Genomic DNA, 144,179 nt, shown 5'->3' with positions numbered 1-144,179 from the left:
AAGTGTGAAAATTTGCATATGACATATTTGAAGTATGCTGATTTCAAATTTTGCCGGATCCAAGCACTTTTCCCATGGGATCTGGTCATAAAATGAGAATTAAAGATGGCCGCCAACGTTTTTGGTTCAATTAGGTTTTGTATTCCAATCTTTGACATCTCATCACTTTTGAATGTGAAACAAGTTTGCTTTGATGATATCCAAATTGTAATGCAGCTACTTTGACATTTTTAGTTTCTGTAGATTAATTTAGCAGATTATGGTCTGTTTTTATGGCAAATTTGATTGAAACCAGTGTTACTCCAGAGTGCTTTATATGAGATCATGATGTTGGTGTCTCTACCTATGTTTTCAGGGGTATTCTTTCACATAAGGTCATATTACTATGGGTTCACACTTATTTAACATTTTTGTAACAATAGTGAAAACTCATTCTTCAAAAACATCATATTACAGGTCATCTGTGCTCTTATTTTAAATTCCACAAGAAAACCCAAAGGTCCCTCCACCGCAAGTGTGTCATCCAGGTAAATCCAGGACAAGTTCCAGTTCTCACAGTTGACCAACCACTTTATGCAATTGCAAAGAAGATTCAATGGACATGGCCAAGAATATATGGTGAAGACAAGTGTGTGGTAATGATGGGAGGACTTCATATTCACCTTCCTAGGCTGTGTGTTTTCCACTTCCTGTCGGATTTCATTGGATATCATTAGTCATCTAACCAGTTTCATTGGATTTCACATCTAATTCGATGGATTTGTGGAGAAGCAAATCAAGGATCCTTCTATCAATTTCTATGATAACATTGCAAAGAACAATCTACCTCTGTTCAAATCAAAGCTGAGGAAAACATCTTCAAAGTCTCAGGTGAAGATAACGAGTATGAAAAGTGACGTGCAGCTGTTTTCACGAATGTACATTGCTAGCCAAGCTAGAGATGGTGATCTTGACACATTCTTTGAACACGAGTGCCATACGTGGCCACCGGCATTGGCTGAAGGAATCAATACAATGCGCCCACCAATCGGTAAAGCTGATCTCTTGCCCTGTTTGGAAACTTTGGAACCACGTCCTGGTGATACCCCCAAAGGAGTTTGATGGTGCTGCCTTAGTCCATCAGTTAGAGCCTAAGAAGTGCAACAGTGTGGTCAGTATATTCGGTGACTATGTACAGAAACAGTTCCTTTCGTACATTACACGAAAGTTGAACGAGGAGACTGTGATGCGTGTTGATGTGATGTGGGGCACGTACAGAACGGACAGTCTCAAGGAAGGAACCAGTCTTGGTCGTGGCATCGGCATACCACTCCATGTGACTGAACAGACATCCGTGCCAAGAAACTGGAGCAGCTTCCTTCGAGTAGATTCCAACAAAAAAACATTATTCGCCTTCGTCGCAGCTGCTCTAGAAACAATGGTTGTTCCAGATGGGAAAACACTTCTCACAACCTATGAAGAAGAGGTTAGATCAAACCCCCCTTCTGATGTTTCTCAACTTCAACCATGTACACATGAAGAGGCTGATTCGCGAATGTTGCTACATGCCTGGCACGCCTACCAGCGGGGGTAGAGAAGTGTCGTCATTCATGCAACGGACACAGATGTGGTTGTGTTGGCTATTGCAATGGCAAGTGTCATGAATGGTTGTGAACTGTGGTTGGCATTTGGACATGGGAAAAAGTTTAGGCACATTGCTGCACACACCATTGCCACTCACATTGGCCCTGAACGGTCCTGGGGGCTTTTGTTCATGCACGCTGTTTCCGGATGCGATACCGTTTCTGCCATATCTGGGATCGGCAAAAAGACTGTGTGGGACATATTTAATTTAATGCCAAACTTGGGTAAAGTTTTCTATCATCTCTCACACGCACTGGCAGAAGTAACAGATGAGGATATGGATAAAATAGAGAGGTTCTTTGTTGTCCTGTACAGAAGAACTTCTCCTCTGAAGAAAGTGAACGAGGCACGCAAGTAACTATTTGCTCATGGAAATCGTAAACTGGAAAATATTCCACCGACAAAGGAGGCACTTCGTCAACATGTCAAGAGAGCAGTCTTTCAAGCTGGTCACATCTGGGGACAGTCCCAAATATCCAACCCAGAGATTCCTTCACCTGCAGATTGGGGATGGGTGAAAAGTGAGGACGATGGCTGGTGTCCATTTTGGACGGTGATGGCAGAGGCGTCAAAAGGGTGTCGAGAGCTGATCAAATGCATGTGTAAATAACGGTGTGCTGTAAATTGCAAATGTTTTGCGGCTAATCTACCATGCACAGAACTATGTTTCTATTCAGGACAATGCTTCCAAGAAGAACAGAGTAGGAACGATTAAATAATCAAGTTAATGAGAAATACAATGTATTGTCTCACATGTGGAAAGCTCTACGTCCTCCCGGTGGGGGCTCCTCACTGGCAGGTGAGTCAGTAGAATACAACAGCAGTGACAATACACAAGTGTGTGTGGGGAGGAATCAATTGGCATAATGACTAAATTGGGGAGAAAAAGGGGTAAAATGAAAAAAAAAAAACTATTAACAGAAAAATTCTAAAATTACAAAAACAAATGAAAAAGAAATAAAAATACAAAAAAATGTTGGAAGGAGTGATTGAAAACCCTAAATATAATATGACATTACATTTTTTTCTTCTTCTATGGGATTCAGAAATAAAAAACATCTTAAGTTTTGTCATGGCAGCCATGTTGGAATTCAAGATGGCGGCAAACGCTTTGGTCCGACTGCTTGGATCCGGCAATTTTTGAATTCAGCGCCCAAAAATACCCCTAGGTGCAAAATTTCACACTTTCTGCCGGAAGTGAACAACTTTTTCACATATTTCTCTGAATGCTGGCCAGCCAAGCGCACTCGGGAACGGAGGGGGAACGCTTCGGTTCAATCAGAGCCAGTGTGAAGCTGCCCTTAATAATTATTTATAAAAAATAGTTTATTTGTCTGTATGTTGTTTAGTTCAAGAGTTATGGTATTTTATATTATCTCCATCTTTTGGTTCGGGATGGGGATAGGTGTAAGAAACGGTTAAAATGAAATGGGACATTAGTTGACCTGGGCAACAAGATGAAATCTTAACTAGACACCATTAGGGTCCTAAAAAACAGTTTATTAAAATGGACCCTCTCCCCTGCCCTACTACTATGTGGCCGAGACTATGATTTCGTACCTGTCCGTGAGTCTGTGTGTCATTGGGGCGGCCATAGCTGAGTGGTTAGTGAGCCCGCCTAGGGAGCCAGAGGCCCTGGTTGCCCCAGGTTCGATTCCAGGCCATGCCAGCATATGTGTCGATGAAATGAAATTTGTCCCTGAGCAAGACTCTTAACCCCTAATTGCTCACAGGTTCTCATTGGAAACAAGACCGCAAGGACTTTCATGAACGACCTGTTAAAAGGAATTATCCTTATCCTTATTCTGTCTGTGAGCAGCTAATCTCCGGCACCGTTGGACCGATCAACGTGAAACTGTGCACACACACTCCCTGGATGCCAGAGCAGAACCTTTGCCCCAAATGTTTCACAGGCCTGTTATAGCGCCACCAGGAGACCGAGTCTACAGATTTTGTCACGCCAATCGGTACACATTATATCTAAAGTCATGTGATCAAGACAGATCTGATTTTTCATATTCCATCCTGATTGGCCTACAGTATATCAAGGCTAAATTTGAACTCAGTGTGAGGAGGTGCTACTGGTCTTTATAGTGGATGTACAAGCTATTGTTCTTATTAGATGTGTTTTATCCCTGCTTCTGGCCAGACTGAATACATGCATCTTTGCTTTTGATAGATTTCACATTTATGTTTGATTATATCACAATTTTACAATTTAATCAAAATGTATGTGAACACATTAAAACCAATTAGACATTTTAAAAATGTACAGAATCATTTTTTCTTCTTAAGGAAAAGACAGTGGCCACACACCAAATGTGTGGTGAGGTTTAATTGGCGCACCGGCCAAATGATCTTTTTGAAATGATCTAAATAAAAATGTAAAGGTGCACTGTTACCATTAATGTTTTCATATTCATATCATGATATGAAATCAGATGACATTATTTCTAATCACCGTGGCTGCATACAGCGGGGGCAGCAGAACCAGAGGCCCCCAACCCGCCAAAATCACTTGTGACTTCATGTACTGCATTGTCTTTCTGCAGCCCTTACTCATATGACCTTGAGTAAGGCAACCAAAGCTATTACCTTTTGACCTCAGGACGTCTTATAGGCTTCTATTCACTTATTTTCCTACTAGAATCCAGGTTATGGCTCTTCTGGCAGAATAAATAAGAACTCTGAAAGGTATTCACTGGTTTGACTAAACTGGGGCTTTTTTCATTGGGATCTTGGGTTAGTTGAATGGAGTTACCGTTAGTATTCTACTGTTAGTAGAATGGAGTTACTGTTAGTATTCTACTGTTAGTATTCTACTGTTAGTAGAATGGAGTTACTGTTAGTATTCTACTGTTAGTAGAATGGAGTTACTGTTAGTATTCTACCGTTAGTAGAATGGAGTTACTGTTAGTATTCTACCGTTAGTAGAATGGAGTTACTGTTAGTATTCTACCGTTAGTAGAATGGAGTTACTGTTAGTATTCTACCATTAGTAGAATGGAGTTACTGTTAGTATTCTACCGTTAGTAGAATGGAGTTACTGTTAGTATTCTACCGTTAGTAGAATGGAGTTACTGTTAGTATTCTACCCTTAGTAGAATGGAGTTACTGTTAGTATTCTACCGTTAGTAGAATGGAGTTACTGTTAGTATTCTACCGTTACTAGAATGGAGTAACTGTTAGTATTCTACCGTTAGTAGAATGGAGTTACTGTTAGTATTCTACTGTTAGTAGAATGGAGTTAATGTTAGTATTCTACCATTAGTATAATGGAGTTACTGATCTTACCGTCTGCCACGATGATGATTTCATGACGCTGACGTACAAACTGTTCTTTAGTGTCTTCCTTCATCTTTTCCATTCTCTTTAAGATCTCTGTAAATGCCAAATGCAGGTTGGTCCCAGCATCCTTTCTGCCTGGGAGGCTCCCTGGGGGCAAATGTGTGATATAATGATAATACATTTATTTGTATAGCGCCTTTCTAAACAATGTCACAAAGTGCTTTACATACATGTTAAAAACAGCAGACAACATTTAATTTAAGTAATAAAAACAACATATTATCAACAGCATAAACAATATACAGCAGTATTTATTTTTGACCGTTTCGAAATGAAAGCAGCTGTGATGGGAATTCCGATGAAAGGTCTTTCTTGTAGATTAAGGCGAGTGTCTCTGCAGATGCATGCAACTCATCATCATTGGCCTGTATGAGTTCTCTTGGGCATAAGCAACGGAATTGCTTTGCAATTGCATCCATTCCTCTGAATCTATTTTTGAGCTGGGAAACAATGATATCGATGCACTCATAAAAGACTACTTTGAAACGTTTTTATGGACTTGTGAGGTGCTGATCTTCACAGAGCTCATCAAAGTGTTGCTTTGTGCGTCGTGTGCGTTTATGAGTGAAATGACAGCTAGTGCCCCATGAAGCTGCAAGATCCTGTGCTGTTGACCTGTTCAAACTCGTCTCTTAGTTTTGATAAGGTGCTGCATGCATTGCCCACTAGGCCTGCTGCATGGTAAAAGTCCATTATCCATCTTCTGTAATAACTTGGAAACTATATTGACCGACTCCAATATCTTTTCCTGCATCACAGTAATCACTGCAAATTCGAACATTCCAAATAAGTCCTTAAGTCCAGTGGCCTCTGCATGTTCATCAGATTTTTTTGAATGTAGACATATTTTGGTCAGTGCTTGGAATACATGAGCATAACGAAATCTAAGTGCATGAATAGGTTACATGTCGGCTTTCCGACATGACGCCTTTCCGACGGTTACTAACCCTAACCCTAACCCTAACCGCACGCGGAAGCCACGTAGTCGGAGTAGTGGGATGTCGGAATGGAGGGCGGTCCCCGCATGCATAGCATCGTGCCTGAATGCCCATCGTGTTGGACACAGTCTTTTCAGCTTGGGTTGAGATTTGAGGTGGTTTTCCAACATTTCCCATCTTTTGCAGCTCTGGCTAAAAAAAACAGAAGTCTCTGTAAAATGTCATAGTACTCAATGATTTCGGAAATCGTCTGGCAAGCGTCATTGCGAACGCGGAAGGAGGCACGCCTCCGCCCAAGTGGAGCTTACTATGAAAGTCTGGTCGGCTTGTGTGTCTGTCTGTCTGTCTGTCTGTGTGCAGTGCACTGCCTGGGTGCGGCCAACAGAGTGCGCCAGAGTGCAGCTACAGTCAAAACACAAACACACACACACACACACACACACACACACACACACACACACAGTCCGTAAATAAACAATATTTTCGAGCTGCGTTCGCTTCCAGCTTTCGCGCGTCTTACTTGTTTAACACCAAATTCAAATTATGTGCTGCGCAATGGACATATACAGCATTGGGTTCTATATCAATAATGCTTTTCTGCACACCTGAATAAGTGCCACTCATAACGCTGGCCCCATCATGTCCTTGGCCTCTGCACATTTGAAGAGATAGTCCCATAATCTCTCTCTGTTCAAGGATTTTTCCTTCCAGTCCTTCTGCAGATCGATCTGAGAAAACTCTCATTGATGTCAACCCCGATGTCGTTATAATTTTCGTCTTTGCGAACTGTGATGTATCTGAAAACTTGACTGAGTTGATCAACTTAAGTTAAATCCTAAGTAGTGTCCATTATGACTGAATAAACCCTGGCCTCCTTTATTTCACAAACAATCTGGTTGCGTACTTTCTGTGACAACAATACAATTAATTTGTCTTGAATTGCCGGGCTTAAAAAATTAACGTTGCTTTTTTTATTAAGCAACTCTTGCAATATGGGATCATATCAAGTTTCCACTATTGAGCTCACCCACTTTCTCACGATGTCCTCTGAAAACAAGATTGCAAGAAGCTAATGTCAGAGTGACATCTGTGATTCTTTTTAACACTTGTGTCCAAAAATTAACCTGATGTTTCTGCTGGCAGTCAAGTTGTACATCCACTGTACGGTCGTTTTTCTAAGTGTCAAATACCACACATGCGGCTAGATGTGTTTCTTTATCTTTCCAGACAGTCCTTGCCAGTCTTTAATCCCTACAGTCCAGGAGAGCTGGTGGGATGGACAACTCCTATATATGCTGATGATACCCAGCTGTATCTTTCGGTAGCTCCAGACGACCCCTGCGCTCTAGACCCATTGTTGACCTGTCTGTCCAGTATAAAATGCTGGATGAGTGAGAACTTTCTTAAGCTAAATGAGGATAAAACAGAAATACTCATAATTGGCTCCAGTGAGCAGAGAGAATCAATAATAAGTAGACTTGGTAACCTGGCTGTAGAAAGTAACACCACAGTAAAGAACCTGGGGGTTATTATCGATTCTGAATTGAATTTTAATGCACACATTAATCATGTCACCAAGATTGCTTTCTTTCATCTTAGAAATATTGCGCGAATTAGAGACTATCTGTCGTTAGACGACGCAAAAACGCTGATCCACGCTTTTGTTTTCTCTCGGCTTGATTACTGCAACGCACTCTACTCTGGCCTGCCTAAGAAAACAACTGACAGATTACAACTTGTTCAAAATGCGGCAGCCAGAATTTTAACTAAAACTAGAATGAGAGAACATATCACTCCAGTTCTAGCTTCACTACACTGGCTCCCGGTTGTTTTTAGGATTGATTTTAAAATTCTTTTAATAGTTTATAAAGCTCTAAATGGTCTGGCACCTTCCTACCTCTATGACTGCCTAGAGAGACATAATCCAAACCGGACCCTCAGGTCTTCAAGTGCTGACCTACTCGAGGTGCCTAAAATGACATATAAAAAATACGGTGAAGCAGCATTCTGCTTTTACGGACCAACAGTGTGGAATAAACTCCCATTACACCTAAAACAGGCAGCCTCTGTCGATAGTTTTAAAGCACAGCTCAAGACCTATTTCTTCACTCTTGCTTTTAGCTGACTCTTTGGTTGATTTTTAAGTCCTCACTGTATTGCCTATTTCAATGTTTTATGCTTTTGCTTTTATTTTATTTTATTTTTTGTTTGCTTTATTGTTAAATTGGTTGTAACTGTAACTGTATTCTTGCTCTGTAAAGCACTTTGCACTGCATTTCATGTCATGAAAGGTGCTATACAAATAAAGTTTATTATTATTATTATTATTATTATTATTATTATTATAGGCGAAAAGCCAGCAGGGCTCGCAATACACAGCGTCCATCTTTGGAGAAAAACATAGCCATTTACGAGGGACTTTACAACCCAGTTTAGACCGTTTGTAATAATATTCTTCTGAGAAACTTTTCATCCCTAGGAAAGTAGGAAGTATGGTTCTCTTCACATCTGGATCGGTTAAATCAACAGGGAAATGTGCTCTGTCTGATGGATATTTTACATCTGTGTGTGGGAGGACGCTTTACAGTACACACAATAAGCAAATTAATTGCCAAAAGCTTGAGTAAATAAGTGTCTCTTCAGTGCGGACTTGAAGGAGTCCAGTGTTGACAACTGGCAAATCTCCATTGGGAGAGAGTTCCAGAGGTCAGGGGCTGCCACGCTCAAAGCTCTGTCGCCAAGGGTCCGCTTGTTGCTATGAGGGGTGGTGAGAAGCCCCAAGTCGGAAGACCTCAGGTCCCGCTCTGGGATGTAATCGTCCAGGAAGTCCGAGAGGTACCCTGGGGCTAGGGCATGGCGAGCAGGTGGGCTGCTGCAACTACAGTAGATTGCCCCTGCGTGGTGGGTATGGGTCCTCTGTGATTTCAGCAGTAGGAGCCTCAGTGTTTGCCCCTGCAGAAGCGCTGGGAGTGGGAATGGGAGAGCTAACAGCCGGTGCGTCCGCATCTTCATGCCCGGTGACCACATCCACCTCCCCGGCATTGGTTTCCATGTTAACTGCATCCCGTCGGGGCCCCGCGCGGGGACTTGCAGTAGCATTTGTTTGTGTTGGTTTAAATATTGAAGAAATCTTCGGTAGTTTTGCTATATTCAGTTTTTTTCTCTGCTATTCTAGCCACTTTGTTTGGGCACCACTGGGACATTTCAGCTTACTCATTTTGAATCATCCGCTGGCTGCCATGTACGTGCCACGTGACTAGTCACACTGCTTCTAGCGTAGTCAGGTGACAGACTGGTGTTTTTTATGGAAGATTTGTGGATTTTGGCATACCATCTTTTCAATTAAATTTCATTTAGTTTTTAAAAACATTTCAAAGTTTATATTTTTCTTTATTCAAAAAACAAACACTGCAACACTGATTGTTAAATATAATACTGGTAGATTGGTATAACAGACAATACTGAAAGCATGAATAGGCTGTTAGACAATTCCCTACCTGTTTTTATAACTTAACCTTTTTACTAGTTTTACAGTAGGTTTACCAGGTAAACAATGAACCGAGCATCTGTTTAAATAACATGCCATCTGATAGGTTCTTTATCATCTTACATACACCCAGTGGTGGAAAAAGTACTCAAATTCTTTACTTAAGTAAAAGTACCAATACTGCAATATAAGAATACTCAGTTACAAGTAAAAGTCCAGAATAAAAATTTTACTTGAGTAAAAGTACAAAAGTATTGGCATCAAAATGTACTTAAAGTACCAAAAGTAAAAGTACTAAATATTTGAAAATAGCAGATCTACAAGCTCACAACGCGTCGCATCGCGACGCGTTGTGAGCTTGTAGATCTGCTATTTTCAAATAGCCTAGGTATAAAATAGGTTTAAAGTGGTTAATGTATGTTTTATAATGTAATCATTTACATCTGAAAAGTAACTAGTAACTAAAGTTTTCAAGTAATTGTAGTGGAGTAAAAGTACAATATTTGCCTCTGAGATGTAGTGGAGTAGAAGTAAAAGTACTGGAAATTGGAAATACTGAAGTAAAGTACAAATACCTCAAAATGTTACTTAAGTATAGTACTTAAGTAAATGTACTTAGTTACTTTCCACCACTGCATACACCTTAGGGCTTAGAGTACACTACAAATAAAACACACGGAAACTTTGAGATCTCTTTTTACTTGAATAAAGACACTTTGAGTACTTTGTATTTTCTTCAATATTATTTTTTGAATTTTTTAAATTATAAGTGTGAATATGCTTCATAATTAAGTGTACTATCCCTCCTGTTGAACCATTATTCAGATGATTAGTTCAATATATTTTTTAATTAATTAATTAAGAACACTGTAATGATTAAAAATTCCCTTAAAACAATGCTTGTGAACTTCATATAACACTGAGTGAGAAAAGGGATTAGAAATACTAGCATCAAGACATAACAAATGTAGATAAGTTGCATGAGAATGTCGCGCTTCCTTTGTTATTTTCTTTTATAAGCTTCCCATGGGCTTAGAACGGGAGAGTCACTGCTCTCCCATAACACCTTGCTATGTTGAGATTAGGATGGCTCCCACATACATTTTCTTCTTTCTCTCTCCCACTTATGGGCTTCCGGTTACTTAGTTACTCAAGTAAATATACTAGCCACAACTTGAGTAGAAATACTCTTCAGGAAAAGTGAAAAAGTGCCTTTAGAAGCACATGGCGGCTTCTTACATGTGGGGGGGAAAAGGGCCAAATCCAGAGGAATTTAGTTAACATTTCTTTTAACTGCACAAACGTGTCTTCTGTGAAAACATTCCAAAACTAGAGGGGCATGGTGCAGGGAGCTTACTTTTAACAATTTACTATGTGAATACAAATATGACTGATTCAATTAACTTACTTCAAACATCATAAAGTGTAATATAATCAGTTGCTAAAACAGAGGAGGGACAACATACATGGATGTTACACATGCACGCGCGCACACGCACACACACACCCACACGCGCACACGCACACACACACCCACACGCACACACGCACACACACACACACACACACACACACACACACACACACACACACACACACACACACACACACACACACACTAAGGGTAGAAGGTTGTATTATACAACCTTCAACCTTTGTTACAAACAGACATTTTTGACAACATCAAATTAGCAATCATTTTGTTAAAATGTACTTTACTCACCTCCCACAAGAAATGTGTCTAGTTTCTGCAGGACATCCTGAAGGGTTGGTTTGTTCTCAGTTGAAAAATCATTGATGTTGACAATCTCAGTAATTTGATCGGAGATGATGAGGATTTCATAATAGATGCTGTTGGAGAGTGAGGAATACTGCAGAGTAATTAAAAATAATGATTGTTAAATACAATACTGGTAGATTGGTATAACAGACAATACTGAAAGCATGAATAGGCTGTTAGACAATTCCCTACCTGTTTTTATAACTTAACCTTTTTACTAGTTTTACAGTAGGTTTACCAGGTAAACAATGAACCGAGCATCTGTTTAAATAACATGCCATCTGATAGGTTCTTTATCATCTTACATACACCCAGTGGTGGAAAAAGTACTCAAATTCTTTACTTAAGTAAAAGTACCAATACTGCAATATAAAAATACTCAGTTACAAGTAAAAGTCCAGAATAAAAAATTTACTTGAGTAAAAGTACAAAAGTATTGGCATCAAAATGTACTTAAAGTACCAAAAGTAAAAGTACTAAATATTTGAAAATAGCAGATCTACAAGCTCACAACGCGTCGCATCGCGACGTGTTGTGAGCTTGTAGATATGCTATTTTCAAATAGCCTAGGTATAAAATAGGTTTAAAGTGGTTAATGTATGTTTTATAATGTAATCATTTACATCTGAAAAGTAACTAGTAACTAAAGTTTTCAAGTAATTGTAGTGGAGTAAAAGTACAATATTTGCCTCTGAGATGTAGTGGAGTAGAAGTAAAAGTACTGGAAATTGGAAATACTCAAGTAAAGTACAAATACCTCAAAATGTTACTTAAGTATAGTACTTAAGTAAATGTACTTAGTTACTTTCCACCACTGCATACACCTTAGGGCTTAGATTACACTACAAATAAAACACACGGAAACTTTGAGATCTCTTTTTACTTGAATAAAGACACTTTGAGTACTTTGTATTTTCTTCAATATTATTTTTAGAATTTTTTTAATTATAAGTGTGAATATGCTTCATAATTAAGTGTACTATCCCTCCTGTTGAACCATTATTCAGATGATTAGTTCAATATATTTCAATTAATTAATTAAGAACACTGTAATGATTAAAAATTCCCTTAAAACAATGCTTGTGAACTTCATATAACACTGAGTGAGAAAAGGGATTAGAAACACTAGCATCAAGACATAACAAATGTAGATAAGTTGCATGAGAATGTCGCGCTTCCTTTGTTATTTTCTTTTATAAGCTTCCCATGGGCTTAGAACGGGAGAGTCACTGCTCTCCCATAACACCTTGCTATGTTGAGATTAGGATGGCTCCCACATACATTTTCCTCTTTCTCTCTCCCACTTATGGGCTTCCGGTTACTTAGTTACTCAAGTAAATATACTAGCCACAACTTGAGTAGAAATACTCTTCAGGAAAAGTGAAAAAGTGCTTTTAGAAGCACATGGCGGCTTCTTACATGTGGGGGGGAAAAGGGCCAAATCCAGAGGAATTTAGTTAACATTTCTTTTAACTGCACAAACGTGTCTTCTGTGAAAACATTCCAAAACTAGAGGGGCATGGTGCAGGGAGCTTACTTTTAACAATTTACTATGTGAATACAAATATGACTGATTCAATTAACTTACTTCAAACATCAAGATTTGTTTCACATTTCTTCAATAATAACTATGCACTTACACCAGTGCTTATGGTGAGCTCTTTCAGATGAGCTCAAACGTGGAAAAAATGTCATTAATCTTTTAACAAAAACAACAAAAGGGGCATTTCACAGTAATGAATGAATACAGATAAACACTTCACACTTTTTCTTACTCGTGAGTTTGTGGGATAAAAAAAACTAAACAAAACAAAAACAGAACAGACACAAGGCTTAGTTCCTATCTAAATTGGAGAGAACGACCTTTGACCTTTAAGTGTTTTAAAAGCAAAAAGGGGCTTCAACACAACTTAAACTGGGGGAGTGAGAACTATTTACTCCAACTAATCCTTAAGATTCCCTCCCTCATACAATATTTGAACTCTTCATTATTGAGTATTTCTGAAAATCAACAACTGATCTGCAGCTTGTAGATCTGCCATCTTTTGGAAAAGATTTCCATTGCTTCCATTAAACACTATTATGGTAAGTCCACACTACAACCTTCATAGCTTTATTATTAACTATTTAGTAGCTAGCTAAAACACAAATGTCACTTACAAAAATAGAACTATCTTGGCCTGTCATTTGACTTTATTTTAGCGCTTTTGTTAATCAAAACAAAAATTGATTGAATACAGTTTTAATAAAACCCAAAGTTTGTGAGCCACTCCCATAGGCACAATGGACCCGATCAGTAGCCCTGCAGTAGCCACTGGCCGGACCCACGATCCAGGAAGCCACACACAAACCTCTAGCCTCACTTGCTGGACAAAAATGACCCTTGACCTGTGAGTGCTTTCTGGTGCGTGTAAAAAGGGGCTTTCAACACATTCCTCCCTTGGGGGACTTGCAACTAATAGATCGTTCTGCAGATAATTACTAAAAAAAACTACATTTTACTGTAACAATGTGCTTAATAACCATCAAGTGAGGGCCTGCTACTTTGATCAAGGCATCTAGAGTGAACACCTGAAGGCCTTAATGTAGCGCAATGTTGTTGCAACAGAACAGAAGTCATAAAAACATCTTTAACATCAGTAGTTTAGACAAAAGGCTTGTGTAAACAGGACAGGGGCCAAGACATAGGAGCTATTTAATACCCAAAATGTACCCTCAACATATATATATATAAGGGATGACGTCCCAATGAGACCAAGGTCCTCCCAGTTATCATCTTCATCTTCCCCTCTCCCCTTAGACTGACGTGTCTTTCTGTTATTGTATCTGTTATCGTCCCAGCCATCCACTGTTTCGCTAGATATACAATTGGCTATGAAATGTCCGATACGGCCACACCGATAACATTTTCGGGGGGTCCTTGGGGGGTCCCCCTTCCTCCCTTTTGGCCTAGCTCCTTGGTAATCAACATCAACCCCCTCTCTTTCTTTCTCTCTCTCTCCCATCTTGCACACACTCACTCAGTCACACACACACACACACACACACACACACACACACACACACACACACACACACACACACACACACACACACACACACACACACACACACACACACACACACACACACACACACACACACACAGTATTCCTATACTCGTGAGGACATATACTGACACTAAAACGTCTAAAAACGCTCATTCATACTCACGACAGAGAGGCAGACACACTCAATCAGTCACTCTCTTTCTCCCTCACTGTCTCACCACTTCCTGCCCACAGTTGATACACACATAATATTCGTGCCCACCACGCTCTCCCTCCCAGTGCAAACACTAACTTTAGACCAATCTAATCGCACTGAACCGCTTAAGTCCTTCGGACCTCCCCACTCCTGTGCCTCCTGCACCAGGGCGCAGTCCCAGGCTAGACCCCTTTCCACTTGAGGTCTACACCCAGGTCACCCCGGATAGAGAGTTCAAGCCTCCTGCTTCCCGGAGTCTTCTTTTCAAAGCCCACCGATCACAGGAGCATCACTCGCTTAGTAACTGTTGCACTACGGCGGTCGCTTTGAGCTTGTGATGGCCTGACTGTACATTGAGCCGAGCACGACAGCCAGCATACCTTTCCTAGGCATCGCTTGGCTATGGGAACCAGAATTTTAAACGTTTTCACCAGCCTTGCCTTTTCACAGAGGTCACCCCTCAAAAGCGCACCCTCTGCTAGGTGTGGACTGTCGTCCACCTACCACGCAGTGCCTGACACATCACAACATTTATAAAACCCACAGACCTACTTGAACACCTTGACTTTCAAAATGTTGCCATGTGCGACACCCACGCAGACTAGACTGTTGTTTACACAGCTAGGATGTTAATTCATCCTTGACAGAACACGGGGGCCCTTCAGTCTCTCCCCAGCACTATATTGAGATTTTAACGTGCTCTGGGAGCCTTGCGACCCCGCTGCCGCCTGTTATTGGCAAGGGATTGGGGCGCCTACCCCCTAACCTCACCAATGACTGAAAACGTGGTAATTCAAAATGCCATAGACAAATCACATTCACCAGCGTAAACACCAGTTGGGAATGTCGCGGGTGGCAGCGAACACAGAATGGATCAACAGTCTGTATAACACGGCTCTCTAAATCACGCAGCTTTCAGCTTCTCTCTGTCTGCTTTCTCTCATTCAAACATCAATGCATCACGTGTCATGGTACACCACGGCATGGAGAATTGTACAAACACACAAAGTCTTACAATCGACACAGAACTTGACAAAATTACTGTATCTATGTACTTCAACTTCCCACACATATATTCCACTGAACAGTCCTCACAGTCTCTCATAGGCTTTCTTAATGCCACAACATTCACCAGGGGCCCCACACACATTCAAACTGTGCACATTTTTTCACACGTCCACAAGAAACCACACATAGACTCTACCTCGTGTAGAATCTCACCTTCTGTCACTCTAAACTGGATTCTTAACATTTTGGTCAAGAAAAACAAGCTGTAACAAAAACATGAGACTGAATGACCAAGATACAATATCATAACCCGATCCAGAGACCACTCGACCAATGTAAACTTCGGCTCGGACTGTGATCAAAACTCTGCAGCTGCACTTAGACACGGCACGATGGCACGATGGCTTTGGGGGTAACGCACAGGCAGCTCTTAAAGGCAATGGCACCTGGTTGTTTTTATTAATGTAACGCCACACCTATGCATAATGTAAGGTGGTGCACGATAGTGACATAGCCAAGGGCACGCCTCTCACGCAAAGCTTTATACCTAAACAGCGGGCAAGGCGGCTGGAACGGACAATAGTCAACTTAACCCTAACTGCCTGAGAAGCTCTCAGCTGGCTGAAGCTAAATATTATTATTATTTAGCCATTTCTTTTTTTTTTTACCATCACTCACTGTCTATAACATTGTCTCTAAGTTATAGGCAAGGTTTGTTTCTTTGATTCACCTTTTTAACAAGTCTGATAACAGGTCTTTTTGCTATTAGAAAAGTAGCTTCATCAATGCTGGATGAAAAGACCATGGCAGTGTAGATGTTGAGTATGTCATCGTTTGTTAACCTGATCAGTCTCACATGTTGTAAGTCGCCTGCAAAACACACAAAGACATGATTAATTTGTTAGTAGAACTCCCCCCACACCCTGACAGTCAGACACAGAGATCTAGCCAAAATAAAGGTTGAGAAACAGAAATAATTAGGTTTTTATGAATTCATCTGTTAAAATGTATTTATTTATTTATGGATGTTTCATTGACAAGAATGCATGTAATTATGAACATATGTTTGTACACATCTGTCAAAGGGATAAAAGAAAATAAGGTTTAGTTGGAGAACGTAATTCCATTGTAGTGTTTTGAGAGCAAATGTGAGTCTACTCTGGGTGCCATGTGCTGGGGGGGGGGGGGGGGGGGGCAAGCGGAGGGCTGACATGTTTTCTATTCATCCTATGATGGGAACAGAAGCATGCGGGAGCGGGAACCAGTTTTTACATCAAACAGCAGAAATGAACGGCTACAATCACCAATCACCGACTGCGGTTTTGGGTTTGCACGTGAAAGTACACGCCCATTTCCTACTGAAGCCAGATCTACAAGCGTTCAGTTACACTGAGCTACCAGTGGAGTGAACAGATCGATGGACATGAAAACAAGTGTGAAAATTAACTTGTATTATCCTCCAAAGGTGAGAAGATTGTTGACACAATGTAACATGACGTTCATGATATTGAAGTGGTGTTTGGAGATCTCAAAAGTGTCACAGGACAGTCCAGGCAAACTAGCATTAACATTTTGAAACGCAAAATCTGATTGTTTTTTTTCACAGACCATTTCTATGGAAACTAGAAAAACTAGAAAAAAACTTAAAGTCCTAAGAAATCCTAGTTGCGGAAATATGTTTAATTGGCATCAATCCAAAATGGCCATCAATTGTTTTCAAAAAGCCGAAAGTTGCGGTGATCCGTATGCCCATTATTTGGTCTACACCGCGTTGATAAATGAGGGCCAACGAGTTCCTTCTACGTCCTACCGGGGAAACTCCCCCCTGTCAGGTGACAAGAAGGCTTGTTAGCTCTCATGCATGGTATGAGCTCGGCTCTAGGCAATCCCTAGGCTGGCAGAGGGAGTGTAGTGCCCAGGATTACTTATTCAATTGGTACTGAGTGGAAAACATGGGGTTGCAAAATTGTGGGATAAAAATGTATATATATACTTTTCAGTTGACTTTCAAATACATTTTGAAAAGAGTAATTCAGATACAATATCTGAATATTTATATATTTTGATTGAATAAATATATTTTGAATTGATACCAATGTATATGTATATATATATATATATATATATATATATATATATATATATATATATATATATATATATATATATATATATATATATATATGTATATATATATATATATATATATATATATATATATATATATATATATATATATATATATATATATATATAGTGGCTAAGCTCCTCCCACTGTCTGTTCACCCTTCCATACAGTGACTAAGCTCCTCCCACTGTTCTGTTCACCCTCCTGGACAGTGGCTAAGCTCCTCCCACTGTTCTGTTCACCCTCCCAGACAGTGACAAAGCTCCTCCCACAGTTCTGTTAACCCTCCCATACAGTGGCTAAGCTCCTCCCACTGTCTGTTCACCCTTCCATACAGTGACTAAGCTCCTCCCACTGTTTTGTTAACCCTCCCAGACAGTGACTAAGCTCCTCCCACTGTTCTGTTCACCCTCCTAGACAGTGGCTAAGCTCCTCCCACTGTTCTGTTCACCCTCCCAGACAGTGACAAAGCTCCTCCCACAGTTCTGTTCACCCTCCCAGACAGTGGCTAAGCTCCTCCCACTGTCTGTTCACCCTCCCATACAGTGGCTAAGCTCTTCCCACTGTCTGTTCACCCTCCCATACAGTGGCTAAGCCCCTCCCACAGTTCTGTTCACCCTCCTAGACAGTGGCTAAGCCCTCCCAGTGTTCTGTTTACCCTCCCAGACAGTGGTTAAGCTCCTCCCACTGTCTGTTCACCCTCCCATACAGTGGCTAAGCTCCTCCCACTGTCTGTTCACCCTTCCATACAGTGACTAAGCTCCTCCCACTGTTCTGTTCACCCTCCTGGACAGTGGCTAAGCTCCTCCCACTGTTCTGTTCACCCTCCCAGACAGTGACAAAGCTCCTCCCACAGTTCTGTTAACCCTCCCATACAGTGGCTAAGCTCCTCCCACTGTCTGTTCACCCTTCCATACAGTGACTAAGCTCCTCCCACTGTTTTGTTAACCCTCCCAGACAGTGACTAAGCTCCTCCCACTGTTCTGTTCACCCTCCTAGACAGTGGCTAAGCTCCTCCCACTGTTCTGTTCACCCTCCCAGACAGTGACAAAGCTCCTCCCACAGTTCTGTTCACCCTCCCAGACAGTGGCTAAGCTCCTCCCACTGTCTGTTCACCCTCCCATACAGTGGCTAAGCTCTTCCCACTGTCTGTTCACCCTCCCATACAGTGGCTAAGCCCCTCCCACAGTTCTGTTCACCCTCCTAGACAGTGGCTAAGCCCTCCCAGTGTTCTGTTTACCCTCCCAGACAGTGGTTAAGCTCCTCCCACTGTCTGTTCACCCTCCCATACAGTGGTTAAGCTCCTCCCACTGTTCTGTTCACCCTCCTAGACAGTGGCTAAGCTCCTCCCACTGTTCTGTTCACCCTCCTAGACAGTGGCTAAGCTCCTCCCACTGTTCTGTTCGCCCTCCTAGACAGTGACTAAGCTCCTCCCACTGTTAATAATCATTCTATGAATGCAGAATGTTATTTAATTATCAAAAGAGAATTTATTTTATTTACTGACTTATAGGCTACACAGATGAGCAGGCTATAAATGATGTTGTCAGTTTTTCCATCATATCCCACAATAAAAAAGATTTACTGCAGTGATTTTTCTGAGGTTGAGTTGGCCATGAGCGACGTAGTGGGCCGTAGTGATGGGGATTGTCATCAGTGTTTGCACTAAAAGGTTTCGTGTTAGAACAGTGGGAGGAGCTTAGCTACTGTTTGGGAGCTGTTCATGTGATTGATGAGACATCACGTTTTTCCAAAAACACACACACACACACACACACACACACACACACACACACACACACACACACACACACACACACACACACACACACACACACACACACACACACACACACACACACACACACACACACACACACACACACACACACACACACACACACACACACACACACACACACACACACACACACACACACAAACCTCTTTAATATATTTATTAACGCCTTATTATATAATGTGGCTGAATTTCTGCAACTAGGATTTCTTAGGACTTTCAGTATGGTGTTCTGGACACCTCATAGAAATGATGTACGGTGAAGAAACACTATTACAATTACTTGTTGTGAAACGCTAGTTTGACTGGACTAAGTAAACGTTTACAGTGAAGTGGAGTCTGAAGAGGTGAGTGCTAGGGGGTGAGGTGGAGTCTGAAGAGGTGAGTGCTAGGGGGTGAGGTGGAGTCTGAAGAGGTGAGTGCTAGGGGGTGAGGTGGAGTCTGAAGAGGTGAGTGCTATAGAGGGTGAAATGGAGTCTGAAGGGGTGACTGCTAGGGGGTGATGTGGAATCAGTTTCAGTGCATATTTAGACCATGTTAACATTAAGTCATATTTGCAGAGTCATATGCAATGTAGTGGAGTAAAGTATGATTTAGTGGTTGAGTTGTGTACCACAGCATTCCTACTGGTAGAGAGACTAAAGTATTACTACCCAGCTATTCTGCCCACAGAGTTAATCTACCACTGACATAAATACATATTTACCATTGTTTGGTGCTGGAGTCTTCCCTGCAGTGACAATCAAGTACACACACACACACACACCCACACACAGGCACACAGTCACAAATGCATATAGACGGGCTATATACACACACACACACACACACACACACACACACACACACACACACACACACACACACACACACACACACACACACACACACACACACACACACACACACACACACACACACACACACACACACACACACACACACAGGTAAAACATATATCATTAAAAAGCGCAACAATACAGATGTAAAAAGAGAACACAAATAGATAAGAACCCAACATACTACCACTTTAACAATTAAATGGATAAAAACAACAAACAAATTAAAGGAAAACATGATTGTTCCAAAACAAAGACACCAAGCCTCCAGCCCCATACCAACATGTTTACATTCAGTATAGTTAATAGAAGCATAGGGCTCCATACCAACATGTACATTCAGTATAGTTGATTGAAGCATAGGGCTCCATACCAACGTGTGTACATTCAGTATAGTTGATTGAAGCATAGGGCTCCATACCAACGTGTGTACATTCAGTATAGTTGATAGAAGCATGCAACATATGGAAAGGGGGCTTTATTTTATTTAAACACTTATACAGCAGCATTACACTGAATTACATTTCATAGGGTACATTCATATGAATATTAAAATATAACTAGAAACGGCAGTTCCTGTAGAAACAGTGTGGGTTTGCTGAAAACACCTGCAAAGTATATGATGTACTGTAGAAAATGTATTCAAGCAAAATGTATATTTGACGGTACAAAACGTTTAAACAAAATTACATCGATGGAATATCAATTTAAAATAATTCATTTGTTTAACAGAAATTGTATTGAATATAATACTTTTACATGTACAAAAAGTTCAAATATGATTAGCATTTCAGTGTAATAACTTTAAAAGTCCAAATGTTAACTCACTTTGATTACTTTTAGGTCATTTTACTCAAATAAGTAACTTTTTACTCATTATAATCACTTTGATTACTTTCAAGTACTTTTACTCAAATAAAGTACTTTATACTCAGTCCGACCGCAACCCATTCATCCCCTGGGACCATTCACCAAATTTGAGACAAATATGACACTTACAACTGAACATAATACCCTCAGCCTATGGGAATACAGAAGGGGCGGGGCTTCAGTAATTACCGCCTGACCCTATTGACCCCCTAACACCACACACCAAGTTTGGAGCCTGTAGTAGAGGGTAGCACGGGTTAGCCCGGAACCAAAGACCCGAGCCCCGAACCGAGTACAGAGTCGGTTCGGGCCAAAATATTCGGTCAGAATCATTTGAAATGGATAGACCCGTATGGACCCGTGAGGAGACGACGACCAGCTTTTTATTATTATTATTTTTTATTTTTGTATTATTATTATTATTACATTAATCTCTTTAACCTTCAGTTTTAAAATGAGCTATGCGTTGTAATTACGCTCCAAAATCCATATCGTCTGTTCTCGCAAATTGAATGAGCCCCATTTAAACAGCCGATTGAAACTCAGCCGATCTCAAGCTCACTGTGATGCAGATCGTCTGTGATTACTCTGTTGGGGCAGGAGGAGCAGGAGGTGACTGACACACATGGCTAATCTGAATACCACAGTGATTTTAGCATTAGATGAACTCCGGTCCAGTACAGGTCTAGAGACCCATTTATACATACATTTGAATTATCCTCGGTTTGTTTCGGACCGGGTCCACTTGTCCACGGATCCGTTTCGGACCAGGTCCAGCTATTTACAATGTTTTCTCGGGTCGGTTCGAATCTGTCCAATTATTATTTGGACCTGTGCTACCCTCTAGCGGCTAGAGGGTAGCACAGGTCCAAATAATTTGGCTATAGTTTAGCCTGTAGCATACTGGGATTCTGGGAACAGGAGTTATGGCTGTTTAAAACCCAGCCTATAGAAACACGGAGGGGGGGTGGGGTTTCAGCAATTACAGCCTCTCCCTATTGGCCGTCCCAGTCCACCTAAGGCCGTCTATCAGTAACTATTTAGCAAATAAATTAAATCTGTGTGAAACATGTGGATGGTACAAGTTTTTTAAGGGAAACATTTATCATTATGGATATAAATAAGTAAACACATTGGCCCTCATTTATCAACGCGGTGCAGATAATGGGCGTACGGCAAGATCACCGCAACTTTCGGCATTTATCAATATATCCTGACGTTGGTTTCAGCCTACGGTACGCTGAGATCTCACGTCTGGTCGATAGCAGTTGTTGACGTTGGCTGCGCCCGTTTATTCCATTCTAGACCTGCGGAGCAGCATTGTCTGACTGTCTGACAGGCATCTGGACACATATATCCACTCCAAAATGTATATCTACACTAATAATTAATCCCTGTGAAAATATAACATTTTATAAAGTAATTTAAACAAACTGCTTGCCTTTAACAGTCATTCAGATAAGATTGCAGATCTGGCTGCGTTGAAAATAGCAGATCTACAAGCTCACAAGTGAGACGTTGGGAGCTTGTAGATCTGCTATTTTCAAAATACACAAGCGCTCTTGCGAGAGCTTTTTCGGGAGTCGCCGTGGGGACTCACTGTGGTATTCAGATTAGCCATGTGTGTCAGTCACCTCCGCTTCCCCCGCCCCAACAGAGTAATCACAGACGATCAACTCAACTCGAACGCGCATTGCACGGTATGGGTTAAATAAATTAATATACAAATGTAGTCCATTCATGGCGATGTGATTGGTATCATAATATGTCATTCATGTAGGCTACAAGCCTGCCTACGTGACAAAGGTTGTACCACTACGGATTACATGAAAGACACAGTTGGGCGGACGCGCGTGTGTGTGTGTGTGTGTGTGTGTGTGTGTGTGTGAGAGAGAGAGTGAGTGAGAGAGGCGTGTGCATGTGTGGCGAGGCGAGCGGGGGAAACTCTTTCTTATTGGCTGCTTTGTTTGGTCGTATTCTGGTTCTTGATGTCGTAAAATCAGGGCGTTTTGAGAATACTTAAGGACGTGTTTGTCACGGTCCGCTCCTCGGGCCGTGGATTTTGACTTTATTATTTAGACCTGGATGCCCCTTTATGGTCATGGACACTTTAGGCTGGTTAGGCCGACGTTATTATTTAGACCTTGAAGGCCTTATTTGGTCATGGACTCTGTAGGCCGGTTAGACCTAATGCTTACTGCATGTTCTGCATACTGCAGGTTCTATTTGTATATTTGTATGGTTACTCTGTTGCCTTTTGCCCTGATGTTCTGTACCCTTACTTTGTAGTATGGTTTCCTGTCTGCCTTGTTGTCGCTTCCTGTCTTGTCTCACCAGTTTGTATGTGTAATTGTTCTCCACCTGTGTCCTGTTGTGCCCCAGCCAATCCCAGTGTTGATTGTAGTTTGAGTTCACCTGTGTCCTGTTTTCCCCTGTCTATTTAAATCCTGAGTTTGCAATGTGTTCTAGTTGGTCCGTAGACCTATGTCACGTGTGTTTGAATTAGTGCTTGATGCCTACTTCAGTTTACCTGTTTATTGGAAACCCTGGTTGTTAAATAAACCTTTTGATTTGAACATTCTTGCCTACCTCGTCTGCTTTTGGGGCCAACCCGTTACGCACCCTGACAGTGTTATTTAAATGACGCTTGTTTTCAGACGTGAGATTTATCAAAGCTCCGACCTGATGTACGCTAGGATTGGCTGTATAGGATCCTTTGATAAATGTGACTTTGACGTTGGTGTACGCCCGCATTTATGGAAAATATAAGCCGCTTTTCACGCTCCGTTGATAAATGAGGGCCAGTGATTCACTGGCAAATACATGGACATTATATTTGAACACATATTGACAAACCCGCACCTTGACATGAACACAAAGATTACACACATTTATCAATAAACCAAGTGTAGTGTAGCTATATGGAATGGAAACCCCTCTTTTTCTTTTTTTATTCTTAAAATTGCTAAATACAATTCACAATTAGTTATCGATTCAATCGATTATTTGTCCGTCACACAACTGGAGGTGTTCTTGGTTAAGTTGGGTTAGGGTCTGTTTCTGAGAATTGCCAGCTATCCATCACTTATCAACATGTACTCACTTTTAGAAGTCTGTCTAGTCTGAGGCTCTGATGGATCTGACATTTCAAATGGAAACACTGAAGCAGCTGGAGAACCTATAAGAGATATTAGAAATAATAAACATCAGTACATAGCCTACTCTTCATTACATTACTTACAAACTGTGATTCCATTTTAATGTACAGTCTAGATTCATCTCATGTGTGTGAGATGGTGGTTAAGTGCCCTGTTCCATATCACCTCCTACAGCTAAAGAGATAAATTAAACAAAGTTAGCCCAGTGAATTGACTGTCCTATGTTAATTAATAAATTATTACCATCCATTAGTGTGGAAGTCTCTGGAGCATCGCTGACATCTGCAAAGACATGCAAAGTTAAAAAGAAAGAAAGTCGGCAGAACTTGAGTTGTAAGTTTGTATTGTAATTGTAGGACTGATTGTAGGTTTTGGCTACAATGTTTCTATCTACATTTTTAGACAAGCAGGTTTCATGTAAGGTTAACTCAACCTCCAGTTCTTTGGAATTTAACATCAACCATGACTTCACTGCAGATCAACTCGCTCTGTCTGAGCACACGGGAATGACATCCAGATTCAGAGCAAAATCTGAAAGAAAATATGTTCAGATAAAGTTAGTGACAACTCTCTTGTCACTAACTCTTTACTTTCACAAAGTGTTATTATGGAATGAAATATTATTAAACCTGTCCATGTGGTTTGTAAAGGTGCCATACACTACGAGATAATCGGGCTAAAGGTGGCCATACACTACGAGATAATCGGGCTAAAAAACAACCCTCTCGAGTGTCTACCCCACCACACCACACCAGGTATAAGAAACTCATGAGCGCACTGGCCAATACAAACTAATAGGCGAGTGCGCTCTGGTCTATGGCTCTGGTGCGCAATTTCCGAACGCACTGCTGCTGTCCAATGTGTCCATATTCATCTTTAAATGCCCTGTTTTCAGCACTGTCTGTCACATATCTGTTATACACATCTTTTATACTCTTTATACTTTTGGATAGTGTCATTTCTCTTGTTAACTAGCAGATTAATGTTTAGCGATCTCAAGCAGTCTGTCTCTCTCCATAAGTAGCAGCTGCAATCCATCCAGTAACGACCAATTTATGCTTCGACGTACAACGGTCAGTGAATGGTGGGAAAAGTACTCAGATATTTTACCTAAGTAAAAGTATCAATACTGCAATATAGAAATACTCCGTTACAAATAAAGGTCCGGAATTCAAAATTGACTTGAGTAAAAGCACAAAAGTATTAGTATCAAAATGTACTTAAAGTACCAAAAGTAAAAGTACTAATGTTTGAAAATAGCAGATCTACAAGCTCACAATGTGTTGCGTGAGCTTATAGATCGGCTATTTTCAAATAGCCTATGTAGGCCTATAAAATAGGGCTAAAGTGGTTAATGTATGTTTTATAATATAATATTCATTGATAATAGCAAAGTAACTAGTAACTAAAGTTTTCAAATGATTGTAGTGGACTCAGTAAAAGTACACATTTTTTACCGTTGGGGTGTAGAAGTAATACAATAGTAGTGAAAATTGCCAATAGTCCAGTAAAGTAAAAATACCTAAAAATTGTACTTGAGTACATGTACTTTGTTACTTTACACCACTGACAACGGTGTTGCGCCCCCAATATATTCAATCTGCGCTGCAGTGTGAGCTTGTGGATTTGCAAAGCGATCCTGATGAATCATGCTTAATAATGTGACGTTGTAGCCTATGTCTGGCATTGGCAGAAGTGGTATACAATGAGAATAAAAGTAAAATCATTCAAATCATTGAATGATTATAATGAGGACGGTAGGCTTTGCTACATGGTCAGTCTTGGGGGGGACGGGGGGGGCTCGTTTATTATGCCACCTAATAGCTTACATTTTGATTCATTCTCTGTGAGAGTATCACAAATGTGTGCCAAATATAAGGCGTTCTGTCTTGACTCATGGAGTTCCAGTACATTTGTTAACTATACATTTCCTTTCATTATGTTCTGGCCCGCCATCTAATGCTTTAGAAAAAAAACTTTCATGTTGGTGCACCCTTCATAGTTCTTAAATCCATGAAAAAAAATGATTATTTTTCGTCGCACAATGGTTTCGAGTGGTTATTAGCTGTAGAATACACTCTAGACGTATTTATGATTCTGACGTTTTCAATCTACGAGAGTTGTAGGGTTCACCCCCCATGGACACAGGGACTTTCTGCACTATACCCCGTAGACACTCCAAACATGTACAAATTGAAAATAAAGGTGCTTACCCCCACACCGCAAATGTTAACTATCGCTACGGGGTAGTAGTTTAATGTAATAATCCATATCTTTCAATAAAGAGGTGTTTTAATGGCCGATTCTGTCGGAAGTTCCCAATCTGGTGAAACCCGGAATTACACTCAATGTAAACAGGAAGTAAACGAGGGTGAAAAAATGGCGTTCGGCCACAGACGGCATTAAAACACTTCTTTATTGAAAGATATGGATTATTACATTAAACTACTACCCCGTAGCGAGAGTTAACATTTGGGGCGTGGGAATAATCATAAATACGTCTACGAGAGTTGTATTCTACAGCTAATGCAATAAGACCACAAGTAGCCTACCACGAATGATACGCGTTGTGAGCTTGTAGATCTGCTCTGACGCGGTGCACTGTGTGTGTGTGTGTGTGTGTGTGTGTGTGTGCGCGCGCTGCGCTGCTCTACTCAGGAGCGCAGCTGGCTGTCGGAGAAAAACACTGAAATGACATATGAAAATGTACGGATTGTAATGTGTAACTTTATTTAATATCAAAATAATATAGGCTACTGATATAATATCTTATATAATTATAATGATTAGTAATTCATAATTATTATTTTTTAAATATAATTTTCTATTTATTATTGCTGTTCGGGCAAGCCCGAGAATCTGGATAGAATCTTGTAGTGTGAGACGTCCCCGATTTTTTTAATCGTGTAGTGTGTGCATGTTAAGATAATCTGATAAGAGAATCTTGAAAGATTATCTTGTAGTGTGTGATGATACCCGATTTAAAAATCGTTCATTATCTCGTAGTGTATAATTGCCACCTTAAGTTTGAACTATGGATTTTAAAAGAATACAGCTGTTATCTTAGTAGTTCAGTCGCCTATTCCATACATTCACAGTCACACACAATGTAATAACACATAATCTACTCACCAAACATTAGTAGCTAATATTTCCTGCTATGTTCCCGATTAATTCACATCCAGGTGAAGTCGAGACGTTTCAGCTGCTCGGAGCAGAAGCTGAAAGAAAAGTGGTTTCACTCTCATCAGGGTGTGTGAGTCATACTGTCATACTGACATGACAAATGTCATCTGAGGACTTCCCCGCTCAAACTCTTTGTTTGTCTCATGTTACAGTTTACTGGGGGGGGGGGGGGGGGGGGGCATACACAATGAAGTGTGTGTGTGTGTGTGTGTGTGTGTGTGTGTGTGTGTGTGTGTGTGTGTAAGTACGCACGCGCACACACACACACACACACACACACACACACACACACACACACGTATGCATGCACGCATACGTTGTATGCATACGTTGCATGTATGCATGCATGCATACATACATGCATGTATGCATGTATGCATACATGTACAGTACGCATGCATACATACATACATGCATGGATGTATGTATATGCATGCATGCAAGGAAGTATGCATGCATGGATGTATGGTCAAAGATATTTGACCATGTAAACATTTAAAATGAACTAGGTTGTTTTGATGCTTGGGTCCCACCCTGGTTAGACTGGTTGGCACACTTGTGGCTTTACCTGCGGTAGACATCCTGGCTCCTAGACACAAATATGCATTCTTTTGTTTCACTTCACATGCTAAGGTGATAAACAAATTAACAAGTTTGAGCATGAGCCAAGTGTTTCTTTCCCATGTGGGACAGGAGGTATGTTTGATGCTGTGAGAATTGTTTGAAGTCACTTGTATAAAACCCGTTCAGTGTGTCTTTGAATTCAAGGCTGGTAGGTTGCATACATTTCTTTTCCTGCTGAAATTGTAACTTTGAAGCTCCTTTTGATGTCAAAAAATATCACCAATTCTTCTCAAACTATGAACTTGTCTGTGCCTTATTTTGTTATCTTATTTGACTGAGTTCCCATTCAGACTTCCCGGACAGTATGTATGTGTGTGTGTGTGTGTGTGTGTGTGTGTGTGTGTGTGTGTGTGTGTGTGTGTGTGTGTGTGTGTGTGTGTGTGTGTGTGTGTGTACATGCAATAGTAACGGGGACAGACTCATTACATTACATTACGGGGACAGACTCCCGCGTTATCGGCTGATACCGACAATAAGCCTCTCCCGGACTACTTATATGCATGTATGTAATCAAGAGAGAGTATCCATGTATCTGCTTAAATGCTATAGTGTTCCAGTTCCAATTTTGTCTGCTCATGTCTTTGTATCATCACTTCCAATTTCATTTTTTAATCATATCCTATGTGAGTTCTCTCTCCTCTCTTGATATAAAATTGGTATCCTGACCTGAAAATACATTTTAAGTTTCCCAAAGAGCTCAAGAGACATCGAGACTCCTGTTACTGAACAAACCCGCTATAACAATGATTACTATTACAATATAGACCTATTTAACACTGTTACTGAACAAACACTCTATAGCAATGATTACTATTACAATATAGATCTATTTAACACTGTTACTGAACAAACCCGCTATAACAATGATTACTATTACAATATAGACCTATTTAACACTGTTACTGAACAAACCCTCTATAGCAATGATTACTATTACAATATAGACCTATTTAACACTGTTACTGAACAAACCCTCTATAGCAATGATTACTATTACAATATAGACCTATTTAACACTGTTACTGAACAAACCCTCTATAACAATGATTACTATTACAATATAGACCTATTTAACACTGTTACTGAACAAACCCTCTATAACAATGATTACTATTACAATATAGATCTATTTAACACTGTTACTGAACAAACCCGCTATAACAATGATTACTATTACAATATAGACCTATTTAACACTGTTACTGAACAAACCCGCTATAACAATGATTACTATTACAATATAGACCTATTTAACACTGTTACTGAACAAACCCTCTATAGCAATGATTACTATTACAATATAGACCTATTTAACACTGTTACTGAACAAACACTCTATAGCAATGATTACTATCACAATATAAAGTGTGATCAACACAACACAACACAACACAACACAACACACGCGCACGCGCACACACACACACACACACACACACACACACACACACACACACACACACACACACACACACACACACACACACACACACACACAATTGTGAGGTATTTGTACTTTACTTAAGTATTTCCAATTTCCAATACTTTTACTTCTACTCCACTACATCTCAGAGGCAAATATTGTACTTTTACTCCACTACAATTATTTGAAAACTTTATAGTTACTGGTCATTTTTTAGATATAAATTATGATATTATGAAACATACATCAACCACTTTAGCCCTGTTTTATACCTCGGCTATTTGAAAATAGCCCTGCTATTACTTTAAGTGCATTTTGATGCCAATACCTTTGTACTTTTACACAAGTCAATTTTGAATTCTGGACTTGTACTTGTAACAGAGTATTTCTACATTTTATCACTGCATTAGTTTAATGATCATGTTTACAACACTTTGGAGTTCCTCCTCTCCTTTCTGAAGTGCGTTTGTACAATGACTGAGCCCCTCCATTCCTTTTCAGGTGCTTCTCATCAGTTAATGAGAAGCACCATTTTGCTGCTGCATTCTGGGCAATGTAGTGCTATTAGTAGAGCAGTGGTGTAGTTTTGACTATACATGGGCCAGTAGGAAGAAGACTGGCACTAAAGCTCTAAGCACTAAGTCAAAGCCAAGATTACTGGAACTTCCACAGAAAAGGGAGTTGGAATCTCAAGAAGTGAAAGTGTGGCCTGGTTGAGTCATCATTATTAGGAAATGTGCCCATATAATAGCATAAATTAAACTCATGTTAACTGATGAGTGAGCATGTCTGCTCACTCATCAGTTAACATGAGTTTAATATAGAAGGCTGGATGAAGTAAGAGACATTCTCAAAAAGACTCAAAACACTCAAAAATGCTCTGCTCACTAGCATTATATTTCAGTTAAATAATGACTGTTAATTAAGGGCTTGATTAAATATGTTGCGCGTAGTAACATGCAATGAATTATATCAAGCCCTTAACGGTCATTATTTAAGAACATGTGTCTGTGGACAATTAGTTGAGAAAGTGTTATAAGGTTTATGAGTAGGCCTATTTTAGATCTTATAACTCTAATACATACAGAGTTATAAGCTGATCATAATGTATTATAGACCTGGGATGCATAGTGTTAGTGTTACCAAAAACAGTACGCTTAGCTCATATCCCCTCCCAACACAACAGTGGTCCCCAGGTTGAGTCTTAGTCAGGGTGGTGGTCCCTGGTTCACAATCAGTTGAAAACCCCTGCTATAGAGGATCTAGCGGGGGCTTAAGTTGCTTTAAGTTGATTATGAAAAAAACATCTAAAAATACATTTGAATTAATTCACGTCAATTTGTTTTTTTATGAGCTAGACTGACTGGTGATTGTGGTGAATCAATTCAGTGTTTTCTTTCGACAGCCAGCTGCCTCCGCGCACACACCCGCACGCACGCGCACGCGCACACACACACACACACACACACACACACGCACACTTCGTCTTACCACAGTGCATTGCGTCAGAGCTGATCTGCAAGGTCTCAACATTGCAACATTTTGACATTGCAACATTTTGCAATGGATTTAAGAACTATAAAGGTTGTTACACACCGGGGCGATTTTTTCGTGCGAATAATGCGTTTTTTTTTAAAAACCTTATAAAGTCAATGGCTCCGTACATGGGGCGAAAAAGCGAACCGAAAAAGCGTCTTTTAATTATTCGGAACGAGTCCGAATTTTGCGTATATTCGCTATTTTCGCCGTGTCGCCCCGGTGTGTAACAACCTTAAGGGTGCACATTGTGTGACCAACATGAAAAGGTAGAGCATATAATGATCAGCATTGATCATAACATCGCAGCAGCAGCTACAATGAAGATAACAGCGAGCCAAGTAAAAGTAGCAATACCACAATATAAAAATACTCTGTTACAAGTAAAAGGCCTGTGTTCAAAATGTTACTTGAGTAAAAGTAAAAAAAAGTATTCAAAATACCAAAACTAAAGGACAAAAATGTTTGAAAATGGCAGATCTACAAGCTCACTAGATATAAAATAGGGCTACAATGATTAATGTATGTTTTATAATATAATAATTTATATCTGCAAAGTAACTTAAGTTTTCAAATAATTGTAGTGGAGTAAAAGTACAATATTTGCCTCTGAGATGAAGTGGAGTAGAAGTAAAAGTATTGAATATTGGAAATACCTCAAAAGTGTACTTAAGAATACTTAGCTACTTTCCACCACTGCATTTTACATTGACTTTATAAACCGAGGTGGATATAATGAATGACCTACTGTACAAGCACACACTGACACTGTCAATAACATGGTCACATGGAGAGAACATTTTGGAGAGTTATGGAAGAACACAGTCACCCCAAATGACACCATGTAGTGTCTGCACTGTTCCTGCGTCTGTCCATAGTTTCATAAAGCAGCATTTATCTACTTGTCCATCATGCAGGGTGTCACTTAATAAAAATAACTTATTGCTACAGTATCCATATATTGGATACAGTGTCCATCCTGATCCTACATACACAACCAACCTGATAGTATGAAAAGTGTGTGTGTGTGTGTGTGTGTGTGTGTGTGTGTGTGTGTGTGTGTATAATATCACTGCGTAGATATTAGTCTGGAGTCTCTGTGTGGAACCTGCATTTCCGAGGGGCAAATTAAAAAAATGCCTCTGGTGATAAACCCGCCCCATTTTTGCATACTGGACCCTGATTGGTCCCTCACAACTTCGGAGGGATAGAAATCCAATCTCTATTGAGAGTGGCCAGACCTAATCTGTCGAGGGCAATTTTAATGATTGAACATGTACGTATTGTAATGTTTAGTTTATAAATATAGGATACTAATAATTATAATAACATCGCGGAACAAGGCAGCAGGCCAACGTGGCCGGTGATATGTTTTATTTATTATATCATTTATAGGGGTGTAACGATATGTTTTAACAACGATTCAATACGTATCACGATACTTGGTTGTCGATACGATACATGAACGATACAGGTTCATTTAGAATGATATGATTCGATTCAATGATTTAAAATCATTGAATATATAGCAACTATTTATTTACCCAAAAATCTCGTAGCTGACTAAACTTTAGTTGACTAAAATCTTAATATATTTAGTGAACTAAAACTAGACTAAAAATAAACATTTCAGATGACTAAAATATGACCAAAACTAAATGGAATTTGATTCAAAACACTGACTAAAACTAAATCAAAATTTGATTTAGTTTTAGTCAGTGAAACCAGACTTCACACCCACAGTCTCAGAAAGGAGTCTGTTCCTTCTGTCGTTGAGTTATTAAAAGTGACATGCTTATTTGAGAGTGTTGACGGTGTAATTTGACGTTTCTGTGCCTCAATACTACTAGACTACTCTGAAGACTGTTGAGTTGAACAGCAGTGCCAGTGTGTGTCTCACTAAAAGCAGAGCAACTGTGTGTGTGTTTGTTTTTGTTTTCACTTACAACATAATTTAAACATGATACACAAAGAATCAGTAAAGATGGGAAAGGGAATTCCTAAAAACCCTCCAGGGGCTTGAGAAGTGCCATTCTCCGGGAATTCCTGTACATTAAAGGGATATTTCACTTTCAAAAAAACTTTGGGTCATTTTATCGTCTACTCAGGCCTTTGTCAGCCCCCCAGACAGTTTTTAAGTTGCTCGATTCAGTATTTAGATATTTGATATTCATTTTATCAGACACGCCCCCTTCCTATACAAACCCATTGTAACTTCAAACTCCATTTTAACCATGATAGATTCATCAAAAACACCCGTCCTTGGTTCTGGTGACTCACCCTGCCCCCCTAATACGCGAGGGGGCCGTGTGTTTTCAATTACTTTTTTCATTTATTTTAAATGTTTTTTTTTTATTAAAATAATAAAATACAATAAAAAAATAAAATAAATTAACATAATAATCGGAAAAATACAGCCCCCTCGCGTATTAGGAGGGCAGGGTGAGTCACCAGAACCAAGGACGGGTGTTTTCGACAAATCTAACATGGTTAAAATGGAGTTTGAAGTTACAATGGGTTTGTATAGGAAGGGGGCGTGTCTGATTAAATGAACATCAAATATATAAATACTGAATCGAGCAACTTAAAAACTGTCTGGGGGGCTGACAAAGGCCTGAGTAGACGATAAAATGACCAAACGTTTTTTTGAAAGTGAAATATTCCTTTAAGTGTAGGATGAAATTACATCAATGTGGAATATACACATTACAAATAAAGCCTTCATAGACATACAGATGGGAAAAAACAAACAATATAAAGCATATCGAAACAATAAAAGGTAAAACAAAACGAAACCTCTCGGGGAAATATTTGAAGAACTGTGGTTCTGCAAGAGAGATATTTAGAACTAGAAAAAGTGCTCCTCGGAGCACAGGTCTCCGCCAGGTCAGGTAGGTTATTATGGCCTCCTGGTGGCACTATAATAGGCCAATGTGAAAATGGTGCCATTTCTTCCGAGGCCGTGCACGGCAATCGGACACTGCCTTCATGATTCGAGGCATTTTGTGCTAAAAATGTGTTTTGCTAAATTTGACCTGCTGGTGGCGCTACAACAGGCCAATGTTAAAAGGGTGGACGGACGGACGGACGGACGGACGGACAGGGTGCAAAACATACTCTCTCGCCATGCCTTTCGGCCTGGCGGAGACAATAAATTATGTAACCATTAAAAAGGGCGATTTCTCCTATGAAGGCAATGTGTTCATCGTTTGAGGAGACGGCAGACACAATGTGGGTGGAATAAATGAATAACACATATATACAGAAAAGAAAAGGAAAACATTAAAGCCTAAAAGATAGAATAAAAAGGACGTACCTGTTGGTAACAGCATAAGCCCAATAAGGATGTGTGATCAGATGCAATGTGTTGAACACAGAGGTTCAAATGAAACATGAACACAGTTACAGCTTCTAATAAGACTGAAGGGGCGTGGTCTATGGATGGGGGTCAGTGTGATAATGACCATATACATATAAACACTATTATTATTATTATTATTATTATTATTATTATTATTATATTACTACTATATAACTAAACATGTCATTTCTTTAGTTAGGTATGTACATGCATGGATTAAAGCTAGTTTAAATCTCACGACCGAAAATGTCCTAATGTGCAATTTGTGGAACCGTGTGAAAGGATCCCCCACACACACACTAGCGCCGATTCCTAAACAATGAATACAATATGTACAATTAGGATGCTTTAGTAATATTGTTCCTGCTGTTCTACATACTGCCAAACCATGTGAAGAAATCACAGATTCAGGCTTTAAACCTTTGCTTTTATATGAAATATCCGAGACGATTAAGATGGAAGATACTTCCGAACATATTGCTAGTTTGACCACTTCAAATGCTCTAATCTTAAAATAACGGAAAATAGCCTTTCTACAAGCTCTCAATGCGTCGCAGACGCATTGAGAGCTTGTAGATCGGCTATTTTTGCTGCGCAACATGCTTCCATGCTGGCTTCCATGGAATCCAAATGACTGAAATCAGTCTTGGCGACTGAGAACTTTAATCCATGTACATGATATTAATGTCTAACCTCGTACCTGCTGCTGTTTATGCACCTTATGTCTAACCTCATGTACGCACTGCACTGTACCAGCTGGATTATGACAATATGTGCGTGTAGATATGTTTGACATGTGCCTTTTTCTCTGCTGTTTGATTATTCTTTTCTCTTTCTTTGCTCTCCCTGTCCACAAAGTGAATTTCCCTCACTTCATCTAAACCTGTGATCATGTGACCGTGAAGCTGATTCTGATTCAGCTCATCTCCACCTCCATGCAGTGCCAGAGAGTCATGTGACATCCTGTTCTTGTTTATGTGAAGTTCAGACACGTTCAGTACTGTAAACCCCCCCCACCCACCCACCCAACACACACAACTATAGATACTTAGAAAATACTTAGAAATAGCAAAAATAGCCAAATCTACAAGCTCACAACGCGTTGCAACGTGATGCTAATTTATTACAATTGAAGCCAGGTTGAAAGCGGGTGAAAATAAGTTATGATTTTCTGCAGCATGTTAGTCTACCCTCAACCCCCCACCCCGCCCCCCAGCAGGCAGGCCAATACGTAACGGAAAATAAGCGCAGGCTTCCTGCATTTTATTTATACATCAACCACAGACACCAGGTGCAACAGGCCTTATCATGCATTTTACATAATAGTAATACTTAACTTACACAGGACTGTTGATTTGTGTTCATTATTAAACAACCTTCCACATTCTGTCTGTCAGGCTACGTTCACACTAACAGCACAAACCAGACTGTCTGTTAGGCTACGTTCACACTAACATCACAAACCAGACTGTCTGTTAGGCTACGTTCACACCAACAGCACAAACCAGACTGTCTGTTAGGCTACGTTCACACCAACAGCACAAACCAGACTGCTTTAGTCTGAACAGCAAAGAAAAAAATCTAAAAACTAAACTGAAAACATGTTTTTCAGTGTGGACTCAGTGTGGACTCAGTGTGGACTCAGTGTGGACTCAGTGTGGACTCAGTGTGGACACTCTGACACTGAAGCCTGGTTCATACCTTGTTGTACGATGGTGCCGCTCACCGAACGCTGATAGCTGATCTACAAGCTCACAACGAGGTGCGCTGCGACGCGTTGTGAGCTTGTAGATCAGCCATTTCCGGCTATAAAGTCTGAATACACAAATCTGATCTGCGAATAGTGTGTGTCCAGTCATATTCCTTAAAGATCAGATCTGAGACATGGGATTTGCCTGCGGTCTGAACTCTCAGAGTCACAGACCGGTAAGGGTCCCATTTGGACCCACATAGGGCCCTGGGGCCCTATGTTGAAAACCAGTGTCTTACAGGACTGAAGACCCCCCCTTCTACTGAGAGCTTCTCAGTGCAGCACTTCACCCTTATGACCCTTAGGGCAGCAGACGGCTGTACTCAGACAGGGCTGAGGATTTCTTCACTCCGTCCCAGATACGAGCTGCATAGTGAAACCTGGAACAAAGCAAAACACACACATCTGCATTAAGCACAGTTCACCCCCCCCCCCCCCCCCCACACACACACACACACACACACACACACACACACACACACACACACACACACACACACACACACACACACACACACACACACACACACGCACACGCACACGCACAGTCTACAGCAACATGGACTCAAGTTCTCAGTCGCCTCGACTGATTACAGAAATTTGGAAGCATTTTGTGCACGGAAAATAGCCGAACAACACATGAATTGAGTACAAAGGACCCCAATGGAAACAAGCCATAGGCTTTCTTGGGTTTAAAATCCTCTTAGCAGACCTTGTATTGAACTGTACTTTCCTGTGCTTTTTTTTGCAAACTGCTAATAAAGTATTCAATCAATCAATCAATCAATCAATCAAGTGTGTTTCTGCAGGTAAACACCACCACACTACTCCAGAGGTTGATACCTGCTGCTACAGAGGGAAATGATTGGCATAAAACTTGTATATTGTTTTATGTTATCTTGCTTTATTCTATGTCACAAAGCACGGTAACTGAATGTGTCCTTTAAAAGCAAATGGTTGTAACTTAAGTGGATGGCAGGAAGACGTCTGGGATGCTATCGGTCTCACTCTCAGAATCCATGGTAGTTTTGTTATTATTAAATAACGGAGATGAGGACATGTGAGGATGGTATGATGGTGTGATGCTAACCACAAGACATGGCTACCATGCAGACATTGGCTGGTTTTAGTTACTTAGGTTTGCTTTTCTTGATCACTATGTTACTACTACGTCATTTAGATAGATGCTAGGTCCATTGTTTACCTGGTTATCCCATAGTTTCAATGCACAGATTATGTTATGTTTTCGACTAAGATTTTGATATTTAGTCGACTAGGACTAGACCAGGGGTGTCTAACTCATTTTGGGGTCTGGGCCACATTGGTCAAAAGGTGACTTGATGTGGGCTGCAACCAGTTGCGGACGTGCATGCACGCTCACACGCATTCAGTTATACAGCATTGTTTTTCAGTCTGTTGTCTCAGACACTGCTACTAACTACAGTATATCACTTTTAAAAATATATATTATGAAGAAGAATAGCTACTTTATTGACACAATGCAATTTGTAAGGAGCCCCAATAACCATTTTAGAATAATTCAAGTTGAAGTTAAACAATACCTGGTAATGTGTGTGGTTATGGTAATGATTACCAAGTCACGTTTTCATTACAGTGCCATCAAAATAATTACATTTAAAGAACAACAGTGGTGTATAGTAACTAATTACATTCAAGATAATAAGCAAGGGATAATGCATGGGGAGGCAGTCATTATTGAAATTTAAAGCCCGACAGGGCGATTAACCACCGAGGCGCAGCCGAGGTGGTTAATCGCCCTGACATATCGCCCTGACATAAATAAATTTACCCAAAAGTAACAACAAAACGAAGTATTTCCTTGCTTACGGCAATGAAAGTATTCCATAAGTAGCCTATTGGGCTGGGCGGAGTTTGCCTCGGAAAACAAATGACAAAATAGAAAAAAACTCGCCCCAAAACACACTCGCCCCCCATTCTATATACTGCCGATTTGCCTGTAATACCGCCGGATTTGCCCCGGGGCGACTGTGTTTTGGGGCGAGCGTTTTGGTATTTCCCCCGTAGCCACGATAAACAAGGAAGTGCAGTGGATCAAATAGAATCACTTTTCGGTCATTGCATCGTCTATTTCTCACTTCAAATGTTTTCAAAAACATTCTTGAGAGCAACGTTTAGTTGTAAATGACATTGGTTGTTTGTTTACATGGCTGTCATGTTGGATAAAGCATAAAACAAAGCAGCGGAGGTTGATATGAGCAGGTGTTCTGAGTCTCTGATTACACAGCGGTCCGTTATTGAGCTCAGCGGTCATTATCGAGAAATAATGACCGATGACTGACCAATCAGAATCGAGCATTCAACCAAGCCGTGTAATAACATAACATAAAACATCATTACTTTAAAAAAAGTTTTCAATCATTGTTTATTTTTATTTTTTCAAAAATAGTTAAATTTACATGGGTAGCCAGCATGAAAATTTCCCTTGCTGCTTCCAGACACCTCAGCGTAGTCATTAGAGGTAGGCCTACAATTAATTTGCTATTTTTAAATCATGTCCCGGGCCGCATTTGGACTAGACTAACAATTTCAGATGACTAAAATAGGACTGTTATTCAAAAGACTAAGACTAAATCAGAATTTGCTGTCAAAATTAACACTGCATGCACAACCAAAGCAAAAGTTGGGCAGGTGCTCAGCGAAATCATCACTGATGAAGAGCACAAGCTCCAAAAGCCACACTCAGGTAAAATAACTGGAGCTGGAGCCCAACTGTGTGCGAGCGTTTCTTTAGTTTTACAGTAATATAAATGGACATAAAGGATAGAATGTTACCAGTTCTTCTCAGTCAGGATGGTGTGGGAGAGCTGGCAGCGGGGCATGGCCAGGACCTGGCTCCGCAGCTTGGACACCAGAGAGGAGAAGGCGGGGTGTCCTCTGTACCCCGGCAGGAGAGAGAAGAGAGGGGACGTCGCACACCCTGATCAACACAAATACATTTATTATACACCCTGATGATGACAAAATAACATGAATTATCCCCGGCAGGCCGAAGCGGCACAAAGGCGAGGGATTATGTTTTAGCTTTTGTTTTTTTTCTCTTAATTTTTTTATCCCACGATTTTGTAACCCTTTTTTTTCCACCCGGTGCCAATTTTCTAAGTGATCCTGGGCGCTACACTCCCCCCACCAGCCTAGGGAGCCCAGGGCCGAGCTCATGCCTCCTTCAATGCATGAGAGCCAACTGACCTTCTTGTCACCTGACAGGGGGGAGTTTCCCCGGTAGGACGTAGCGCGTGGAAGGAACACGTTATTCCAACCAGTTCCTTTCCCCTCCATCAGGCGCCCCGGCTGTCATGGGGGAGGCAGTATAGCGACTAGGATTACTACATGTTTTTGTGAGGGTACGTAACGTACCCTAGGAGACACGGGGAGAACATGCAAACTCCACACAGAGTGGGCCCTTTCGCCAACCCCACCTAGGGTATGGGCACTGATGACGCAGAGGAGAAGACACGCCCCCAGCGCCCACAGCATCCCCGGCGGGAGTCGAACCCAGGACCTTCTAGCTGTGAGGCGACAGCGCTACCGACTGCACCACCGTGGCCCCATGTTTTAGCTTTTGTGAGTCCGTCTGTCTGTCTGTCTGTAAAGAGCTAATCTAAGGAATATTTGGCACCCGGGCTTCATATGTGAACTTTTTTTAGTTCATTATAGACCACAATGACAACATATGTGTTATATTAATCTATTACAACACATTTGTTTTATTAAATGATGTTACACTAGGGGTGCATCAGCTAATTGATTATTCATTCGGCGCGAGTGTTACTCGTGAATAAAAATTGTGTTTAACAAGAAGTTGTCAAAAAACATTATTATGTGGAATGGTTATTGTGAAAAAATTATTTTGTTTCATTTAACCCGTTCAAACCGGGAACGCATCCGTGTCATTCTTTGATTTATTTGGGCTATTCAAAAATAGCAGATCTACAAGCTCATAGCGCGGCATGAGCTTGTAGATCTGCTATTTTTGAAAATAAATCTTGAAAATGTGCCAAATCTTAGAATATATATATTAATTTCAAGCGAACATTTTTAACTCAAATCTTTGCAAACAAAACATTTTGAGATGGGGTTCCGCGGCCAAATACATATAATTTTGGGGGTCCTTGAGAACCACTGATATAGAAACATACGTTTTTTTCAAAGAACTGTAGGATTTAGAAGACATTTGTAGAAGCCCCAGAGGCAAAGATTTGAGTTACAAAAGTTTGCTTTTAAAAAAAAGATATATAATATATATATATTCAAAGATTTGCACAAATTGTCAAGATTTTTCAAAAATAGCAGATCTACAAGCTCGTACTGCCACGCTATGAGCTTCTAGATCTGCTATTTTTGAATAGCAAAAGAAATCTAAAAGTGACACCGATGCGTTCCCGGTCTTAATGGGTTAAAGGTTACACAGTGTGACTTTAATCAAATCAAACCATTCATTTAAACTCACACAGCACACAAGGTGGCCGGTACGAAAACCAAGCCATTCATTTAAATCATGAACACAGATGTCTTCTCTAACCTGCTTTGGACAGAGCATCGTCTCCATCGTTCTCCTGCAGAGGAAGCAGGAACATGTTGACCTCTGTGTCCAGATAGTCCCGTCCAAGACCCGGGAAGATGTTACAGTCCAGCATGGACAATGTCCCTAAAACCACACAGAACCACAAGATGTTACATAACATGGACAATGTCCCTAAAACCACACAGAACCAATATGTTACATAACATGGACAATGTCCCTAAAACCACACAGAACCACAAGATGTTACATAACATGGACAATGTCCCTAAAACCACACAGAACCACAAGCTGTTACATAACATGAACAATGTTCCTATAAAACCACACAGAACCACAAGATGGTACAGTCCAGCATGTTCCTATAAAACCCACACAGAACCACAAGATGGTACAGTCCAACATGTTCCTATAAAACCCACACAGAACCACAAGACGGTACAGTCCAACATGTTCCTATAAAAAAACACACAGAACCACAAGATGGTACAGTCCAGCTTGTAGATGGCGTTTTTCAACCTGCAAACAATGTGATCCCAGCCTAGTCTTCTTACAAGCCACAATGTTGCCTCCCCACAATGTTCCAACAATGCATGATTAGCCAATCGTATTCCATGAAGGGAACAAGGCTGCTGCCAGTTTGGGGCTCTTGGGCTGGGCCCAGTTTGTCTCATATTTCTCTGGCTTCGGGCCAGCCCTGGGCTGAACTTTTGTCGGGCTGGCCTCAAATTCTTAGGCCCCATTAAAGCTCTATTACAGATCTTTATATGCTTTTGTATCCCATCCGAATTTTCCAAGTGCCATATTCCAGTTTTTAACAGTGTGAACTAAACAAAATGATATGGTTGATAAAGATTGGGATATGCCATCTACAACAACACATTATTAGGGGGATTTTGTCAAGTAAATAGTGTGGTAACTTTCTAACTTTTATATTTGAGGTGAGAGTGGACCATCACTACCTTTATATTAGAGATGAGAGTGGACCATCACTACCTTTATATTAGAGATGAGAGTGGATCATCACTACCTTTATATTAGAGATGAGAGTGGACCATCACTACCTTTATATTAGAGATGAGAGTGGACCATCACTACCTTTATATTAGAGGTGAGAGTGGACCATCACTACCTTTATATTAGAGATGAGAGTGGATCATCACTACCTTTATATTAGAGATGAGAGTGGACCATCACTACCTTTATATTAGAGATGAGAGTGGACCATCACTACCTTTATATTAGAGATGAGAGTGAATAATAATAATAATAATAATAATAACTTGGATTTATATAGCGCCTTTCAGAAACCCAAGGACGCTTTACAGTGCACAAAAAAACACAATTAATTGCCAAAGAGTGGACAATGGAGAGTGGACCATCAATACCTTTATATTAGAGATGAGTGGACCATCACTACCTTTATATTTGAGGTGAGTGTGAACCATCAATACCTTTATATTAGAGATGAGAGTGGACCATCACTACCTTTATATTAGAGATGAGAGTGGACCATCACTACCTTTATATTAGAGGTGAGAGTGGACCATCACTACCTTTATATTAGAGGTGAGAGTGGACCATCACTACCTTTATATTAGAGATGAGAGTGGATCATCACTACCTTTATATTAGAGATGAGAGTGGACCATCACTATCTTTATATTAGAGGTGAGAGTGGACCATCACTACCTTTATATTAGAGGTGAGAGTGGACCATCACTACCTTTATATTTGAGGTGAGAGTGAACCATCAGCTTGTCCACCACCATGTGCATCTTCTTCAGGTTCCTGGGACAGAACTCGTCTCGTCTGGCTTTATTCTGCACAAACACTAGACGGACGGAAAAGAAGAAATCATAGGTACATGTTATGATTATTATTCTCGCATACAGTAGGAACAGCAGGAAAAAGAAAACTTCTACAAGCTCACAACTCATCGCGTAGTGTCTCGTGAGCTTGTAGATCGGGCTAGTTGTATATATTTATAAGCATACCTATGTGAGGATAATACTCATAAAGTATACAAATCAAATCAAAAACCAGTGGAAAAAGCGGCACTCCAAAATAAATACAGCAAGACAGTTGCTTGGCAATCAATCAATTACACAAAATCAGAGTCAGATCAGCAGTTCACAGCAGTATCAGTACAAATATCACAGATCATGAATGAATCACAGACATCAATTACATTTCTTTTTTTAAGACATCACACTATATTGAGATCATTTGGATGATCTGAATATACACAGGTGGGGATGATTTGTGTATATTTAAAAGAGGGGCATGCACCCCCAACATCACTCTTTAATCTGCTCTGAGGAAGACTGCGGCCGAAACGCGGTCGCGTTCTCGCAATAAAATGAGAAACTACGTCTGAGCCACTGTCTTGCAGTATTTATTTTGGAGTGCTGATTTTTCCACTTAGGTGTTTTTTGATTTGAGTTGTATACATAGCTGAGCACCCACTGCCTAAACTAAGAAGGCACCCAGAGGAAGCACACCAGTTTTTCTTTCTTAATCATAAAGTATACCTATGTGAGGATAATACTCATAAAGTATACGTATGTGAGGATAATACTCATAAAGTATACCTATGTGATGATAATACTCATAATAAAGTATACCTATGTGATGATAATACTCATAAAGTATACCTATGTGAGGATAATACTCATAAAGTATACCTATGTGAGGATAATACTCGGCTCCATCATCGTTGCCTGTAGTACCGGTGCTGTCATGGCTGGCTGAGGGAGTAGAAGGCTTCAACATCTCAGCAGTCTGGAGGAACCTGCCCACATACACATGGATCATTACAGCAACCTGCCCACATACACATGGATCATTACAGCAACCTGCCCACATACACATGGATCATTACAGCAACCTGCCCACATACACATGGATCATTACAGCAACCTGCCCACATACACATGGATCATTACAGCAACCTGCCCACATACACATGAATCATTACAGCAACCTGCCCACATACACATGGATCATTAAAGCAACCTGCCCACATACACATGAATCATTAAAGCAACCTGCCCACATACACATGGATCATTAAAGCAACCTGCCCACATACACATGGATCATTACAGCAACCTGCCCACATACACATGGATCATTAAAGCAACCTGCCCACATACACATGGATCATTAAAGGAATTGATTACAGTACTTGCTCTTGAGGCAGAAAGACTCAAGAGCAGGTACTGTACTGTCTGCCGGTCATCAAATGATTGGCTTAGTAAACTAAACAAATCTCCATGAATTTAAGGCTTCATGGGGTGTGTAATTTAATTGATAGAAAATAAGATTTTTTTTCGGTGAACTACTCCTTTAACCCATTAAGAGCAGGGTGTACGTAGCCACACTGCCCTGTTCCAGGGACCCCCAGAAGCAAAGATTTGAGTTACAAATGTTCGCTTTAAAAACATATATATATATATATTCAAAGATTTGCACAAATCTTGTATCGATTTAAAAAAAAAAGCAGATCTACAAGCTTGTAGATCTGCTATTTAGGAATAGCCAAAGTATAAAATAATGGTTAAAGTGGTTACACAGATGCGTTCAAGGTTGTCTTTGCTCAGAGAGTCCTTGAGCAAAGACACTGAACCCCCAACTGCTCCCAATGAGCAACATGGTGCCTTGTATGGTTTCCTCTGCTGTCAGTGTGTGAATGGGTGGATGTTAAGGCTTTTACCAACTAGTCCACTAGTATAACCACTATTATACAACAGGTAGTTCCGACCAAGAAATCTGATTGGTTGAAATAGCTTTCTAGCCGTGCTTCAAACCAGCATCAGGGCACGGGCCTAATCACATTAATAAATCACTCCGCACTGCAGTCCAGTCCGCACCTGATTAGACCATATATGGCACAGCTGTGCTGTGAAGTCACGCTGTCCCACGGTAGGAAAACAAACAGACAGTAGCCTGACCCACCGCCGCCACCGGAGAACAAACAGCTATGCAAAATGGACTATGTTGTTAATTGTGACTTATTTGGCGGACTTACGGTTGATCAATGGTTAGAGAAGGTTATAAATATCCTCCTGTGTAAAGTAAAAGTACTCCCATTTCGTTAACAGTCCAGTGTATGTTATACTTTATCGTATGAAGGTATCGCATGGCGAAAATAGCCGATCTACAAGTTCACAACGCATCGCCATCGCGACGCGTTGTCAGTTTGTAGATCAGTTATTTTGGCCGCGTGACACGGTCGTACGACGGAGCATATAGCCTACTGGAATTCATTCCACTGCGCAAGCATTGATAGCTCAGCTGTGTTGATGAGACGGTGCCTCAAACTCAAAGCCCTGCTACAGCCTACAGGGACTATTTAATGTCTCTCAGTCAAAAACTCTTCTCTTTACAGGGAAACGGACAATAGCGAAACATTTTTATTATTAATTGCCCCACAATATGAATACATTTGGATGTGTTTTGTTGGTAACTGTTGTATAATCGCAATATTACACTCGAGGGTGTGCTTTACCTTACATTATTGGCACTTCAGTGATGCTCGCGGAACTCGGCTTCGCCTCGTTCCTGACCGCATCACTGGCGTTCTGGCGTGCCAATAATGACGGTAAAGCACCCCCTCTCGTGTAATATTGCTTAAGTCCACTAGTCGACCTTGTTGGTACTAGTCGAAGAGTAGATTTTTTTGGCATTGTTTTAACCCATAAAGGCCTAAGGCCGATTCTACAAAACGTCATTTAAAAAAAAAAAAAAAAAAAAAAAAAAAACTTTTTGACAACCTATGCCAGTGGTTCTAAAACGTTTTCATGCCAAGGACCTCCCAAAATGATATGTATTTGGCCGTGGACCCCCATCTCAACATTTTTTGCTCAGTCTTAACACATATACTGCCAATCCCGAGATATCTCGGGACATTAAATCCACCCGTTACCTGCGTATCCCGAGATATCTCGGGATCGTCTTTTTATGTGGTTTGATAACGAAAAAAAATTGTTTTGGTACCATCCTTGATTTTTTTTTTCCCCCCATGACGCTTCCGACCCATCCTATGAGAAAATGTCCGACAACCGTTTCCGGTTCGTTTTTTATCTTGAAAAAACAGTTTTTCCCTGGTTTTGGCTAAAGATCATGGTTTTCACACGGTTTAAAAAACGAATGGTAAGCTCCGGTTGTATTTTCTTTTTTTTTCTTTGTGATCTGATAGCCGATCGGAGGCTAAGCTAATCTAAGATGGCCGGTGGGGAAACGTCACAGCCACGTCACAGCCAAACGGATATGACGTTTGCAGCCTCTTTTGGCCGCTGATACCACAGAAGAAAAAGAAAAAAAAGTGTAAACATTATGAGGGCTCGTACGTCCGTCGTTGCTGTTTATAAACACCATCCGATGGCGGATTTTAATGGATATAATTTTTTTGTGAACGGTTCAAAAGGCTATAAAACTCAAAAACGCTGGCAGTGGGTGAGTACCTTATGAATAAACTCTGGCAGGGAATGTGTTAATGGGTTAATGCCAATACTATTATTATTATCCTCCTGCCTTTATTTTTAGGCCGTTTTAAGGGAAGAGATTCTGGCACAGCAGCGTCTCCAAGGATCCTCAAAATGGGGTTATTGCCCAATAATATTAATAGGCTGTTATTGGGTTAGGGTTAGAAATACATAATAGGCAGGAGGATAATAATAATAGAAATGGCTGCGACGCGTTTTGAGCTTGTAGATCGACTATTTTTGCTACTTTTGCGTGACAAAGTTGCATCACCCCTGGGCTAGGCGTAGATGGACAGGTGTTGTACCTGTACCTACCTGTACAGGTTGATGTCAGTGAACCAGTCCTGAACCACTATGACCACATGACACACTGTGAACAGGAAGGCAGTGATCTGAAGAGACTGCAAACCAAGAATCAAAGAAAAATCATAATTCATTCATAAAAGATGATTACCATTATCATAATTATTAGTATAGGTTTACATGTGAATGCAATCGCACAAGGCCAAGAGGAACTATTAAGTGAATATGACGGGATCAAGCCTTCCCTACTAGTGTTATGTAGCCACACTGCCCTCCGCAGGCCAACCACTGACCTGCATCTCTATGTACGTGTGAGGCAGGTTGTACTCTGGAGGTAACTTGCGATCGTTGTTGATGAGGTGATCCAAAATGGAGGGGCTGAGGATGGGCTGGAGAAACACACGGAATAATGTCACATGAACCGACTGCTATGGACCAAAGAAAAGAACAGTAATTGTTAAAAAAAACCCTGGTGTGTGCTGGAATATCTTGAATCTTGAGTGCTGTTGTTTCTGTGTCCACAGAAAATGTTTTTTTGAGCTGCTACCACATTTCTACCATGCATTGCTAAGACTTTCTGTCATGTATTTCTATGGTAAAGACTTTCTGTCATGTATTTATGGTAAAGACTTTCTGTCATGTATTTCTATGGTAAAGACTTTCTGTCATGTATTTCTATGGTAAAGACTTTCTGTCATGTATTTATGGTAAAGACTTTCTGTCATGTATTTATGGTAAAGACTTTCTGTCATGTATTTATGGTAAAGACTTTCTGTCATGTATTTCTATGGTAAAGACTTTCTGTCATGTATTCATGGTAAAGACTTTCTGTCATGTATTTCTATGGTAAAGACTTTCTGTCATGTATTCATGGTAAAGACTTTCTGTCATGTATTTCTATGGTAAAGACTTTCTGTCATGTATTCATGGTAAAGACTTTCTGTCATGTATTTCTATGGTAAAGACTTTCTGTCATGTATTTATGGTAAAGACTTTCTGTCATGTATTTCTATGGTAAAGACTTTCTGTCATGTATTCATGGTAAAGACTTTCTGTCATGTATTTCTATGGTAAAGACTTTCTGTCATGTGTTTATGGTAAAGACTTTCTGTCATGTGTTTATGGTAAAGACTTTCTGTCATGTATTTATGGTAAAGACTTTCTGTCATGTATTTATGGTAAAGACTTTCTGTCATGTATTTATGGTAAAGACTTTCTGTCATGTGTTTATGGTAAAGACTTTCTGTCATGTATTTATGGTAAAGACTTTCTGTCATGTGTTTATGGTAAAGACTTTCTGTCATGTATTTATGGTAAAGACTTTCTGTCATGTATTTATGGTAAAGACTTTCTGTCATGTGTTTATGGTAAAGACTTTCTGTCATGTATTTATGGTAAAGACTTTCTGTCATGTGTTTATGGTAAAGACTTTCTGTCATGTATTTATGGTAAAGACTTTCTGTCATGTATTTCTATGGTAAAGACTTTCTGTCATGTGTTTATGGTAAAGACTTTCTGTCATGTATTTATGGTAAAGACTTTCTGTCATGTGTTTATGGTAAAGACTTTCTGTCATGTATTTCTATGGTAAAGACTTTCTGTCATGTATTTATGGTAAAGACTTTCTGTCATGTGTTTATGGTAAAGACTTTCTGTCATGTATTTATGGTAAAGACTTTCTGTCATGTATTTATGGTAAAGACTTTCTGTCATGTGTTTATGGTAAAGACTTTCTGTCATGTGTTTATGGTAAAGACTTTCTGTCATGTGTTTATATGGTAAAGACTTTCTGTCATGTGTTTATATGGTAAAGACTTTCTGTCATGTATTTATATGGTAAAGACTTTCTGTCATGTATTTATATGGTAAAGACTTTCTGTCATGTATTTATATGGTAAAGACTTTCTGTCATGTATTTATATGGTAAAGACTTTCTGTCATGTATTTATATGGTAAAGACTTTCTGTCATGTATTTATGGTAAAGACTTTCTGTCATGTGTTTATGGTAAAGACTTTCTGTCATGTATTTATGGTAAAGACTTTCTGTCATGTGTTTATGGTAAAGACTTTCTGTCATGTGTTTATGGTAAAGACTTTCTGTCATGTATTTATGGTAAAGACTTTCTGTCATGTATTTATATGGTAAAGACTTTCTGTCATGTATTTATATGGTAAAGACTTTCTGTCATGTATTTATGGTAAAGACTTTCTGTCATGTGTTTATGGTAAAGACTTTCTGTCATGTGTTTATGGTAAAGACTTTCTGTCATGTATTTATGGTAAAGACTTTCTGTCATGTATTTATGGTAAAGACTTTCTGTCATGTATTTCTATGGTAAAGACTTTCTGTCATGTGTTTATGGTAAAGACTTTCTGTCATGTATTTATGGTAAAGACTTTCTGTCATGTATTTATGGTAAAGACTTTCTGTCATGTATTTCTATGGTAAAGACTTTCTGTCATGTATTTATGGTAAAGACTTTCTGTCATGTATTTCTATGGTAAAGACTTTCTGTCATGTATTTATGGTAAAGACTTTCTGTCATGTGTTTATGGTAAAGACTTTCTGTCATGTGTTTATGGTAAAGACTTTCTGTCATGTGTTTATGGTAAAGACTTTCTGTCATGTATTTCTATGGTAAAGACTTTCTGTCATGTGTTTATAGTAAAGACTTTCTGTCATGTATTTATGGTAAAGACTTTCTGTCATGTATTTCTATGGTAAAGACTTTCTGTCATGTATTTATGGTAAAGACTTTCTGTCATGTGTTTATGGTAAAGACTTTCTGTCATGTGTTTATAGTAAAGACTTTCTGTCATGTATTTATAGTAAAGACTTTCTGTCATGTATTTATGGTAAAGACTTTCTGTCATGTATTTCTATGGTAAAGACTTTCTGTCATGTGTTTATAGTAAAGACTTTCTGTCATGTATTTATGGTAAAGACTTTCTGTCATGTATTTCTATGGTAAAGACTTTCTGTCATGTATTTATGGTAAAGACGTGCTGAAGAGCTTCTCTTCCTAGCGCAGAGCATAGCGTCTCATCGCTTTCATCTTCCAGCGTCTTTTTTTTTGGTGGAGCGCTCTGGGCTCCTCAAGCAAACATTTCAATCAAACGTTATTCTTGGAGCGCATTTCAAACAACCATAGTTGACCGAAGTTCTGTACAAGTTAAAAATCTAAATTCTAAACAGCAGAAAAGAAGCAATGGAAACCTTAACACAGATGAAAGACAAAAACAGGTTACACAGTGTCAGCCAGGGCCAGCAGATCTACAAGCTCATAGCGTGGCACAGAGTGCCGTGCTATGAGCTTGTAGATCTGCTATTTTCTTTTTTTGAATCCTTAAAGTTTCAACCCAGGATACATCACTGAGGATGTGTCTAAGTTGCACCAAAAGTGTTTATTAAAACAAGTTTGTGCAAAACTTTGAATATATATATATCATTTATTTTGAACATTTTAAGTGAATATTTTTTTACTCAAATCTTTGCTTCTGGGGATTCTACTAATCTCTTCTAAATCCTAAAGAATCATAAAAATGTTGCTATAATCAGTGGTACTCAAACTTTTGCATGTCAAGGTACGTACAAAATCATATGTATTCGGCTGCGCACCCCCATCTCAAAACATATTATTCCACATTTTCACGATTTTTCAAAAAATAGCAGATCTACAAGCTCGTAGCGCGGCACGAGCTTGTACCATATCTGCTATTTTTGAATAGCCGAAGAAATCTAAAATGACACAGATGCTTGCCGGGATTGAATGGGTTAAGTGAGGATTTAAAAGCATCTATAAACCGGGTTACTGCTCTAATATGGAGGGGGAGGCTGTTCCACAGCCACAGCTAAGGCTCCATCAACCATAGGGTTTTTTTCTTGTCTGGTCTGCTGACCTCAGAGATCTACTAGTTGGAGTGTGGCCATGTAAGAGATCAGCAGTAGTTCAACTTTTAGGAGAGGAAACGCTGCTCATCAATATCACTTTCCTATGCAGAGGGTTGGAGACACACACACACACACACACACACACACACACACACAGAGGTGTCCACACTCACTCCAGAGGGACACATTGCATATACTGTCTCTCTGTATTTTAACGCCATTGTATGTCACACAAAGTAGCAAAAATAGCCGATCTACAAGCTCAAATCTTTTTATTGGAACCCCGAAAAGTAACATTTGTATTTAATTTCAAATGCATTTAGTTGTTTTATGCTTTTCCTTTTTGCTTTATTGTCAAATTAGTTGTAACTGTAATTGTATTCTTGCTTAAGTGAAGGTGGGGGCCGCATGTGGCCCCCGGGCCGCCAGTTGCCCATGTATGATCTACATGGACTGAGTTGTGCTCGTGTTGTTTCTAGGTTGAACCTCTTGCAACATGGCCTACATCTGATCATCCTTGTACCTGTTTGGCTCAATAACCGTCCATTGCCTGTCTTTAACCGTTTGAAGTGACTTGTTGTTGATTTCAACAGATTCTATTTATCGATCTCATGTTGATCTCTTTTAACTCATTCCCTGCCAAGAACATAACAAACGTAATTATTTCCAATTACCAATCCTGCCTAGAACGTAGAAAAAAACGTTGATTTTAAAAGATCTCACCGTCTTTCATCTCTCGCAGTGACACATTTCATTGTAGCACACCCGGATACGGAAATGACGTCAACCGAAGATTTTCGTTTCCGCCTGCCAGCGCTCTAAACCTTCCGCTAAATCGCCATTATCTCGGCTTTGTCTTTCTCCGTCGTAGAACGCTGTTTAGAAACGCTGTTTAGAAACCGCTACTACTGCCAAATGGAATGTCGCCGATTGAAATGTTCTTCTCTGGGCCACTCACACAACTACCCTGTGTGTCTACAAACAGTTGAACAGGCGATCATAAGGGATTTAGCGAGGTCTGTGGCGAGGTGAAAAAGTAAGTGAGTTTTCCGTTCACATGGCGAAACATGGTGTTTTTACACTGGGCTGGAGGAGAAGGACTTCGCCCCGATCCGAATGTCTGTTGTCTGAGCGCCGTGCACGGATCGCCAGTGTGTTTATAAACGATTAAGCGATAAGCGATCATAATGAAAAAAAACACACTCAATCGCTGGCAGTGGGCAAACACAGCCAGAAATAAGTCTGGCAGAGAATGACTTAATTGATTTTATTTTGTTGATCTAGGTTTGTATTTTTAGTCGGTATCGTTTATAATCTCCGCATCGTTGTAAATGATTTCTCTGATCGTCTTAAATAAAGGTTTTACCTGAGTGTCCAGGAAGATGACTCTCTCCTGGGTGATGTAGAAGTCGATGCCAGAGCTCTGGTTCCCTCCTCTCTCCTTGATCTCCTGAGTCTGTGCTCTGAACACGTAGCCTCTGTGTAAACACACACACACACACACACACACACACACACACACACACACACACACACACACACACACACACACACACACACACATGTAACATGTCATCTGAACACGTAGCCTCTGTGTAAACACACACACACACACACACACATGTAACATGTCATCTGAACACGTAGCCTCTGTGTAAACACACACACACACACACACACACACACACACACACACACACACACACACACACACACACACACACACACACACACACACACACACACACACACACACACACACACACACACACACACACACACACACACACACACATGTAACATGTCATCTGAACACGTAGCCTCTGTGTAAACACACACACACACACGTAACATGTCATCTGAACACGTAGCCTCTGTGTAAACACACACACACACACACACACACACACACACACACACACACACACATGTAACATGTCATCTGAACACGTAGCCTCTGTGTAAACACACACACACACACACACACACACACACACACACACACACACACACATGTAACATGTCATCTGAACACGTAGCCTCTGTGTAAACACACACACACACACACACACACACACACACACATGTAACATGTCATCTGAACACATAGCCTCTGTGTAAACACACACACACACACACATGTAACATGTCATCTGAACACGTAGCCTCTGTGTAAACACACACACACACACACACACACACACACACACACACATGTAACATGTCATCTGAACACGTAGCCTCTGTGTAAACACACACACACACACGTAACATGTCATCTGAACACGTAGCCTCTGTGTAAACACACACACACACATGTAACATGTCATCAGAACACGTAGCTTCTATTTAATCCATTAGAACCAACAACGCATGCGTGTCATTTTTTAGATTGTTTAAACATGCCCGGGCACTGCCAACTCAGTGTATGAGCGGCACGGTCATACACAGGGGGCTAGCGCACTGCGAAACGGGGATAGACTCCCTACCGACAATAAGCCTCTCTTACCTACTTACTTATGTGATATTTTGTGGTGTTAGCAGACAGCAGTAACATATTATATATTATTACTCTCCGCCAGGAGAGTATTGTTTTCACCGCGTTTTCACTTTCTAAACATGACACACCGATTGGTCAAGCCTCACGTGACACGTGAAATACTGTGATCTGATTGGCTAGTGACGTATAGTGGCCTACAAATACATGGCATCACTTTGACAGTGTCTCCGCCACTGTCAAAGTGAGGTAAGACAGGAACCATGAAATGGCTGCATGGCTGATACATAATTGGCAGACATTTATATAGACAGGAGGGATATCAGTGAGCACTTACACAGACAGGACGGATGGGACACTTACACAGACGGGACGGATAGGACACTTACATAGACAGGACGGATAGGACACTTATACAGACAGGAGGGATAGGACACTTACACAGACAGAACGGAAGAGGACACTTACCCAGACAGGATGGATAGGACACTTACATATACAAGAGGGATAGCGACCTATAAATACATGTGTCACTTTTAAAGAGTGATAAGCCAGATTCCAATACCGAAAATCCGGCCACTAGCTCACTCCCAGACTTCGAACCGGAAGTAGTCGCGGTCCAATTGTTCCTATCTGTCTTATTGGACAGATAGACAGGACGGAAGAGGACACTTACCCAGACAGGACGGATAGGACACTTATACAGACAGGAGGGATAGGACACTTACACAGACAGAACGGAAGAGGACACTTACCCAGACAGGATGGATAGGACACTTACATATACAAGAGGGATATACAGACAGGAGGGATAGGACACTTATACAGATAGAGCATTCCCAACATTCCCAACACAAGTCTTCTGGCGGAGAGTTGTGCTCCGAGGAGCACTTTTTCTAGTCATTATTATTATATTATTATAATGTACCTTTGGTCCTCTTCAGGGGTGTTAGCACACAGCAGTGACATATATTATTATTATTATTATTATTATTACTATAATAATGTACCTTTGGTCCTCTTCAGGGGTGTTAGCAGACAGCAGTGACATGATGGTAGACTTCCCTGCTCCTTGCAGGCCGATGACTCCAACCACCAACATGTCAGTCTGGTCTTTCAGGTACTGCAACACATAAAAACATATTTACTTGGATTAAAGCACAAAAAAAAGTGGAAAGAGAAAATGGAAAAGAATATCACAACACATTTATGAAACAGCGTGAAAAAAGAGCTCCCCCCCCCCCCACACACACACACAATCCGTTACCTCGACAATTAGCACAACATGTAAAATGAGGATGCTTTGGCGTTCTCATTCTAAACCGATGTTCCAGCCGTTACCAGTTGAATAAATTGCTGATTGAGGCTTTCTAGCCTTTGCTTCAATGAAACATCCGAAACCATCAGGGTTTCATGGAAGATGCTTCTGAGCATGTATATTCTATTGCTAGTTTGAACTTAAATACTATTTAATAAAATATATTTTTTTACTGCAGGGCTCGACTTCACCAGACACATGGGTCAGGGTTATGCCTGATTTATTAGTTGCACGCCATGTCATGCACCAACAATAGCAGATCTGCAAGCTCACAACATGGTGACTAAGAACTTGCATCCATGTGTATTGAAGACAGATAATAACCGTCATTATTACACGGCTTGGCTGAATGCTTGATCCTGATTGGTCAATCCCTGAATTCAGCGGTGTGCTATTTCTGTATAATGACCGCTGAGCTCAATAACAGCCCTCTGTCTAATCAAAGACTCAGAGCACCTGCTCACATCAACCTGCGCTGCTTGGTTTCATGCTGTGTCCAACATGACAGCCATGTAAACAAACACACCATGTCATTTACAGCTAAACGTTGTTCTCAAGAATGTTTTTGAAAACATTTGAAGCGAGAAATAGACGATGCAGTAACCGGAAATGTATTCTATTTGATCCACTACACTTCCTTGTTTTCCGAGGCGACCGACCGTGCGCAACACGTGAGCAAGGAAATACGTAGTTTTGTTGTTTCTTCTGGTCAATTTATTTATTGAGTAGCCGTGTAATAAGCGGGATAATTGACGGGTAGCCGCTCATTATTGATAAATAAATCCCTTCAGGTTGATTAGGCACCTCCGCTACGCGTCGGTGCTTAACCCATTGATACCTGGAACGCATCTGTGTCACTTTAGATGTCTTTGGCTATTCAAAAATAGCAGATATACAAGCTCATAGCGCGTCACCGAGTGCCGCGCTATGAGCTTGTAGATCTGCTATTTTTGAAAAATCTTGAAAACATTTATTTATTTTTTTTCCCAAAAACTGTTATGCTTTAGATTTTTTTAAAGAATCGCCTCAGGTCTTAAAGGGTTAATCACCCTGTCGGGATTTATTCATCAATAAAGACTGGCTACCTGTCAATTATCCCTTGCTTAGTCCATATCTCACCTCCATGTCACACCAGTTCATCTGGTCTACATTCATATCTCACGAGTTCATCTGGTCTACATTCATATCTCACCTCCATGGCGCTGTCACACCAGTTCATCTGGTCGTCCACCAGCTTGATGCCGTGCTTCATTTTCTCCGGGGGAAGCAGCTTGTTCTGACCAATCACAGCTGTACGTTGGAGGAACAGATTGGAGAGAAGTGCATTTCAATTCACACACTTGATGGCGTATTCACGATGCACACAAACTAGGGCTGCACGATACGCCGCTGACAAGCTTGAGCTTGTAGATCGGCTACTTTTGTGTGACATAGAATGGCGAACAGGGTTGGGAAGTAACGGATTACATGTAACGCCGTTACGTAACGGAGTAAAAAAAAAACGTAACGGTAACGTCCTAGAGTACATTTTAAAATGTGTAATCTGGATTACAGTAACGGGGGTGTTGTAACGGGCGTTACAGGAGGGTTACATTCTCCCCTTCCCCTCATTCATTTTTACAAACAAGTTATTATAACACCAAACAACCAACCACCTGCAAGAGCGCACACTAGTCCGTACAGACCGCAATGGATTGGAGTTGAGCACAGCGCGCAGCTCTCTGTGTAAAGTCCCCACAGTGAGACTGGAGACAGCTGCGTCAAGAGCGGTGTTGCCAGACTTTGCGAGAGAAATAAGCAAATGGGTCTATGAAAACAAGCCCAAAAGAAGCGACTATAAAAGGCCACATGAGCACTTCAAAGCTATATATGTCGTCCATTAAACAATGTACATATTTATATATGTTGGCTATTTGAAAATAGACGATCTACAAGCTCACAACCGTTCTACCATTATTTACAAGCAACTTCAGAAAAATAAGCCCAATGTGGCTTATAATAATCAGACCAGGCAACACTGCAAACGGGGAGATAGATAGGAGAGCATACAGTATATTGAATTGGGGATAAATAATCGGTAGCACAGTCTCCTTTTAGGTCAAATAAAATGAGGCTTTTTATTTAAAGAGTAGCCTATGGGGTATAAATATAATTTTATAGGGCCGAGTTCTTTGTAGACTATATAAATAAAATAAGTCTTTACTGTCTAGTCAATGTTTACAGGGTCACAGGCAGATTACATTCTTCCCTTCCCCTCATCAATTTAAAATAAAAACAAGTTATACATTATTATAACACCGTCACCAAATAATAAAATAATAATAAGTCGAAATAACAGCATGCATGTCGCATGCGACGACCCGTAGGGTGCCTGCGCTGTGTCGCTTCCTAGTGGCTGCTTCAAAAATCTTCCTTGGTGGCTGCCCACTGGAACTGTGCTGTGACTGTGAGCAGCACTGAACATATAAGGGAAACTTCCAGAAGCACAACAATTTTCATCATGATGGCAGAGACACCGGTGCCAGTGCCACAAATTCCACAATGTGCATTTAAAAAGTGGAAGTATCAGAAGTTTTTCACGTTCCAGGCGGAGAACGTGAAAAACGTCACAGTCCTGTGTAAACTTTGCCTCCCTGGCCAGAAAAGTTTCTCCACAGCCAAAGATTCAACGGCGAATCTGAAAAAGCATCTCCAGGTAACTTCTTCCTAGTTAACGACCACGTTTGCAAGCTAAAACTTGTTTAAAATGTTTGCACTACGTTAGTAAGTGTGCTCACATTTATATGATATATCCTCCATGAGGTTGGAGGTGGTATTGCATAAACATTACCACAAGTGCAGTGTATTGATTGATACGTTTACTTAAGTAAAACATTTGAGTACTTTTTCCACCACTGCACGAGTGTTTCTTGTGGTAACTTGGCGCCCTCTATAGGACAGTCAAATTGCACCTCAATGGCAAAATAAATTAATAATAATAATGATAATAATAATAATAAAACGAATACATTGCTGCAGAAATAATACACATTAGCCTACATTTTACTACATAATAATGGACTATTTCACAAAACCACATGCATACATCAGAGACAAGATTTATGGCTCTGATGTGAGTTGTTTATGGTGTATGTATGTGTGAGTGAATGTGTGATGTTCACTCAAAAAAGATAATTTAAATATGTGAATATATAATTATTTATTATGAAAGGGCATAGGGTGTCTGAAAAATAAATTATAAAAGTGCTATATAAATGCAAATAATAATTATTTCATTTTGTATTTTTATTTGGTCTATTTTTAATTTGCTTTATATTTCTCAGAGGAAGCATCAACGTCATCTGCAGATTGAAGATGCAAAGGGAAAAAGAGCCAATGATGATGACACCACCACCGGCAGTGACAGTGGGCAGACGAGTACAGCTGAGCAAGGGGCCACCGCTCGTCGATCTCCCACCAAAGCTCCAGCTTGGGCATGGCGTGTCCCAAAATAAAGTCAGCCAACTTATATGTGAATTTGTGATCGATACTGTTCAGCCATTTTCCTTGGTTGAGGAACCTTCCTTTAAGAAGCTTATAGAGGGAGTCAGTGGAGGGAAAAAAGCCATGTGCAGAAAGACACTCACCAGTCGCATTGAGAGGGAATTTGGCAAGTTGAAACAAAGCTTAACCACAACATTTCAGAAAGCTACATATGTGTGCACAACAGCAGACCTATGGTCTGCACAACATCGAAGTTTTTTCGGCATGACATGTCACTGGATTGACGAAACCACATTGGAGAGGAGGTCTGCAGCACTGGCCTGTGCACGAATGCGTGGACAGCATACTTATGATGTCCTTGCTAAGAAGATCACTGAAGTCCATGCAGCCTACAAACTGGAACACAAGGTACGAGCCACGGTTACCGACAATGGGAGCAACTTTGTTAAAGCTTTCCGGGAATTCAGCACACCAGAAGAGCAGGCAGAAGCAGGTGATCAGGATGATGGAGTAAGGTAAGACGCAGCCGCTTTTATAAGCCAGTCAATCTTTTGTTTATTGTGTTCAGTGGGTTGTTACACTCAAAGCCTGTAGCTGTAGTGTAGCCTATAGGAAAGATGTAGCCTTTACACTATTAATTTTACTTGTTGTGTCATTTGTTGCAAGGTTCTTGGATATGGAAGCAGCACTGACAATGGAGGGAGGCGAAGAGGGAGATGATGAGGAAGAGGATGTACCTCAATATCTCCTACCAGCTCATCAAAGATGTGCGGCCCACACAGCAAACCTGGTTGCCACTAATGAAGTGCCAAAGGCTGCAGCTCAAGGTGCATCCAGAAAAGTGTACCGAAGTGCAATGGGAAAGTGTGCCTCTATATGGAACAAGGCACACCGTTCAACTTTAGCTTCAGAAAAAGTGAAAGAAATTGCTGGCATGATGCTTGATGTTCCGTGTGTCACAAGATGGAGCTCTGAATTTAGAGCTATCACTAAACTGACTTCCCTTAAAGACGATCAGCTAAGTGATATCTGTGAACAACTCGGTGTGCCCAGGCTACACACACAGGAGATGACTTTTCTCAGGGAATATGTTGATGTGTTAGAGCCACTTGCTAAGGCTACTGATATGCTACAGGGGGAGAAGAACTGCTATCTCGGCTTCCTCAATCCAACCATCACAAGTCTCAAGACCCTTCTGTCTAACAAATTGGCACATGTCACCTATACTGCTCACATCATTAATGCAGTCATTACGGCACTGGACCGTCGCTTTGGTCAGATGCTGAGCAGCCATGAGGCAGAAATGGCAGCAACCACTACCCCGAAATTCCGGTTGACTTGGCTCCCTCAGGAGAGGAAAGAGCAAATGCTCCTGACCATGATCCGAGAGGCAGAGGAGCTACAGGAACCTCAAAGCACACCGTCTGCAGAAGAATCTCCTAGCCCAAGCTCTGAATTGGAGGACGAGGATTTTTTTGTGTGTGTGAAGAAAGCGAGCAAAGGACCAGGAACAGCAGAGGAGGAGATGCGGAAGTTCCTTGATGAAACAACGCTCAAGACCATGGATAGCCTACATGACTTCCCTTTGGCTAAGCGACTTTTCATCAAATATAACACAACCCTCCCCTCTAGTGCTCCTGTTGAGAGTCTCTTTAGTTATGCTGGAACCATTCTAACTTCATCTCGCAACAGGCTGTCTGATGAGCACATGGAGCAACTTCTCCTTCTTCGTTACAACAGAAAGTTTTGCCCAGACTGCCCACAGCTTACTTTTGATTGACTCTTTCAAATATTATTTGTGGCTCTCTTTTTCGTCCTCTTTACAGTGATGTTGTTCCTGCATAAAAGCCTTTACTCTTAACCTTAAACTGATCAGATGGTTTGGTTAAAGGGACTATAATCTAAAGTGTCTTTCTTTCGTTCTGATTGTTACTAGGTTCTGATAGTAACTTGGTATATTCTATTTATTTTATCTAGCCTGCCTATGTATAGCCGTAGGGAATATAGTCTGTGCCTGTAATTTTATTTATTTGTATCTATTTTATTAGGTTTTATTTATTTTTTGTAAAGGTCAAGTTAAAATGAGGATTTCTATTTAAAGAGTAGCCTACGATATAAATATAATTGTATAGAGCTGAGTTCTTTGTAGACTATAATGAGTCTTTACTGTCTAGTCAATGTTTTAAACTCATGCCTTGTCTATCTAAATGAGTGTCAGCCAGGAATGTCAAAAAGAGATTTTATTTGCCACTTTGACCACACATGGATGGAGTTGTTGGTTGTCAAAGTTGTTGGTTGTCTAACAATCAAAATGGTTCTGTAGGTTAAGATGCATTTTCTTATGATCTATTACTAGTCGACACAATGAGTCAATGACTAATGTAACTGTTCAGAGAGGTCAAATTCTTAACAATTAAATGACCTTAACCATATTTCTGTTGTCCTTATCTTAATTTCATAGGCTCAACATTCTTGTCTATCAATGGTAAAACTTGTATTATCTAATTAAATAGAGTTTTGCTTAAAAGTAATCCAAAAGTAACTTGAAGTAACTATTAGTTACTTTTTAAATGGAGTAACGGGATTACGTTACTGACTACATTTTTTAGCAAGTAACTTGTAACTGTAGGGGATTCCTTTTTAAAAGTAACCTTCCCAACCCTGATGGCGAAGTACGGCATTCATTTATGAAAAAAAGTGTGGCCCTCTGGAGTGAGTGTGTAAATATAGTGGCCCTCTGGAGTGAGTGTGTAAATATAGTGTTCCTCTGGAGTGAGTGTGTAAATATAGTGTTCCTCTGGAGTGAGTGTGTAAATATAGCGGCCCTCTCTCCATCGTCAACGTTGCATCACCCCTGTTCTACACATTCAGCTCAGTGTTGTGAGTTAACCTGCCGTCACAGAACCATGGTGTTGTGAGTAAAACGCCGGGGGTAATAATAATAATGAACTCACGGTCCACAGCGCTGCTGGAGGCAGCAGCCCCCATGCCTCGGTTCTGGATCTGGTACACAGGCTGGGTGGGCCGCTGGCCCTCCCTCTCCAGCTTGGAAGGGCCAGAGCCGGAGGTGAGAGGGGAGGCCTCCGGAGGGGTCCCCGGCTTCCCGCCGTCCTCCCTGGCTTTGATCAGCATGATGGGCTTCTCCAGGGCCGGGGCGCCGCTGACAGACACATTCTGAGACGGCTTGGACTGTGAAAAAAGACCCGAGAGCACAACAACAACTGTTAAGATTGACTCTTTCTGATATATAGTGCTAAATATGTAGTGCATACACTACATATTTATAGAGAGACCGGCTGCTGATAATAATAATGTTTATTGTCCCCAAGGGGAAAATTGTCTTCACAGGGTCTGTTCGTTAAGACAACAAAAACAACATACCAACATGACAACATGACGGGGCAGTTGGTTTAATGCTGCGATGGCTGAGTGGACAAAACTCCTGCTAAAACGAACCTTTTTCCACTTTAAGGTTCTGTATCTCCGACCAGATGGCATGAGGTCAAAGTAGCGATACAGGGGATGATCAGTGTCATTTGTTATCGAAAGTGCTAAGCGTGTGATGGCCTTATTGTTCATATCAGCAAGTGTGGGTGTGGGAAGTCCAATGATTTTGGAGGCAATACGGGTGATACTGTAAAGTTTGTTCCTGTTAGGCATGGACAGTATGGTAAATATAACATGCGGAACAATACAACAGAACGGGTTGAATGATGCTTTTGTACAGTAATAGCAGAAGATGAGGGGCAACAGATAATGATCTTAACTTGCGGATCACATGAAGTCTTTGCTGAAAACGTTTATGGATAGATGTAATGTGTTGATCAAATCTAAGTCTGTTGTCCAGTGTGAGTCCAAGATATGTGAAGCTGTCAACCTGTTCTACTGTTTTACCATGAATGAGGAGTGGGTTGAGTCCAGTTTGGGTTGTGTTAATGACCAGTTCAGTGTCAGATTTTTGGGTCCTATGCCGATGCCGATTTTGGAGGGACCAATTATACAGACCAATTACACCAATTACAGATGTTTTGACTCATACTGTACATATATATACAATAAAAAAAAATAAAAAAATACAAGTAAAAAAAACTAAAAACTTTAAAAACTTTCATTTGATTAAAGTGTTTCATAAATATAAATTTCAGAAAAGAGCCGATCTACAAGATCGTGGGCCTGCAGATTGGCAATTATTTTGAAAACGTTTGAAAATGTTCACCTATAATGGACTCCAGGTTGAAAGTGAAAAAAACGGAACACATCAGTTGCATGATTGCTGATACCAAATCCATGTCTTCGGGAAAAAAAAAGTCAAATAGAAGCTTAATGGACGAAATATCAGCCAAACTGAAACATTGGTCTGGCTCTAAACACGTATGTGTCGTACATACCCTTTCTCCGGGGGGTTTTGCCAGTATTATGGGGGTCTTCTGAAGGAGAGCTGGGGGGTCCTCGCTTCCATCCTGAAACACGGCACAACTCATCGTGAGTTACAGACAGTCGCAAAGTAAAATCACGAGTGTCAATTTAACTCCATGATCTATGTACTGTACAAGTCTGTGTCACTGTTGCTGCACCACAATATGTATATACTGTATCTGCTGCTATACTAACCTCATGGATATATCTGTTACTATGTTGTATGCTGCTATTCTAAGTTCATCTATCTACCTGCTTACTAGCCCCTACGGAACCTCTCCCTCCGCTGTATAGCTCCGAGATGAGGTTCCTCGTTTGTTTCTGCCGTTTGCGGTAGACATTGTCGCACATTTTCCACTTTACATGTTTCTTACCCCTTTCTGCACATCGTATCCAAAAAGTAAAGCATTTCCGCCACTCTCTCAGGTGTTTTAAGTTTTAGCTGGCAATAAAATCTATCTAACGAGTTGAAGAAAGTATTTAATTTGCCTCGGTTTGCATCCGATTACATGTTTTTAAGACATTGCGCAAGAGTTGCGCCCGTAGAGATAACATTACTGATTCCCCTACTGGTCAAATGTTGAATTGCATCTTCTAATGCAAAATATTATGGAACCGGATGAAGACCGAGGCAAATTAAATACTTTCTTCAACTCATTGGATAGATTTTATTGCCAGCTAAAACTTAAAACATCTGAGAGAGTGGCGGAAATGCTTTACTTTTTGGATACGATGTGCAGAAAGGGGTAAGAAACATGTAAAGTGGAAAATGTGCGACAATGTCTACCGCAAACGGCAGAAACAAACGAGGAACCTCATCTCGGAGCTATACAGCGGAGGGAGAGGTTCCGTCGGAGCTACCTGCTTACATGTGATCAACCTGCTCATGTATATTTCACTGAACTCAGGGACGTGCACAGATAGACTCTAGGTATTGCAAGAGTGCCCTTTGCCCTCTTGACCAGAAGTGCCCTTTTGAAAAAAAGGGAAATAAGGTTGCAGCAGGGGTCTTCAACAGGGGGTCCGGGACCCCTAGGGGGTCCTCAGAGTTACTACAGGGGGTCCGCCAAATCTTTATGCGATATGATTTTTCTTTTTACCATAACCACTCCCTCGAAACCTAGCATCCCTTTTCTGAGGAGAACTTTAGCCAAAAATAGCAGATCTACAAGCCCACAACGCCTCGCGCTGCGAGGCGTTGTGGGCTTGTAGATCGGCTATTTTTGGCAAAGAGGTAATAGGTGTAGAGGGGAAAAAGAGCAGACCAAGTAAACAAAAAATGTACTTGAGCACCTGCCCCTCAAAATGTCTGTGCACGCCACTGACTGAACTCATATCAGGAATAGTTGAATATCTGACCTAAACACACGTACCCTGTGTTCTCTGGGTCCATAGTCTCGGTCCCTACTGGGTCCAGACAGGTTCTGGGCCCCTGGGGGCCCCACGTCTCTGTCCCCACGACGCCTCCTCCTCCTCCGGCCCTGACCGTACATCCCTGGCTGGCTGTGACCCGACTCTGACATGATGCTACAGGCAGCACTACTCACTCACTCACTCACTCACCAGACAGTAACTACTCAGTACCAGACAGTACTACTCACTCACCTGACAGTCAATAACTACTAAGTAACAGGCAGTACTACTCAGCACCAGACAGTACTACTCACTCACTCACCTGACAGTCAATAACTACTCAGTACCAGGCAGTACTACTCAGTACCAGACAGTACTACTAACTCACTCACCTGCCAGTCAATAACTACTCAGCACCAGACAGTACTACTCCCTCACTCACTCACCTGACAGTCAATAAACTATTCAGTACCAGACAGTACTACTCACTCACTCACCTGCCAGTCAATAACTACTCAGCACCAGACAGTACTACTCCCTCACTCACTCACCTGACAGTCAATAAACTATTCAGTACCAGACAGTACTACTCACTCACCTGACAGTCAATAACTAACTCGGCACCAGACAGTACTACTCACTCACTCACTCACCTGACAGTCAATAACTACTCAGTACCAGACAGTACTACTCGCCAACCAAAACAGCACAGCTATAAATGGCATTAGCCAGCTAGCCTGTTAGCTAGCAGCTGTCGGTTTAACCACAAAAGCGTCAAAGAATGAAATCAGCTAAACGGTGACATTATGAAACTAGTGTAACATCTACAGCTTAAAGTAGTTTATATTGTGTTTGTTTAGAGGCGTTTTATAGATCTGCTTCCATCCATCCATCCACCCATCTCCACTACAACCAAACCAACGCAAACATGCGCTTTGTTTGGAGCGCGTGTTCAGAGTCTCCGGACGTCCCGTGAGGGTGGGTTGTTGATTTTATTTAATAAAGTGATTCTCATGTATAAACCTTTTTCATTTCCAGGACCTCACGTTTGATACAAGGAAGATAGCTTCCTTGGTTTGATAATGCATCATCATCAGGCCCATATATAGTCCACGGACCCCCATTTTGATACACATTTATTTTCATTTCATTTAAATCATGAAATCAAACCTTTAAGTGTTAAATTAATGTAACTCTGAGAGCGTGCAAAGATGGTCCATAAAGGTCCATTTGGTTACATATTAGCACAAATCAAAAGGGTCCATTTGGAACCCGAAACAGTGGATTATAGGAGAATCCTAAACTCCACCCGCCTGACAGTCACCATGACCACAAACCAAACACACACCCTCAGGTCCGTCTATCAAATGGCCTCGTTATGAAACCCCGTGTAAACCCGTTGGTTCCGCTCTGAGTTTATTATGAGTTTATTATCTACATTAGTATCTCAGTGTGTGTAGTTTGTAAACCTTCTGATACGTAATTGTGACGATGTTATAAACATAAAAAAAGAACAACACCGCATGTGTCAAACTTACCTGCATAAAACAATTAATATAAATATGAATTAAATATTTCTCATTGATTAATACTTTATTATTAGTATATAGTTTATTTGATTCAGACATTTGTTTTCAACCTGTTATGAATATTAAATTGATAAATAATATATATTTTTGTAAGTGTTTGGGGGGAAGTCGAAACGTGATACACGCCGTAACTCCGCCTCTTCCGGTTCCAACCCGGATGTGGACGGACGTTATTTTTGGCGGTGCCATAATAAACGTCAACATCAGCCTGGGAGCTATTAATATATGAACTACTATGTCATTCACTGCACGTTTACATCACTCTTAACGTCGGGGGCGTGACGGTAACGGGCGTTATGACGTCACGGTTGCGGCTATGACGTGGATAAGGTTGTTTTAACGTCATCATTGTGCAGCAGAGCGGTGTGTGATCAAGGACGCCTCGCGCTACAGGCAACACGACACTTTCACTTTGATGGTGGGTTACATTTTAACCTTTTATTTATTATTCACATGTGTTTGTAGGCTATCAGTGTCATTATACTCACTCTGCTGCAGATACTAGTCAACACAGTGGTTCTCAAAGTGGGGTCCCCAGGAGGTCCTGGGGGGGGGGGGGGGGGGGGGTTCCAGGGGGTCCCTAGCAAAAAGAGTTCAACCACTTTAACCCTAAAATAACAGATCTGCTATTATTTATTTTGTAATAATCGTTACAAAAAATGTTGTAGTAATCCTGGTCTCTATATACTGCCTCCCCCTGGTCAGCCGGGGCGCCTGATGGAGGGGAAAGGAACTGGTTGGAATAACGTGTTCCTTCCACGCGCTACGTCCTACCGGGGAAACTCCCCCCCCCCTGTCAGGTGATAAGAAGCGGCTTGCTAGCTCCTCATGCATTGGAGGAGGCATGAGCTCAGCTTTGGGCTCTCCCTAGGCTGGCAGAGGGAGTGTAGTGCCCAGGATTACTTTAGGCAAATGGCACTGGGTGAAAAAATGGGTTGCAAAGTTGTGGGATATTATATTGGGTCTATGGCCAAATACTTACTTATATCAGTTAGCGCTTAGCATAGCATAATACTTTGAACACTGGCGTTATATTATCATCACAGAAGAAGGTGTATGTTGTGTCACATTCTTTCTGCAGATCTCCCAGGATTGTGACCATGATTGGTTAAAGGGTGGTGACCTCGACTGACCCTGAGAGGAAGTGGCAGAAACGCAAGGCATTGTGGGGCTTGGAGTTTCGTGACGCCACGCTAGAGACCGTATATATAAGTGGTAATTAGTAACGGTATTGGAGGTAGAAGTTTAGGAGGGAGGGGGGGGGGGTTTCTGGAATGGTGAACACTTGCTGCGTTGTGGGCTGCACGAACGGTTCTGTGGAGCGCTGTGCGAACAGCCACGTTCATGGATTCCGCTTGTTCAGCTTTCCTTCGTGGAAGCGCGACTGCGGAGGTCCTCTGGCCGAGTTGACCAGGAGGCGCCGCGCGGCGTGGGTCGCGGCCGTGAGACGCACCGACGTCACCTTCAGCAGCATTCCACAGCACTGGTTGGTTTGTTCGCGACATTTTCACACAGGTGAGTTATGATCAGAAACACACAGCTAACTGGCTTTGTCCAGCGTCTATATCTATCTATACGAACACAACAGGCCCGTGTTCGGGGGAGGGAAGCCGGGGCGCGGAGGGTGATATTTGTCGCTGCACGTTAATCCTTACGGGCTGGGGGTGGAGCCTGTCAGCAGGGAGTTTTGGGCGGGGAGGAGTAGGACGAAGGCCCTACGTCCTCCCAGTGGGGGCTCCTCACTGGTTAGGTGAGTTAGGATCATCATCATGATATAGCAATCATGATGGGGAGGATACAGTATAACGACTAAATTAGGGAGAACAAGAAAACGGCTAACTTCTGGTATTAACTGACTTAGCTACTGGGCTCTTTCTATCTCTTTGTTTCCTTTCTAGGAGGGTTGGGGAGGACTCGGCATGTGATTGGCTGAGCTAGGGAGCGTTCGTTTTGCTTCTCGTGATAAACAATTCCGTCCACCACGACTTGCCAGCGTGGACGGTGCGCTCCTCAATGCGCGCGGCGGCCATTGGCTGCCTGCTTGCCGCGGTCATTCGCTCGCCTGGCGGCTCGCTACTGAGCCTCAAGCCTGCTCGGTCGGTGCACCTGCCTTGCTGTGATAACTAAAAACAAGCGCTCCTCTCGTTATTTGCCACATTTGGGCCACAATAATTAATCATGACAGGAAATGTTCATATTGTCACACACACACACACACACACACACACACACACACACACACACACACACACACAGAGAGGTGAAAACAATACCATCCACGCAGCCTGTCACAGTAAATAATTCCCAGTCAGTGCAGCAGTACTGTCTGTCTGCATCAGAGTTGTTCCGACACCGAAACCAGTATCGGAAATGCTGCCGATATACTGCCTAAATGTATTCCTAGATCAGCGGTTCTCAAACGTTTTAATTTCAAGAACCCCCATAATACGGGTCCATTTGGTTCCATTTGGGCAGTTTCTTACCTACTGCAAATCTACCTACCTACCTACCTACCTACCTACCTACCTACCTACCTACCTATTGAATCATACACCTTTACTTATGTTATGTATACTGGACTTTCGTTTGTATTTCTGAGTTAACAGTGCCTTCCTGTTATTCTATTCTGTGTTCATTTCTTCTCTTTTCTCATTCCCTATTATAACTTCCTGTGACTGCAATGTTGAGCACACACACACACACACACACACACACACACACACACAAATTTCACCCACTCTTTTGCACTCTTATACTGTAACCATCGTGTCATGTGACAATAAAGTTCATTCTAGTTCTGTATGCGATGGGAGTGTGAGGACCAGAGTGTAGAAAAAGAGAGTTGCGTCAATGCTTTGATCTCGCCGCAAAGCGGGACGTTGCCTCCTGTAGTTCCAAACATTGGAACTTCCTCGTTGAGATGGAACGAGAACGTCCGCATTCCGTTCTTACGATGGGAGCCAGCGCTTGTGTTGTCACTCTCATAGTTATATCACGCTGGTGCGGACTGGGCAGGCGACACCAACACGGGCCTCCTGGATCGCTGCCCTCCTGTCTGTAGCACCAGGGTCTGGAGCTCTGAAGTGTTGCTAGCTCCACTGTCACGCCGTGGTGTGTCTAAGTATGTAGGTGGTGTGTCTATGTATGTAGGTGGTGTGTCTATGTAGGTGGTGTGTATGTGTGGTGTGTCTATGTATAGACCCTCCAGAAAAACGCGGGCTAAAATCCTTGATTATGCGGGCTAAAATCCTTGATTTTGCGATGAAATATGCAGGTTTTTTTGCAATTTTATGCGGTGAAATATGCGGAAAGTTGTGAAATATGCGGAAAGTTGTGAAATATGCGGCAATATGCGAAATATGCCAAAAGTTGCGAAAAATGCGGAAATATGCGATGCGAATCGCATATTATGCTATGCGATGCAGCCTTTTTGAAAAAACGTTACCCCCGCATAATTATGCGCCATTTTGCTGATTATGCGGTAAATTCTGCGATCGCATAAACACATTTTTCTGGAGGGTCTATATGTAGGTGGTGTGTATGTGTGGTGTGTCTATGTAGGTGGTGTGTATGTGTGGTGTGTCTATGTAGGTGGTGTGTATGTGTGGTGTGTCTATGTAGGTGGTGTGTATGTGTGGTGTGTCTATGTAGGTGGTGTGTATGTGTGGTGTGTCTATGTAGGTGGTGTGTATGTGTGGTGTGTCTATGTAGGTGGTGTGTATGTGTGGTGTGTCTATGTAGGTGGTGTGTATGTGTGGTGTGTCTATGTAGGCGGTGTCTCCAGCCTCACCCGTTACTCTGACCTTGTTGTCTGTGACCCGCGGGAGGCCTCTGTAGAGGTCTGTGGAGGTCTGTGGAGGTCTGTAGAGGTCTGTGGAGGTCTGTGGAGGTCTGTAGAGGTCTGTGGAGGTCTGTAGAGGTCTGTAGAGGTCTGTGGAGGTCTGTGGAGGTCTGTAGTTTATACTCTGGTGGTTTGGTTTCCAGTCTCTCTACAGAAGTGGTTCTCAAACTTTTTTTAATTTCAAGGATCCCCCTCCAATTTACGTATAAATTAGACCTATTAGCGTCTACAAATCATTTGTACACTCAGAGTCACAGACCTTTTTAAGGGTCCATTTGGTTCAACTATCAATCATTCAGCTGGGGACCCCCTGGAACTCCCTCAAGGACCCCTGGGGGTTCCAGGACGGACCCCACTTTTAGAACCACTGCTCGAACCTGACCTAATCTGAATAAAGGCATGAAAATGCCAAAAATAAAGCTTAAAGGGCAAGACCACTTTGGTAGAGGTTTGGGTTGTGTAGTTACCTTGCCATGATGTAACTCCAAAGGTGGGCAAGAAATGAAAAATAATTGCTCCATTGATTAGAAATTGATAATTCAAAATATGCTCCTCATTGACTTACATTGTACGGTAAAACAGCTCTCAAAGTCACTCTTTTAGCACATATACAAACGCAAACAAAGTTGATTCAGACAATATAGAACATCACCAAACCCAGTACTGTTTTTTTTTTTTTAAATACAAATGTCAACTTCCTGTTGATTTTGCCAATTTTAATAAGTAGAAAACCTGGACTGGATCTGCGGATCCAGATCCAGATCTTCAAATAGTAAAATCAACAGGAAGTTGACATTTTTCATTAAAAAAACAAACAGTACTGGGTTTGGTGATGTTCTATATTGTCTGAATCAGCTATGTTTGGGTTCATTTATGTGCTAAAAGAGTGACTTTGAGAGCTGTTTTACCGTACAATGTAAGTCGATGAGGAGCATATTTTGAATTATCAATTTCTAATCAATGGAGCAATTATTTTTTGATTTCTTGCCCACCTTTGGAGTTACATCATGGCAAGGTAACTACACAACCCAAACCTCTACCACAGTGGTCTTACCCTTTAAGAAACCATGGAATGATTTCTAACAACAATGTACTGAAACATGTTGGGTATAATAAAGCCCTAATACTCTGTTTTTTTTTTGTTTGTGTGTTTGTTTTTCTTCAGGTTATCCAGCCAATGAAATGCTGGAGTGTCATCCAGACTGGTTACCTTCACTCCACCTCGGGCTCAACGACGTGAAAGGAGCAAACCCTGAGCGCTGTGACCGCCGGGATAGGAGAAGACCAGGCACCGCATCACCGGTGACATCATCAACACCCCCCCGACCAGGGGATAACACACCAACACCCCCCCGGCCAGAGGATAACACATCAGGTAGAGTTTAGTTGACCATTGATTAACCCATTAAGACCGGGAACTGTGTCATTTTTAGATTTGAGCTAAAAAAAAGCATTATTTTACACTTTGGGCTATTCAAAAATAGCAGATCTACAAGCTCGTAGCGCGGCACCGAGTGCCGCGCTACGAGCTTGTAGATCTGCTATTTTTGAAAAATCGTGAAAATGTGTGCAAATCTTTGAATATATATATATATATATATTTTTAAAGCAAACATTTTTAACTCAAATCTTTGCTTCTTGGGGGGGTCCCTGGAACAAGATATTTTGATGGCTTCCGCAGCCAAATACATATCATTTTGGGGGGGTCCATGTACATGAAAAAGTTTGAGCACCACTGATATAGAAACATAGGTTTTTCAGAATACTGTTGAAATTTAGGAGACATGTAGAATCGGCTTCAGGTCTCAATGGGTTAAGTACCAACTGAGCATTTTTCGGGCTATTAGAAGTCTAAAATACGTCTAAGGGCTAGGCTAAAACGGGGTTATAATTGGTCTAACAGTGAACGTTTTTTAGACGTCTAGGCTTAGCCTAGACGTTGATTAGCTGTTTTTTAAGTGTCTATTTATAGACCGTCTATATTATAGCCGTTGCAATTACGTCTATAATATAGACATCTATATACAGACGCTTAACCCTGCAAGGCCCAGATTCTTTTCAAGTTGTGATGATTCCTGGCTCTGTGGGGGGTATTTATATGCAAATATTCTGGCCAAAGGCATTGTAAGACTAAACAGTAGGACCCAATGAGGATTTAGAGGTGAAAAAAAAAAAAATAACAGAAAAGAAAAATGATTTAAACTCATTTCTTTATAAAACATACATGTGATCGTGCGATCACACTGGGCCTTGCAGGGTTAAAAAACAGCTAATCAACGTCTCGGCAAAGCCTAGACGGCTAAAAAACATTCACTGTTAGACCAATTATAACCCGGTTTTAGACGGAGGTCTAATAGCTGACTATGGCTCAGTGGGTACATTTTGATGCCAATACTTTTGTACTTTTACTTTTGAATTCTGAACTTTTACTTGTAACAGAGTATTTCTATATTGCAGTATCGGTACCTTAACTTAAGTTAAGAATTTGAGTACCTTTTCCACCACTGTACATATTTCCCCCTGAAACCGTTTTCCAACCAATCACGACACTCGTTTCATTCACGGAGAATGTAAACAGACTTGCAGAGCGTCAATGTCATTTCCTTGGGCTGTACTTCCGCCAAATTCTGGTACTTCCGTTCAGACACTCGACTGGCTAGATCTTGCCCAGCGTGGGCATAAAATGACGTGTCTTAGTTACTCCTGGGTCTCTTCTCCACTTAGAATCCCTCCCTAACATTTGTATACAGTTTTCATTTGTTGACGAAATTGTCAATATATTTAGTCATGGTTTTAATTTAGTCATCATACCACAGATCATTTTTTATTTCGTTTTTTCGAGGTCGGCGAACATCACAGTTTTAGTCGAACACTGGTATATACACATTAAATATTACACAAAATATAGTCATGTCATATTTTCCATTATACAGGGAACACCAGTGAACCTGCACCACCCACACCTCCCCATCCAGCTGACCTGGGATCAGCCCTGACGGAGAACACCACCCCTACACCACCCACACCTCCCCATCCAGCTGACCTGGAATCAGCCCTGACGGAGAACACCACCCCTACACCGCCTATACCTCCCCATCCAGCTGACCTGGAATCAGCCCTGACGGAGAACACCACCCCTACACCGCCTATACCTCCCCATCCAGCTGACCTGGAATCAGCCCTGACGGAGAACACCACCCCTACACCGCCTATACCTCCCCATCCAGCTGACCTGGGATCAGCCCTGACGGAGAACACCACTGTACCTGCACCATCCACACCGGCCGATCCATCCGACCTGAGATCAGCTACGCCTACACCTACATCTACAGCCCCCCCCCGTCCCGCTGACCTGGCATCAGAGATGGATGAGTGTCGGCAGGTGATTCATTGTTTGCATGGATTTAACCCGGTCGTCAGTGTTGCTGCCAGATGGCAAATTTAAAATGATCGCACCGGAGGCTTAAGATGAGGGATGCACCGAATATTCGGCCACCGAAACATATCGGCCGATAACGGTTAAAAAATGCATTTTCGGCTTTCGGCCAAAAGGGTTTTAACGCCGAAACAATATCACGAAAGAAACCGAAACATATCGGCCGAAAGAAACCGAAACATATGGGCCGATATTACTGAAAGACACTGAAACAATGCTATTTTCAAAAAATCTTGGAATAAAATGTGGAATAATATTATTATCTAATTATATAAATGTTTACATTTTACAATCTTTCAGCAGTCAGTCTGGAATTAATGTATGCATTCAAAAGTGCTTAATAAATGTTTTATGGACCCATAATAGTGATTATTATTTAAGTTAAAGGACGACTTCACCCATTTTCAACCTTTCTTCATATAATAGGTCCTCACTAATACTCATGATAAAATGGTACAATTTTTTTCTACTCGGTCTGTGTCTCATAGGAGGGCTGTGGACAGTCCAGAAATCCATCTACCAGTGACATCATTGTTAGGCAGATTTTTTTTTGAACAAGATTTTTTGAAATTATTTAGATTTTCATTAACGCGAGAACAATGCCTTCTATTATTGCATTGCAACTTTCCAGGAATAGAAAGCCTGCAGTTTCTATTAGCTTGGATTCCCCATCGATGATGTCACTGGTAGACGGGTTTCTGAACTGTCCACAACCCTCCTCTAAGACACAGACTGAGTAGAAAAAAATGGTATCATATTATAACGAGCATTAGTGAGGACCTATTGTATGAAGACAGGTTGAAAATGGGTGAAGTCGTCCTTTAAGTTTTGCCATAATCATGTCTTTTGCCATAATCAGGTAGCTGATCAACATTGGTAAACAAATAAATTCATTATATATATATATGTATATATATGTATCATATTCGGCCTTTCGGTGCATCCCTACTTAAAATTATCGTATTTGAAAGAAAACTATCGTTTCACAGACAAAAAAGATAAATCATGCGTGTAAACATGTCATTTTACCAAAGTAAATGTATTATCAAGAAAACAACCTTGTTTCAGACTCCTACGAGATAAAAACGCATCACATACTGTATGCTGTGTGGAAGCAGACTACTTCCTGGACCTTACACAAATAAAATGATGCGACCAGTGTTAATAATGCCTCTAGTACAGATCTAGGGTCAGATTGACTGATTACTGACTGATTTTGAAAAGCCAAACCGGATCCCGAATCAGCAGACAGGGAATTTAGTAGAATTTTTGTGATATTGCGAAATTATCGTACATTTGGGCATTTTTGGAATTATTGATCGTACGTCGTACAGAGGGTAAAATTATAGTACAAATAGGATAATTCGCTTTTAACCACGCTTTTATCCACAGCGACTTACAATAAGTATATTCAACATAGGTAGGGAACTAAACTACTAATCACCCGAGTCATAAGTGCATTCTCTTCTAAAACAAGCAACTAAGAGTATACCTAGTGCTAAAGTAAAAGTGCAATATATCAGCTACCTACTTTCTTAAACAGATGAGACAAATAGGATAATAGAATGAGCAAGAGCTAAAACAAATATGTGTATCGAATAAACAAGATCCAACAAAACAAGAGCTCGTACAACTAATTGACAGCAAGTAGGCCAGACAAAGAGGAAGGGTAGTGTTTCCTGAAGAGGTGAGTTTTCAGCCTGCGGAGAAAGATGGGCAGTGACTCTGCTGTCCTGACATCAGTGACTCTGCTGTCCTGACATCAGTGACTCTGCTGTCCTGACATCAGTGACTCTGCTGTCCTGACATCAGTGACTCTGCTGTCCTGACATCAGTGACTCTGCTGTCCTGACATCAGTGACTCTGCTGTCCTGACATCAGTGTCTCTGCTGTCCTGACATCAGTGACTCTGCTGTCCTGACATCAGTGTCTCTGCTGTCCTGACATCAGTGACTCTGCTGTCCTGACATCAGTGACTCTGCTGTCCTGACATCGTTGGGGAGTTCATTCCACCACTGTGGGGCCAGAACAGAGAAAAGCTGTGACCGTGTAGATCGGCCCGAAGGACCACTGAGCACACACACACACACGGGGCCGGACCCGTTGCACCTGGATTAGAACATTGCGCGTGTGCATCTGCGCGCTTGTGGCATGAAGATGATATCCAAAGCGCCCTCCCTCTCATGAAACGCTGTGTGTGTGTGTGTGTGTGTGTGTGTGTGTGTGTGTGTGTGTGTGTGTGTGTGTGTGTGTGTGTGTGTGTGTGTGTGTGTGTGTGTGTGTGTGTGTGTGTGTGTGTGTGTGTGTGTGTGTGTGTGTGCGCGTGCACGTGTGCGCGTGTGCGCGTGTGCGTGTGTGTGTGCGTGCGTGCGTGTGGGGAGACACGGGCCGTAAATGAAAGTCCTTTGCATCATTCTCTGTCTAACTGTACCTAGTTTGCAGTTTCATCATTCATCCCATAGCTTGGGGGGGTGCTATAACCATGGCGACGGCTCCCATAGGCCAAACGCCGATTCTCCGGTGTTGACACAAAAGACGCTAATAGACGGCTTACATTTTGGGAAAGCTAAAAACGGCGTTGTCATTCGGTGCGTATGGTAATGGTCAGTGGCCGTGTGCAAATTCAGATCAATCGCTCCAGCCATTGAGGAGAACAGGGGAGGACAGACAGATTCTGTCCACAGAGGTTTCCTTAATTATATGTAGGATATGGCAGGGAAGAACAGAGTAAGATCACTTTCTAAATTTTTAACATTTATGGGTCAATGAGTTAATATCTGAAAAATACTGGGCAGCTGTATACCAAAGCTTAACACTGTGCGTGGTGTTCCCACCCCCTAAAAAACTAAAAACTATTGTGGCGTGCGCATTCGGTCTCGTCACCTTTTTCACCTCTGGTCTGTTTTGCACGCCTGTAATAGTGTCATGTGTTCCACAGTGGTGTAAAGTAACTAAGTACATTTACTCAAGTACTGTACTTTACTTGAGTATTTCAAATTCCAATACTTTTACTTTACTCCACTACATCTCAGAGCAAATAGTGTACTTTTACTCCACAACAATTATTTCAAAACTTTAGTTACTTTTCAGATATAAATTATTATATGATAAAACATACATTAACCACTTTAGCCCTATTCTATACCTAGGCTATTTGAAAAAATAGCCGATCTACAAGCTCACAACGTGTCGCATCGCGTTCCAACAGATCAGACCGGACCACGTGTGCGCGGAGTTCTACAGCAGTGACGAGGAGCACTCGGCGGACGAGCTCGTCGACAGGAAGCTGGCGTGCTGGGAATGCGGAGAGAAGTTCCCCTGCAAGCACAGCCTGATGGCGCACTACAAGAGCCACGACGCCCAGGCCACGTGCCACATCTGCAGAGTGACCTTCTCCCGCAAGGTAGTAGTGGTAGTGGTAGTGGTAGTGGTGGTAGTAGTAGTCATTTATTTTGGTCATGACAGGAGAATTCAATATATTCATCGTATTTTATTGTTGTGTTGTTTTATTGGATCTTGTTTAGTCGATACACTTATTTGTTGTAGCTCTTGCTCGTTTGATTTTGTTATTTTGTCTCATCTCTGTTTAAGAAAGTAGGTAGCTGATATTTTGCACTTTTACCTTAGCGCTAGTTATGCTCTTGGTTGCTTGTTTTTGCAGGAAATGCACTTAAAACTTCTGGTGATTAGTAGTTTTCGTTCCCTATCTATGTTGAATGCACTTATTGTAAGTCGCTTTGGATAAAAGCGTCTGCTAAATGACTGTAATGTAATGTATCATATCATATCATATATGGTTTAGACCAAAAAGGTGTAGGCTGAAGCCAATGGCTTATTTTGCCTGTCCTTTACACGGAAAATGTAGAAGAAAGAAATTAACGTAAAGGGGGAAAAAAAACTACGAAAATAAGACAAACACACAAACGAGAAAACAAACAAAAGAGAAAATCAACACAACAGAGAAAAACAAGACAAAACGTGATCACACCAACCCAAAGACAAGACTTATATGTAATTAAGATATCATTGATAAGATAAGATTGGCTTACAAAGCCAATATTCCTTCCAGTATTGAAAATTCAGATTAATGTTCTATATGTATCTATTGTTTTAGATTTATACATTCTTTTAAATGTATTTATGGATCTACACTTTTTTAGTTTGTCGTCCAAGCCGTTCCAAAGATTCACCCCTATGACACTTATGCACAGTGTTGATTACCTCGACTATGACGAAAAATGTCCGTCGACTACCTTTTTTCACTGACGAAAACTGAATAAAAACGAAATAAAAACGGAGCTATGATAGCTAATACGAAGACTAAATATATTGACAATTTCGACAAATAAAAACTAGACTGAAATGTTAGTGAGGGACTAGTGGAGAAGAGATCCAGTAGAACTAAAAGACAAGTCATTTTATGCTTGGTCGCGCTTGGGTGTTGCGCTCTGAAAATAGCCGATCTACAAGCCCACAACGCGTCGCAGCGCGACGCGTTGTGGGCTTATAGATCGGCTATTTTCAGCATGCAACCAAGTGTAAAATCAGCCATTACGACGCCATCAAAGCACCGCCAACATACATTCTAGTCGACTAAATCGACTATAATCCTATGATATTTAGTCGACTAAAACTAGACTAACAGTAAAACATTTCAAATGACTAAAATATGACTAAAACTAAATGGATTTTGATTCAAAAGACTATGACTAAAACTAAATCAAAATTCAAAATAAAAAAAAAGTCAAAATCAACACCACTTATGCATCTACCTTTTTTTTCTTTCAGGTGTCTCTGTACACGCACCTGAAGAACGCGCACTCCATGCACAGCCTGTGCGACGGCTGCGGGTTCATATTTTACGACGCGCACGACTACAACGCCCACAAGTCGACGTCTTGCGGCTCGCGCCCCTCCGGATCGCCTCGCTCTTTTAACGGTAGCGGTAAAAAAGACAGACGGCATAACGAGCCGGCCGAAGAACCACCAGGTACGACGTTGTTGTCGTCGTCGTCGTCGTCGTCTCCTTACGCGCCGGATGTCCCGTCGCCCGACTGCTCCAAGCTGGCGAGTGACGATCACGAACACGATGGCAGAGTAGGTGGAGAGTCTGCGACAGACGCTGACAGCAAGTCACAGACACAGTCCAGACCCTTCACTGCGACAGACGCTGACAGCGAGTCACAGACAGAGTCCATGCCCTTCACTGCAATGGAAGCAGAAAGCGAGTCACAGACAGAGTCCAGGCCCCTCACTGCAACAGACACTGACAGTGACTCACAGGCGGAGTCTATGCCCTTCACTGCAATGGAAGCAGAAAGCGAGTCACAGACACAGTCCAGACCCTTCACTGCAATGGAAGCAGATAGCGAGTCACAGACACAGTCCAGACCCTTCACTGCAACAGATGCTGACTGTGACTCACAGACAATAGAAGCAGAAAGTGAGTCACAGACACAGTCCAGACCCTTCACTGCAATGGAAGCAGAAAGCGAGTCACAGACACAGTCCAGATCCTTCACTGCAATGGAAGCAGAAAGTGAGTCACAGACAGAGTCCAGGCCCCTCCCTGCAACAGACACTGACAGTGACTCACAGGCGGAGTCTATGCCCTTCACTGCAATGGAAGCAGATAGCGAGTCACAGACACAGTCCAGACCCTTCACTGCAACAGATGCTGACTGTGACTCACAGACACAGTCCAGACCCTTCACTGCAATGGAAGCAGAAAGTGAGTCACAGACACAGTCCAGACCCTTCACTGCAATGGAAGCAGAAAGTGAGTCACAGACACAGTCCAGACCCTTCACTGCAATGGAAGCAGAAAGCGAGTCACAGACACAGTCCAGGCCCTTCACTGCAACAGACACTGACAGCGAGTCACAGACAGAGTCCAGGCCCCTCACTGCAACAGATGCTGACAGTGACTCACAGACGGAGTCCAGACCCTTCACTGCAATGGAAGCAGAAAGCGAGTCACAGACAGAGTCCAGGCCCTTCACTGCAACAGATGCTGACTGTGACTCACAGACAATAGAAGCAGAAAGTGAGTCACAGACACAGTCCAGGCCCTTCACTGCAATGGAAGCAGAAAGCGAGTCACAGATGGAGTCCAGGCCCTTCACTGCAACAGACACTGACAGAGAGTCACAGACACAGTCCAGGCCCCTCACTGCAATGGAAGCAGAAAGCGAGTCACAGACAGAGTCCAGACCCTTCACAGGTGTTGAGATCAAACAGGAGCCCCCCGACCGCGTCGAATGCGACGAAAGCACGCCACACCGGAGCCCGCTGGTGAACGGCCTGACGGCGGATGGCGAGCTACGGCAGCGTTGCGGCCACGTGACGGAGGATCACGCGTACGCCATGTCCTGGGAGATGAAGGAAGAAGGAGCAGAGGTTCCCGTTGACCGCGGGGGCGGCGAGAGCACGGCCGGCCGCCACGACCCGGACCCGGACTCGGACCGGCACGCGGGCGACGACGGCGCGAAAGACGGCTCAGCGAAGCAGGGAAGGAGGCCGCAGCGGGAGGGCACGAGGAGGTCGGTCCGGATCGCCAGCATCGTCCCGGCCAACGCCGGCCTGTTGAGCCCTCTGTCCAGCTCCAGCAGCAGCGATGACGACCACTCCGACGAGGACCCCGACTGGGGCACGGAGAGGGCGAGGGCCGACGAGCCCAACGACAGCCACCTGAGCATCGGGCCGCTCAACGCCATGTGCGTCCTGTGCGGCAAAGGCCCGTTCCGCTGTCTGAACGCGCACAGGATGCGCTGCCCTGTGAAGAAGGGCGTCCTGCAGTGCTGCCACTGCAAGGGGCGCCTGCCCACCGAGAAGGAGCTCCTGGAGCACAAGGTGTGCTGGTACGGCTGCGCCCTGTGCCGGCAGATCTTCCCGTTCCACAAGAGCTACGAGGCTCACCCGTGCGCCACGGGAAGCCGCCAGCCGTTCATCCTGATGAGCTGCACGGCGTCGCCGGTCATCGCCAACATCAACCGCTGTCACCTGTGCGACGCCTTCTTCTCCACCAACAAGGACCTGCTGAACCACAAGGTGGAGGCACACAGCACCAAGTTCAGCATCAAGGTGTCTCTGCCGGACGCCCCCGCCCCCGACCTCGGACATGCTGCTCAAGCCCCTCCCGGTCAGTCGGCCCCCGCCGGCCCCCCGCCCCCCTACCCGCTGCACGTGGCCCCCGCCCGGCCTCTGGCGGCGGGGACGTCCTCCGCGTTGACGTACCGTCCCCGGGGTCTTCCGTATCGTCCCCGGGGACCTCTCCCTCCTCCTCCTCCGTACACCGCGGCCCCCGTGCCGGTCGGCTCGGCCATCGCCGCTCCTCCTCGCCGCGCGGCCCCTCCTCCCGAATACCCCTCCTCCTCCTCTTCCCCCTCCCCCTCCTCCTCCTCCTCTAAGCCCCAGCTGCAGATCATCGCTATCTTTAAGAACACGAGCCGCGAGCTGGCGCTGGAGAGGCGCCGGGGCATGAGCTGGCGCTCCAAGGCGGCGCACTCGTGCCGGCGCTGCGGCGCCGTCTCGCGGCAGCCCTCGCTGGCCGTGGCCCACCGCTACCTCCACCGGCGGGGGCCCTGGGGGCGGGCGGGGTGCCGGTCCCACCCGCACCACCCTTGCGCCGACTGCGGCCGCGTCTTCCTGCGGCGGCTGCACCTGCTGCGGCACCGCGTGCGCCACGCCGAGGCCACCAGCTACGTGTGCGCCGGGTGCGGGGAGAGCTTCTACGGCGCCGCGCTGCTGGCCAGGCACATGCGGGGCCGGCTCAGGCAGTTCGGACAGGCGGGGGGGCGCAAGGCGGGCGCGAGGAAGGAGTGCAGGCAGGCGTTCTCCTGCCTCTGCGGGGAGGTGTTCACCAGAGCCTCCTCGTACATATGGCATCAACTGAGGAATGAGCCCCCGCACCCTAAACACAATGAACCCCCCCACCCTAAACGGCACCCAGGAAATCGTAGCTCTTCTTCGACACCTGTGGCTGATTTGTGATGTTTTTTTTTATATACATGGAGTTTACTGTTTTGTATATTGAGAGATGTGAATGAATGAATGAATGAATGAATGAATGCACTGAAATATGGGATTCCTACAAATCATTGCTGTGGCACAAAAACTCATATTTCAACTGTTACGTTTTTTTTTTTTACAGATTAAAGGGATAGTTCACCCCCAAAAGTACTTTTTTTTCTATCGATTAGTCACCCCATGGAGACTTGAATTCATGGATATATATATATATATATATATATATATATATATATATATATATATATATATATATATATATATATATATATATATATATATATATATATATATATATTCTTTTTTTTTGTCACATTCCTAAACCAATAATTGTTATAAACAGTAAAACGATTGGCTTAGGAATGCGACAAAAAAACAAAAAAATATCCATGAATTCAAGTTTCCATGGGGTGACTAATCCATAGAAAAACATGATATTTTCAGGGTGAATTATCCCTATAATGCCATACTTCCTCATCACGCGAAAATAGCTGATCTACAAGCTCACAAAGTGTGTGTGTGTGTGTGTGTGTGTGTGTGTGTGTGTGTGTGTGTGTGTGTGTGTGTGTGTGTGTGTGTGTGTGTGTGTGTGTGTGTGTGTGTGTGTGTGTGTGTGTGTGTGTGTTTTATAAATATTGAGCCAATGAAAAGCTTGTGACTAAATAATAACTACATTAGATCCATTGGAACGTGGTTTATTTTATCCCATTTCCTTTAACCCATTAAGACCTGAAGCCGATTCTACAAATGTCTCCTAAATCCCAACAGTTTTCTGAAAAAAAACGTATGTTTCTATATCAGTGGTGCTCAAACCTTTTCATGTCAAGGATCCCCAAAATGATATGTATTTGACCGCCGACCCCCATCTCAAAATGTTGTGTTCCAGGGACCCGCCAGAAGCAAAGAATAGAGTTAAAAATGTTCGCTTATTAAACAATATATATATTCAACGATTTTCACTCATTTTCACGATTTTTCAAAAATAGCAGATCTACAAGCTCGTAGTGCGGCACTCGGTGCCGCGCTATGAGCTTGTAGATCTGCTATTTTTGAATAGCCAAAGTGTAAATGAATGCTTTGTGACACAGACGCGTTCAGGTCTTAATGGGCTAAAAACCTGACAGACGGAATGCAAAAGTCCCCAAAGTATGAAAGAGGAGAAGTGAAGCCACTACAAAACATACAGTACCTGGATATTACACACTTGAACACTCTAGTGTGTACTTAGCTGGCCCTCTATGTCAAAACCCTTCTCTGAAAACAGCTGAACTTCAAGCTAACAAAGCATCACGTTGCCACGCAGTGGGAGCTTGTAGATCTGCTGACTTTTTTTTGCCAAATTTTCACCCCAGAATTGGGACAGAAAATGAATTGTTTTATTTTAGTTCCCGTCAAAAACAGCCAATTTGCAAGCTCACACTGTGAGCCACATGCCGTGTTGTGAGCTTGTAAATTGGCCGTTTTTGGCGGGAACAAATTGCTTATTTTATGTTTGCCTGACGTTGGCCCCAGAATAGTGACACCTGGTGGTGGTTCATGTGGTTCAAGGTAATTTAAGTATCTGTTTTGGCATTGTATAGTGATCTCCCTTCTCCTTTTTGCATAACATGCACACAAACCGACTGTACACTGCAAAGAGTGACCATTACACACACACACACACACACACACACACACACACACACACACACACACACACACACTGAATTCAGTATCCTTTTGAATAATTGGTCATTAAAACTACAATCCATAGGTTTTATGTCCACTCTCTCCCTCTCCTGACACAGTAGCTGCACCTAACATGGTGTTTTGAGTGTACACGTAGAGAGTTACAGACGTGTAAAAGGTCCATTTGGAACCCCCTGAGGGTCCTAGTTGGACCCCCACTCTGAGCAACACTCGGTAGAGTAGTAGGGAGACCAACCTCCAACCAACTGCAGATGTAGGCGTCTAGTTCTATTGTAGTAACATACTCTACCATACAGATTGGTTCTGCATGTTTTACTCTTCAGGTTCTGGATTGCAGTGGTGGAAAAAGTACTCAAATTCTTTACTTAAGTACCAATACTGCAATATAGAAATACTCTGTTACAAGTAAAAGTCCAGAATTCAAAATTTACTTTTGAGTGAAAGTACAAAAGTATTGGCATCAAAAATGTACTTAAAGTACCAAAAGTAAAAGTACTAAAATGTTTGAAAATAGCAGATCTACAAGCTCACAACGCGTCCTTAAGTACAGTACTTAAGTAACTGTACTTTGTTACACCACTGCTGGCTTGTAGCTTTAATAATAATACAATTCAGTAATTACAATTGTATGAATAATTACCCCAAAAAAACAAACATTATTACATCAATGTCTTTTAATTAGAAGTTTGTCCTGGATCACAAGTTGATTTGCAAATTACATACTGTAAACAAGGGTTGGCATTAATCCCTCATAAACGGATTTTTTTTTTTTTTTCATTATTTTTTTTTTTTATAGTTTGAATGGAAAATAAAACATGTTTTAGTCCATGGGTGCGTTCGGAAATTGCGCACCGGAGCGCACTCGCCTATTAGTTTGTCTTGGCCAGTGCGCTCGGTGCTGTATTTCCGAACGCACCCCAGTTGATCTTTGAGAGGAAAGGTTTAGTCCAGTTGCAGCCGTTCTGTAACTTTAATCCCACAAAGTGCTTCAGTTTGTCTTGGATTTGAGGAACATGTCGTTATAAATAGAAAAAGCGCTGCTTCCGGATCAGTTGTGATGTTTTACACGCAATTCTGTTGTTTCGATGCCTCTTCCGATTTAGATGTTTGTTTGTTTTTTTCAAATCTTAAGTTCATCCGTTTTCAACCTTCATTGGTGCTCACCAAACCCTTTAAGACCTGGAACGCATCTGTGTCACTTTAGATTTCTTTGGCTATTCAAAAATGGCAGATATACAAGCTCATAGCGCGGCACCGAGTGTCGCGCTATGAGCTTGTATATCTGCTATTTTTTGAAAAATCTTGAAAATTTTTTTTTTTTTTTTTTTTTCCAAAAACTGTTAGGATTTAGATTTTTTTAAAGAATGGCCTCAGGTCTTAATGGGTTAAAGCTCTTATAGACGACGCCAGCTCTGTCCACTGGATAGTTCAGAAACCTGCCTACCAGTGACATCATCCATGGGGGATTCCAAGTTAACCCATTAAACCCCTTTAACCATTATTTTATACTTTGGCTATTAAACAAAACATTTTTTTGCAAAATGTTTAAAAAATTTTAAAGCGAATATTTTTGACTCAAATCTTTGCTTCTGGGGGCGGTTGGTCCCTGGGGGTCCCTGGAACAACATATTTTGAGATGGGGGGGGGGGGGGAGATGGGGGGGGGGGGGGGGTCCGTGGCCAAATACATATCATTTTGGGGGTCCTTGACATGAACAAGTTTGAGAACCACTGATATTATAGCAACATTAGCAAGAGTTTTTTTTCTTCAAAAAACTGTTAGGATTTAGAAGACATTTTTAGAGTCCCCCGAAAGCAAAGATTTGAGATACAAATGTCCACTTTAAAAATATATACATTCAAAGACTTTTCAAAAAATAGCCCAAAGTATAATGACATAATGGTTATAAAGTGGTTTAAATCTAAGATGAGTATAGATGCTTTACGGGTCTTAATGGCTTTGATAGTGGAAACTGCATCCTGTCTCTTCCTGGAAGGTTAGCAACACGCTGAAATGGAAGACATTTTGTTCTTGCATCGTTAAAAAGACAAAATCTTCTTTGAAATGAACATAACCGATGATGTCACCGGTAGGCGGGGTTTCTGAACCCGCCCGCAGCCCCTCCCCTGAGACACGGAGCGGAGGTTTAGACACAAACGGTGCCGTCTTTTAATGAATGAATGAACTGATTGATTGATTGATTAATTAATATGCGAGCAATTATATGGTCTCTGTCGGGTGGAAGCCTCATATGTTCCAAAAACTGTTCTTTTTCAGGATTCTAATTGAAAAGTAGCAGATCTCTGAGCTCCAACGCTTACAGATCTGCTGCTGTTGTGTGTGTGTGACACGTGTAACGCTGTAGTCAGTATGATGAAGTAGGGCAGTTCATTTATGAAAAAAAAACACTACCAACACAATAAGTTAGAATATGGAGATAAGAGGTTTCTGCCCGACAACAACGATATGAAATATAAGGTTTTAAAAAAGGGCTCCTTTCAGGCTATAATGTGTTTACTATGGAGGTGTGTGTGTGTGGTATTAAAACAGTTGGTGCTCTGTGTGTGTGTGTGTGTGTGTGTGTGTGTGTGTGTGTGTGTGTGTGTGTGTGTGTGTGTGTGTGTGTGTGTGTGTGTGTGTGTGTGTGTGTGTGTGTGTGTGTGTGTGTGTGTGTGTGTGTGTGTGTGTGTGTGTGTGTGTGTGAGAGAGATATGCTGTAGGGGTCAGTTAGGTGTTTTTTTTTCCTATTCAGCTGGGGAGCTTTCAGAAAATAAAGTTTATATTTGTCAGACGTATGGTGTCCAGTCATCTTGAGTGTAATTAGACTTTAATTCAGAGCAAATGAATGACCTCACTATTTGGCCTGCCTTCTAAACCGCCCACAGAAAGTTTGGAAAGTCAACTTCAGTCGATTATTTCTCCCCTTCAGTAATACCAACTGCTATTTTTTTATTATAATTTTTTTATCATTGATTAGTCACCTTTACAACGAGGTATAACTTGTAAGGATGATACAGTCATGGAATGAGTACTGTAACACAGCTAAACAAGTGGGCAGCGCCTCCAAAGAATTTGCCAAAAATCCCCCAATATGCTTGTGATGGTAGCCTAATCACTCTTGTTTTGAGCGACCTCATTATAAAGGTGAATAATCAACGATAAAAAAATAAAACACAATACCAATTGGTATTATTAAAGGGGAGAAATAATCGACCAAATTTACTGTCCCGAACTTTTACATACATACCCTTCACCACTAGATAGAGCTGTTGGACTGCAGATAGATTCATAGTGCCGCTAACACAACCTCTCCCAGGCTCTTGCTTAAAAGTGGTTTTCAAACATTTTCATGTCAAGGACCCCCCACGTTAATGTGGATTTGGGCCACGGACCCCCATCTGAAAATATTTTGTGCCATGCCCCCCCCCCTCCTCCCCCAATAAGAGAAGATTTGATTTACAAAATGATTCCAAAGTTTTACAAGACTTTTCAAAAATCTTTAAAAAAATCAAAAACAACGTAGGTATATAATACCAGTTGAAGTGGTTAAACTGATTTTGATGCTACATTAAGTTTTACTCTGCTGAGGACCCCCTGAAACTCCCCTCAAAGACCGCAGGGGGGTCCCTGGACCGCACTGTGAGAACCACTGTGTTTTAAAGACTCTTAAAGTGGGTTCCTACATCGCCACCACTCTGAACCGACAGCCATGTTTAATATATTCCGCCGAATTAGTTACATTTTCGCCAGAAACAGACTGTATCAAATATAAGTGACTGACTATCATAAACGATACAGAACCTCCTCCCTGATAATATAGAGACAGTTTGTTTATTTTTGGACCACAATTCTTATATGAGACGATTCTATGATGACCCAATGTTATTCTCCATAGAGAAATTACTTTACGAACCAGGGGATGAACAAGTGACGTCAGGACTTCTGTAGCCTACTCTATACCCTGACAGTAATCATTGCTATTGAGGGTTTTTTTCAGTAACAGGGGTCTCCCTGTCTCTCCAGCTCTTACGCAATACATGTGTAGGTCAGGATACTAATTTCATCCAATCAGGAGAAATTAGAAGCGATGAAACAAGTAGATTAAACTGGTACACTGATGGGGTTCTCTCCCCTGATTAGATTTGGTGTTCCACCTGAAAATGTATTTTCTTCCTATAGCTGGATAGACAGTTTAGATTTACTGAACAAACACTATATATACAGCAATGATTATTATCAGTATATAGAGCTTTAACTTCTTAACACAAAACTTGTTTGAACCAAAATATATCACTCACAGCACCATGTCCTTTTAAAGGGCAAGACCATCACTGCTAGAGCAGTAAAAATCTTCTCTTATGGGGGTCCCTCGCTTATCTTTTCAAATGGGGGTCCGCAGGCTAATAAGTGTCAATTTGGGGGTCCTTGACATGCAAAAGTTTGAGAACCACTGGTGTAGTTACCTTGTCATGATGTAACTGGGCAAGAAATCAAAAAGAATTGCTCCATTGATTGGAAATGTATCATTCAAAATATGCTCCTCATTGACTTACATTGTACGGTGAAACAGCTCTCAAAGTCACTCTTTTAGCACATAAACAAACGCAATGATTCAGACAATACAGAACATCACAACACCCAGCACTGTTTTCTTTTAAATCTTCTTTTAAAAAAACATCCTATTTTTATGCGGAAGAAATCCCGAACTGGATCCGTGGATCCGGAACTTCAAATAGTAAAATCAACAGGAAGTTGACATTTCTATTTAAAAAACAAACAGTGCTGGGTTTGGTGATGTTCTATATTGTATGAATCACTATGGTTTGTGTTCGTTTATGGGCTAAAAGAGTGACTTTGAGAGCTGGTTCACCGTGCAATGTAAGTCAATGAGGAGCATATTTTGAATGATACATTTTTTTTTATCAATGAAGCAATTATTTTGTATTTCTTGTCCACCTTAGGAGTTACATCATGGCAAGGTAACTACACAACCCAAACCTCTACCAAAGTGGTCTTGGCCTTTGAAAGAGTCGCCACTTTATTCCACAGGCAATCCCTCCCAAAACATAAAAGAAAATCCCAGAATTAAGAGATATAATAAAGTAAAGCCTGATTTATACATAACTTAATGAGTCATTAGACAGCGAGCCTTTGAGTGTTGGAGCTTCTGTAGTCCATGTTAGAGACATTTAAAGTCATAGTCTAAAGCCTTGGAGTGTTGGAGCCTCTGTAGTCCATGTTAGAGACATTTAAAGTCATAGTCTAAAGCCTTGGAGTGTTGGAGCCTCTGTAGTCCATGTTAGAGACATTTAAATTCATAGTCTAAAGCCTTGGAGTGTTGGTGCCTCTAGGTAGTCCATGTTAGAGACATTTAAAGTCATAGTCTTAAGCCTTGGAGTGTTGGAGCCTCTGTAGTCCATGTTAGAGACATTTAAATTCATAGTCTAAAGCCTTGGAGTGTTGGTGCCTCTGGGTAGTCCATGTTAGAGACATGTAAAGTCATAGTCTTAAGCCTTGGAGTGTTGGAGCCTCTGTAGTCCATGTTAGAGACATTTAAGTCATAGTCTTAAGCCTTGGAGTGTTGGTGCCTCTGTAGTCCATGTTAGACACGTTTAAAGGCCCTCTGTAGTCCATGTTAGACACGTTTAAAGGCCCTCTGTAGTCCATGTTAGACACGTTTAAAGGCCCTCTGTAGTCCATGTTGGAGACATGAAAGTCATAGTCATGAATACAACTGACATGAACCAACACTTCATGAGCCGTCCAGACACACAGGTGACTGACATGGCAGAAGGAGGTTTCTACAGCGCCGTCCGTCCAGCTCTGGAGTCAGAGGGCGAGGGTCTCTTGTCGGCATGGCCGACCTCCCAGGTTGTTTAGAACAGAATCAGTATCCCATCCATCTTCAATGAGTGTTTCTAAGTGCAAAACACACTGCCGGTGAACGTCACAACAGCCTGTCGGTGCCACGGGCGGCACTTCAAGCACGTCGATGGGCGTGCCGCAGGCAGCGTGTTTTGCACTTTAGGATAAGAACGAAGCTCGGTCGTCCTGGAGAGATGCGTAGCAGAGCCACCGCTCCTTTACGTGGAAAGAGCCAGTCGATGTGGTTTGGGCAGCTAGTATGGTCTCTTCCTCCTCAGGATCCCCCAGCTAGAAGTGGCTAATGTGGGCCCGGAGAAAAGGCAGTCTGGAGCTCTCTGCTGGAACTGCTGCCTCCGCGACCCGACTCCAGATAAGCAGTAGTAGATGGACGGACGGACGGACGGACTGTCCCATTTCTCCAGTCTTTGATAGTCTTTTAATGCGTGATGTATACTTGGTTTGCGTGCCGCGTTGCACACTGAAAGATAGTGGATCTACAGGCTCACAATGTGTCGCGCGTGAGCTTGCAGATCTACCATTTTCAGGTGTGCGACACCAGCGAGCAAATACGTATAAATCAGCCTTTATAGCCCATATGTCACCTGTAGAGAGAGACAAAAACATTAATAAACCATTTGAGACAGAACAATTGACCGTTGAAGCATATTTGTTCAGTCAGATAACTCACATATTGAAAGGAATCATTTAATTGAAGATACATTGTGAATACGGTTTATTTTGACAACTGTGACTGATTCTCAGTCACTACTGGACCCTGCTAAGCAGGATGAAAGTCAGACAAAAACATGATCAAATACAATACTTAGCTTTGAATACAATACTTAGCATTGAAAAAGGCCACCTGACACAGCCAGGACCAGGAGCTGTCTGCCTCAACTAGCCATGTGTGTTTGCATTACAGTTTCTAAATGATTGTGGATAACATTGAACTTTGAAAAAGAGGCCCTACATGGTCTCAATAGATTTCCCTTCAAATAAAGGTTTCAATCAATCAACACATGGATATAAATATATATATATTTATATCACAGAGCAGCCTCTTACAGACTCATTTTCTCTATGTTCAGCACCGATGGCAGAGGAAACCATGCAAGGCACCAACCTGCTCATCGGGAGCAATTAAGGGTTCAGCGTCTTGCTCAAGGACACTTCGACACCAACTCTGGGGGAGCCCGGGATCGAACTGGGAACCTCACGGTTCACCATCCGGCCGCTCTACCGGCCACTCGACCCCTGAGCCACTGCCGCCCCCAGTATGGCATGGCAGTGTACCTACCTGACCTGGCGGAGACCTGTGCTCCGAGGAGCACTATTTCTAGTTCTACCTGAATGTCTTGGTTAACCGGTAGCTAATTTAGTAGGGTTATTCTACCTGATCTCCTGGTTGTTGCGTAGCCTCAGGGCTGCGGCCAGTAGCTAATAGGGTTATTCTACCTGATCTCCTGGTTGTTGCGTAGCCTCAGGGCTGCGGCCAGTAGCTAATAGGTTTATTCTACCTGATCTCCTGGTTGTTGCGTAGCCTCAGGGCTGCGGCCAGTAGCTCGGTGGTCTGCTGGAAGCAGCGCCCCAGCTCGTCCAGTTTGCGCTCCATGGACACGATCCTCTGCTCCAGCTCTCGGTACGAGCTGTTCCAGTTGGCGCTCAGGTCACACATGATCATCTGCATCTGCCAACATAACACGCACAGTGGTGGGAAGAGTATACTCAAAGGTTTTTACTTAAGTAAAAGTATCGATATACTGCAATGTAGAAATACTCTGTTACAAGTGAAAGTCTGGAATTCAAAATTTACTTGAGTAAAAGTACTGGCATCAAAATATAATTAAAGTACCAAAAGTAAGAAGTACTCATTGTGCATGTCAAGTTTTCAAATGTATAAAATGTATACAAATCTTTAGAAAATAGCAGATCTACAAGCTCACAACGCGTAACGATGTGACGTGTGGCGTGACGCTTGTGGATCGGTAGGGGTGTAGTTTAGTACCTTGGGAAGATCCACCATCTCGCTGGCGTAATCTCTCAGCTTCCTCTGTTTGAGACGCAGGTGACGGAATCTGCCCACACACACACACACACACACACACACACACACACACACACACACACACAATTAATATCTGCAGCCACAGTATTGATATGATGGCAGTTTAATGAACTATTAAACTGCCATATGAAGTAGAAAAATGCTAATTATGTTATCAGTAGTAGTAGTAGTAATTATAGTCCCTGTTATTTTTGTCATTATTTGTACAGGACCTTATATTTCTTTCATCAACCCTCGTGTCCCTGTTGTGGGCATGACATAATAGGCGAACATTCTGCGAAATGACTTAAACTCACTACTGTCACTACATCAAACCCTCAACAGCTCAGTGGCCTTGTGGATAGAATGTCCGCCTTGAGATTGGGAGGTCGGGGTTCGATTCCCTGGCCAGGTCACTATACCAAAGACTGTGAAAATGGGACCCAATGCCTCCCTGCTTGGCACTCGTCATCAAGGGTTGGGGTGGGGGGTAAGGCCCTTGACTAGCGTCATGTCCAGGGGGTGTAGTTGTACATCAAGCTGCCTCACGCTACAGAAACAGGAGATAGGCTCATGCCCTATGGACCACATGCTTCGGGAAACCATTGCTTCCAAAGGCTACTTACTTACATGTCAAAGACAAATATTGTACTTCTGACTCCACTTCATTGCTAGGAAGGGACCCACGTCATCCAAACATACAGAAATACATTATAACCAACAAATAGGGAAAATAGCCTACTGTATCTAAACAAGCTTTAAAACAAATTGGTGAACATTGTATATCGGCTATTTTTGCCAAGGAGATTTAGTGTAGAGGGAAAAAAGGAGTGTCCCAAATATAGACCCCTGGGGTACCCCGGTGAATAAAGTATATATAGGGGTTTTAGTGGTTATGGCTACATAATATGTTAGTGTGAAATTGTTCCCGCCAGTAGCACCATAGTGCCAAGGAACACAATAACAACCTCAGAAATGGTACTTAATATAAATACATCTCCAGCACATCTTCCCATGCCTGTTATATTTTGGTGCAGGTGTCGGGGGCAGACACTCACGACAATAAATTGCAGTTAGGGTATTTAAAAAAAAAAGAAAAGTGGAATGGTTATTTTCAAAAAGAAAAAATGTGTTTCCTTTAGTATCAATGTACAGATTATTATTTTGCTAGTGTATTGTTTAGACTAATTCTACTGTAGGTTCTTGGTTCACCTGTGATCCTAGTTTACTGAGGCACTACACTGATGTATGTGTTTACCTTGCTTACTGTAAGTCACTCTGGATAAATGCCTACATTGTGACTGTGATTGCAGGGAAGTCAAAACGTCAAAAATAACTTTTGTTTAATGTAAAAAGTTACACTATGTCGGGTGGAAACCTCACTATGTCCAAAACGTGTTACTTTTCAATATTAAAATCAAAATTATATAAAAAATTGCAAAAGTAGCAGATCTACGAAAGCTTGTGGATCTGCTATTTCTTATGCTTTAGTATGATCAATACGTTTTTGGGTGAAAAAAAGGTTATATGGAGAATATAATGGAGAATATGGAGATACGAGGTTTCTGCCCGACAGCAACAAACTACTTTAACGTTTGTTTACTTTCAGATGCTGTTTTTCTCCCAGTGTGGAGGAAGAATGCTTAGGATTTTTACTGTGATCTCTCGCTCCTGAAATATGTAATCCTTGGTTTCTGTTGTGTGCAAACAATAATAACAATTCAAAGCAGTTCAAACCAATTCAAACCCCACCTCCAGTGGCTGTCATAAGAACTGAGGGAGCGCTCTATGACCATAAGAACTGAGGGAGCGCTCTATGATCATGGCACCAGAACCTGCTTGGCTCGCGCAGCTGCAGCCCGTCAAGCCTAATGTATGCTCCGTCCCGCGAAGGTGTCGCGCCCAGAGAACGGCCGAGAATAGCAGACTTTCAAGCTCGCAGCGTTCGCATCGGTATTGCGTGCCGAGAACAGTGTGAACAGTTGTGAGCTCGTATGTCAGCTGTTCTCGGCACGCAATACCGTTGCGCGATGAAGTATATATGTCTCGCCAGGGCGCACCCCACTAGCCAACACACAAGAGGGGGTTGAATGAAGTGAAACCAGTGCACCCCGAAACAGCAGGTTTGGGGATCTGTTGGGAATTGATAACATGAAACACAGTCACCTGTGCGTCCAGTCTCAATGTTTGTAAACAAATAATTGGTCTATGTGACCTCTGGCAGTCAGGTCATGTGACCTGTGGTAGTCGGGTCACGTGACCTGTGGTAGTCAGGTCACGTGACCTGTGGTAGTCAGGTCATGAGTTCTGAAGGAAGCACACACAAACACACCAGGATCTCATCATATCTGAACAAACACAACACTATCTGAACAAACACAACACTCCTTCTAGGATCGGCTCCGCTCCGGTCTCAATCACCTGCCAGCAGTTATGTTTTCCACATGAAAACAATGCTCATGGTTAACATGTGCACTGATCTTCATCTGGCACAGCTGCTTCTCAAACAAGGACCCCAAAATGAATGTGTTCATTTGGCTGCGGCCCCCCATCTGAAGATATGTTGGGGTTTTTCAAAAATATTCCAAAATGTTTCTTTCAAGATTCATGAAAATAGCCCTATGTATATACGTAGGGTTAAAGTTGCTACATTTATTTTTATGCTATATTAAAGGTAGGGTAAGTGATATTTTTTGGGTCATTTTTTTGTTTTTTGTTAAAAGGTTAAAGGGGCTACACCATGAATTAAAAAAAAATATATTATATATAAATATTGCCCCCTAATACGTTTTAAACAGGTTGTAAGCCTAAAAAACATCCAGATATTTTCACAATCTGACTGTCTGTCATTCCAAGCTTTTTCAGCTGCAATACCAAAACGTCCTATTGGGCAGGGGGGAGCTACTGAGCAATTCTGTCTGGCCATCGTCAATGCAAAATCTGTGCAAGTGACATCACTTGCACAGCCATTCTGAAATGGCCTGTTCAGACACGCCCATTCAGGAAATCCATGAAATGAGCATGAATGACTGAATGTTTTTAAAAAATATTTTTTTGGGTACAAGAGACACTGGGGAGCCCAAAAAATACTAAAAACCTAAAAAAAAATGAAATTCATGGTGTAGCCCCTTTAAAGTTTTATATTCTGATAGTAATCATTGCTACAGAGTGTTTGTTGGGTCACAGGGGTCTCTCCAGCTCTTTAGTAAACACAATATAGTACATTTTCAGGTAGGTGACAACATTTAAGCCAATCAGGCGAGAGCACTGAAAATGCATTTTCTGTTTAATAAAGAGCTGGAGAGACATGGGAGACTCCTGTTACTGAACAAACACTCTATGGCAATGAGTATCACAATATAGAGCTATTTAACACTTATTTTAACCAAAGTAAATCACTTACCCTACCTTTAACTCATTTTGCAGACTTCACCTCACCCTCATTCTCTCTGCATAAGAGCGTCTGCTAAAATTCCTAAACTATAAATTGTGAATTGTTGACATAAAACACACGCGGCGGTCATGCTGTGTAACATTAAATTGCTCCGTTGCTAGAAGGATCTTGACAGCGGGCGGACGGACAGGCGGTGGAAAAACCGCTACAGTCGGTCTCTATAGTTGGATGAAACCAGAAGGAACCCAAAAAAGAAAGACGGAAACCAATATTGCAGGGAAGCTTCCATCATGTGTGCTGAAACAGCCTGTTAGTGGAGCGTTGCACCAGAATATCCTTCTAAGAGGAATCCTCAATGCGTCTACACACACTGCACCATATGCTTCTGGAGCAGTGGTTCTCAACCAGTGGTCCGGGGACCACCAGTGGTCCTTTGAGGGGGTTCCAGATGGTCCCTAGGTAAATGATGGAGAGTTGGTTACCAAATGAACACTTATAGATCTATAACTCTTGAGAGTGTAAAATGAAACCAAATGGACCCTTATAGATCTTTAACTCTTGAGATTGTAAAATGAAACCAAATGGACCCTTATAGATCTTTAACTCTTGAGAGTGTAAAATGAAACCAAATGGACCCTTATAGATCTTTAACTCTTGGGAGCGTAAAATGAAACCAAATGGACCCTTAAGGGTCCACTTGGTTTCATTTTACGCTCTCAGGAGTTAAATAATTGTTAAACATCAGCATTACTTAATTTACAAGATGTCTACACAATTAGAGAATGTAGAAGAATTGTTATTTTGATTAACGTTTGCCTGTTATCTCTGCTATTGGTACCAACATCAATACAGCATGGATGGAATTGTGGACAAAATATTATCTAACGACAACGGAATATTCTGTGTGGTTCTATGGTTCTGTGGCTCAAATGCAGAATAAATGGACCTTGATATGAAAAAGGTTGAAAACCACTGTTATAGAGCCAAAAAAACTGTTCTACAGCCAAGGAGGATCTTCAATGTGTCCATGCTGCACAAAGTCATGTTGGACAGAGATTCTCCAACTGTTTCACGTCAAGGACCCCCAAATTGATACATATTAGCCCAAGGACCCCCATTTGAAAAGATATGCTATACTAGGAACCCCCCCCATATAAGAAAACCAAATGGACCCTTGGTTCCATTTGTGCACTCTCAGAGTTACTCTGGTTAACTATCAATGATTTTGCTGGGGACCCCCTGGAACCCTAGCCTGGTAAACCCTCCCTCTAGAAATCTCATTTCCATTTGATTTCTGGAGTGAGTCTGGCCTGAACGCCCATTGTGGGGGTTTCTAGTGCTTTACCAAATAACCGAGCCTATCAGCGTCGCCGCTCATCGTTCTGTGATTGACAGCGACAGTTGGCCAATCAGGAGGCGAGTTCGAGTGAGCCCGAATGAAGCCGAGTGCACCCTGAGTGCAGCCGACAAAAGACGAACGGCAGCCATTGTTGTTGTCCGAGTGCCTTCACTTCTTACTTTCGTTTTTAAAACGCTCTCAAACTTCATTTTTGAGGCACGGAATTTACTATTAAGATATCGTTTGGATAGAATTTAGTTGTTTAACTTCATATATGTGGTCAATTAATCATGACAGAGCCTATCTAAAAATAAAATTTAGAGAACCGGCAGGGGCGGGGAGTGTACACGCATGTATCCCAATAAGGCAACAAAAGTCTCAAAAGTCCCGTTGCGTCACATAGTCTGGAAGTGGTAAAATGAATTGCTGATTGGCTGAAGGGGAAAACGATCATTGGCTGAAGGGGTTGTCAGTCAACGGTATTACTCCCGCCCAACTCCAGCCCACCGCCAATATTGCAGAATGGGCGTTCAGGCCAGACTCACTCCTGAAATCAAATGGAAATGAGATTTCTGGAGGGAGGGTTTACCAGGCTACTGGAACCCCTCTCAAGGACCCCACTTTGAGAACCACTGATGTAGGCTACGGGATTCTTTGGGTAGTTATGTTAGTGTCCAAGACACACCGATGGGCGAGTCAAAATATTATTAAGACATACCTGTATTCATAGTGACAATAGCCGATCTGCAAGCTCACAATGCAACGTGTTTTGAGCTGGTAAACGTGTGTGTGGGCATTTAAATCTCACAATGTTGCCTATAATGACAGAGGCCTACCCAAAATAGGCATTTTATAGGCATAAAATATATATACATATTTTTTTATCATTTTGCCTCAGCATTGGGAAATGAGTGGGCACCAAAGTACTGATATAGTCTAGCCTCTTTAAAGGGATAGTTCACCCTCAAAATGCCTTTTTTTTCTATCGACGATTAGTCACCCCATGGAGCCTTGAATTCATGGACGTTTTTTAGTTTTTGTCTCATTCCTAAGACAATAATTTGATGTCCGGAGTCTCCTTAGTGGCAGGATGGCAGGAGGATAAGCTGCTTCTATACCAGCTCTCTTTGTTTCCTATAGTTATCTAGTTTTAGTCCTTTCTAGCCTTCTAAATATCTTGAAAATCTGACTTGTTTTCCTTGTTCTGTTTTTCTCTCTGTAATTCTTCTTCCCTTTCCTGAAGACCACACATAATGGAATATATATGTACCAAAAAAGAACCCCCCCCCCCCCCTTGTTTAAACCTGTGATGTGACAATAAAGTCAGTGAACCAGTGGTCCTACAGTATATCAACACCTAAACCTGTAACTGACTGACTTTACACTCTCATGTATTTATAGTGGGTTCTGTAGTCAGGATGTCCAACCTCTCCACCCAACGCTAACACACGCACGCACGCACACGCACACACACACACACACACACACACACACACACACACACACACACACACACACACACACACACACACACACACACACACACACACACACACACACACACACACACACACACACACAGGGGCCGTACAATCACACTTGACGCTGTTTCCTGTCTTGTGTAATGCACTTGTTCTTAGACAGATGTAGCAGAACAACAAGGATGCAGTCGGTGGTGTGAAGTAATCAAGTACATTTACTCAAGTACTGTACTTTTGAGGTTTTTACTTTACTGGAGTGTTTCCAATTTTCAGTACCTTTACTTTTACCCTATATACATTTCAGCCATTTGAAAATAGCCGATCTACAAGCTCACAATGCGTCGCATTGTGAGCTTGTAGATCGGCTATTTTCAAAATATTTTCATTTGAAAACTTGTGAAATGGTGACATTCTGCATAATGAGTACTTTTTACTTTTGATACTTTAAGTACATTTCGATACCAATACTTCATACCTTTACTCAAGTACATTTTGAATTCTGGACTTTTTACTTGTAACAGATCAGTATTTCTACATTGCAGTATCGATCCTTTTACTTAAGTATAACATTTCAGTATTTTTCCACCACTGGCTGCTCACTGCAGCCAGTGGTGGAAAAATACTGAAATGTTATACTTAAGTAAAAGGATCGATACTGCAATGTAGAAATACTGATCTGAAGCAGAGAGAGACGTTGACAGATTATCAGCTGCTCATAACGTTATCTCCAGTGAATCAGGATGTTTTCGCCTCCATCTCACTCCATGGCCTCCATTTCATATGAACGCTGTTCAGTGGTGGGAAAAGTACTCAAATTATTTACTTAAAAGTATCAATACTGCAATATAAAAATACTCTGTTACAAGTAAAAGTCCAGAATTAAAAATCGACTTGAGTAAAAGTAAAACTATTGGCATCAAAATTTACTTAAAGTACCAATAGTAAAAGTACTAAATATTTGAGAATAGCAGATCTACAAGCTCACAACGCGTCGCGATGCGACGCGTTGTGAGCTTGTAGATCGGCTATTTTCAAATAGCCTATATGTATAAAATAGGTTTAAAGTGGTTTAATGTATGTTTCATTATATCATAATTTATATCCGAAAAGTAACTAGTTACTAAAGTGTTCAAGTAAATGTAGTGAGGGAGGACTTTCCACCACTGACGCTGTTATGTTCTCTCTGTTATTTTAACCCCGTAAATGATGATGCAATCTGTCTCAGGCTTTGCTCAGACTGCAGGCAATTCAATCTGTTTCCCAAATCTGACCTTTATACACGAATCCACGGAGCGCTGCCCTGCGCGCAGCCATTGCTGCGGTGTCAACGCTACGCGTACACGACACCGCAGCAATGGCCGTCTACAGGCAGCTACAGAAAGCGCGTCTGTGGATTCGTCTATAGGGACTGACATGCACTCCTCACTGTTATTGTCTATCTCTGCCAAAGGCATGGCGAGATAGTATGTTTTACCCCCTGTCCGTCCGTCCGTCCGTGTGTGTGTGTGTGTGTGTGTGTGTGTGTGTGTGCGCGTGTGTCGGGGTGTGTGTGTGTGTGTGTGTGTGCGTGTGTGTCGGTGTGTGTGTGTGTGTGTGTGTGTGTGTGTGTGTGTGTGTGTGTGTGTGTGTGTGTGTGTGTGTCCATCCGTCTGTCCATCCGTCTGTCACCAGCTAATCTCCGCCACCGTTGGCCCGGTGGCTCCGAAACTGTGCACACACTCCCTCGATACCAATTCAGAACCTCTGGCCCAAATCTTTCACATGGGCCTGTTATAGCGCCACCAGGAGGCCGATTTGTGCGAAACCCATTTTTTGACATTACTCCTACAAATTTTATCCAAACGTCACGCAAATCGGTACACAGTATCTCTAATAGTCATGTGATCAACACGGATCTGTCCGATTTCCCATATTCCATCCTCATTGCCTAAGGTTGGCTTCCAAAGTTTGTAGGATTGGTCCGTTTTGAACAAAAAGCCTCAAAGTATACACACAGCTTGCAATTTCCGTGAAATTTCACACACACATTCCCACTAGGCCGAGGAAAAAATGCCACCCTTTTCACATTGGCCTGTTATAGCGCCACCAGCAGGTCTAATTTAGCAAAACACATTTTTGGAACAAAATGCCTCAAATCATGAATGTAGTGTCTGATTGCCGTGAAAGGCCTAAGAAGAAATGCCACCCTTTTCACATTGGCCTATTATAGCGCCACCAGGAGGCCACAATAACGTACCTGACCTGGCGGAGACCTGAGCTCCGAGGAGCACTTTTTCTAGTTTGTAATTATGTGACACCGTTGTACAACAAAGTATATCATTCAGTGTCCAGACTTACTGTAGACACACAGTTACAACCAGTGGTGTAAAGTAACTAAGTACAATTACTCAAGTACTGTACTTAAGTACAGTTTTGAGGTATTCATTTTTTTTACTATACTGGAGTACTATCCCAATTTTCAGTACTTTGACTTCTACTCCACTACATCTCAGAGGCAAATATTGTACTTTTACTCCACTACAATTATTTGAAAACTTTATAGTGACTAGTTACTTTTGATTACTATTACAAAACATTAACCACTTCAGCCCTATATACATTTCGACCATTTGTAAATAGCAGATCTACAAGCTCACATCTTGCCTTGCCTTGCCTAGCTATTTTAAAAATATTGTTGTTGAATACTTGTGAAATAGGACATTATGCATAATGAGCACTTTCTACTTTTGGTACTTTAAGTACATCTTGATGCCAATATATCTGGACTTTTACTTGTAACAGAGTCATTCTACATTGCAGTATTGATACTTTTACTGAAGTAAAAAATGCGAGTACTTTTTTCCACCACTGCTGTAGACACACAATTACAACCTACTAGGAATGTGGTTCAAATTTGATTCTCAATTTTTTTTTTATGCTGTTCTGACTTGATCAAAGCAATCTTATTCAAATCTGGGATAGACCCAAAGAAATGTGATTTGGACGGACGGTATGAACATACCATAGAGGTATAATATAACTAGAGGGCAGATTGCCGCGCCCCCAGCTATCATTTCAATGAATGTGCTCAGTGGCGTTTTGAAGCACCCGGAAGCCTGCCGGAAGTAGAATTATTGAGACGTTTTTGGACACACCATAGAGTTATGAGCATGCGCACTAGTCTAGTGTCCTTTTTGCGTTCTACGGCAGCCCAGTTGCCAAGGAATGAACGGGAGATATTTATTAAATACACTCGAGATGCATATTTATATGTAAATGCATATGTATTTACATATTTATATATATAAATATCTCTCAGTATGTTTTGCTCGTGCATGTATTTCTCCCCACCTGCAGTTCCAGCTTTGGCCGGCTTCAATGTTTCTCAGCAACTCTGGGGGCTTGGAACATAGACACTCCAAGTAGCGTAGCATGCTATGCCACTGTAGCAGTGGTTGAAAACTGCCTGGCAACACACCTTTTCTTTTCTGATGTGTCACCAGGAACATGTTCTATACATGTTACTGTTCTATTGTTACGCCTTATGTCTACATCTGCACCTACTGCATGTTCTATTATGTTAATATCTCCACTGCTGCACCTTACATACATATCTATTCTGCACCTATGTTCTATATATCTGTTAATATCTCTATACTGTACCTTGCATACACATCTGCACCTTTATGTTCTACTATAATGCTTAAGAAAGACGGGGGGTGTCTGAGTCCTTTTACTGAGCACCTGACATTACCTGATATCATTACATGTGATGAACCCTTGTCTGTGTGCCTAAGGCACAGAAAGCTGACAGCCAGGCCACTGTGGGGTGTAACATAATGACATGACATGGTTGATGTCAGTGGGTGAATACAGGCAGGTTGTGGCTGTGTCAGATCTTTATTTAACATAATGGTGGAGCGTCATGCCATGTAGATACACAGTAAGTGTAAGAGTGTCACACTGTGGACTGTAGATATACAGGGAGTGTTAGACAAACAGTCATCAACTTGGTCAGGATCGGCAATTACACACTGTCAGTCTGTTACTCAGCATGTTGAGTAACAACACATCCTGTCCATATACTGTATAGGTGTGGGCGGTGATGACCCTTCCTGCTCTCTTATCAGCTAACACGGGAATGCTGTGCAAGCCGAGCCTTAAAACACCCTGGACAACAACCCACCTAACCCTGGCTCATTTTGCTAGGGTGGGATGGCTCAGGGTTGAGGACAGAGTACAGCAACTTGCAATGGGCCTGGTCAACAAGATACACCACAACATTGGGATACCCATGTACCTGTCAAAATACTTCATAAACGTAAATTAAGTCCACAATCACAACACCAGAGGCAGCTCCACTGATCATGTCCAACCCAGATTTGGCACAAACAAGGGATATGAACTCATGCTATGCCACAGAAATGAGGAATGCCCTACCAAAAGGAGTAAAGGAGTGTAAACCCCTACTCACTTTCAAAACTGCCCTTAAAAACACCTTCCCAGGAGGCTGCAATTCCAAACTGGCCCCTGTCAAAGTCTTAGCCTAACCCCAATTGAACTGTTTGTTTTTCATACCAGTAACCTGTAAGCTGATTGCATGACGTTCTGCATGGTAGTGTCTATCTGTCTGTTTTCTTAAATGTCATCATGATGTGAGTGCGTGGGGATCTAATTTTAAATAAGCCTTTGTGCTTTTATGGGCGATCCAGTTTAGAGGACCTTGTATTGTGAACTGTACTTCCATGTACCTTTTCCATGTCTTTCTAAATTAAGTATTTCAATCAATCAATCAATCAATCAATCAATCAATCAATTCAATCAATCAGCTTGTCGATCGGCTCTTTTCAGCGAAAGCTTTCCCCACAATAACAGAAAAGACACTGGTATTGAGCCCTGAACTCACACTCGTATGGCCTCCACCAGACATCTCTGGTGCCGGCGGTGTTCTCCTCCGTTGCCCCGGGTTACCGTGGTGCGGTGCAGCAGCCAGCACGCTCTCAGCACGTTGGCAGCGGCATGGCGGATCTGAAGAACCACAGAAACACAACACAACCAACGTCAAGAGCAGATCCTGAATGATATATGGGCCATCAGCCTGATCTCAGACAACTTAGTATACATGGCACGGACCCAGTGCACGTCATTCCGTGCGTAGCCGCCTAGAAAACCCGAAAATAACCAGTTGCAACCCGGAAGCAGAGCAGTCCCCACAACATGATTTACGATTCTGTGCCTATTGGTATATGACTCAAACGGCGCTGAGTAGGCTCAGCGTCGCAACGTGTTCGCTTTAGCTCACTCGGTGGTCCCTCACGTGGCTCCAGTTCGCTTGAGACTGCGTGCCTCCGAAATGGTTTAGTCAATGGAGGGGATGTGAGGCGGCTATGCACGGATTTACGGGTTTTCTAGGTGTCTATGCAGGGAATTACGGAAAGTCTGTGCAATGTATACAAAGTTGTGTGAGATCGGGTTAGGTGTATTTTATACATCGTTGCTGTCAGGTAGAAACCTCTTATCGGATTCGGTGGAGTAGGAGGACTCCCCGAAATCAGGATCGGCATCGGAGCCGAAAACTCTGTGGTCTTCAGGCTTTAATCAAGAGTGAAACGAGGCAGAGATAAGAGAGAGAGAGAGATAAGAGAGAGAGAGAGAGAGAGAGAGAGAGAGAGAGAGAGAGAGAGAGAGAGAGAGAGAGCGTCCAGATGCAGCACTTTGATGAAGAATCCACCACATGTTTACACCCTGTCTGAGTCATATATCAATCTGATTTCAAAACAGGACGTGGAAGATTAAAGACATGTATGGGGTAAAAGTAAGGTAGATACATTGTTAAATCCCGTGTTTCAGCTTCAACCAGCTGATGGCTGCTCAGATGAGCAGGGGGGTGGGGGGTGTTAGGGGTTACGTGTCTTGCTCAGGACCTTCTGATTATTACCAGATAGTCTCTGTCGGGTTGGAAACCTCATATGTTCCAAAACTGTTACTTTTCAGGATTCAAATTCAAAAATAGCAAAAGTAGCAGATCTACAAGCTCAAAACGCGTTTCCAACTCTCCATCATTTAGCTGGGGACCACCTGGAACCCCCTCAAAGGACCACTAGTAGTCCCCGGGCCGCTTGTTGAGAACCACTGATCTAGTGTAACTGCTACAAGGACAAGCTGAACCATAACAGACACTCTGGAACCAAAACAACAGATATCAGGCCTGGAGGAGACATCTAGGCTCCATACTGGATACCAAACATCATGTCATATCCTGGAGGAGACATCTAGGCTCCTACTGGATACCAAACATCATGTCATATCAGCTTCACCTGATGTGTTTTATTCATGTCCTCACTACTCTGCCTGATTCACTGCCTTTTTGATATTATTTTAATGATGTTTTATGCTTTTGTATATTATTTGTACTTTTTCTGTAAAGCACGTGTGCTTTATTCTTGCTCTGTAAAGCACTTTGAGCTGCATGTCATGTCATGAATGGTGCTATAAAATAAAGTTTATTATTATTATTATTATTAGTAGTAGTAGTAGTAGTAGTATTATGTATGATACTATACTGTAAGTGATGGTTAAAATGTAACCATATGTAAAGGTTGGATATAAAGAACCATAATAACAATTTTGTATAATTCTTCCTCAGACGTGTTGGGAGCTTATAGATCTGCTATTTTTGCCAACAAGATTAGTTGTTTTTTTGACCAGGGGTCTTCAACAGGGGGTCCGGGGAAGCCTAGGGGTCCTCAGAGCTTTTTGATACCTAAGAAAAGTTTAAATTAAATATTTAAAAAATGCATTATACTGTATCAAATGTAATCAACAAACTACACTATAAAAACTGGTCAAACATTGGCCAAATTGTCAAATAATATAAGAAAGAGGCAAAAATAGCCGATCTACAAGCTCACAAGGCGTTGTGAGCTTGTATATCGGCTATATTCACAATATTTATCAGTGGAATCAGGGTGGGTGGTCCCCAGTTCAAATATGATTATTTTGGGGGGTCGCGGCCTGAACAAGTTGAGAACCACTGGGTTAGAACAGGTCTAAATGTGGTCCAGGGTTATTAATAAGGTATAGAACAGGTCTAAATGTGGTCCAGGGTTATTAATAAGGTATAGAACAGGTCTAAATGTGGTCCAGGGTTATTAATAAGGTATAGAACAGGTCTACATGTGGTCCAGGGTTATTAATAAGGTATACAGTAGGTTAGAACAGGTCTCAGGGTTATTAAGCCATTCAAACCCGGGAACACATCTGTGTCATTGTCTCCGTCAGGAGACTATGTTTTTGTTCTCGTCCTTCCGTGTGTCCACCAAGCTAACATTGGTCAAGCTTCACGTGACACGTGACAATATGTTGGAACTTGAAAGGGTGTGCTTTGATTGGCTAGCGAGACGCATGATGAAATAGAGCCCTATAAATAGGTATGTCACTTCAAAAGATCATTTATATCTTTTGAAGTGAGGTACGACAGGATTAATCAGGAACAGTACTGGCGGAGACCTGTGCTCCGAGGAGCACATTTTCTAGTTTTAAGATTTATTTGGCTATTAAAGATTATTTTTTTTAAAGTTGTGAACATTTTTGCAAATCTTTGAATATATATATATATATACATTTCTAACTCAAATATTTGTCTCTGGGGGGTCCCTGGAACAACATATTTTGAGATGGGGCTCGTAGCTATGAATTTGTAGATCTGCTATTTTTGAATAGTCAAAGAAATCTAAAAAATGACACAGATGCGTTCCCGGTCTTAATGGGTTAATAGATATAGATGTCCAGATGTTCTTCCCCTGTTTCCCCTCTCTGTAGCAGAGAGGTGTGAGGATGCACCCTGCAGCAGGATGCACCCCCCCCCCCCCCCCCCCCCCCGGCCAACAGGAAGTGGTCGCATCCTCCCGAACCGAGAGCCACTGAGCCGTCGGTCTCTCACATGAAGCACGACAGCCTCTTCAAGGTACTGTTATATTACACTACAATACACGTTACCCAGTACCCACGCACACATACACATACACATACACATACACACGCACGCACACACGCACACTGCTCCCACAACCCGTTTCCTGTCCGTCCTCTTAAGTCGTCCTGGTCTGACACAAGCCTCCTTCCTGCGTACAGCCAGATTGTTTCCCGCGTTTGACGCCTTGCGAGGCGATAAAGACATCGGCACGACTCATCCCCTAATCCCCCCCCTCCCCACACACACACACACACACACACACCCCGGCCCCCCGTTTCCCACACTATCCTGTCCTCTGGCACGGCCTATTTAACACATTAAGACCTGGAACGCATCTGTGTAACCACTTAAACCATTATTTTACACTTTCAAAAATAGCATTTTTTTTTAAATCTGCCAATGTGGTGCAAATATTTGAATATGTATTTTTAAAGGGAACATTTGTAACTCAAATCTTTTGCTTCTGGGGGTCCCTGGAACAACACATCTTGAGATGGGGGTCCACGGCCAAATACATGTCATTTTGGGGGTCCTTGACATAAAAAAGTTTGAGAACCACTAATATAGAAACATACATTTTTCCAAAAAAATGTTAGGATTTAGAAGACATTTGTAGAATCCCCCAGAAGCAAAATATTTGAGTTACAAATGTTTGCTTTAAAATAAGATATAATATAACTTGAAAATGTGTGCAAATCTTTGAATATATTATATTCAAAGATTTGCACACATTTTCACAATTTTTCTAAAAATAGCAGATCTACAAGCTCATAGCGCGGCACTCGGTGCCTGTATATCTGCTATTTTTGAATAGCCCAAAGAAATCTAAAAAAAAATTACACACAGATGCGTTCCCCCCCTGGTCTTAATGGGTTAAGGAAAGAATAATATTATAAAAAGCCTCCAGGAACCATAACATCACGCGCACAACGTGGAAAAAGAGGACATCTCGTCACTTCCAGCCCGTTGGTCGTATCCTGGAGGTCAGCTGTTGTTGTTCAGCCTCATTGTTGCCATGTCTGCTTATTATGAGCCACTCTGAGGCTTGTTCTTTCTTCTGTGAAGTTGCTTGTAAGTATTATTGGTATATAGTTGTGGGATAGATGTTTTAGTTGCTTAGTGTTTAGTTGCTTATTTGGGGCTTGTATAATGTTGTCTAAACCAGTGGCTCTCAAACATTTTCATGTTAAGGCCCCCCTTGTTGTTGTTAAATTGTTTCAAAAATATTCCACATTTTTCACCTTTTCTTTTCTTCTGAAAATAGCAGATCTACAAGCTCACAACTCACAGAGCTTGCAGATCGGCTATTTTCAAACAGCCGATGTATACTGTATAGATCATGGTGGCCCTACAGACGCTTCTTTTGGGCTCGTTTTCATATAGACCTTGGTTTGCGTATTTCTCTGGCAGAATCTGGCAACACTGGTGGGGCTGCGTGTGCATGGCGTCAGGCTTTGACGGGAGGGAAGCTGCTAGTGAAAACGTTTGCTGTGGGAACTCTGACCTCTGAAGTGCTTCTGATTTGATTGGAAGATCCAACTCTCCCACAGGAGAATGAAGTGGATCACCACCGCTCCATTGTTAACTTCATGTCCTTCATAAAGAGACTCTGACATTTCCAGCATTTTCCAACTCATCCACACGTTCATTACATCCCGGAGTGACTACTGGGTCGGCAGTGGCTCAGGCCAGGGGTAGAGTGGCCGGATGGAAACCGTGAGGTTCCCAGTTCGATCCCGCGGGCTCCCCCATGCAGAGTTAGTGTCGAAGTGTCCATGAGCAAGACGCTGAACCCCTAATTGCTCCCGATGAGCAGGTTGGTGCCTTGCATGGTTCCCTCCCTCATGTGTGTGTGAACGTGTGTGTGAATGTGTGTGTGAATGGGTGAATATAATGCACAATCTACGTGTAGCGCTTTGGATAAAAGCGTTAAATGCACCACACAAAGGAACGTTGAATAATTCCAGATTTGCCTCTGTTGTCCATTCTGCAGACCCCTTGCAGCGGGGTGCAGAATGGACAACAGAGGCAAATCTGGAATTATTCAACGTTCCTTTATATGTTGGTGAGTGATTAGCGACACATTAAACATACAACCTAAAATGACCGGAACTCTCCTTTAAGGTCCTTAACGCTATGGACCATGGAGCTAGATGTGATGTGAGGTACAACTAAAGCGTGTCACGGTGCTCCTCACCCTCTTGGAGATCTGGATGTCCAGCATGAAGAAATGAACGTGCTTCTCTCCTTTGTTCAAGGCCAGCTTCTTGGTCACCACGGCAACCAGCATGGCAGTGCACGCTACACCCTGAAACACGTGCACGCACGCACACGCACACGCACACGCACGCACACGCACGCACACACACACACACACGCGCACGCACGCACACACACACACACACACACACACACACACACACACACACACACACACACACACACACACACACACAGAGAGGGTTAAGCACCGTATCAATCTACTATCTGTGTACTGTAGAGTTTCACAGAAACGTCAAGGTTGATACTGTTGCCTCACTCATCACTCTATAGACCAGGGCTAGGCAACCTGCTGCTCTGAAGGAAAATAAATAATGTATTAATGCCTGGTAAATGTTTGTTTGCTTTCACCGGCAACGCTGCTGCCTTACTGTATACTTGATCTGCTTTGAGAAATTAATTTTGAGAAACAAATTTTAAAAAAAGTAATAATGAAAGACCAGAAAAAGCACAAATAAATAAAGCAAACATATTTTGCGGCTCCAGACAAATTTTTTTATTATTTTTTGGGGCCAAAAATTGTTCTTCTGAGAATAAAGGTTGCCTACCCCCTGCTATAGACTGAAACGGAAAAGCATTTACACCAATCATTCATACAAAGTCAGCACGTGGCTGTTGATATTAAAACAACAACCACAACGACGACAACAAACAATAAGAAAGGTTGATTTTCTCTGACCTGGAACGCATCTGTGTCACTTTAGATTTCTTTGGCTATTCAAAAATAGCAGATCTACAAGCTCATAGCGCGGCACCGAGTGCCACGCTATGAGCTTGTAGATCTGCTATTTTTGAGGAAAAAAAAAATTTTTTGATTTTTTTTCCAAAAACTGTTACGGTACGTTTTAACAGCGGGCGAATCTCGGGCGACATCGTCCAAAATATAAAGAAAGTCTATGAGAGCCGGCAACTACTGGCGATCGGGCGAAGTGGGCGGGGGGGCGATGAAAGATGGATTTTCTTTATCTTTTTGGACGATGTCGCCCGGGATCGCCCGAGAGTCGCCCGCTGTTAAAACGCACCGTTAGGATTTAGATTTTTTTTTAAAGAATCGCATCAGGTCTTAATGGGTTAAATGGTTCAATCAGATTAACAGACAGGATTCAACCATTTCTTCTTTGTGTTCAGTTGTAGTATTACCGAAATGGGTATAATATTCCAACTGTCATCTCTTGCATAGGGACACACATACACTCAAATGTAATTATCTTTGCATACCACTCTCATTCAGTTATCCTATTGTTGTGTGTATGTGGGGGACAGTCAGCATACTGTACTGTAACTGCGTTTACATGGACATGGGACAATATTTCCTTCATTCAGAATGAAATCATTCTGATCAAAGATTCCCAACTTAACTGTTTACATGGATAAATAAAAGTAAATGCCTCCCCTCGTTTAAATGCCTCAAAGCATGTATTCTGAATATTACTTTAGACGTGGCCAAACTGGTGCTGATGTGTTTTGTTCTTTTCAACCAACCAGAGAGAAAGGATCAGAATAAGTGTTTACTGATGCTGGTATTTTACTGTTGATCTGAATATCGAAAGTTTTTTTCCTTCTGATCAGTCCGGATGGGAATGTTGTCTTCCAACTGACATGTTTACATGAGAGCCGGCATTTCTATTCTGATTGAGCTGTCTTTCTGAATACAAGTGGAATATTAGAGTCTATGTAAATGCAGTCATGGTCTTAGATATTTAAATATAACACTATAACATGTGTTTTCTCCTTACACGGTCGCATGCACAGAGAGAGAGAGGCCTTAATGAGTTCAACTTAAATACAGACAATTGTCAGTGGTGGAAAAAGTACTATGATTATGTCTTTACTTAAGTAAAAGTGTCAATACTGCAATGTAGAAATACTCTGTTACAAGTGAAAGTCCGGAATTCCAAATTGACTTGAGTAAAAGTACAAAAGTATTGGTATCAAAATACACTTAAAGTACAAAAGTAATACTGTTAACCATCCTTTATTTCTCCGTACCACCTGTTTCACCAATAAAAGATATATAAAATAAAAAAGCACACAAGTAAAAGTACACATTATGCAGAATGTCCCATTTCACAATGTATAACATGTATTAAAATATTTTGAAAATATCCTATCTACAACAAGCTCACAATGTGTGAGCTTGTAGATCTGGCCGAAATGTATATAGGAGTTAAAGTTGTTAATGTATGTTTTGTAATAATAATCTAAATCTACAAAGTAACTACCATCTAAAGTTTTCAAATAATTGTAGTGGAGTGAAAAGTACAATATTTGCCTCTGAGATGTAATGGAGTAGAAGTTAAAGTAATGAAAACTGGAAATACCAAAACATTTTACTTAAGTACAGTACTTGAGTACATGTACATAGATACTTTCCACCACTGAAAATTGTCATCTACACATGGCGTTTGCAATAAACCTCACTAAACACTCTTCTCTACACATGCAGTAGAGAGTCCTCAGTTCACTCCAGTCTTTTCTCTACACTCTGATTCCGGGTCCATGTCTATAAACTCCGTCTCTGTGCAGAGGCTGTTTCCTTCCTCTCTCTGTGTCTTCCATCGTCCTCCAGGGAAATCCCGTACTCAAACGCAGGCAGAGAGCGGTTGATCTTTTATTCCTCATATGGTTTCATCCCCAAAAAGCATCAGTTATGTTTAGACCTAAGGCCTCATTTAAACATAGACCTCCTCTTCCTCTCTGTAGCCACCGCTTGCTGCTACGCTGCTATAATAGTGTGGCTTCACTCTGAGAATAGACCAGCTGCTATTGCTGGAAGGCAGCACGATAATATGATAATATCCCACAGAATCACACACACACACACACACACGCACACGCACGCACACACACGCTCGCACACAGACACACACACACACACACACACACACACGCACACACGCACGCACGCACACACACGCACACACACACACACACACACACGCACGCACGCACACGCACACGCACGCACGCACGCACGCACGCACACACGCACATGCATGCACAAACACACACACATGGGCAGTGGTGTAAAGTAACTAAGTACATTTACTCAAGTACTGTACTTCAGTACAATGTTGAGGTACTTCTTTGCTTTACTGGAGTATTTTCAATTGTCTATACTTTTACTTCTACTCCTCCTACTACATCTCAGAGGCAAATATTGTACTTTTACTCCACTACAATTACTTTAAAACTTGAGATATAAATGATTACATTATAAAACATACATTAACCAAAACAGACGATCTACAAGCTCACAACAGTTGTGAGCTTTTTGAATTTTACATTTCACATTTTGCCTTTTGAATTCCGGACTTTCACATGTAACAGACTACTTCTAAATTGCAGTATTGATACCTTTACTAAAGTAAAACATGTGAGTACTTTTTCCACCACTGCTCACAGGGGACGGGACGGGACGGGACGGGACGGGACGGGACGGACGGACGGGGGGGGGGCGGGCTCAAAGAGCACAGGACACGCACTGACGAAACGGCACTCGATCATTTCCTTAATAACAACAGATAACAGATTTAACCCATAGACCTGGAACGCGTCTGTGTCACTTTAGATTTCCTTGGCTATTCAAAAATAGCAGATCTACAAGCTCATAGCGCGGCACCGAGTGCCGCGCTATGAGCTTGTAGATCTGCTATTTTTGAAAAATCTAGTTTTCTTTTTTTTTTCAAAAAACAGATTTACAAATATTTTAAGAATGGCCTCAGGTCTTAATGGGTTAACAAGTTTAGAGAGCAGTGTTGTTTACCTGCCATCCTTTTAGTTTGGCTTGCATTGTTAGAGAGAGAGAGAGAGAGAGAGAGAGAGAGAGAGAGACATAGGGCATGTGCATGAAACAAATCTTACACACTTTTCATTATCTGCATCAATCTGTCCGGATCATTTCTCTCTTTCCTCGGTTTGGGGTTTTGTTCCAAAACAAACTCTGCGCTCCCTCCCTAGCCCTCTAACAGCCCACAGGCTCCACATGGAATATGGGAAATCTGGGAGCTGAGATATCTGTCCTCAGATCCGTCCACACCCTCACATAGGATATGAACCCCACCCTCCACCCTCCGTTAGGCTAACCCTCCACCCTTACCACCCCCCCCCCCCTCCCCCAGCTGGAACAGGACTTCAGTTTGTATGTACTTTGTTCCCACCATGTGCTGCAGGTGTAGAGGCCCTGGCCCGGCAGGTTTAATGGGTCCTCTGCCGACCCCAGATTTGGGGAAGTCATGGACCAATGTGTCACAATGTGTTGTGAACGGCCATTTAAAAGAGAAAAACATTGAACATTTTTGCCTTTTTTTTTGGTGAAAATCTTCAATTAGATTGAAAATGATCAAAACAGTTGAATGGTCACTGGGCCTAATTGGGATAGTATGTAGTGCGTGCGTGCGTGCGTGCGTGCGTGCGTGCGTGCGTGCGTGCGTGCGTGCGTGCGTGCGTGTGCACGTGCGTACCGGTGAGACGAATATAAACAACAACACGTGGATTAATCGCAGGTTTTGGCCAAACCATGCTCCTCTGACTTAAACATTGTTGTACTGTGGAAGTGTGGTAGCCTTGGATCAAGACGGTCATAGTTGTAACAAGGCTAGTCGTTTGTCAAACTCTTTCAACCTCTGCAGCGCGCGCGGTGTGTGTGTGTGTGTGTGTGTGTGTGTGTGTGTGTGTGTGTGTGTGTGTGTATGTATGCATGTGTGTGTACTGTAATTGTTGTATTTACTGTATTCTAATGTGTTAATGTTTGTGTTGTCATTGTTTTTAACTCAGGACTCTTGGAAGAATATTCTTTGGCTAAAGTAGATCCTAATAAAGTCAAGTGAAGTTTGAAAGTAGTTATAAATCATCTGTATTATTATTGATAGCGATTTGTAAAAAGAAAGGGAAAAAATGACCAATATAGCAGTGGTTCTCAAAGTGTGGTCCAGGGACCCTCAGGGTTCCTTTAACACATTGACCGCCAGAGGTTAATCTCATAATGTACTCACCAGTGCCAACGTTTTATTGTTATTTTTGTTTTTTTTCACGTCGCCATAGACCTTGTTAAAATCCGTAAGATTGAGCTGTGCACTGTTTGTATACATCGCGGACATGTGCCTGGTTCGAGCAGTGAAGACCACGTGTCAAACGGTGCCTCCATGTTGTAGTTAGAACGGTTTATGTTAAACAGTGATCACCGAGGAGAAAAAAACTACAAGGAGAAAATAGGGTTTCAGTTGCGTCATTACAACGAGGGCCGACGGGATCGGCAAAACCGGATCCCTAGTAATTCTGTTTCCGGTGGTGTTACAATGAAATGGTCCGTGTCGAAAATTGAAAAAAGTTTTTTTTTTTTGAAAAAAAGGAAAAAGCACCACAGCCCGTAGGCTACGGGATCGGCGCTTTACCGTTGGATTTATCGGCCCGTAGGCTACGGGCCCGGCGGTCAGAGTGTTAACAGGTTCTAAATGGACCTTTACAGGTCTGTAAGTTATGGGGGTCTTTGAAGCATGGTGATATAATATCAGTGGGTCAGTATTCAGGTGTGAGAGCATCACCACCCAGTAGGAAGTAGGAAAAGTCCTCTTTTTCCAGGTTGGCACGCCCTCACCACGCTAAACACCCTCACCACGCAGCACGCCCTCACCGCGCAGCACGCCCTCACCGCGCAGCGATGCCAACCGCTATAAAGCACCTAAAAATGGATCTGGTGGAAAGTTTTCCCCTGAAAACGGGGAAAGCTTATAAAAACAAGGAGAGAGAGAGAGAGAGAGAGAGAGAGGGAGAGGGTGAAGGAGAGAGGTAGGGAGAGAGAGAGAGTTCTGAGCTCTGAGCTCTGATGCTGCGTTGAGTGCGTTCACACTGACAGATTCACAGCATATTTGTATCTTTGAATCTGAAGTTGAAACCAGCTCAACTTTTTTTGTGGCTTCGTAGCTGCAGCTGTATCTTTTGTAGCTTTTCTACAAACGTCAAACATCTTCATGTCTCTGGCTTCCATTGGAAAAAGCATGGTAGCCTACAGTATATCTCTCTGTAGCTGCCTGTGTTAACGCATCATGGAGTGGAGGATGTTGGGCGAGCAGCCAGGTCCTGACGGCCTCCTCTCCATGCAGGATGCTTTCTGCTTTTCACCACGACTCCCTTTCCTCCATGAGTGTTACCTATACACAACCTCTCCATGCAGGCTGCTTTCTGCTTTTCACCACGACTCCCTTTCCTCCATGAGTGTTACCTATACACAACCTCTCCATGCAGGCTGCTTTCTGCTTTTCACCACGACTCCCTTTCCTCCATGAGTGTTACCTATACACAACCTCTCCATGCAGGCTGCTTTCTGCTTTTCACCACGACTCCCTTTCCTCCATGAGTGTTACCTATACACAACCTCTCCATGCAGGCTGCTTTCTGCTTTTCACCACGACCCCCTTTCCTCCATGAGTGTTACCTATACACAAATCCACAGAGCGCTGCCCTGCGCGCAACCATTGCTGTGGTGTCAGACTCAGTCAGCTGCTGCTGCTGCGGTGTCAGTCAGCTGCAGTCACTGACTGCTCACGTTACTATTTTACCTGCTTTTTAGCAGCTGCAAAGCTGCTGCTCTACAAACAGGCTAAGACATAGTCCGACACCGAAGTGACACCTAAGTGTCATTGGCTGTCCTGGCTGTCCTTCGCTCCTTTAAGCCAATGGCGACACGAATGGGGAGACGGCCCGCCCCCCCGCAGTAACCGTGCTCCGCTGCGCTCCCCTCATTCACAGACAGTGCAAGTTTTACTGCAGCCTCAGGCAGGAGGGTTAGCCTAAATGCTAGCGTGCTTCATTAGACCTAGTTTGGCTATTAAGTTATTATTTGGCCATGTTCACACTGACTTCAATCTTAGCTATTGTTGGGAAGACCCGTGTGGTGTCAAAAAATGTTGCCACCACTTATATAAAAAACATTAGAGCGTTTAGCGTCGCAGATTCTGTCACGAGAGAAACAAGCAATCCGAAAAACAAGTAATCAGGTCTATGAAAACAATCACACACACACACACACACACACACACACACACACACACACACACACACACACACACACACACACACACACACACACACACACACACACACACACACACAATACAGAATGCAGCTGCTAATAATATGACTGTCAAGTCATATTTATTTCTTGTTTACTAACTTTTACTAGGGTGACCATACGTCCTCTTTTACCCGGACATGTCCTCTTTTGGGGGGCTGTCCGGCCTGTACGAGGGTTTTTATAAAATCCTTCAAATATCCGGGGTTGTGAGCGTTTGGGTAGCGTGGGAACGCATGCACGAGGTGTCCTCTTTTCGGGAATTCAGAATATGGTCACCCTACTTGTACTAGCACTAACTTTACAAAAATGTACAGAAAATGGGGACGAACCACCTACGTCAGGTGCCAGTAGGCTATAGTTTATGGCTGCTCTGCTAACGTCAACAGACGGACAGAACCGCAGCAGCAGCAGCTGACTGACACCGTAGCAATGGTGGCGCCACCTACAGGGCAGCGCTCCGTGGATTCGTGTATAGCGTCACCCTCTGCTCTGTGTTGTAACACCAGCTGTGCTATAAAACCCACAGTGTGTAGAAGGTGCTGCAACTCAGTGGTTCTCAAACATAAAGCCAAATGAATATGTATGTGGGTTGGGGGGGGGGGGGGGGGGGGGTTAGGCGGGCGGCTGAACAGCGAGCCAAACGGTACACATTAAACCCCATTCGTCCTCATCATGTGAAGGCCGTGCAGCTTGTTAGAAAGGGAGAGAAAACATGATCCGTCTCCGAAAGTAGACCATCAAATGTTTTATGACTTATGCGAGAAATGAGAGGGAAGAACGTTGTATATTTCCTGTGTCGTTTTAGACAGACGGTCAAGGATGAGTCAAGGATGAGAAAAACTGTGCAGGAAAAGAACGCCGTATATCTAATGTGTCATGGAAAGGATTGTGTTGTTGTCGGGCAGAAACCTCTTATCTCCATAACTTTGTGTTTTTTCATTAATTAACGACCTACTTGATCATACTGCAGCGTCACACATACACAAGCGTCACAAGAAGCAGATCTACAAGCTCAAAACGCGGCGCGGTTGTGACACGTTTTGAGCATGAGGATTGAATTGCTGCTTTTGAATTTGAATCCTGAGAAGTAACATTTTTGGAACATATGAGGTTTCCACTCCAACAGATGATTCATAGTTTGTTTAAAGAAAGATGGAAAATAACATAAAATATAATAAGACACGTAACAGCTCATTACAGCTCATTAAAAAACAAAATGTTCCTTCACTGGTCAAGGTCGTGTTGGAGAAGGGAAGAAGCAGGTGTTTTCTCTTCTGTTCAGAACAAGTGAAAACGGCCCATTCAACTTCAAACTCCATTTCAACCACGTTATAGACCCAGGGACGTGAAAACGTTTAATTATACTACTTGCTTTCGATTACTTTTTTAATCAAAATTATTTTTATTAGTTAGAACAAAGTATTGGCCCTGGCACAAAATATTTTCAGATGGGGGTAAAACAAAAAACGGCCAAATACCTAATAAACTAGAAAAAGTGTTCCTCGGAGCACAGGTCTCCGCCAGGTCAGGTAGTTTATTGTGGCCTCCTGGTGGCGCTGTAATAGGCGCTATAATAGGCCAATAGCTATACTAGGCCAATGTGAAATGTGGGTGCCATTTCTTCTTAGGCCTTTCACAGCAATCGGATACTGCATTGAACGTGTTTTGCTAAATTACACCTGCTGGTGGCGCTATAACAGGCCAATGTGAAAAGGGTGGCATTTCTTCCTCTGCCTGGTGGGAATCTGTGTGCAAAGGTTCACGAAAATTGCACGCTGCGTTCATAATTTGATGCAATTTGTTCAAAACTGACCTATCCTGGAAACTTTGGAAGCCAATATTAGCTAATTAGGATGGAATATGAAATATCCGACACATGCGTCTTGACCACATATGACTATAGATACTGTGTGGCGATTTGCGTGATTGTTGGACAGAATCTGAAGGAGTAATAGCCAATTTTTTTATTTTTTTTTACAAAAGTCAGCCTCCTGGTGGCGCTCTAAAAGGCAGATGTGAAAAATGCAGGGCAGAGGTTTTTCCTTGGCCTCTAGGGGGTGTGCGTGCAACATTTTACATGCTGCAGTTATAGGTAAAAACACAAATCGGCCTTTTATAGCGCCACCATGAGGCTGATTTGAACATTTTCAAGTGGCATTTCGTCCTCGCCCTAGTGGGAATGTGTGTGCAACATTTCACGGAAATCATGATGTGATGCTGTATCTGTATGGGAGCTAAAGTACCAGTACAACTCATTGCATTTTTCCACAGCCTGTCTGGGGGGACACGTCACCGTAACGCACCGTAATAAAATAAAAAGGATATGAAACAAAACAAAAAGCAGTGCAACCCACCATGACTCCGGTGAAGAGGCAGACCGTCTTGCCACAGCTGGTCTGGGGGGACACGTCCCCGTAGCCCACCGTTAGGAAGGTGATGGCGATCAGCCACAGCGCTGTGTCCATGTTCCTGGTGCTGGTGTCTGCCGTCTGCCTGCAGGGGGCGATAGAGAGCATTGTTGTTGTTGTTGTTGTTAAGATTATCCAATGCATTTCATTCTCAGACCGCTCTATAAGCTGGACGTTTGCACTTCTCAGCCCGCTTGCTTTTGCTGCACACACACTGTACTGTTGTCATTGCGCCTTGCTAAAATTGCTGCTCACCCTCCACCACCCCAGCCTGATCTAAAACCTGTGGTTTTAGATCTGCTGTTTATGTACGGGTAGCCTCGGAAACCCATGCCTTTTTTTTTTTGTTTGAAAAGAAAATAAAACCTGGGGGAACCTTGCAGGAACGATGGTTTAGGAGTGGGAGTGAACTTTGTAATCTCCTAACCAATCAGAGTGCAGAGGGCCGTGTCACTCTAAATTTGGTGACGTCAGTGTGTTCCGTACACATGCCGGGTGGGGGGAGTGGGGGTACATAGATTGGTGAAGCAATAGTGTCACACTTTGTCCCAGTGTGGGTAGGATATGGCAGTGTTATGTGCTAGCACATATTCACTCCTCAGTTTATAGTCTTTCTTTGTTTATGTGTTCACTAATGCTTATTTGTCCTGTGTGTACTGTAGTGTCTACCCTGCCTTGCTGGCTTTGCTGCTCTGGACTGGCTAGACACCTGTCACTCACCTGGGAGTGCTCTGGCTGCCCCTCCCTTTTCCCAGCTGTGCTTCATATGTGATTAGGGCGTAGGCTATAAGAGGAGCTGTTGCCAGCTCACATGATCTCCCCAGCACCCCAGCAGAGCACAACAGCAGAGTTGTTCCCTTGCTTATTGGTTTAGTTGTAGTTCTTTATTTCAGTTCCAATGGGCTGGTTGTAAGTATTGTTTGTTATGATTTTCGGTCTCTGGTTAGTTTAGCTTATTGTATGTTTTGGTAGTTTATGGGAGTCTGGTGAGACGACGGGCACATATTGCCTGGCTCACCAGACTCCCCACTTTATAGTTTGGCCAGCCCATTACTACTTTTGTTTGGTTAGGACATTTATTTAGGTCTTTGTTTTGGTTAGTTTATTATATCTCTACCCTCCTGGTATATTTAGTGACCTGGTTGCTCACATGAACCCATTGCACATGTTTATTTCTGAATATAAAATAAAATTGAATTGCAATTGAGACCTGATTTTTGTCCTATTATTATGTTATGGTCACTGGTGTTCGAGCCAAGTGTAGTGGCCGTAACAGGCAGAATCACTGGAAGCTAACGCAGTCCTTAAATGCAAACAAGTGTTATTTTATTCACCTTTTTTTTTAGAAAAGAAGTCTCAGGGAAAAAAAACATAAACACAATACTGGCCAGATTAGCTCTAGGTCTGCTCCCTACTGCAGCCCTTCACTGACTGCCTAGGCAGTGGTAGGCACCCTTCTTTTAAAGGCTAAGCCCCTCCCACTGGACCATACCAATCCTAAATTGATTCAATCAATTTACACAAAACCAGTTATTTCATCCATGTCCAAAGACATTATACTTCACAATTAACACATTTAAAGTGTCCTGACATTACCACATTTCCCACAATAATAATAATTCACAATAACAATTAGAATACCCCATTTTACTCAAACCCACAGTTGGTATGGTACAGCAGGCATGGACTGAGCATGCTCACTACAAACAGACAGGCACTATAAAAGGCTGCCTGCAGCTACACTCGGGTCCTTAGTCACTGCCCAGAACCAGGAAGCACTGTGGTAAGAGAAAGAAAAAACAGTCAAACATTTGCCAAAAGAACATTCCTTGCAACTTAAAAATAAAGAACAATTTTACCCTTTAACCCTGTGTTTTAAGTCATAAGTGAAAACAATACAATCATACAGGAAACATACTAAAAGCTGTTAAATGGGAGGGAGAGAGGGAAAAAAGCCTTGCGCTGGTACCGAGCGCAAGGCTTTGGATCCGCCTTTCAAGACCTTAATATGGCTGGCCCCTCCAGTCTAATGTACGATCGATTGGGAGTCCCTATGGTTGGGAGATCAGTTTTATCAGAGTACCTAAAAGCAGATCCAATGCTTCGCCAAACCTTAATAAATATATATTGCTCATTTTATAATCAGTAAAAATATCTTATCCGTTCATGAGTTGTCCTGACAGAATTGAAGAGCACATTTTTGATATGTACCTTTTTGTATTGTTGTTTATTGTACTGTTTGTCTAGATGTTTGAACGTGTTCATTGATTGATCGATTGAATACTTTACTAGACAGAAATGCAAACAGCACGAGTACAGTCATACATTTGGGCTAAAAGGATAACACAAAAAAAGTCCTCGGGGACTTGTTTATGGACCAACAGAACCAGTGTTGATTCTGACAGCAAATTTTGATTTAGTTTTAGTCATAGTCTTTTGAATCAAATTCCATTTAGTTTCAGTCATATTTTAGTCATCTGGAATGTTTTAGTTTTTGTCTTGTTTTAGTCGACTAAATCTACAGTTGATTTAGTCGACTAAAATGTGTTTTGGCGGTGCCTTGATGGTGTCGTAATGGCTGATTTTACACTTGGTTGCATGCTGAAAATAGCCGATCTAGTGAGTGAAGATGTGAGCTTGTAGATCTGCTATTTTCAGAACGCAACACCCGAGCGCAACCAAGCATACAATAGCTTGTCTTAGTTCTACTGGATCTCTTCTCCACTAGTCCCTCACTAACATTTTAGTCTAGTTTTTATTTGCTGATAATTGTCTCCGCCAGGCCGAAAGGCATGGCAAGAGAGTATGTTTTACCCTCCGTCCGTCCATGTGTCCGTGTGTCCATCTGTCTGCGAGCGGCTAATCTCCGGCACCGTTGGCCCGGTCGCTGCGAAACTGTGCACACACACTCCCTGGGTGCCAATTCAGAACCTCTGACCCAAATTTTTCACATGGGCCTGTTATAGCGCCACCAGGAGGCCGATTTGTGCAAAACCCATTTTTGGATATTACTCTTATAGATTTTATCCAAACATCACGCGAATCTGTACACATTATCTCTATAGTCATGTGATCAAGACGGATCTATCTGATATGTCATATTCCATCCTGATTGGCTAAGGTTGGCTTCCAAAGTTTGCAGGATTGGTCCATTTTGAACAAAATGCCTCAAATCATGAATGCAGCGTGCGCTTTCTGTGAAAATGTGCACGCACATTCCCAGTAGGCCGAGGAAGAAATGCCACCCTTTTCACATTGGTCTATTATAGCACCACCAGGAGGCCACAATAACCTATCTGACCTGGCGGAGACCTGTGCTCCGAGGAGCACTTTTTCTAGTTGTCATTATATTTAGTCTTAGTTTTAGTCATCATAGCTTAATTTTTATTTAGTTTTTATTCAGTTTTCATCAGTGCAAAAAGGTAGTTGCTAAACATTTTTCGTCATAGTTTTAGTCGACAAAATCAACACTACAGAGAACGTTAAGTGATCAGGCAGCAACTTCCAGGACTCTGTCTGAACAAAAGACGTTTCACGGAATGAAAGTTCACCATCTTGAAGCTGTTATCTCATGTATTTTCATACAGGCTGAGGAGCAAGCACCGTTAAGCTTCACATACTGTAATGAAAATACAAAACGTATAATCTTATATTTATTTAACCACTTAAACCCTATATACTTGACTGATTGGGGTCCACCAGGGCTCTATAGACAAGGTCCACCAGCATTTCCCTCTACACCAAATCTCTTTGCCGTAAAATAGCCGATCTACAAGTGAATGTTTGCAATGATGGTATAACTTAATTTGCTGTTTATCCAAGATTTTCAAGAACCGATTGTAAAGATAGTCTAATAATTTGTGATTTGGATAGTATGTTATTTAGACATGCTAATTAGTTGTCCTGGCATCCTATCGTTTGTATACGGAGTTTCAATGTAAAGATTATTTATTTGTTGATATTATACTGTTTAGACTGATGCTAGGTAGGCATTTACCTATGATCCTATAACTGAGGCACTACACTGTCTCTCTGCATTCTATGTATGTATTTACCTTGTTTACTGTAGCCTAGGTCACTCGGGATACAGAGCGTCTGCTGAATGCCTAAATGGTAAATTGTAATAATTTAACGACCCGACCGGGTTGGCCCGAGGCCAGGAGGTAGTTAAAGCACGTGAGAATATCAGTGCATTTAAGAACAGCGGGCGAAGGGCGACAGTCAAATGTCAAGAGATTTGTTATCGCGTAGCAGCAGTAAAGGTTAGCTGTTGTTCTCGCTGCGTCAATAACACAATGACACACACGGGCCTTATCAGGGGCTCCACTGAACAAACAACCTCTCTGTGTGGCTGACTGACCGACCGACTGGTGAGGGCTCTGGATACACGGCTGGGAATGCCAGACAGCCTCTGTGTGTGTGTGTGTGTGTGTGTGTGACTGTGTGCGTGTGACTGTGTGCGTGTGTGTGTCTGTGTCTGTGTGTGTCAACTAAGACAAGTTGTTTTATGTTTGGTTGCGCTCTGAAAATAGCAGAATAGCAAGCTCTGAAAATTGTGAGCTTGTAGATCTGCTATTTTCAGCATGCAACCAAGTGTAAAATCAGCCACTACCACGCCATCAAGGCACCGCCAACATACATTTTGGTCGACTAAATCAACTGTATAGTGCGTGAGCAGTTTGTTTAACAGAACCCAGGAATTGATCAGGTGGTTCTGATGAGGAGAAGTGCAACGCGGCACAACCAGAACTTAACGTACTGTATACGGAGAGATGGTTGAAACACCTTACAGCCGGCAGTCATATAAACAGAGGAAACCATGACATGGAATTCAGATGGAAATCCATCTGTAAACCTATGGACCAATTATTTGTTTACTAGCATTGAGACTGGATGCACAGGTGATTGTTTCATGCAATCAATTCTCAACCTGTTGTTTCGGGGTGCGCTGGTTTCAGATGGTTTCAGCTGGTTTCAGTGCACCCAAACCACCTCTTGTGTGTTGGCTAGTGAGGCGCGTCCTAGCGAGACCTGACAGAATGGGTTTCATTTGGAGCCAGTATGACGTTTTTGGAGCCAGTATGACGTTTGGAGCCAGTATGATGTCGTCTGTTAAGGGGTCTATGTAATGTTTTTGCTGTTCTACCTACCATTTGCTTCTATGAAACATCCAAGACCATTAGGGTTTTATGTAAGACCAATTCACATACTCTTTAATCTTCAAATGACCTTGCTTGACTTAGTAATAGAGCTTGTGAATACAGTACAAGCTCACCGTGAGCTCTGACACCAGCACACAACCAAGTCTCATCCTTTTTTTGGTTGAGAAAACTATTTTTTTTTCCAATGGAAAACCTTTTCATCGCAAAATATATTGTTCCAAGGACCCCCAGAAGCAAAGATTTGTGTTAAAGATTTTCAAGATTTTGAGCTATGAGCTTTGTTTTGCTTGCCAAAGTAAAAAAAATGATTGTGACACTATATTAACTATACCATAATTATCCCCGCGGACTCCACTTTGAGAACCACTATACTGTTCTATGGAAGTCCATGACTGAAATCAGCCTGAGAACATTAATTCCGTGCAAATGTCCGCCGTGAGTTTGTTCATCAGCTTTTTGAGCAGATGAAAACATGCCAGACTGACGGGCCAGGACCTCCCACACTGAGAGGTCAAATCAACCAGTGACCCCAACGAAGCAACATGCAGAGATCTGTGATTGAAGCTCACGTTTTCTCCCTGGACTTTTAACTCTAGTTGAGCTTGACATCCTGGCATTTTATGTGCATATGTTGTTGTAACAACAGTAAACCCCCTTGTTTCTTCCTCTGTATTTCATTTGTGTAATGTTTTCCTTTCTCGTGTTTGCTAATGTAATCCTTTGGTTTCTTGATTTGATCGTTGACCCGTACCGCACTCTGTGGTCGACCGCAGGTTGTTTTAAGACGTGCTTTGTGTAAATAAACGTTGCCTTTGAGTGGAGTGGATGTCGAAGAGAGCGTGCTTCATGCCGGAGTCGCTCACACAGCAAAGGATTATCATTGGATCTGTGATTAGAAATACGCTTTTTCCAAATAGGAAAGTCAAATTGACCATCAAAACATTTGAGGCGGAATGTGAAGGCTGCCAAGACTTATGTCTCCGACTGGTTCAGCAGTATGTGCTGTATTATTGTACGTGTGTACTGTACGCAGTATGGGTGCTGTGTGCAGTGATGGAAAAGGTAATCACGGATTTTTTTTTTTTTTTAAACGTATTGGCATCAAAATATACTTAAAGTACCAAAAGTAGAAAGTACTCATTGTGCAAAATGTCCCATTTCACAAGTTTTCAAATCTTTTGAAATTAGCAGATCTACAAGCTCACAATGTGTCGCACCGCGACACATTGTGAGCATGTAGATCGGCTATTTTCAAATGGCCTTAATGTATATAGGGCTGAAGTGGTTAATGTATGTTTTTGTAATAATAATTCAAAATCTACAAAGTAACTAGTAACTAACGTTTTCAAATAATTGTAGCGGAGTGAAAGTGCAATATTTTCCTCTGAGATGTAGTGGAGTAGAAGTATAAGTACTAGTGATGCGCGGGTTGACCCGTAACCCGCGGGACCCGCGGGTCAACCCGCGGGTGGGTCAAGTCAGAATTTCGGAGAAAATGATGCGGGCTGAGGGTGAGCGGGTCACGCGCTCTCACACGCAAAAAAATAAAAAATAATAACATGCTCTTGTTTTGTCTTTATTCCTAATAAGAATAAGAATAATAACAATAAAACAGTTTGAATACACTTGGGGATTATTTTCTAACCATAATTTTACAGAATAAAAAAAAAATTGCGGGTCGCGGGGCGGGTTGAGCCATAGATTTATATATGGGTTTGCGGGGCGGGTTGAGGCGGGTTGCGTTCCGTGGCGGGGCGGGGCGGGGCGGGTCATGAAAAAACCCGACCCGCGCATCACTAATAAGTACTGAAAATGGAAATACTCCAGTAAAGTAAAAAATACCTCAAAATTGTACTTGTACAAAATTGTATGTATGTGTGCACTGTACGTGCTGTACTGATATGTGTGTAGAAGATAAATAAATGATGATGATACGGTATGATTTGAATTCTTCAGATATACGTAGTTAGTGTACGTATAGTGTTCTAAACAGACTGGTTTGCATCATAGCCGACATGATAGAATTTATTTCAATTGTATACAAATATATATTATATATATATATGTATTTTCATACTTCAATGTATGAAAATAATATTTAACTTTAATTAACCCATTAAGACCTGAGGCCGATTCTACAAATGTCTTCTAAATCCTACCAGTTTTCTGAAACACTTATGTTGCTATAATCAGTGGTTCTCAAACTTTTTCATGTCAAGGACCCCCAAATGATATGTATTTGGCCGCGGACCACCCCCATCTCAAAATAGTTAGTTCCAGGGACCCCCCAGAAGAAAAGATTTGAGTTACAAACGTTCGCTTTTTAAAAAAAAAATATATATATATATTCAAAGATTTGCACAAATGTTCACGATTTTTCAAAAAATAGCAGATCTACAAGTTTGTAGATCTGCTATTTTTTTGGAATAGCCCAAAGAAATCTTAAAAATGACACAGATGCTTTAATTCCCTTTCTTAACACATTCCATGCCAGAGTTTAATATCATAATGTACTCACCAGTGCCAGCGGGTTTTTTTTCACGTCGCCACAGACCTCGCTAAATACCTTAAAATCGCGCGTTAAACTGTTTGTAAACACACAGGGTAGCTGTGTGAGACGCCCAGAGAAGACCGTTTCGATCCGATATTGTCCATTTTGAAGCTACAGCGGTTAAAACAACAACCGAGAAAATGGAGATTTAGTTTCCGCTTTAGAGCGGAGGCGGATGGGAACGAAAATCTCCGGATACGGATATTTCCGTTTCCGATGGTGCTACGATGAAATGTGTCGTGGCGAAAAAGGAATGTGAACCTGCGAGTAAAAAAAAAGAAAAAAAAAAGACCACTTCGCGTAGATCGACGCGACTGGCGCGCTGCGCAATTATTTAGGTTTGCGTAGAACTACGCGATTGGCACTCAATGTGTTAAAGGGTTAAACGACGAAGCGCAAAGCAAAGTATAAACGACGTGGTTAACGGTACCTCTCGCACAGCGTGAGCATCCAGGAGGCGGTGAGCCAGAAGCCCAGGATGAAGGCGGTGAGCGTGCGGGCCGGGTACTTGTTCATCAGCACCTTCAGCACGAAGCGGAACGTGAAGTTGATGTTGTTGAGCGAGCCGATGCTCCTGTAGGAGGCGCTCAGGAGCACCTTGCTGTGCAGCAGGATGGCGCGGTGCACCAGGTACAGCCGGAGGAACATGAGGAGGGACAGCAGCAGCTCCACCTCCACCAGGGCCCGGCCGTGGCGAGGGGACACGCACAGGGGGGGGGCCCTCAGGGAGGAGGAACCGTTGGACTCCTCCGCTGGGTAGGGCTGTGTGGAGAAAAAAAAGGTCAAATTATGGGCTTTTTTTTTTTAGAACAGTTGGGGTCTTTAACAAGGGGGGTCCGACTCCGAGACCCTGGCTTAGGGCAGTGGTTCTCAAACTTTTTCACGTCAAGGACCACCCCCATAATGGTATGTATTTGGCCGCGGACCCCCATCTCAAAATATTTTGTTCCAGGGACCCCCGAGAAGCAAAGATTTGAATTACAAATGTTTGCTTTAAAAAAATATATATATATATTAAAAGATTTGCACAAATTTCACGATTTTTCAAAAAATGCAGATCTACAAGCTCATTGAGTGGTACTCGTGCCACGCAATGAGCTTGTAGATCTGCATTTTTTTTTAAACAAAAAAAGGAGGTTACTGCCCGACAGCAACGATGTGTTATGACTGTACTTATTATGACTGTACTTATGACTGTACTTATGACTGTACATATGACTGTACTTATGACTGTACTTATGACTGTACTTATGACTGTAGTTATGACTGTACTTATGACTGTACTTATGACTGTACTTATGACTGTGATGCCAGTCCTACCTGCTTGGGGACATGGGGCAGGGTGCCCAGCTCCCAGTAGGTGCCCACAGGGTGGATGGCACACACCAGCAGCTCCACACAGATGCCCAGCAGCCTGTGGCGGGTCATGGCGATGCGCCAGTCCACCTGGTTGTGATCGATGACGAAGAGCTGTAAGACCACACACACACACACACACACACACACACACACACACACACACACACACACACACACACACACACACACACACACACACACACACACACACACACACACACACACACACACACACACACACACACACACACATTCAACAATCACCTTCATTACCTCAGTATGTTATCAGACACTCACCACCATGCTGCATTCTCATGGAGCTCCTAGGCTGCCAGACAGAGTAGCTTACCTTAGATTGAATACTTTATTTAGAAAAGACATGGAAACAGTACATGGAAGTACAGTTCACAATACAAGGTCCTCTAAACTGGATCGCTCATACAAGCAGAGTGGCTTGTTTAAAATGAGATCCCTGTGCATTCACATCATGATGACATTTAAGAAGAAAGACAGATAGACACTACTATGCAGAACGTCATACAATCAGTGTACAGGTTACTGGTATGAAAAACAAGAGATATGTACAATAAAGTGGGGGGGGTTAGGTTAAGACTTTGACAGGGGCCAGTTTGGAATTGCAGCCTCCTGAAGGTGTTTTTTTTAGGCAGTTTTGAAAGTGAGTAGGGTTTTACACTCCTTTACTCCTTTGGGTAGGGCATTCCACATTTTAGTTGCATATAGCATGAGAACGAGTTCATTCCCTCGTTTGTGCCAAATCTGGGTTGAACATGATCAGTGGAGCTGCCTTTGGTGTTGTGATTGTGGACTTCAGTTACGTTTTTGTACGTATTTTGACAGGTACATGGGTATCCCAATGTTGTGGTGTATCTTGTAGACCAGCTTTGATACCTCCAGGTGTAGTTCGTTACCAAAAAATATATACATTTTGGGGATCCTTGACATATTTGAGAACTGATCAGACTAACTAACATATGATCAGAGGTGGGGAAGTGATTTTAAAAATGTAGCTAGCTAAGCTACTCACACATACAAAAGGAACTGAGCAACACTAAAAGCTCTCTTTCAAAATACGTAACTAGATACACTACAAGTTACTTGTAAAGGTATTTAGTTACATTGAAGCTACTTTGTATTTAATGATTCTGATCATGTGTTTGAGGACATGGTATGACATTGAGTGATTGAATAAAACGTAGGACTTGTATAAAAGATAGATGGAGGCCCGGACCGCTGGCATAGCGGTGTGGGCACCTATAGGCTCACCAGTCGCCTGACAGCGCACCGCGAGTTCGAGTCCCGTTCCCGACAGTCTTTGCTGCATGTCTCTCCCCATCCCGTGTCCTGTCCATCTCTACTACACTATACATAAAGGCAGAACCCCCCCCCCAAGAAAATATCTAAAATAAAAGATAGATGGATATATAATGAATAAAACACAGGACTGTATAACAGCTACAAATGGATGCAGATGGAGAATTGTGTCTTTGATGTAATGAACAAACCGTGTAGTTTGTGTCTTTCTGGTGATCTCTATTCATGTCCTTCATCAGACGTACATGTTTGTATCATCATATGAATGTCATATGATGTCTTTGTGCTGTGAGGATGACTGTCCCTCACAAAGCGTGTTGTGTGCGTTCATGAACATATACCACATGTTGGGATGGATATGAACACAAAGCATGTTGTGTTTTTATGAACATGCCTCTAGGTGGGATTGGTCATAATTATGAAATACTAGACCATACCCGGTCGACGCATCCGTGGGGGGATGTGCGCACATGATCTGGCAACCCGGGAGGCGACATTGTTTGACACACAAACGCTAATAAGAAGCTGAGATTTGATGAAATTGAAAAACGGGCTTCACAGTTAAGTTCAGATGGTAATGGTCAATGGCTGTGTGCAAAATCAGAGCAATTGCTCCAGCCACTGAGGAGAACCGGGTAGTGACACCACTACAGACAAACAGAGGTTACTAGAATTATAGTAGGATATGAATACACAACACAACGCTTCTTTAAAGTTGTAAGACTTGATGGAAATGTGATGCTGAGACATTATAAAGAAAGCATTTCCCTCTGTAAATTTAATTTGCACAAGATATTTTAGAGGGGTTATTTTGCATCCTTTCTTGTGGACAGGTTGCGGTCAGTGTTTTACTGTTGGGAGGAGGCACTATGCATGCACATGGTAAATGGTGCATTTATATAGCACTTTTATCCAAAGCGCTTTACATAGATTGTGCATTACATTCACCCATTCACACACACATTCATACACCGATTGATGGCAGGGGAAACCATGCAAGGCACCAACCTGCTCATCAGGAGCAATTAGGGGTTCAGCGTCTTGCTCAAGGACACTTCGACACTAACTCTGGGGGAGCCTGGGATCAAACTGGGAACCTTGCGGCTTCCATCCGGTCGATCTACCCCTGAGCCACTGTCGCTCTGTACCAGGCCAGTTGGTTATAGAGCCCTTAACAGGCGACGTCACACTGATAAGAACCAGTATGCGCGCGCAGGCCGGCACCAAATGAACCCCATTCTGTCAGGTCTCGCTAGGACGCGCCTCACTAGCCAACACACACAAGGAGGAGGTTGAATGAACTGAAACCGGAGAAACCCTGAAACAATATGTTGGGAATTGATTGCATGAAACAATCACCTGTGTGTCCAGTCTCAATGTTGGTAAACAAATAATTGGTCTAGATGCACACAAATCTAATAGAGCACCGAAGTCTGACGTAATTTACACATCCTACCTGGTTCGCGGTTTTCCACCCCCGTTCTGAATCCCCATAGACGTGTTTAATATCATGTCAAATGAGAACTGTGTTGCAAAAATAAACAAATGACCCCGGCGGTTTGACCCTTATGGATATGAACCATCAACTGACGGTGAGAAAACGATAATGTTACTTCCGACAAATGAGTTACACATTTTTGCCAGAAACAGACTGTTTCAAATATAAGTGACTGACTATCATACGATACAGAGCCTCCTCCCTGACAATATCGCAGTATCGAGACAGTTTGTTTATTTTTGGACCACAATTCTTATATGAGACGATTCTAAGATGACCCAATGTTATTCTCCATAGAGAAATTACTTTACGAACCAGGGGATGAACAAGTGACGTCAGGACTTCTGTACTCTGTACTTTCTTTTATGGGTATTCTTTTTGTTTTTCAGTCACAGATATCATGATATATCGTTGATTACATTTCTTGCAGTATATCGAGTATCGCAGATATGGTGTATCATGGGCCAAATATACGCATATCGTCTCCCACCCCTATCGTACTGTGTTTGTCCGTCCATGGATACACTGCTGACATGGCTCTTGGGTGGCTGTATTGTATTTAAATGTACAAGAAGCCAGTCCTGAGGCTCAAGGATCTTCTCCTTCATTTAAAGAAACCACAGGCCTGATTGTGTGGATTTGTTTAAGCGGTATTGACATAGTTTCTGGGAGGAAGGAAGTGTGTTCATAATGACTCACACTCGCTTGATTGAAAAGGGATGTGTAACCAACGGGACCAATGCAAACACTAAACGATTCACTGGGACAAATACAAACACTAAATGTGATCAACCTGTGGTGTGTTGGTGTCCATCTGGCTCTGGTCTCTCTAGCCCTCTTACACTGTCTGTCAAAGAAATGATTTCAAAATGCTACAGTTGGCTTATAAAGCATTGAACGGTTTACAATTCTACAGTTGCTTTATAAAGGATTGAATGGTTAAGGACTTAAATACACGTCTGATCTACTGGACACGCACGGCGGTTTGTTTTGTTTGGGTCTGTTTCTGTCAGCAGCCAAACAAAGAGGCCCTCAGTCAGTTTGGCGGATGCAAATGAGATGTGTACGTGGACATGTGTCAGGTTATCAGAGCAGATAACACCACAGTGAGAACAGATAACAGCTCAGCGCTGCATGCTGCTGCTTTGCATTCCTCCTCATCTGTCTCAACCACCTGATGGCTCAATTACTAGCCCTGAAACATGACTGTCATACCATGACAGTCATGGTGCCGAGTCCCCCTGGTTTATAGCGGTGTTCAATTGTTTTACATTGCCAACTCTCACATGTACATAAACGTTCAGATTTCAAATATAAAGTGCTTATCCCCGAGCCACGGATGTGTATAAGTACCCGTATCTCCCGTATTGTTCAATAAAAAGCATTTTAATCCCATCACCGGCCATTTTCTCCAAATTTTCTTCAATACTTTCAACCATGCGACACTAATGGTTGGAAGGTGTATTGCACTCTGATACATTACCAAAAAAAAGAAGGAAAAAAAAGCACTTTATATTTGAAATCTGAGCGTTTATGTAAATGTGAGAGTTGGCAATGTAAAAAATCGAACGGCACTATAAACCAGGGACTCTCGGCCACATGACGCTTGTATACAAGCATCATGTCAACCATGGCTAGCTCAATCACTTACTTTAGTAAACCCTGACAACACTGGAGAACGTGTGTTGTACTGTATGTGGGGTGCATTTCTCCTTTCCGACATGTCGCCTTTCCGACGTTGACGAACCCTATACCTAACCCTAACCCTAACCCTAACCGCACGCGGAAGCCACTAGTCGGAGTGGTGAGATGTCGGAATGGAGAGTGAACACCCTGTATGTGTGCTTGGCTGCTGTCTTGTCTTCACAGCTGATGCACCAGTATAACTCTTCTCCCTTCTGGCTCCCAAACTAGGAACACATTTTGCCCCCATAGCCCTCTATGCACAGCAGCCATATTGTGAAGACATTCACAGGTGTTACCAATGATACTAATGAATTTGGTTCCATTTGTACACTCTCAGAGTTATCGGGGGTCGTGGAAACCACTGTGCTACACTAAATGGAACAGAGCCTTCATTAGTATCATTGGTAACACCTGTGAAGGCAGTGATACTATGCTGCCCTGCCAAGGTAAAGAGCAGTAACTACGTTTTGGGACACGCCGACTTATTTTTGTATCCCAAAGGTCAAATTAGCCTTTGTGATTTTGGGGGATAAACAATTACCTCAAGAACAGATGCAAAATTAGTGTAATATCACTTATATGCCGATATCTCATTTGGCTAACCAGTTGAATCACTTTTAAACCCATTTTTCAGTGTTTTTTTTTTTTCGTAGTTACTGCTCTTTACCTTGGCAGGGCAGTATGGCTGCTGAGTGTGCATAGAGCCTATTGCCATTAGAACTGCAGATTCGCACTTGCCCTAGCCTTGAAGACCTTGCAGGCTAATGCAAAGGTTAAAATGTAATGTAGATAGCATGTTATTTAGACAGATGCCAGGTTCATTTGTAGACCTGGCATCCTATAGTGTGTATAGTTTCAATGTACAGATTATAGATTTTTTTTACATTATACTGCTAAACTGATGATGGATCTTGGTCTACCTATGATTCTAGATGACTATTTATATGCATTTGATGTATTACCTTGCAGTATAACCATAAAGAGATAAAACATTTGATGTATTACCTTGCAGTATAACCATAAAGAGATAAAACATTTGATGTATTACCTTGCAGTATAACCATAAAGAGATAAAACATTTGATGTATTACCTTGCAGTATAACCATAAAGAGATACAACATTTGATGTATTACCTTGCAGTATAACCATAAAGAGATAAATCAGAGAATGAAATAACAATAACTGAGAACACTGTACGATCAAATGAACAAATGAGACGAAGCAAGAACATTGAGTTTGGTTTGTTTGAAATGTAGTTATGTTATGATATACTGTAGGATATGTGGTTAAATTAAAATAAATTGGGTTTTCATACCAAAACACCATATCTTACATAGATAGTACTAGTAGCCTAATGGTTATAAACAGAAATACATTTTTAGTCTCTCAGGTACGTATTTCTTGCAGTGGGGTTATGGCAAGTTGCCATTAATAAAACCAGAGGATCAAGTGGGAGTCTGTCCATGCAGGCCTTTAGAAAGTCATCAGTAGAATGTTATAATTTATTCTGAAACTAACAGGTAACCCGGTGGAGAGCAGCTAAGATGTGTATGATTATATATGGTCGCATTACTTAGAATTAGCAGTCTAGTTATTCTGTAACAGGCTGAATTGTTAGACAGATGACAGCCAAGGTTCATGGTCAAAAGCATTCTTTTATTTCCATGCGATCGCACACTGCTCTGCTTGCCATAGTGTTGTTGTAGGCCTAATAGTTTAGTTTGACTGATTTATACTGTGTGTGTGTGTGTGTGTGTGTGTGTGTGTGTGTGTGTGTGTGTGTGTGTGTGTGTGTGTGTGTGTGTGTGTGCGTGCGTGTGTGCGTGTGTGTGTTGATTAACTAGCTCTGAGTCCAATTAGTTTGACTCAGTGCAGGTGTGACTGTTTAACTCAGCCATCACCCACAATCACCCTCCTCTCTGCACTCAGGTTCCAAATAATCTGGTTCATTCACCTTCGAAAAGAGAGGAAAAAACTGACAAAGATTCCCTGGAATTGATGCGTCTTTTTGTCTGGAAGCAGGGCAAAGGTGAGACGATACACAAACTAACACAAGCTAATATGAACAAAATGAACCTTACTAGTCTTTTTGGCCACACTTCACGTTTGCCATTGTCATTACAGCTTGGTCTGTCTATGATCTGGTAAAACTGCAATTCCCAGAATTCAACGCTGAAGTACCGCTCCAAAAAATGAATGCTGCTGGATCCTAGTGCCAAGGATGTTTTGGTACGTAATAACTTTTTCAATAAATACAAACATTTCTGGTACATTTCCTGTGCCTGCGTCATAGTTGGCTATTCATTTTTTAGCTGTCCACAGCCCACCTCTGATACAGGAAGGCATGTGAACCATACAAGATTCTCTGTTATCATTATAGTTTCCTCTCTTCATTCATTATCCAATCAGAAACCTTCTTCAGTCCATTGCTCACCACACCAGGTGTCTCTACATTAACACTCATTTCCTGTGCTGCTGCTGCTTTGAAACAACACAAAGAGGATTTGAAACTTATTACACAGTCAAATTCTACAGTCTAAATTTACACTCAGAGAGAGTTGTAATAATTAGACCTATTTCATCCCACCGGGGGAATTCTGTTCTCAGCTTCACCCAGCTGAGTGCTTCTCTCAATGGAGTGCAGGGCGGGTAGTTATAGGGCATACATGGGCAACTGGCGGCCACATGCGGCCCCCACCTTCACTTAATGCGGCCCCGCAGGTTAGTATCGGATTACTGATATATTATTGATTCCAGCTGTTACAATTTAAGTTCATAAAGTTAACATACTGTAAGTATAACTAAATGCATTTAAAATTAAATAAAAATGTTACTTTTCAGGATTCCAATTCAAAATGAGCAAAAAAGAAATCGAGATTCCAATTCAAAAATATCAAAAATAGCAGATCTACAAGCTCAAAACGCGTTGCACTGCGCCGCGTTTTGAGCTTGTAGATCGACAACTTTTGCTACTTTTGTGTGACATAGAATGGCGAAGTACGGCATTCATTTATGAAAAAAGTTAAGGCCTCTGCCCGACAGTATATACAATGTGACCCTCTGTAGTGAGTGTGGAAATAGTGGCCCTCTCCATCATCAAAGTTGCATCACCCCTGAGTTAGGGGGTTAAAGTGTCAGAGTTCAACCTATCGGTAGTTAGGCGGCCACGTATTTAAAAACCTCCATGTAAGTTATGTGAAGTCCAGCTTGATCTCAAAACCTATACCACTTGTGCAAGGACGCGCTGTGATTGGCCAATACGCTTGTGCAAGGACGCGCTGTGATTGGCCAATACGCTTGTGCAAGGACACGCTGTGATTGGCCAGTAGTCACTTTGAGTGGCAGCTGGGGCAAACGCTCTCTACAAAACATGATTTACGATTCTACATAACTCGAACGGCGCGAGCCGGCCCAAGCGAACTTGAGCCACGTGAGGCACCACCGAGCGAGCCAAAGCGAGCGAGTTGCCGTGCCGAACGTTGCGAAGTTCGGCACCTCCGCCGCGGTCCAAAACTATACTTTATCTGCGAAAAAAGTAGTCCGCGGTTGTTGGAAAAAGCAATGTCAAAAGCAGGAGTCGGTCCCAGGAGGTCTGGGTTGAGAGCCTAGTGATTAACGAGGCAAGCCACTGAGGCCGGTGCTGAGGTATTCGGGCTGTATCAGACTCTGACAACGCCCACCGTTCACAACTCTTCTAATGTAGAGCGAAAGAAGCCCCGCCCAGTAGGGCGAGGCTACTGAGACCGGGGTAGAAAGGCTGCACGCAACCCTGACAGAGCCTGTTGTAAGAAGCTACTGCTCTGTTATCGGTCCACTCTGTCGCTGCATAGCTTTCCTTCGGCGTTCGCTAAGGGCCATGAAGCATTCAGCCTGTCAGTCTGACTAATGGACCCCAGCGTCTGTCAATCAACACAACACAACACAACACAACACAACACAACACACCCGGTGGGGGTTATAGGTCAAACGCAGCGCTAAACCCATCCATCAAGCGGACCGCCTGTTAACAGAACTGACCAATCAGGTTCAAGAGTCTGAAGACTCAGATTACACCTATTAGCCCGTAGCGCTTGACCTAGCCTTGGCGACCTGGCAGTCTTATGCAAAGGATAGAATGTCATTTAGACAGATAATAGGTTACTTTACTCTAAGTCAGTGGTTCTCAAACTTTTTCACGTCAAGGACCCCCAAAATGATACGTATTTGGCCGCGGACCCCCATCTAAAAATATTTTGTTCCAGGGACCCCCAGAAGCAAAGATTTGAGTTACAAATGTTCGCTTTAAAAAAACATATATTCAAAGATTTGCACAAATTTTCAAGATTTTTCAAAAATAGCAGATCTACAAGCTCATAGCGCGGCACTCGGTGCCGCGCTATGAGCTTCTATATCTGCTATTTTTGAATAGCCAAAGTATAAATGGTTAAAATGATTCTGATGCTATATTTACACATTTTGCTGGGTACCCCCTGGAACCCCCTCAAGTACCCCTAGGGGTCCCCGGAACCCACTTTGAGAACCAAGGCTCTAAGTCACTCTGGATAAAGAGTGTCTGCTAAATGCCTACATTATAAATTGTGTTAAGTCACAGCATTCCCGCACAGCCCCCATTCTACAATACGAGCTCACGATGTGACATATTGTGATCTTGTAGATCTGCTATTTTCAAAGGATTTCTATTATACAATTTTGAAAACGTGTGAAATGAGACAATTCTGCGTAATTGTGGCTTTATACCAACACTTTCGTACTTTTGTTCAAATACATTTTGAATAGCGGACTTTTACTTCTTTTCTACCTTGTGGTATTGATACTTTTCCTAAAGTTAAAACTTCTGCATACGTCTTCTTCCAACACGTGGTGAACATTGTCTACGTTTTTAGCTCCACCCTAGATGTTCATCGCCTTATCTCTGTTCTGCACACACACACACACACACACACACACACACACACACACACACACACACACACACACACACACACACACACACACACACACACACACACACACACACACACACACACACACACACACACACACACACACACACACACACACACACACTCTCTCTCGTCTTACATAACACACAGAGGACCTGAAGTTGACCTAGAAAAAGTTAGAGGCCAGTTATTTTCTAATCTCCTCTACAGTGTAAAAACAGAGATATGTCCCTAAAGATATCATACGTTACAGTACCTGCTTTAACCACTTTAACCCCCCCCCCCCCCCCCCCCCCCCTTGGTCTTGTTCAACCCAGATTTGGCACAAACTAGGGAATGAGCTCTTTCTCATGGTATGCAACACAAATGTGGAATGCCCTACCCAAAGGAGTAAAGGAGTGTAAAACCCTACTCAGTGCCCTAAAAAAAACACATTCAGGAGGCTGCGATTCCAAACTGGCCCCTGTCAAAGTCTTAACCCTCCCACCCTCCCCTCCTTGAACTGTTTATTGTACATATTTCTTGTTTTTCATACCAGTAACCTGTAAGCTGATGACGTTCTGCATAGTAGTGTATATCATGTCATCATGATTTGAGTGCGTGGGGATCTCATTTTAAATAAGCCATGGTGCTTTTATGAGCGATCCAGTTTAGAGGACCTATTAATGTGAATTGTACTTCCATGTACTGTTTCCATGTATTTATAAAGTATTCAACCAATCAATCAAACTTACAATAATAAATCCATTAAGACCAGGAACGCATCTGTGTCATTTTTAGATTTCTTTGGCTATTCAAAAATAGCAGATATACAAGCTCAAACACACTCGGTGGATCTACTATTTTTTGAAAATGTGTGCAAAACTGCAAATCTTTGAATATATATATATTTTTTAAAGCAAACAGTTTTAACTCCAATATGTGCTTCTCCCCCAGAAGCACATATTGGAGTTAAAACTGGTACCAGGAACGAAATATTTTGAAATGGGTGCATGGTCTGTGGCCAATTACATATCATTTCGGGGGTCCTTGACCCATATCAAAATGTTTTGTTCCAGGGACCCCCCATGAAGCAAAGATTTGAGTTACAAATGTTTGCTTTAAAAAAAACTCACTTTGTGAGTCTCATCTTATAAACTCACCTGTATACGCTGAACTGTGAGAAGAGTTGCAGTCTTATGCAAAGGTTTTAAATGTCATTTAGATAGCATGTTATGTAGACCAGTGGTTCTCAAACTTTTTCATGTCAAGGACCCCCAAATTGACACTTATTAGCCCGCGGACCCCCATTTCAAAAGTTATGCCAGGGACCCCCATAAGAGAAGATTTTTACGGCTCTAGTAGTGATTCTCAACCATTTTAATTTCAAGGACGCCCAGTTTGACATGCATTAGGGCTACGGACCCCCATTTAATGGCATTTCTATCACTTGGACCGCAATTTATATTGTAAAATCTGTGTCAATTTAACTCTGAGAGTGTACAAATGGAACCAAATGGACCCGTTAGGGTCCATTTTCGTATTTGAAAACTTTAGTTAGTGTGGTTGCCCAACAGGGCAACCAGACTATAGTACTCTATACACTTTATATCTTTATTTATAGATAAACTTTTTTTCAGACGCATCTCCTCCCACAGTTTTTATCCCCTAATGTTGTGCCATATGTCAAAATGACCGTCTAAATCGGGAATCGTGCGCGTGTATAGGGCTAAGAGATTGGTTGAATAGTTTAATTGATATTAATTTATTAGTGCCATTAAATGTCCCCATCCGCTTTAATGGAAAAGTGAAAAAACTAAAATTCAAGTATTTTTTTCTCAGAAACCGTAAGAGCTAGAGTTATCAGATTTGGAGGGATAATTTATAATATTGTCCGAAATTATTGAAAAAAATATCACACCATTCGGCCTCATGGTGGCGCTATAACAGCCCCCTTTACGTTTTGGCCTGTAACTCTTGAACCGTAGGTCCGAAAATCAAAATTTCTTTTCACCTGGATTCCTTGGGTCACTACGCATCTCCCCATATAGGCCACGCCCATTTGCGTCAGGATAGATTTTTTGATATTGATTTATTTGTGCATTAAATTTCCCCATCCACTTTAAAGGGAATTGCAAAAACTCCCATTCAAGTATTTTTTTCTCGGAAACCGTAAGGGCTACAGTTACAAGATTTGGAGGGGAGGTTAATAGTTTTTTGCGAAATTATTATGAAAATAATCACACCAGTCGGCCACATGGTGGCGCTATAACAGCCCACTTTACCTTTTGGCCTATAACTCTTGAACCGTAGGTCGTAAAATCAAAATTTCTTTTCCCCTAGATTCCTTGGGTCATTACGCAGCTCCCCATATAGGCCACGCCCATTTGCGTCAGGATAGATTTTCCGCCATTTTGAATTTTCTTCAAAACACACTTTTTGCTCCTTTTCCTACAATTTTTTTCCAAATCTCACACAAATCGGTACACGTGATCTATGGACCCCTGCGATAAACCTGTCCAGACGACATTATGATAGTCCGACCGGCGTCGGCGCAACCACACTCTGCAATTTCCCCGGAATTGCGACGCGTCTAGTTACTAGTTACTTTTCAGATATAAATTATGATATTATGAAACATACATTAATCACTTTAGCCATATTTTATACCTAGGCTATTTGAAAATAGCCGATTTACAAGCTCACAACGCGTCGCGATGCGACGCGTTGTGAGCTTGTAGATCTGCTATTTTCAAACAATTTAGGTACTTTTACTTTTGTACTTTAAGTACATTTTGATGGCAATACATTTGTACTTTTACTCAAGTAAATTTTGAATTCTGGACTTTTACTTGTAACAGAGTATTTCTATACTGCAGTATTGGTACTTTTACTTAAGTAAAGAATTTGATTACTTTTTCCACCACTGACTGCACTGTCTCTATGCGTGTGATGTATGTGTTCACCTTGTTTACTGTAAGTCGCTCTGGATTAAGAGTGCCTGATAAATGCCTACATTGTAAATTGTAAGAACAATGACAGGCTATAGGTTCCAGTAATGAAGTTGAACCAAGATGGACCGTTTTAGCTTTAGTCCAGTTGTAGTCGACTAAACATCAGAAGATTTTAGTCGCCTAAATCTACAGTTGATGTAGTCGACTAACGTGTATTTTTGGCGGGCAACGATGGCGCCGTAATGCCTGATTTATCCTTAGCTGTGTGCTGAAAATAGCAGATCTACAAGTTAACAACGCATGTGACACCCAGGCGTCTTAGTTCTGCTGGATCTCTTCTCCACTTATTGTCCCTCACTAACATTTTAGTCTAGTTTTTATTTGTTCACGAAATTGTCAACATAATTAGTCATTGTTTTAGTCACCATAGCTTAGTTTGTATTTAGTTTGTGTGTGTGTGTGTGTGTGTGTGTGTGTGTGTGTGTGTGTGTGTGTGTGTGTGTGTGTGTGTGTGCGTGTGTGTGTGTGTGTGTGCGTGTGCGTGTGTGTGTGCGTGTGCGTGTGCGTGTGTGCATGGTCTCTCACCCGTACATCCTTGTAATGGAAAGCCACGATGAGGATGAGGAGGCACAGGGTGGACATGCTGATGGAACAGTTGATGACGAAGGCCCACACCGAACCCTGAGAGAGAGAGAGAGAGAGAGAGAGAGAGAGAGAGAGAGAGAGAGAGAGAGAGAGAGAGAGAGAAAAGATCAAAGACACACATCCTTTATTACATGTGATGATTCCTGTCAATCTGCCAGTTTCCAGTAGCTCTGCTGCCCCCCCTCCCGCCCCCCAGGTCTCCTAACAGATGTGCACTGTTATGTTCTCACTGTATACGGTAAATAACTAAAGATGGTAGGCCTATACAATGGGGGTCCATGCTTATCAAACTCAAAGGAGACTCTTTGTGTCTCCTACCGGAACCGCTGCCGGTTCGGCTAATCGGCTGAACGATAGGGGGGAACTATTTTTGGGGATGAACTATCCCTTTAAGACCGGGAAAGCATCTGTGTCATTTTAGATTTTAGCCATTATTGTGTACTTCTACAAAAAAAAAAAAAACGATAGCAGATCTACAAGCTCATAGCGGGGCACTCGGTGCCGCGCTATGAAGCTTGTAGATCTGCTATTTATTTGAATAGCCAAAGTTCATCTTTAAATGACACAGATACGTTCCCGGTCTTAATCGGTTCATAATAATAGTTATGGGCAAATTCTCCTTCTACAGCACTGCCACCCAGGTATGGAATGGTCTTACCCCATCCCTCAAAAAATGCAAAATGTATCTGAAGAGTAACTAGTAACTAAAGTTTTCAAGTAAATGTAGTGGAGTAAAAGTACAATATTTGCCATTTGAGATGTATAGTGGAGTAAAAGTAAAAGTATTGGAAATTGGAAATAGTAAAGTAAAAATACCTCAAAATTGTACTTAAGTACAGTACTTAAGTAAATGTACTTAGTTACTTTCCACCACTGCATAACAGAGACGATAAGCAAAGGGCACAGAGCACGGAGGAATCCCCTCATCCAGAGGTCTGACGGTGTTTTAAATGGAGGATGTGATGCCAGTCATTCAACAGGCATGTTGAGACGTCTGTCTGAGGCCTTTTAACAAGCTGCTGCTTATTACAGCGTCTTTACAGTCACTAAGATAATTACTGCACACACACACACACACACACACGCACACGCACACGCACACGCACACGCACACGCACGCGCACGCGCACGCACACGCACACGCACACACACACACACGCACACGCACACGCACACGCACACGCACGCGCACGCGCACACGCACACGCACAGACGCACGTATGCGCGCGCACACACGCACACACACAGATGCACGCGCGCACGCGCACGTACGTACGCGCGCGCACACACACAGACGCACGCACGCACAGAGACCTGAGAGGAAAGTTTAACGCACAGAGAGAGAGAGAGGGGGGGAGGGAGAGAGGTTGAGGGAGAGAGAGAGAGAGAGGGAGAGGGAGGGAGGGAGAGGGAGAGAGGGAGAGAGAGAGAGAGCAATTGAGAAAGGTGGTGTGTGTGTGTGTGTGTGTGTGTGTGTGTGTGTGTGTGTGTGTGTGTGTGTGTGTGTGTGTGTGTGTGTGTGTGTGTGTGTGTGTGTGTGTGTGTGTGTGTGTGTGTGTGTGTGACGTAGCTGTGTTGGCAGGGCTTACTGTTTTCCATAATTTGTGGCGTATGAGCATCATGTCTGTCCAGCTTAACACTACACTAACACAACACTACACAACAATACACAACACAACACAACACAACACAACACTACACAACAATACACACCACAACACAACACAACACAACACAACACAACACAACACAACACATGAGCATCATGTCTGTCCAGCTTAACACTAAGCACTCGGTGCTGCGCTATGAGCTTGTAGATCTGATATTTCTGAATAGCCACAGTATAAAATAATGGTTATAGGTTATAGCCAAAAAAGACACAGACGCGTTCCTGGATTGAAGGGGTTAACATCATGCTCAGAGACGTCAGATGAACATTAACTCTTTGCTCATTGACGTGGATGTGAAAACTGTCTGTCTGTCTGTCTGTCTGTCTGTCTGTCTGTCTGTCTGTCTGTCTGTCTGTCTGTCTGTCTGTCTGTCTGTCTGTCTGTCTGTCTGTCTGTCTGTCTGTCTGCAAATCTCACGAGCGTTCCACGCAGTGGTGGAAAAAAATACTCAAATGTTTTACTTAAGTAAAAGTATCAATACTGCTCTGTAAAGAAGTACTCTGTTACAAGTAAAAGTCCGGAATTCTAAATTTACTTGAGTAAAAGTACAGAAGTATTGGCATCAAAATGTACTTAAAGTACCAAAAGTAAAAGTACAAAAATGTTTGAAAATAGCCGATCTACAAGCTCACAACGCGTCGCAAAGCGACGCGTTGTGAGCTTGTAGATCTGCTATTTTCAAATAGCCTCGGTATAAAATTAGGCTAAAGTGGTTAATGTATGTTTTATAATATAATAATTTATATCTGAAAAGTAACTAGTAACTAAAGTTTTCAACTAATTGTAGTGGAGTAAAAGTACAATATTTGCCTCTGAGATGTAGTGGAGTAGAAGTAAAAGTATTGGAAATTGGAAATACTCAAGTAAAGTACAAATACCTCAAAATTGTACTTAAGTGCAGTACTTAAGTCAATGTACTTAGTTACTTTCCACCACTGGTTCCACGCTAGCGCTGCGTTTCCTACACAATTACCACGATATGTAAAATGATGTTGTTTCAGTATTAACGTTCTAAACCTAAACATGTTCCTGTTGTTCTACATAATACTGCCAACCAGCATCGAGGCTTTTAACTTTTTGCTTTTTATGACATATATCCAAGACCTTTAGAGAGTTTTATGGAGCTCTTTAATGTTTAAATATAAAAGGCCTGACTTGAGCAGCTACATGGTGCACAGATAGCACTATTAGTACACAGTGTTGAAGAGATAAAAATATGGCCACTGTTCTATACTGTATATATACAGTACGTATATTATCTCTTAGGGTTGTTGTCATTAATCAGTACAGTTTGATCAGGACATGTGTGTAATCATTCTGACGGTCATGGTCAGTGTTTAATCAGAACAAACACAATGCATCTGATGTTTCATTATTATGACTTTCTGTCACATATATATGTGACTCATACAGTATGCAGTGGTGGGAAAAGTACTCACATTTTTTACTAAAGTAAAAGTCCAGTATTTTATCATTATTGTATATTTTTCTTAATAAATAATAATAATAATAATAATAATAATAACATTGTATATTTTTCTTATAAATAATAAAATTGTATATTTTTCTTATAAATAATAAAATTGTATATTTTTCTTATAAATAATAAAATTGTATATTTTTATTATAAATAATAAAATTGTATATTTTATTATAAATAATAAAATTGTATATTTTTCTTATAAATAATAAAATTGTGTATTTTTCTTATAAATAATAAAATTGTATATTTTTATTATAAATGATAAAAATATACCGCTCATCGGTTAGTATTTGGGACCTCGCAAATGACTGAAATAAGTACCGTAAATTTCGGACTATAAGCCGCGACTTTTTTCCCATTTTTCGACCCTGCGGCTTATATAACGGTGCGGCTTATCTATGGATTTTTATAGCTAACGGCCACTAGGGGACTTCCTAAATCTAGGGATTTTACACCCGCGGCTTATAGTCCAGTGCGGCTTATATATGTACAAATCATTCAATTTAGCTGCTGCGGCTTATATTCAGGTGCGGCTTATAGTGCGAAAATTACGGTACACATGCACACAACTTGGGCCACGTTGTCATACAGTCGCCACGGCTAAGAACGTTTCTCCATGCGCGGCTGCTCTTATTCCATTAAGACCGGTAAAAACATCTGTGTTATTTTAGATCTGAGCTAAAAAGCATTATTTTATGCTTCGGCGATTCAAAAATAGCAGATCTACGAGCTTGTAGATCTGCTATTTTTGTGGTTGGTATTTTTGTGGTCGGTTCTCAAACTTTTTCATGTCAAGGACCCCCAAAATCATATGTATTTGGGCCACGGACCCCATCTCAAAATATGTTGTTCCAGGGACCCCTCAGAGGCAAAGATTTGAGTAACAAATGTTTGCTTTAAAAGAATATATATATATTTATTCAAAGATTTGCACAACTTTTCACGATTTAAAAAGAAATAGCGCATAGCGCTCGGTGCTGCGCTATGAGCTTGTAGATCTGCTATTTCTGAACAGCCCAACTTAATGGCTTATTCAGGAAGGTATAGTTGTGGCATGGAGTGGCGCCCCCACAGGTCAGAGTTCACCCGTATAGGACCCTCTCCTGGTACTGTGTGTGTGTGTGTGTGTGACTGTGTGTGTGTGTGTGTGTGTGTGTGTGTGTGTGTGTGTGTGTGTGTGTGTGTGTGTGTGTGTGTGTGTGTGTGTGTGTGTGTGTGTGTGTGTGTTGTTAGCTCTCCATTTTGCCATTTTGCCATTATTCAAGCTCTCTAATTATGCACTAAATGATGTGGAAACATGCCCCGCCCCCCCCCCCCCCCCTCACTGTGGGGGGAACGGGTCAAATGTGGAAAAAGCGTCCAGAAATAGAAGCTTTTTTTTTCTGTCTTTGTTTCCGTGCAGGAGATGAAGGTATGTATATTCTGGAACTACTTTATGGCACACAGAGAGTCAGGCCTTTATTCTCACACCATTTTAATCAACGGTGTAAAGTAACTGAGTACATTTACTCAAGTACTGTACTTTAAGTACAATTCTGAGGTATGTTTTACTTTTATGGAGTATTTCCAATTTTCAGTACTTTTTACTTCTACTCCACTACATTTCAGAGGCGTTGTGAGCTTGTAGATCGGCTATTTTCAAATAGCCTATGTATAACATGTTTTAAAGATTTTTAACTCCGATCTGTGCTTCTGGGGGTCCCTGGAACAACATAATTTGAGATGGGGGTCCCCGACCAAATGCATATAATTTTGGGGGTCCTTGACATGGAAAAGTTGGAGCACCACTGATATAGCAACTTTTTTAGAAATGTATTTGGCCCCGGACCCCCATCTCAAAATATGTTGTTCCAGGGACCCCCCAGAAGCAAAGGTTTGAGTTACAAACGTTCGTTTAATATATATATATATATATATATATATATATATATATATATATATATATATATATATATATATATATATATATATATATATATTCAAACATTTGCACACATTTTCAAGATTGCAATAATAGCGCAATAATAATAATAATTATGCAGCCCAATGTGTCCAGATTATTAACCACTTTCAACCTGTTCCAACCTATTTTGGCCTCATTATATAAGCTTTATTTAACCAGTAAAAATACATTGAGATCAAAAAAAAGAAGGCAGGAATGTTGTACAAGTTCCAACATTAAAAAAATATCTATCTTTAAATTATCAGTCATTATGGGCGAACGTTTTCAAAAATAGCAGATCTACATAAAGATTCATTTCAGTTAATTGCCCTGCCCTACAAGCCAAGTACAGACTTGAGACAAAGTATTAAGTATGATGTTTGTTTTGTCTGATTATGTCAAGTATAAATTCATAGTTCAGGGCGGCAGTGGCTCAGGGGTAGAGTGGCCTGGTAGAATGAACTGGAAAACCGCAAGGTTCCCAGTTCGATCCCGGGCTGGGGCGCTCCCCTCCTTGAGCAAGACGCTGAACCCCTAATTGCTCCCGATGAGCAGGTTGGTGCCTTGCATGGTTTCCTCCACCATCGGTGTATGAATGTGTGAGTATGTGAATGGGTTAATGGCACAATCAATGTAAAGCGCTTCGGATGGAAGCTCTATATAAATGCACCATTTACCATTTATAGTTCAGGCTACGGTAGGGCCGTTGCTTCTTTAAATATGAGAACCAAACTAGATAATATGCTGCTCAGTGGGTGAAACAGCAAATATTGTAAAAATGATTGGAGTGTTTCCAGACATAATGGAAGCACGGCTCAGTGACGCTGTAACAACACACTCAGCATCATGCAGGACATTAGTCTGCTCACTAAGTACCCAGATAAGAGTTTTTCATAGCCAGGCTGATGAAACAGATCTCTGTCTTTAGACTTTAACCCATTTAGACCGGGAACGCATCTGTGTGTCATTTTTAGATTTCTTTTGGCTATTCAAAAAATAGCCGATCTACAAGCTCATAGCACGGCACTCGTGAAAATGTGTGCAAATCTTTCGTTTGAATATATATATATATACTTTTTTAAAGCGAAAGTTTTTAACTCAAATCTTTGCTTCTGGGGATTTTACAAGTCTTCTAAAT

The 144,179-nt window shown here is 41.9% G+C and overlaps 3 protein-coding genes and 1 long non-coding RNA gene across 11 annotated transcripts in view; 1 reads left to right on the top strand and 3 right to left on the bottom strand.

Moving 5' to 3' along the window:
- The window catches only part of LOC311039185 (uncharacterized protein), a gene marked incomplete at its 3' end in the record, with an annotated part of 56,349 nt that extends 36,218 nt beyond the window's left edge, over positions 1-20,131 (bottom strand). Inside the window, exons 1-4 of the mRNA XM_084048855.1 lie at positions 20,063-20,131; positions 16,161-16,300; positions 11,120-11,267; positions 4,918-5,058 (exon numbers count right to left, since the gene is read on the bottom strand). Of these exons, the coding sequence (XP_083904981.1) occupies positions 4,918-5,058; positions 11,120-11,267; positions 16,161-16,235 (364 nt within the window). The 5' untranslated portion in view covers positions 16,236-16,300; positions 20,063-20,131. The remainder of the gene's footprint in view (positions 1-4,917; positions 5,059-11,119; positions 11,268-16,160; positions 16,301-20,062) is intronic.
- A 15,825-nt stretch (positions 20,132-35,956) lies between these two features.
- Positions 35,957-64,339, bottom strand: smg9 (SMG9 nonsense mediated mRNA decay factor). 8 transcript variants are annotated; one of them, XM_084051782.1, is made up of 16 exons: positions 63,984-64,339; positions 63,863-63,877; positions 63,739-63,808; positions 63,437-63,668; positions 62,036-62,107; positions 60,602-60,836; positions 55,357-55,454; positions 53,857-53,969; positions 51,716-51,827; positions 46,750-46,845; positions 46,469-46,554; positions 43,352-43,458; positions 42,391-42,498; positions 40,665-40,790; positions 38,918-39,062; positions 35,957-36,483 (listed from the first exon to the last, which is right to left on the bottom strand). In XM_084051782.1, exons 4-16 carry the CDS (start codon positions 63,584-63,586, stop codon positions 36,405-36,407), a joined length of 1,527 nt encoding a protein of 508 aa, XP_083907908.1. In that variant the 5' UTR covers positions 63,587-63,668; positions 63,739-63,808; positions 63,863-63,877; positions 63,984-64,339; the 3' UTR covers positions 35,957-36,404. The 8 variants fall into 8 exon arrangements, with proteins under 8 accessions (XP_083907908.1, XP_083907906.1, XP_083907910.1 ...); XM_084051780.1 differs by having other exon boundaries at positions 63,437-63,808; positions 63,984-64,014; positions 64,070-64,339; XM_084051784.1 differs by lacking the exons at positions 63,739-63,808; positions 63,863-63,877 and adding an exon at positions 63,914-63,947 and having other exon boundaries at positions 64,054-64,339.
- Positions 64,340-65,201: 862 nt separating this feature from the next.
- LOC311041988 lies at positions 65,202-70,133 on the top strand. The gene is made up of 3 exons (XR_014600446.1): positions 65,202-65,423; positions 66,087-66,520; positions 70,012-70,133. It is a non-coding gene; the product is annotated as an uncharacterized lncRNA (long non-coding RNA).
- Positions 70,134-85,576: 15,443 nt separating this feature from the next.
- On the bottom strand, positions 85,577-137,977 carry kcnn4 (potassium intermediate/small conductance calcium-activated channel, subfamily N, member 4). Its single transcript, XM_084052628.1, has 9 exons — positions 137,887-137,977; positions 124,870-125,019; positions 123,980-124,311; positions 115,783-115,921; positions 106,274-106,384; positions 101,008-101,129; positions 89,870-89,939; positions 89,382-89,551; positions 85,577-88,466 (listed from the first exon to the last, which is right to left on the bottom strand). The coding sequence occupies exons 1-9, from the start codon at positions 137,941-137,943 to the stop codon at positions 88,463-88,465; spliced, it is 1,155 nt and encodes a 384-aa protein (XP_083908754.1). The 5' UTR covers positions 137,944-137,977; the 3' UTR covers positions 85,577-88,462.
- Positions 137,978-144,179: the final 6,202 nt, after the last annotated feature.

The sequence above is a fragment of the Gymnoscopelus microlampas genome (assembly GCF_963454915.1).
Source record: "Gymnoscopelus microlampas genome assembly, chromosome: 3".
Lineage (NCBI taxonomy): Eukaryota > Metazoa > Chordata > Actinopteri > Myctophiformes > Myctophidae > Gymnoscopelus > Gymnoscopelus microlampas.
This window is presented reverse-complemented; position numbering and strand designations above follow the sequence as displayed.

Excerpts from the sequence above, each read along its gene's own strand:
- kcnn4 (XM_084052628.1), bottom strand. The coding sequence starts at position 137,943 with ATGTCCACCCTGTGCCTCCTCATCCTCATCGTGGCTTTCCATTACAAG. Across the intron at positions 124,312-124,869 it reads TGCCCCATGTCCCCAAGCAG|CCCTACCCAGCGGAGGAGTC; the intron begins GTAGGACTGGCA and ends TTCTCCACACAG. Across the intron at positions 115,922-123,979 it reads ATGCTCACGCTGTGCGAGAG|GCAGACGGCAGACACCAGCA; the intron begins GTACCGTTAACC and ends CGCCCCCTGCAG.
- smg9 (XM_084051782.1), bottom strand. The coding sequence starts at position 63,586 with ATGTCAGAGTCGGGTCACAGCCAGCCAGGGATGTACGGTCAGGGCCGG. Across the intron at positions 51,828-53,856 it reads ACCCCTGAAGAGGACCAAAG|AGGCTACGTGTTCAGAGCAC; the intron begins GTACATTATTAT and ends GTGTTTACACAG. Across the intron at positions 46,846-51,715 it reads TCATCTTCCTGGACACTCAG|CCCATCCTCAGCCCCTCCAT; the intron begins GTAAAACCTTTA and ends GTGTTTCTCCAG.